A 124723-nucleotide genomic window follows, 5' to 3' on the forward strand; every position below is an offset into this window, starting at 1 on the left:
TAGCTGTGCGACCGGAGATTCTGGGTTCGAGTCCAGGCTCTGTCGCATCTGGTCTTGACTGGGAGACCAATGGCCCAGCGCCGTCCGGGTTAGGGGAGGGTTTGGCCGGCAGGGATGTCCTTGTCCCATCGTGCACTAGCGACTCCTGTGGCGGGCCGGGTGCAGTGCATGCTGACACGGTTGCCAGGTTTACGGTGTTTCCTCTGACACATTGGTGCTTCTGGGTTAAGTGGGCATTGTGTCAAGAAGCAGTGCAGCTTGGTTGGGTTGGGTTGTGTTTCAGAGGATGCACGGCTTTTGACCATCGCCTCTCCTGAGTCCGTACGGGAGTTGCAGCGATGAGACAAGACTGTAACTACCAATTGGGGAGAAAAAGTAGTAAAAAAACAAACAGATTTTGTGACTTTGTTGCTGTGCCAGCTACCGTGGCGACAACTCTGCAGAGATGCCTTCAGGGCATTCATGACAACAAATACCAACATGCCCCTGTTACGGTCAACCCTGTTACTTTATTTGGCACTTAATAGGCACTTATAATAGTAATTTTTTTACTTTATCTTTTGAGATGGTAAAACATGTTTTTTATTAAGTTGAACGTGTTTGCACACAAATTTGTCCACCGACGTCAAACTGCTGTCAGGTTAAGACCCTGATGAGAACAACGAGCACGCAGATGAGCATCCCTTAGACGGTTTCTGGCAGTTTTGTGCAGAAATTCTTCGATTGTGCAAACCCACAGTTTCTTCAGCTGTCCAGGTAGTTGGTCTCAGGCGATCCCGCAGGTGAATAAGCCGGATGTGGAGGTCCTGGGCTGGCGTGGTTACACGTGGTCTGCAGTTGTGAGGCTATTGGACATACTGCCAAATTCTCTATAGTGACGTTGGAGGCGGCTTCTGGTAGAGAAATGAACATTCAATTCTGGTAGACATTCCTGCAGTCAGCATGCCAATGGCACGCTCCCTCAAAACTTGAGACATCTGTGACAAAACTGCACATTTTAGAGTGTCCTTTTATTGTCCCCAGCACAAGGGTATTTTCATATCTGTTTTACCATTTAGAAATGAAGGCACTTTATGTATCTACTATAGTCCCCATTTGAAGGTGCCATAAGTATTTGGACAAATCTACAGTTTGGGACTATAAGGTTCTATCTGCATTTTTGTCCAAATTATATTGACATAGTCTTGTTCTGTTCAATGTTCTCTACCTATATAGTACTCTAAATTCCCCAATTAATGTTGTTAAGTTAAAAGAATAGAAGATAAACATTTCTGAAAGATAGAACCTTATTGTCCCAAACTCTAGAACAACATGTTCTTGTAATGTAAATGTAATACATCCATTTGTATTACATTTAGTCAAATGTTTAGCAGGTCCCATCTTCCTCTACTTTCTTCACTGCCTCAGCATATGACAACTTCTGCACTTCTCGAACCCTGGAAACCTCAACCTGCCTCTCTCGCACGGGACATTTCTGATCCCCAGCCCCATGGGCACCCTTACAATTAACACATACCACTACTTTCCCCAATGCTACACATTCCTTTGTCTCATGACCTTCTGCACACTTCTCACACCTAGAAACCTCCCTCCTACACACTGCTGCCACATGCCCATAAGCTTGACACCTGTAACAATGGAATGTATTCGGCACAAAAGCTCGTACAGGATAACTTATATATCCTAACATCACTTTGTCGGGCAAAGACTCAACATCTGAACTCAAAAGAACAGACAATGACTCTTCTGTTTCTCCCTTCACGCCACCCTGTCTGCGTCGCACCAAACGACGAGCATCACAAACACCGGGAATCTTTTCCTTTAGTTGGTCAGCTTTCACATTTACCGCTACCCCAGTGATCACTCCTTTCTTGCCCCTGGTGAGAGCACTGCAGCTTTCCTCCTGGTTCACTGAGCGTGTGCAGCAGGCACGTGCACATATAGGGGTAACAAATGGAACGTTATCAAACACATCAAACATATGGACACAACGTTTGACTTCGTTCCATTTGTTCCATTCCAGCCATTACAATGAGTCAGTCCTCCTATAGCTCATCACACCAGCCTCCTCTGGTATGTATATATTTAGTTTATACAGTTTTCGTCGTCGTTGTTGTTCTGAACCCACTGGACCCAAGTCGTTGTGACTCGCCACCCCACTACCCACATCCGTTGGTTGGTTGCGCATGCTGGTCTGCCCTGTCGAATCACCATATACTAAAATATCCACATAAGCCATTAGCCAGCCAGACATATATCATGAGTTAGAAGATTATGATTATATTATGAAGTTATTATTTAAGAGCATTGAAGATAAATCATAATCAGTCCCAAAAAAATGATGCGCTAGCTAACTAACAGATTTACATAAATCATCAACATCCATGACGAGCTGATAGCCCACCCTAATGTCTTTAGGAGGCAACTAGCTTGCTTACAATTTGTGATGCTGATTGAGTGTGTTGTTGCAGAAATAAAAAGACCTATTCTATGTAAAAAAAGATATATAAAAAAACATTTTGAGCACCTGCCCCTTGAAAGGTCTGTACACTGCACTGGTGTGCAAGCTGCACAGTGGGGGGGGCATAAGTTACGTAGCACTGCGGCCCTGTCCCTTTCAGAGCGAAGGACAATGAGGAGTTGGAATGCACATGACAGGCCGACAGGCTGACTACTGTCTCTTAGAAAATACATCCCTTTCGTCTTTTACAATTTACAGGAAGCAGAACGGGAGATGCATTCATATTTGAATCGTGCGTACATAAATGAGCTGTATAATACTATAGCTGTGAATACTATTTCTCCTAATATGTGCTTTGCTATATCGTCTTGCTCTTGTGAGTGTGTTGTTGTGGGTTTGTTTTTGTTTTCCCCGGTTATTTTTTGAAAATGCTGAGCAGAGTATACTACTGTATAATTTATGCCACATTACCGGAATTACCATTACATTACCACCTGACCTGTGAGGTACGGTTTTCAACAGTAGAGGGCATTAGAGATGCATATATTGTGGAAACAGCTCACTAGTCAACTCTTCCGCTGCCTCTCAAGACAAGGGACAGACTGTCGAAACATAACTCAACACTAAATATCCACACATGTATTTGATGGAATGCGTTGTAAAAGTTGGCGGTAAGCTCCCTATACGAGACAAGAAATGCTTCTCTAGAAGGCAACAATTGAGCACACATTCCAAAAGAGCACCAAGGTTACAGCAAAGTAAGTAAACGGAGAGAAAAATAGACATAGAATGACTGATATTTGAGTCGCCTCTGACCTTAATAATAAATAAAAAAAAATGTAATTCATATGAAATACATTTTATGGCTTATGGGGCATACACTTGTGAAATTCAGAGGTATGTTGGTTTCTAAATAAGTGATATGAATCATTGTCATCAGCTCCATAGCAGAAGTTGGGTCTTCTGTGACCTTTTGACTCTCTGGAGGGCTGATGTGTATGCATGTTTAGTTAGATCAGATGCGATTGTGCTGAGCTGGAACAAAACATGTACGAGGTTATTATAGTAAACTAAAACTAATCATGAAAAAACGATTTGAGTAAACTTAAACAAAATAATTAATTATAATTAGCTTGTGCATCACAACCCCAAGCTATCACTAGCTAAAAGGGGAAAAAAACGCTAAGTAGCTAACTTGATTTTTCTTACATATTAAAAAGCTTTAGACTGGTGTAAACATGGGTGAGAGAGAGTTTCCTTCCACCATATTTTTTTTGCACCAGTCTCTGCACCATTCCTTTAAATTCAAGTCACATTGAGATTGACTTTATATAATTTAAGCCTAACCTATGACCTGACCCCTAACCCATCACCTTATGTATTACTGCCCCGAAATTGCACACGAACCCTTGAGGAACAACAAAGACTGTCTTGGAGATACCAAGTAGCCTACTCAGGGAGCATGATATTCATTTTCAGCATCTTTTCAACTAAAAATAATGATTGTCAACGTCTTTTGCTCACAGGGTACAAGTCATTTGACGTTCATTGTGAAATCCGTTAGTTATGTGTGTTCTGTTCTCTAGACCGTGTTCTGTAGCGTTCTGTAGCCTGGCTGTGAATGTGATGCAGAGCAATGTCGACTGGACTTTGTTATCTAATTGATCATCCCGAGCCAATAGGGAGCTACACTGAGAATACAAAACATTAAGAACTCTTTCCATGACACAGACTGACCAGGTGAATCCAGGTGAAAGGTATGATCCATTATTGATGTCACCTGTTAAATCCACTTCAATCAGTGTAGATGAAGGGGAGGAGACAGGTTAAAGAAGGATTTTTAAGCATTGGCATAAGTGATTGTGTATGTGTGTCATTTAGAGAGTGAATGGGCAAGACAAAAGATTGAAGTGCCTTTGAACGGGGTATGGTATTAAGTGCCAGGCGCACCGGTCTGTGTCAAGAATTGCAACGCTTCTGGGTTTTCACGCTCAACAGTTTCCTGTGTGTCAAGAATGGTCCACCACCCAAAGGACATCCAGCCAACTTGACACAACTGTGGGAAGCATTGGAGTCAACATGAGCCAGCATCCCTTCTCAGGAGCAAATAGCAAGCATTTTTGAGGCGGGGTTTTTAAAGTGTTTTTCTTTTCTTCTCCAATTAATCCTTTGGACACAAGCCATATTTGTTCCAACCCTATGGTGATCAGTGCTTACTCAAAACAAACCTGTATAGAATGACTAACTTACTTGGAATCTAGTACACATTGCTTTGTACACGTCAATCAACCCAGTGAGCGTTGTCACACATTCTTTCTTAAAGTACCTGGAAAGTGAAGATCTCACTTTTAAAAGTTCATGTTCTGTTGACTCATACCCAGATAATGTTGTTGACTCATCCTATACTCGTCTTTGTGTGTACTTCATGGTCAAGTAGTCCTAGGAATGAGTATCATGTGAACATGACCAGATATGCGTGTTTATCTAGAACAAACCTATTTTGAGCTAAGTGTGTGTGGGTGTGTACGTGTCCTTCCTCTGTGTGTGTGTGTACGTGTGTGCATGCGTGTGTCATGCCTCATAAATGAGCCAAATGTCTTTTTCACCTCTGCATTTTGGGGAGTAAAACACTGATATAGTCTGTTTTATTGTTTTATTGCCATTTTATCATGTTTGGGCCTTGTATGAGCAATCTTCTCACATAAAGGCCATATGGGGAAAATGCTCTGAGTCGATGTCAATAATACACTTCTGTGTACAAAACGGGACATAATAGCTAACATTAGCCCGGAATGATGAAGTCCAAAATGCTCTCCTATTCTAGCTGGAAGAATCCTTCTATTCAGCCTGTACCAGGCAGCAGGCTTCCTCCTCGCCCACCCCACTCATGCCCGGGTATGTCAGGGTGGCTGGGGTACTGGTGCCAGTCTAACACCCAGTGTGCCACACTCAATGGGCCTTTGTGGACACTGTCATCCTTCCCTCCTGACCAACCCCCGCTGTCCATTCAGGGTGGTCACATCGCACGCCCACTCCCAGCCTGCCGTGCTCCGTCTCACAATGTGCCCCTGTCACGGGCGCCTCGTTGGCATGCAAAAGCCGTGGTGTTCGTCTGGAACGGGCGCGCTCCTTGACGCCTCTCACAGGATAAGGGAAATGAGGGATACAGGCTTGTGATAGGGTGGTGATGGCTGCTTCCTGTATCCGTTGGTAACTCATTCAAATCCTCTTATTATAGTCTGGGAAGATTCCTCACTACGGAAGCTAGTGGGAAATTCAATGACATCATCCCTTTAACAATGAGGTAAGACGAGATGAGATAAGATGGTCAACAAAAATAAGACCCTCAAGAAATTCTACAAATTCACAATTGAGAGCATCCTGTCGGGCTGTATCACCGTCTGGTACGGCAATTGCACCGTCCGCAACCAGCCGCAGGGCTCTCCAGAGGGTGGTGCTGGTGCCGTCAGCGCAGTACCTCACCAGGGGAACACTGCCTGCCCTCCAGGACATCTACATCACCTGGTGTCACAGGAAGCCCAAGAAGATCCTCAAGGACCTCAGCCATCCGAGCCACGGCCTGTTCACCCTGCTACCATCTAGAAGGCGAAGACAGTACAGGTGCATCCACCCTGCCTTGAAATGTAGACGTTTTTCTTTTCTTTAAAAAAAAAAACTTTATTTAACTAGGCAAGTCAGTTAAAAACAAATTCTTATTTACAATGACGGCCTACCAAAAGGCAAAAGGCCTCTTGCGAGGACAGTGGGCTGGGATTAAAACTAAAAATTGTATACAAATATAGGACAAAACACACATCACGACATGAGAGACACCACAACACTACATAAAGAGAGACCTAAGACAACAACACAGCATGGCAGCAACACAACAGCACAACGGGCAAGACGGTAGAGACAGCAATACATCACGCGAAGCAGCCACAACTGTCAGTAAGAGTGTCCATGATTGAGTCTGAATGAAGGGATGGAGATAAATCTGTCCAGTGTGAGTGTTTGTTGCAGCTCGTTCCAGTCGCTAGCTGCAGTGAACTGAAAAGAGGAGCGACCCAGGGATGTGTGTGCTTTGGGGACCTTTAACAGAATGTGACTGGCAGAACGGGTGTTGTATTTGGAGGATTGAGGGCTTCAGTAGATATCTCAGATAGGGGGGAGTGAGGCCAAAGAGGGTTTTTATAAATAAGGATCAACCAGTGGGTCTTGCGACGGGTATACAGAGATGACCAGTTAATAGAGGAGTATAGAGTGCAGTGATGTGTCCTATAAGGAGCATTGGTGGCAAATCTGATGGCTGAAAGTTAAAGAACATCTAGTCGCTTGAGAGCGCCCTTACCTGCCGATCTATAAATTACGTCTCCGTAATCTAGCATGGGTAAAATGGTCCTGAATCAGGTTAAGTTTGGCAGCTGGGGTGAAAGAGGAGCGATTACAATAGAGGAAACCAAGTCTAGATTTAACATTAGCCTGCAGCTTTGATATGTGCTGAGAAGGACAGTGTACCATCTAGCCATACTCCCAAGTACTTGTATGAGGTGACTACCTCAAGCTCTAAACCCTCAGAGGTAGTAATCACACCTGTGGAGAGAGGGGCATTCTTTTTACCAAACCACATGACCTTTGTTTTGGAGGTGTTCAGAACAAGGTTAAGGGCGGAGAAAGCTTGTTGGACACTAAGAAAGCTTTGTTGCAGAGCGTTTAGCACAAAATCTGTGGAGGGGCCAGCTGAGTATAAGACTGTATCATCTGCATATAAATGGATGAGAACGCTTCCTACTGCCTGAGCTATGTTGTTGATGTAAATTGAGAAGAGCGTGGGGCCTAGGATCGAACATTGGAGTACTCCCTTGGTGACAGGCAGTGGCTGAGAGAGCAGATGTTCTGACTTTATACACTGCACTCTTTGAGAGAGGTAGTTAGCAAACCAGGCCAAAGACCCCTCAGAGACACCAATACTCCTTAGCCGGCCGACAAGAATGCAATTCTTGAGGTGGGGTAACTCTGCAAGATCACGGTCGAACTAGGGGGCAGAACCGGTCTACCGTATCAAAAGTTGGCCAAGTCAATAAAAATAGCAGCTTAGAATCAAGGGCAATGGTAACATCATTGAGGACCTTTAAGGTTGCAGTGACACATCCATAACCTGAGCGGAAACCAGAGTGCATACCCGAGAGAATACTATAGACATCAAGAAAGCCAGTCAGTTGATTATTGATTATTTTCCAAAACTTTTGACAAACAGGACAAAATAGAAATGGGCCTATAACAATTAGGATCAGCTTGATCTCCTCCTTTAAATAAAGGACGCACTGTGGCTGCCTTCCAAGCAATGGGAACCTCCCCAGAGAGGAGAGACAGGTTAAAAAGCTCATAGAAAGGCTTAGCGATGATAGGGGCGGCAAGCTTAAAGAAGAAAGGGTCTAAGCCATCTGACACAGATGGTTTTTTGTGGGTCAAGCTTAAGGAGCTCCTTTAGTACCTCAGACTCAGTGACTGCCTGCAGGGAGAAACTTTTTAGTGGGACAGGGGGAAAAGAGGGAGTCGCATTAGAAGGTGTGGGAGATGAGGAAATGTTGGACGGGCAAGGAGGCATGGCTGAGTCAAATAGGAATCCTGACTTAAGGAAGTGGTGACCAAAGAGCTCAGCCATGTGCTCCTTGTCAGTAACAACCACATCATCAACATTAAGGGACATGGGCAGCTGTGAGGAGAAGGGTTTATTCTCCAGGTCTTTAACCATTTTCCAGAACTTGTTGGGGTTAGATCCACAGAGAGAGAACTGTTCCTTAAAGTAACTAACTTTGGCCTTCCAGATAGCCTGAGTGCACTTATTTCTCATTTACTTGAACGAGAGCCTGAGTGAGCGTGTGCCGAGCCTTTCGCCAAATGGAATTCTTGAGGTGGGGTAACTCTGCAAGATCACGGTCGAACCAGGGGGCAGAACCTGTTTTTAATTCTTATTTTCTTTATGGGGGCGTGTTTGTTAACAATACCACTGAAAATATCAAAAAAGAAGGTCCAAGCGTCTTCGACAGAGGGGATCAAGCTGATTCTATACCATTTTACAGAGGCCAGGTCATGAAGGAAGGTTTACTCATTACAGTTTTTTAGCAAGCATCTATGACAAATCAGGAGAGGTCGGTTCACTGAGCAGCCATTACGAACACAGGCTGTAAAACAGTGATCACTAAGGTCACTAAGAATAACATCAAGGAAAGTAGCATTTTCTGGGTGTTTGGAGTCATACTTGGTCACTGTTACTAGCTGGCTATCACCCTGTACTCTACACTGCACCTTAGAGACTGCTGCCCTGTGTACATAGTAATTGAACACTGGTCACTTTAATAATGTTTACATACTGTTTTGCCCACTTCATATGTATACACTGTATTCTAGTCAAGGATCATCCTATAAATATACTGCTGTACACACCTTTTCTATTCATATACTGTCCATACTGTCTACACACACCATTATATTAATATACACATACACATACACACACCCACACATACACACAGTGCATTTGGAAAGTATTCAGTATTCCCTTTGACTTTTTCCACATTTTGTTACATTACAGCCTTAATTGAAAATGTATTAATTTGTTTCACTTCCTCATCAATCTAAATGCAATACCCCATAATGACAAAGCAAAAACAGGTATTTAGAAATTTGTGCAAATTTATTTTAAAAAAATACTTTAGTTAGTACTTTGTTGAAGCACCTTTAGCATCGATTACAACATCAAGTCTTCTTGAGTACGACGCTTCAAGCTTGGCACACCTGTATTTAGGATGTTTCTTCCATTCTTCTCTGCAGATCCTCTCAAGCCCTGTCACTGCACAGCTATTTTCAGGTTTCTCCAGAGCTGTTCGATCGGGTTCAAGTCCCGGCTCTGGCTGGGCCACTCAAGGACATTAAGAAACTTGATGACGAAGCCAACCCTGCATTGTCTTGGCTGTGTGCTTAGGGTTGTTGTCCTGTTGGAAGGTGAAACTTCGCCCCAGTCTGAGAACCTGCTCCAGAGTGATCAGGACTTCATCAAGGATCTCTCTGTACTTTGCTACGTTCATTTTTCTCCTGATCCTGACTAGTCTCCCAGTCCCTACCACTGAAAAACATCCCCACAGCATGATGCTGCCACCACCATGCTTCACCGTGGGGATGGTGCAAGTTTTCCTCCAGACGTGACGGTTGGCATTCAGGCCAAAGAATTCAATCTTAGTTTCATCAGAACAGAGAATCTTGTTCCTCATGGTCTGAGAGTCCCTTCAGCGGCTTTTGGCAAACTCCAAGCGGGCTGTCATGTGGCTTCCGTCTGGCCACTCTACCATAAAAGCCTGATTGGTGGAGTGCTGCAGAGATGGTTGTCCTTCTGAAAGGTTCTCCCATCTCCACAGAGGAGCTCCGGAGCTCTGTCAGACTGACCATCGGGTTCTTGGTCACCTCCCTGACCAACGCCCTTCACCCCCGATTGCTCAGTTTGGCCGGGCGACCAGCTCTAGAAGGAATCTTGGTGGTTCCAAACTTCTACCATGTAAGAATGATGGAGGCCAATGTGTTCTTGGGGACCTTCAATGCTGCATACATTTTTGGTACCCTTCCCCAGATCTGTGCCTGGACACCATCCTGTCTCGGAGCTCAACGGACAATTCCTTCGACGTCATGGCTTCGTTTTTGCTTTGACATGCACCGTCAGCTGTGGGACCTTATATAGACAGGTGTGTGCCTTTCCAAATCATGTCCAATTCATTGAATTTACCACAGGTGGATTCCAATCAAGTTATAGAAACATCTCAAGGATGATCAATGGAAACAGGATGCACCTGAGCTCAATTTCGAGTCTCATAGGAAAGGGTCTGAATACTTATATAAATAAGCTATTTCAGTTTTTTTTGTTTTAATACTTTTGCAAAAATCTCTAAAAACCTGTTTTCACTTTGCCATTATGGAGTATTGTGTGTAGATTGATGAGGAAAAAATATAATTTAATCAATTTTAGAATAAGGCTGTAATGTAAAAAATGTGGAAAAAGTCAATGGGTCTGAATACTTTCCGAAGGCACTGTCTATATACACTACCGTTCAAAAGTTTGGGGTCACTTAGAGATGTTCTTGAAAGAAAATTTAAAAAATTGCCAATTTTAAAATAACATCAAATTGATCAGAAATACAGTGTAGACATTGTTAATGTTGTAAATGGCTATTGTAGCTGGAAACGGCAGATAAAAATAAATAAATGAATATCTACAGTTGAAGTCGGAAGTTTACATACACCTCAGCCAAATACATTTAAACTCAGTTTTTCACAATTCCTGACATTTAATCCTAGTAAAAATTCCCTGTCTTAGGTCAGTTAGGATCACCACTTTATTTTAAGAATGTGAAATATCAGAATAATAGTACAGAGAATGATTGATTTATTTCAGCTTTTATTTCTTTCATCACATTCCCAGTGGGTCAGAAGTTTACATACACTCAATTAGTATTTGGTAGCGCTTCCTTTAAATTGTTAAACTTGGGTCAAACATTTCGGGTAGCCTTCCACAAGCTTCCCACAAAAAGCTGGGGGAATTTTGGCCCATTCCTCCTGACAGAGCTGGTGTAACTGAGTCAGGTTTGTAGGCCTCCTTGCTCGCACACGCTTTTTCAGTTGTGCCCACAAATTTTCTATAGGATTGAGGTCAGAGCTTTGTGATGGCCACTCCAATACCTTGACTTTGTTGTCCTTAAGCCATTTTGCCACAACTTTGGAAGTATGCATGGGGTCATTGTCCATTTGGAAGACCCATTTGCGACCAAGCTTTAACTTCCTGACTGATGTCTTGAGATGTTGCTTCAATATATCCACATAATTTTCCTTCCTCATGATGCCATTTATTTTGTGAAGTGCACCAGTCCCTCCTGCAGCAAAGCACCCCCACAACATGATGCTGCCACCCCCGTGCTTCATGGTTGGGATGGTGTTCTTCGGCTTGCAAGCGTCCCCCTTTATCCTCCAAACATAACAATGGTCATTATGGCCAAACAGTTAGATTTTTGTTTTATCAGACCAGAGGACATTTCTCCAAAAAGTGTGATCTTTGTACCCATCTGGAGTTGCAAACCGTAGTCTGGCTTTTTTATGGCAGTTTTGGAGCAGTGGCTTCTTCCTTGCTGAGTGGCCTTTCAGGTTATGTCGATATACAGTGGGGCAAAAAAGTATTTAGTCAGCCACCAATTGTGCAAGTTCTCCCACTTAAAAAGATGAGAGAGGCCTGTAATTTTCATCATAGGTACACTTCAACTATGACAGACAAAATGAGAAAAAAAAATCCAGAAAATCACATTGTAGGATTTTTTATGAATTTATTTGCAAATTATGGTGGAAAATAAGTATTTGGTCACCTACAAACAAGCAAGATTTCTGGCTCTCACAGACCTGTAACTTCTTCTTTTAGAGGCTCCTCTGTCCTCCACTCGTTACCTGTATTAATGGCACCTGTTTTAACTTGTTATCAGTATAAAAGACACCTGTCCACAACCTCAAACAGTCACACTCCAAACTCCACTATGGCCAAGACCAAAGAGCTGTCAAAGGACACCAGAAACAAAATTGTAGACCTGCACCAGGCTGGGAAGACTGAATCTGCAATAGGTAAGCAGCTTGGTTTGAAGAAATCAACTGTGGGAGCAATTATTAGGAAATGGAAGACATACAAGACCACTGATAATCTCCCTCGATGTGGGGCTCCACGCAAGATCTCACCCCGTGGGGTCAAAATGATCACAAGAACGGTGAGCAAAAATCCCAGAACCACACGGGGGGACCTAGTGAATGACCTGCAGAGAGCTGGGACCAAAGTAACAAAGCCTACCATCAGTAACACACTACGCCGCCAGGGACTCAAATCCTGCAGTGCCAGATGTGTCCCCCTGCTTAAGCCAGTACATGTCCAGGCCCGTCTGAAGTTTGCTAGAGAGCATTTGGATGATCCAGAAGAAGATTGGGAGAATGTCATATGGTCAGATGAAACCAAAATATAACTTTTTGGTAAAAACTCAACTCGTCGTGTTTGGAGGACAAAGAATGCTGAGTTGCATCCAAAGAACACCATACCTACTGTGAAGCATGGGGGTGGAAACATCATGCTTTGGGGCTGTTTTTCTGCAAAGGGACCAGGACGACTGATCAGTGTAAAGGAAAGAATGAATGGGGCCATGTATCGTGAGATACAAAGAGGCACTGAGTTTAAAGGTAGGCCTTGAAATACATCCACAGGTACACCTCCAATTGACAGAAGCTTCTAAAGCCATGACATAATTTTCTAAGCTATTTAAAGGCACAGTGAACTTAGTGTATGTAAACGTGTGACCCACTGGAATTGTGATACAGTGAAATAATCTGTCTGTAAACAATTGTTGGAGAAATTACTTGTGTCATGCACAAAGTAAATGTACCAACCGAATTGCCAAAACTATAGTTTGTTAACAAGAAATTTGTGGAGTGGTTGAAAAACAAGTTTTAATGACTCCAACCAAAGTGTATGTAAACTTCTGACTTCAACTGTCCATAGGCGTACGGAGGCCCATTATCAGCAACCATCACTCCTGTGTTCCAACGGCACGTTCTGTTAGCTAATCCAAGTTTATCATTTGAAAAGGCTAATTGATCATTAGAAAACCCTTTTGCAATTATGTTAGCACAGCTGAAAACTGTTGTTCTGATTAAAGAAGCAATAAAACTGCCCATCTTTAGACTAGTTGAGTATCTGGAGCATCAGCATTTGTGGGTTCAATTACAGGCTCAAAATGGACAGAAACAAATAACTTTCTTCTGAAACTCATCAGTCTATTCTTGTTCTGAGAAATGAAGGCTATTCCATGAGAGAAATTGCCAAGAAACTGAAGATCTCGTACAACGCGGTGTACTATTCCTTTCACAGAACAGCGCAAACTGGCTCTAACCAGAATAGAAAGAGGAGTGGGAGGCCCCGGTGCACAACTGTGCAAGAGGACAAGTACATTAGAGTGTCTAGTTTGAGAAACAGATGCCTCACAAGTCCTCAATTGGCAGCTTCATTAAATAGTACCTGCAAAACACCCGTCTCAACGTCAACAGTGAAGAGGCGACTCCTGGATGCTGGCCTTTTAGGAAGAGCTGCAAAGAAAAAGTAATATCTCAGACTGGCCAATAAATAGAAAAGATTAAGATAGGCCAAGGAACACAGACACTGGAGAGAGATACGCCCCATGTATGGAATGATCTGCAGACCCCAAACTTTTGAACGATAGTGTATATATTCCGGACTCTGACATTGTTCAATCTGGTATTTCTTAATTTAATTATTTAAATTGTTTGGGTTTGTGTGTATTGTTAGGTATTACTGCACTGTTGGAGCTAGAAACATAAGCAAGATTTTGCTGCACCTGCGATAACATATGCAAAATATGTGTACATGACCAATAACATTTGATTTGATTTTAAAAATACTTGTGTTTGCTTTTGGTCCAGTTTTAATGGACTAATCCTATTGATTATATAGGTGACACTTGACACGTGATCTAGTCTAATTCAGTTTGAGAGATGCTTTTTATTGTTCTCGAATCTAGACTAGTCATCATCACCAGACAGTGTTTGACTGTAGAGCAATATAAGGTTCTGACATCTTAACCCCTATCTCAGCTCAATCACTGAGGCAGATCCCAATGATGACATTGTTAATGTGCAGTCACTAAGTGGGTGACTAAATAAATAATATAGCTAAACTCAATAGAATCTCAACAGAATTATGTCTAGCCAAGTATGTTGCGTCAACTTCTATAGGCATATAAATGTAAATAACAAACATCCTATGATCGATGATCTATAATAAAATAGTCTGCATGTGATTACATGCATGCAATAATACCATTATTTTTATCACCATCATCATGTCAAAAATGTTCAATCCCGATGCCAGCCAGGCAGATGTGGAGTTCTCCCATATCTGATGACAGCTAGGAATACACACAGCAAACTACGTGAGCAATGCATCAATTCTTCTGCCTCCCTCCTTCCTTCCAGAACACAGCCATCCCCGCGTATACACTATACACGACTCTGTCTCCGTTAAACGGGCTAGGAGGAGGGACTACGAGCACTACGTGCTTGGAGAACCGTTCAAAATTGACCACGAAAATATTGTACACCTGGAAATCAATTTAGATAGTCGTCTGAGGAGCAGTAGCTGCCTTTTTAATCGGTTTCATTTATCGTTATGTCCGCTTCTCAGTTTTTTGTCTGTTACAGTGTTGATAAATATTGCTACATCGCTAGCCAGCAAGCCAATATCGAGCAAACCATAGTCAACCACCAACATCGCGAGTTGAATGAAGACGCTTTGCATGGGCTGTAGCCTATCCCGTGTAGATAAGACAGCTGTGTAGCTAACGTTACTGTAACTAGTTATCTGACGTGCAGAGTATTTGTTTGTTTTATTGGCCTGATATTTCTCTCATTGGTATTGGTGAAGAAGAGACGAGCAGATATCGAGGACGGTATTGATTGGTAAGTGTCCTAATATTTGTGTTGCTTTTCAGCACCAAACGTGTCTGTATACAGGTTTGTATGTTAATAGGCGTGGTTGCAGTTGGGATATCGTTGTGAAAATCGAGCTAGTTTACTTGTTTATGTGATGTATACATTATAGGGATTCAACCTAAACCATTGTTTCATCGATTTTTGCAAATACGCCCCCCTCCGCGCTATCCTTTTTCAGCTGACGATGGACAAGCAAAATGCATTTAGGCCCATTATCATCAGCTGTGCTTTAGCCTACCTCTCGTTGGCTAATATTGGATCATGTTTTCATAATAACATAGTAAAACGATTGTCAATATTGTATGAGTCGATACAATCGACGTAGTTGATCAGCAAGTGTAATACTCGTTAGGCCTAGCTCGTGCTGTGGAAATCAGTTGCTCGTGATAAATTGCTTGTTCAATCATTTGCATATCAGACTGATTTGCGAATTGTGCATTTTCTTTGTAGTGTCACTTTTAAAACGCATTGGCTCTTGGTTCAGCAAAACCTGAAAGTGAAGTTACTATGTTTGCACACACGATAGAATGTTCTAGACTTGCTCCTATTCGAAGTGCTGTTGGCTGGCTTTGTGCTTTGGCCATGCATGTGCTTAGTAAAGTGCTAACGTTATATAAACAAACTAGTACCGTCAGACAGCACTATAACCGATAGCGAAATCATTTTCATCCCTCTTGACGTAGGCTAAGTAGTTGCACATAATTGCGTATCATTACAGGGTTGGTGTCATCAGTGGATGGGAAGAAAGGGTTTAGATAATGCATTAACCCTTACCTGCCCAGCACAGACTGCTGTTAAGTTTGAGGCTCGCCATTAGCTACTGCACATGCAGCATCCGCTCTCTTCCTCGGGTCCACATAAAACTGTTATGGCTATATGAAGCTATAAACCTGCTATAGACCTCACTGGCTTCTGACTCAAGATGCTCTGCGTATGTCATGCCATATGCACACAGATAGTTGAATAGCTGAAGCCATAAAGCCTTAACTCTGTATTCTCTGTGATGCAGTCCCTCGCAGCAATTTCCATACCTTATTCTTAGGCATACAGTTCCACTGTAAACCAAGTCTACCAAGAGTTTCGCAGTGCGCCCCCCCCCCCCCCCCCCCCCCTTATTGGAAAGGCTATTAAGAAGTAATCAGGGACTTGTTATTGTGCACAATGTCCAAAGATGTCCGTTAGCCTTTTCGACGTCTTAGCTGCTGAGGGATGAAGGAACAATGGAAAGAACACCCACCCCTGGAGAGTCAAGAGTGGAGGGTCAACTGCATAATTTCTCTCGAGGAGCCCTCCACTTCAAATGTTACATCAACGGTGCCATGTTCATTAGGGCACAGAATGGAAAAAGGTTTGACAACATTTTGCAACGGGAAATTAATTTGCCTTTCTCATTGGACAACTCCTGTTTCATGCCGTTTCCTTCTGTTTGCGCCTAATGAACATGACCAAGGACTCTAAAGCCATAGGAAGGTGACGCCACCCAAATGCATACCCCATTGACCAAACCTGTCAATCAATGGAGTGGTACAGTAGATGACAGGCCTCATGCTGATAGGAGCAGGAGTGCAAGTAAGGTGGTCCGGTAAATAAATAGTGGGGGTACGCCGTACCGGTAAAACGTGAGCCTATCAAAATTAATACAACATGCCTAAAGAACTGTAGGCTGTTCAAATCAAAGTTTATTTGTCACGTACGCCGAATACAACAGGTGTAGACCTTACAGTGAAATGCTTACTTACAGGCTCTACTTACAGTAGAGTTTATGACTGTCTCTTTCCATTCATTAAATAGCGGGTGCATAGTGAACTGTTGGTGTTTGGATGCTGAAATTATTTTGTGAGTGAACGAATGATTGATTGTTTGACAATCAGATGAAAGCATCATGACTGGTTGTGTTTATGCCACATTAGAAGGCAAAGTCCATAAGGCTAGGGAAAGCTATGTCTTCCCTAAAGTAAATGTAATTAAATTGCCAAAATGATATAGTGTAATTACCTTACTCCTGTCTAGTGGTGGAAAAAGTACTCAATTGTCATACTTGAGTAAAAGTAAAGATACCTTAATAGAAAATGACTCAAGTGAAAGTCACCCGGTAAAATACTACTTGAATAAAAGTCTAAAACTATTTGGTTTTAAATATACTTAAGTATCAAAAGTAAAAGGATAATAATTTCAAATTCCTTATATTAAGCAAACCAGATAGCACCATTTTCTTACTGCGCCAGTCTGGAGGCCCGTTATAAAATTGTTTTTTGAATGACGCCACTTGTGTGCACTACCGGTAATACCGCATACCCCAGTGTTGTACAGAAACGGTAGGACTAGGGCTGTCCCCAACAAGAACAAAATCTTGGTCGACCGGGAGTCGTCCTATTCTTTCGACCGATCGATTGGTCAAAATGCTTAAACTTGTTTTTCCCATATATAGACAGACACACCCTATGTTTTTGAATAAAATCAACTACATATGCACTGAGCTTGTTTTGATACTTTAAGCACGCTGTTTGATTTAAATAATTAAGACACACATGACTCAAAGAGCCCGACGGTCACACACTGTGTTAACAAAAATGACAGAGTACCTGTGTGAGTGGCGCACGTTTTCTCGCTCTTCTCCCTACTGCAGCGAAAAGGCACCGCAGCACAGCAAGTGTTTATTTACATTTAAGTCATTTAGCAGACGCTCTTATCCAGAGCGACTTACAAGTACATACATTCATACTTTTTTGTTTTGTTTTTTGTACTGGCCCCCCGTGGGAAACGAACCCACAACCCTGGCGTTGCAAGCGCCATGCTCTACCAACTGAGCCACACGGGGCCCAGTTGGGGTTTATTGGGGTTGGGGTTTATTGCGCTGTCCGCGTTGAAGCTGCAACATCATGTCAGCCGTTTAGTTTCTGATTGAAAAGTTCTGTTAACGAAGTCCCTCATTTCTTTACTTAAAACATCCCCTATTCCCTCAGCCCTTGCTCTCTCTACGTGAAACATGTAAGCATCGCAGGCTTGTAACCAATAGGCCTGACCTATTGCCTGTCATAATCACATCAATAAATTGGTTATAACAAACTCCGAACACAAATAAGGTTGACAGCAAAATGGATGTGGAAGACGTGAAAAATAACCCTGAGTCTGTTCTAACGGGGGGAAAATATATAAAGGATTTTATTACAGCAAACTAAGAACAGATGCATGCGTTTGTGAATTGCGGTTTATTTATTGTTTAGGCTAATTATTCAAAGCACCCTTTTGTTATTTAATTTAAAAACTAAAATGCTTGATTGCATTTCAAATCATGAATGTTTCGTATTCTGTGTGACGGCATGAACGAATGAATGAATGAATGATTGATACTGTAGCCTATATATTGAAATACAAGCCTAAGTAATTTACGGTATTAAGACTAAACAGGATGCCTTAGGCCTACAGCTCAATGGTGGTTATACAAGCCTACTATACAAAGCCTACTAATGATGACAACATGACTTATTATAATAATAATGATAATAATAACAATAAGAAGGAGCTCAAGAAAAAGGGGGGTATAGGAACAAGAGCTGTGTTCATATTATGTGTGACAAACAGGTGCTGTTATATTACAATATGATTTTTCTACCTGTTTGGAATAGTGTAAACAACACTAAATAAGTTAGAAGTAATACCAGTCTTCTAACAAAAAAAAATAGCATAGCAAATATTAAAAACAGTGAAATTGCTTTGCCCAACATTTTGCTGTTGCATGAGGCTTGGTGCTCACGGAATCAGTAGGCTATTAAACAAACACTCAAACAGGAAACAGAAGCAAGAGCTTTCTTATTTCTGTAGATATATATGGATGATTTATAAGCCAGGCACATTTAACAGGTAGGCTATTGATTATATACCTAATTAAATTGGGGTTTCTTCCCTCCTCAATTTTCTTAGACAGGCTAAGGCAAGGGCTGTCTCTGCTGCTGCTGCCGCGTTGTTCTCAATCCCAATATGCTGGTTAATTTTGCCATTATGCACATGGCAACATAGGGAAAGGCGCCAATTCCACGGTGCACTTAAGATTATGTTTCAGAACCGAGGACAGCGACCGTATCCAACGCGGGAGAAATAATATTAGATGTATTAGTGTTGCACCATTATTTTTTTGAGTCAGACAAGAGACTTATCAGAGTTGGTGCAGTATGCTGACAATTTATTAGGTACACCCATCTAGTACCGGATCGGACCCCCCTTTGCCTTCAGAACAGCCTGAGTTCTTCGGGCCATTCTACGAAGTGTCGGAAACGTTCCACAGGGATGTTGGTCCATGCTGACCCGATGGCAGATTGGACGACGGGAAATCCATGCTGCCAACAGCCATCTCATCCCAATGACGCTTTATTGGGTTGAGGTCTGGGGACTCCGCAGGCCACTCAAGTAAACTGAACTCGCTGTCGTGTTCCAGGCAATGTCTTTCCACTCTTCAATTGACCAGTGATCACAGGACTACCGCTGACTGGATGTTTTTGTTTGTCACAGCATTCTCGGTAAATAGTAGACTGTCGTGCGTGAAAAGCCCAGGAGGGCGGCCGTTTGTGACAGACTGGATCCAGTGTCCCTGGCGCTGACTATCATACCACGTTCAAAGTCGCTTAGGTCACTCGTTTTGCCCATTCTAACGTTCAGTCGAACAGTAACTGGATGCCTGTCTGCCTGCTTTATATAGCAAGCCACGGCCACGTGACTCACTGTCTGTAGGGGTGATCCATTTTCGTGAACGGGGTGGTGTGCCTAATAAACTGGCCTATATTCAGCCAATAAAAAGCAAGTGCCATTTTTAAGATACCTTTTTTGAAACCGTAATATTTTATCGTGGAACCCAATCTTCAAAGGCAGTAACCTCAGCAGTGGTGCTTGCATAGAAGCCTATGGCTGTGCAATGGCATAGCCTTGTTTTATTTATTTAGTGAGCCCTTATCACAGTCAAGACTCACCCAAACCATGATGTAATAAAATGGAACATTTGCCGGTGCGAAGTGATGTGCATCTCGTGTCAGTTATTCACAGTGATAATTTGAAACGGGGCTTAATTTGGCGAGGTAGAGAGAATATATATTTTTAAAGAGTTACAAACCAAAATCTGTCTTATTTTCGATGTACAGACAGACGTTGAGTTTATTCTGCCTGTTCTTTGGAATTTTCAAAATGGATGAACAATTCCACATTGAACACTGCATTGCATGGAGATGAATTACCGCAGCAACGTCTGTTTGTTGATGAGGCCTATATTTAAGGATTCTGATGAAAAATACGCTCTTTGACATTATCAAACTAATGTTTTTGTGTATTTACAGTGTGGAACCTGTCTATGTTTACGGGGGATATAGCCTAGGTTAACCATTTGAAAATGTCACTAGCAGTTTGCAAAGTAGCCTAAGCAGAAAATAGACTGGACGCAATTATTCCAAAACTGCAGCTCGTTGTTGGAACACATTTTTTCCTTCTTCAATCAACCAGTCCATTTTGAATTTGTGGTAAAACTGTCGTGATTTGGCAAGGAATGTAGGTTTTGTATCCCATCAGTTAGATACGTTTTCATAGGCATTTCTGTAAGCCTAACGGGAGCTTGTGTGTGTGCACTCAGCACCCATGTGTGGAGGAAGGAGTCGGAACGCATTTGAGTGAATGAGACACAAGGGGAAAGGGAATTTAGGGAGAAGAACTGTGTGATGCTTGGTTTGGTTTATTTTTTTTGTTGTGCCCCGCAAATGTACAACTGGAACACTAGAGTCAAAGCAAGTTAACATTGTCTTTTCGCTTGCCTGTTCGGGCAGCCGTGTAGCACATTCCACTTAATAGTTTTACAGTATAACTTAAAAAAATCTCTGGTTAAAGATCGAGCTTGACGTTACTCATTCTCATCCCTAATCTTGACTGTACCCAATTCAACGGCGTGTAGAAACAACAGACACAACATCCTTTACTTCAGTTGGGTAACTCCATTCTCCAGTCGTAAACAAGGAAGTTGGGCACCGGCTTAGTAACAGTGTTACCATTTAGCATCCTATCTGTCATCGTACACATGATGCACCGCTGTCATCACACAGATTTACGATTCCCTTTTTTGATGCAACCGAGCTTACTTAACGGTTAAGCAGCCACAGATGTGAGGCAGTCATCTCATAGGCCTTTTATAGCAGTCGGACACACGCACATCCCCTGGCTTGGCTTAGTGCTGGGTAGTATTGACCAATGAACTTGCAATAGTATTATGCCATGTGCCTCAGGATGTGACTTCTGTTCTGAGACGGTCTCTTGTCATAGGTCTGTCTTGTCAGGGCAGCAGGTAGCCTAGCGGTTAAGAGCGTTGGGCCAGTAACCGAAAGCCGACTAGGTGAAAAATCTGATGTGCCCCTGAGCCAGGCACTTAACCCTAAATTACTAAAATGTCAAATGTATTTCAGGAAGTACGAGCTTAAACTTATTTGACATGTTGGAATGTCGTCTATGAGATGGAATTGTAGCGAGGAGGGCCCTTGGTGGGCAAGCAGAAACACAATTAGGGCCTAGGCTATAGGCCTGCATCAAAACACTAATTTCCTCAGTGTTGACTTGTAGCCTAATCCTGATTAAGCCTAATTGATGGTTTGAAAATGTGAATATTTAATACATTTCCATTTTAGCTTTCTTAGGGCTCGTTTTCGTTGTCATTTGTGCCAGGCAGTGGCTTGCTATGTAAGCCAACATCCGGACGATGCTCAAGGACAAGGTGGTCAGGCCTTTGAGAGTGCTGCTGAGTCAGGACTTTGCTTCATTTGACCTTGATTAATGTGTCATGTCCTATTCAGTTCCGTCTGTCCACCACGGGTAATCAATTAGGCATCTTTAGCCCACGGGTTCGGTGGTGTGTGTGCGCGCACAATAGTGCACATGTGCAACTATTCTTAGGTGTAGAGATGTTGATATTGATGCCATGTTTATATCCATTCTTGTCTCGCTCTTTGTATTTGTATAGTAGGCGCTTGACTCTTCCGATCACATTAATGCTATACTATATGCAGAAGTTCAGCCAACAAAAGCAGTCATATTGAGTCTTTGCGTCGTGTTGGATTTGTGTTTGGCTTTGCCAAGTTGTTGTCGGGCCCTGGTCTGCCCATTCACTCGTCACATGACCACAGGTTTTATTTAGCGACACTGGGCAAGGCTCTTGTTTCTATCATCTCATTGAAATTAAACGCAAGTAGACCATTTGCAAAACATCTACCATACTGTGTTGTGTTTACTGAATCTGACCCACATGATTTGGTCAATTTATATCCCCAAACGAAAGCCTATGTCTAAGAACTAGCATAGTAGGCAAATTGACATGAAAAGTATCCCAAGTTCAGGTTAAAAGTTAGAACGTGTTCAACTATAGCCGAAAAGCCTGGGTGACCGTTTAAACTCCATTTAGAAACATAGGACAGTTTGATCCCCTGGCTTTGAACGAGTCATCCACTAGTCAGTCAATTATTATGTGTGTGTATGCAGGTGGGCAGATGCCCAAACAGGACGTGTAAACCATGTGAATGGGGGTAAGGTGCGAAACCAGGGGCCTCCACCCAAAAAGTAGGGCTGTTTAAAAATGGCCCATGTTTATGAGATGACACAGAGAGAGATGGGTAAGAAGAGAGTAATTCCTTCCTGAAAATGTAGGACCTAGTGCTGGATGGGAGGTGGGAGGAGGAAGAGGGGAGGGCTACATGCGACAGCTGCACGTGTCAGTTCCCAGCCTGGTTGTACCAGCTTGTGTTACTGTCTGAGCCCACCGAAGAAGAACGAGCAAAGCGAAAAGGAAGAGGGGGAGAAGTGTTTGACTGCTGGCCACAGGGAGTGTGAGAAATAAATGCAGAAAGGTATGAAAAACGGCTTATTTTCATCTTTGAAGTAGACAAATATCTCTATCTCTTGTCATTATTGGTTTCTCACAAAACTACAGATATAGAAAGCCTGTTGTGGCTAATAATTGGCATAATGCTACGACCAATGTCAGTCACGAAGGTGGGTTCTAAGCCTTTTTTTGCATCTCGCCTGCCTCTAATAAAGTCACTACCAATGTTGGTCATGCAGCCAGGTCAGTGTCCCACATCAAGACATGCAGCCAGTGTCCCGCCTCAAGATGGGCCTCAGTCTCTTGCCCATCTGCCTCTAAAGCCATTGAATCCAAGTCGGTGTCAGTGAGGCTGATCCCACAGCACAGCCCTAGATCAGCCCTCAGGGTAAACGGGATTAATTAGCCGCAGGAGCAACACCGTTGCCCTGGGTCAGGGGTTAGAAGATTGATCCTGCTGCCCGGCTCACACGCAGGGAACTTAGACTGTCTGCCATGCAGTTCTGGTCCCGTATTCATAAAGCATCTCAGTAGGAGTGCTGATCTAGGATTAATTTAGCCATTCTAATGAATAGGACCTGGTCCTGGGCCCTCGTGATAGTTTCATATTGGGATATTATCTTTGATGTATCATTTAATTCAATAGTGCAACATGTTTGCGTTAGTTGGCTGTACCTGCACCAGAACGCAGTATTTTTCCTCAATAACTTTATCTCAATCTTTTTTTTAAAGGGAGCCAATTTGTTTTCAGCACTTATTTCCATGACTACTCAAAGCTTGTTTTCTCATGGCTCTCTCTTGTCCCTCTGCGGCAGACATATGGTGAGCAAAATGTTTGGAACATCGAATCGCAATAAGAACACAGTATTGAATCGCAATGCATATCGTATCAGCACCAACGTATCATGATAATATCGTATGTTTAGGTCCCTGGCAATTCCCAGCCCTAAAGGGTCCTGATCCTAGATCAGCACTCCTAATTTGAGACGCTCAAGAAGGCCCCTGAAGAACGCAGTACAGTGGTCTATGGTTTCAACAGCCTCTGTTCTGTTGTTGTAAGGTTTCTTCTAAAAGTCACTCTAGCAATGTTTTCCCAAAACCAACTGACCTTTGCTATCTCTAAGAAGTCACCGGTCTGTTTGTGACCTACTTGGAATATTCCCTGGTTTAATTCTGGGAATTGAGGCATCTGCCCTCAGTATCCTGACATCTGTTACCAAATGAGACAGACAAAATGTCTGTGTTCCATTGATCTATTAAAGATGGGCTATAGAACAGTAGCATAATCATAGGCTTATGTTATTGTGAATGCTGGCTTTGGATACAGTGCAATTAAAAACACAATCCTTAGATAGCTTTTCAGAATTCACAGATAAATTGGTCCACATGGAAAACTAAAGGCATATAAACCGTAAAGGACTTGGTAATGGGAAATAAAGTTATTTACATGACAGAATTAAAAAGCAATTTTGGACTGACCAATGTTGATATTTTCAAATACATGCAATTTGAAAGTTTAATATCAAGAAATGTAGATTTGAAATCGTTTGGACATCAGCGCAATCTTGAGGGAATCCTTTCTGTGTCACGCCCTGATCTGTTTCACCTGTCTTTGTGATTGTCTCCACCCACCTCCAGGTGTCTCCTGTTTTCCCCATTAGTCCCCGGTGTATTTATCCCTGTGTTTCCTGTCTCTCTCTGCCAGTTTGTCTTGTTTTGCCAAGTCAACCAGCGTTTCTCCTAGCTCCTATTTTTCTCAGTCTGTTTTTTCCTAGCCCTCCTGGCTTTGACCCTTGCCTACCCCCTGGTACTATTTGGACTGACCTGGTTTATGAACTCTCGCCTGTCCCCGACCTGCCTTTTGCCTACCCCGTTTTGTATAATACATTATCGGAGCTCAACCATCTGCCTCCTGTGTCTGCATTTGGGTCTCGCCTTGTGCCCTTATAATCTGAGTCAGAAAATGATATTCATATGATAGGTAAGATATATAAAACCTTGCAGAGAGCCTATCCAACTGACAATCTCTTTGAAAAATATATAAACTACTGGAACAAGACTTCAAATAACTGATATTGGCACAAGATGGAGGGAAAGTTGGAACATAACTAACGAAATGAGTTAGCGAAAATGCTTAATCCAGTATAAACTAATGTTTAGAATTTATTACTAGACAATTCACAAATTCTACAGCACAAAAGCATGCCATGTCGTTATAGTTAGAAAGTTGGCGGTCAGAAGTATGTACATTTGGGCCTACTTTTAATCTGTCTGTCTGCATATTTCAAGCCATGGTATATGAGGGAGCAGTGAGATACCCGATGGGTTGGACGATACTTTTCTTGTCAATCATCTTGGAAAGCGGGCATGGCAATGGGCACAGTCGGCACGGCTGAATTTTCAATGCCCCGCATCTTGACGGTGTAGAGACATTTTTTTCCCCCGCCCATTTCCTGTAATTCTAATACTTTCTCCATGGAGCTGAGCTTTTTGCAGTTTTAAAGCAAATTTTCAGTAATTCTGCACATTTTGACTTGACAGAAAATGTTGCCGTTTTTAAAGCAAATTTCCTGCAATTCTATGCATTTGGCCTTGGCTAATGGTGTGCTATTTTGCTCAAACATAATAACAAAACCAATACTGCTAAATTCATTGTTTTTGTCTTTTTCAATTCTCCCTGACTGTCTAGTTTTTATTTTGGTGATTTTTAGTTCTCAAAGATTATATTATAAAAAATATGTATAGATCATCATTGTTTCTACATACTTTATCTGGTTTTAGTCGTTTAAGTTTACACCGTTTTTTTAATACAGCGCCCTGAAAAAACGCGAATGATTTCAATGGCAGAAACATCCCTGAGGTTGACCTTGTTCGAAGTGCATTCTCTACCCTTCGCCACCACATCTCCATCTCTGGAACTAAAGTTAGTCTGACCTAGTTTATTGCAGAACTTGGCATCAACTGTGCAGAAAAACAAGCATTCTTTTTTTCGCAATACATATTTCAGCGCCTGAGGGAACAGCGCTGTTATGTTTTCTCCCCGAATCGCTATGACACCTATTTAACGCTATAGCAGTGTCGCTCCCCCTCGGTGAACAAAACCAATCACCCATATTGTCCCGCTGGCCAATAGAGAACAAAGTGGAGTTGTTCGAAGGTTTCCCCTTTTAGAAAGAGACTAAATGACAGAAGTATAGGATGTATCCCGTGGTAAGCTTTGTGAGTCTTCTGCATTAGGGCTGACTTGACTGGGTCGGTTTGCAGATTAGCTCACCACTGTTGTCACTGACTAGGAACAATGATATATACTTTTAGCCTAAGCTGTGATGATTCCAATTACTTCTAAAGCCCTGATAATGCTACTACCACCATGTCAGGAATTTGGGCTTCAAGCTCAATTAAACAATGGCTGACTGATTTGTGTGTGTATAGTAGTGGTGAGTCGTGACGGGCAGCGTTTTGAACAGCCCCATGCCTGCCTGCCTGCTGCTGCTTATGGAGCTCTGCCTTCTGCCCGAGGCCTCTGGTTTGGTGTTGCCCTTTGGCATGTTAAGTTTCAAATGTGCAAATCATGGCTGGCTGTAGCTGCCAGTGGAAATTTCCACTTCAGAATCAGATAGTGGACTTTGTTTCGGGTGCTGGGGGCTCGCCACAAGCCCTCTGTAAATTGGCGGGTGGTGTTGCGAAACACTGCAAAGCTATTTTAATACAAAAAAGAGAGAGGGGGGGGTGTCTTACAAAAGCATGTGTTCTGAACCAAAACTATACAACTGGAGTTAGTTAAAAAAGCAGTTCTACAAAGAGGGATTTTGGCTCCTTGATTTCTCAAGGAATCCTCAACAAAGAGGGTTGACAGCCTGATTCAGTGTGAACGTGTTACACTACTGTCTATGATAATTAGTGAACTACTGTAGTGACATTTTGATTGCTGATGTTCCTTCATAATGTATCAACCTACCATGTTTTGTTGGTTAGGCCCACCGAAAGTCTAATTGTTTGGTGAATCTCTTCCTCCAATGAGTGTAATCAAACCACCATGAAGACCGTTTACAATAGGATATGAATACAAATGAAAACATTTTGTGATCTTGTGTTTCCTAATCATGCAGTAGTGACAGTCAGTTTCCCTTCAATCCCGGATAATGCTGTTGCGACGGAGAATTATTCTTCAAAAATGAATCTGTGGGTGGAGGTTCAAAGGTTAAGTTGGTCATGATCAGGACATGTGATTTGTCCTCTAGCAAGACTACTATTGATCAAACACTCTGTAAGAGATCTTCAGGAAAACCCCCAGCTCAATGTGTTTTGTCTGAATGTCAAGGGTGTGTGCTCGGCCCTCTCCTGTACTCCGTGTTCACCCACGACTGTGTGGCCATGCACGCCTCCAACTCAATCATCAAGTTTGCAGACGACACACCAGTAGTGGGTGTCCACATTGAAGGAACAGCAGTGGAGAAGGTGGAACGTTTTAAGTTCCTGGGCGTACATATCACAGACAAACTGAAATGGTCCACCCACACAAACAGTGTGGAGAAGAAGGCGCAACAGCGCCTCCTCAACCTCAGGAGGCTGAAGAAATGTGGCTTGTCACCCAAAACCCTGACAAACTTTTCTTTCTTTTTTTTTTTTACATTCTGGTTATTGACCATGGGGGGGGGTTGGAAAATGGATGCTGTGTCTAGATAAGCCACTGACTGACCCTGCTTTGGACCATTCCTGTTACTTAGTATTAGGCCCTGCCCAATGCAATGGAAAATTACTGGAAAGATGCAAAGAGGGTTCTTCTTTCACTTTCTGACTATCTACTTGGCTGGCTATCTGGTGGGAGGGACTTCCAGGCACCTCTAATTTTAGGTCCAGTGTAAGGCAATGTGCTCTAGTCTGGGGTTCCTTAGTTTGCCGGAACTGCACGGCTCAGAGTGGATATGGTATTACGCCCCCATGCTGGCTTGTAATGTGATTTGAGAAAGCCACAGGTAATGCAAGGGAGAAAAGGAGGGTAATTTTGTTAGAGCCTTTCAAAGGGCATTTTGGGTTGTGGCGTATTCGGACAGATTGAGGTATGAAAGCAGGGATTTTTCAACACTTGTGTCAAATTGAGCCATTCCATTTATTGCTGGGGGGGGGGGGGCAACCAAGAATGCACACTAAAGATAGCTCTTTATGGCCGTATTAATTGAATACCTGCAATGTGGAGATAACCAACAGTTTAAATAGTACAGCTTGCCAGTAAACCACCACTACCCTCCAAAAATAAGGAAATGAACTTGCCCAATAATCCCCGGACTAGTCACTTGGCACCTAACATCCTACCATGTGGCCGGTTACTCTGGTGCAATCCAGGAACTAGCGGGCAGCGCCATGTGACCGACGCATGGAGGCAACGAGGGGAAAACTACTGAGTTCTCACCCTGAGGTCACCCAGTCCTAGCCAGAGTAATCAGATCCCTTATCCCTGGGCAGACTCTAGTCAACGGTTTCTCATACTAGTCCCCGTCCTGGGAACCTCAGGCGATCCACATATTGAATATATTCTAGTACGAACACACCTGATGCAGCTTGTCAACAAGCCATCATCATCAAGCCCTTAACTAGTTGGATCAGGTGTGCAAGCGGTGGAATAGATCAAATGTGGGAAACTGCCCAAGGACATGTTTGAGAAACACTACTTTAACTAGAGAAACAGCTTTCCCTCAGTGCTGGTGTTATTAACGATCTTGTTTCTCCGCACCCAATGCATGTCTGACTGGGACTTCACTGTTGAGTCTGTGACATAGGAAATAGGCACCCTCTTTTGCATGTGTATTTGCGTAGTCAAACTTTTGTTCAGGTCAAGGTTTTGAGATTGGTCACATCCTTCAGTGTTGTCTGACTAGACTAAATTGTAATCAATAAAGCAGACTAGTTTTATTGAAAGCCGGTTTGGCATTAACTAGGCTTTGGCTATTGTATGTTTTGGCATTAGCTAGGCTACGTGTTGTTTAAGTGTTTTGGCCCATCTATTTCCCCTTAAGAAGATTTGTGAACAGTCCTGTGGATTGGCAGCTGGTTGGTGGCTGCTGGGCAATGGCTGAGAGGCACTCCAGAGTGTGTGTGTCTGCAAACACAAGGCATGTCTTACTTCCTATACACTTCTGGATCACATACTGTGGTTTTATGGTGCTTAACCAAATGCATTTAAATTGTTTGAGCATTCGTTTAGACTATTTTGTTGAAACAAATCGGTTCAGTAACCCCATACCTTATAATTGCCAAATGTCCAATTTCAGTATGAAACGTGGTCAAAGATTTCTCTCAAGCCACGTTGGAGGGCTTATTGAAATCAATGTAAGATGGGATCACACAGAGGGCAAAGAATTTATCTTCAAACCAGAACCGGTTTCACTTTCACTGTCCAGCAGGAATCTCCACTGCTGTAACCTTCTGAGGACACCCAGGACAAGCTGGAGAAGGGGAGTAGAAGGTCTAGAAGAGTAAATTACTGTAAGAAAAGCCCTGTGGAAGAACTTCGAGCTGTTTTGGGGCTTGTGGGAAGAGGGTGTTGGTTGTGTCATTTGATACCTCACTTGTTAAAAATTGCAGCACTCAAGGAATCTTAAAAAAAAAACGTCTCTGCTTAACTACAACCTTTTGTATCGTCTACGTCAGAGGGCCTATCGTCGAAATGTGGCTGCTGGTTTTCGTGGAAATGTCAGCATATTAGTTTAGTCTAAATAAATAATTCAAGATGGAATGAACACAGACACTGCAAGCCTTGAAGACTAAAAATATATATTTATTCTTTACAAATGTTAAGAGCCTTGCCAAAGAGAGAGAGCCCTCACCTTATCTAACCTCACAAAGAGCTTAGGCTACATAGCTTCTCAAAGGTTAGCCTTTGAAACAAAGAGCCAACAACCAAAAGCCTTTTTCCCTTGTCTTTGTCTCACCTTAAATCACACTCTCTCAAAACGAGTTGGCTATCAGTTCTCCGCTTCTCACATGGCAGAGTGCGTCGTGTTCTCTCTCGGTCTGCTTCCCCAGTCTATTTTTACGGCTTTATCATCCTCTGTGAGCCTTGTATAAGTCTCCTCTGAGAGAGGCACGACCGACGTGTTGAAATGCGAACTACCCCGCGGCTAACAAAGCAGTGTGGTTACAGTACTGTAAGGACGGACCCGTTTCTTCATAGAACGATGAGAGGGCAAAGCCTTTGTTGTTCCGCCCATTAAAATGCTTTTGGCTGAACTGGCCTTGGCATAGTTAGCGAGAATATACGGCCTATATTGAGCAGATATAGGCTAGTCTGTAAGCACGATCCCATTTCCCTCTCCTCATCAAGCCTGTCTCCAGTCAACTATGAGCTGTGGGTTTGTTGTGTCCTGGCCTGGCTGAGAGGGCCTTCTAGTTTGAAGGGAGGATAGGCTAGACGGGAGGTATTTTTAGATGCTCTAATAGATTTTGGATTGGAACCAGTCAGAGGTGGATGGAGTGTTGAGTAAATCAGAAGAAGTAGGAGCTAGGGAATTTTCAGGTCCTTTTTGTAGTATATTTTAGGTACTTTTCTGTGATGAGATCTGATGACTTTTAGGTGCTTTCCTTTTGAAGGCAGTGGTGTGTCAGCGGTAGATTCTGTAATTTATACAGTCAATAGTCCTGTCTCTCTGACTGTCTGTCAGTTCAATTGGCTTTGTTCTGGCACTGTGTGAGGCAAGTGAAGTGTACTTTGGATTTTTCCCCTCTCAAAGTGGCCTGATTCAGTACAAACAAGGGAAATGTGAATAAAGGTCCACGTTGTGAGGTCCGTTGATCCCTGGAGTGAGTGTGCGTTTATTTGTAGGCATTTGTGTGTTCCAGCCCCACAGAGTAACTGGCTGTAGGCCGTAGTCTCCCTAGCTGTCAGTGCTCATTTGAGAGTAGATGTCTCTCTGTCTCTCTCTGTTTCTGTCTGTCTGTTTGCTCCTTCAGTGAATGACCGTCGCTGTCAGTGCTGAGAGGCACAGGCTCTGGACCGGTATCTCCACTTCCTGGGCTTCTTCGACCTCCTGCAAGGATGTGCTTAGAGACGGAGAGATCCCAGTGATGAAAGAAGAAAAAGTCTTTTTAGAGGGTAGTCAGTGTCAGAATTTAAAAGGGATGAATTAGGACTGCCAATAGTGTATTTGAGTATTTTCTTCTCATTTCTTTGCTCCATTCAATAGCAGAACAACATACAGCCCTGAGTGACACCTGAAACGTGCCTTTGTGGACGACGTCGGTTGTTTACCGCTGTGGGGTAGGGTTACCGGGACGACGGGGTGTACCCGGGACCATCTAGCTAAGCGAATCCTGATACTGTCCATTAGCAGGGGGTCGATGGTCGATAGCCGCCTGCGACACAACGAGGGGAGGAAGGGGTTCTGGGAGGGATTCTATAAATCACTCTGGACGAGATCCCCAAGAGAGACCTTTAAAATCCGCTCTTCCCTGCCCTGTTCCCCAACCCCCTCCTTACCCCATCCCACCCTACTTCAACAGCCGCTAGGCTACTTAGCTGCTACGTTGACATTTACAGTGGCAAGAAAGAGTATGTGAACCCTTTAGAAATACCTGGATTTCTGCATAAATTGGCCATAGAACAGTCGGCTTAAATTAATAACACAAACAATTATACGTTTTTATGTCTTTATTGAACACACTGTGTAAACATTCACAGTGCAGGGTGGTGGGAAAAGTATGAACCCTTGGATTTAATAACTGGTTGACCCTCCTTTGGCAGCAATAACCTCAACCAAACGTTTTCTGTAGTTGCGGATCAGATCTGCAAAACGGTCAGAAGGAATTTTGGACCATTCCTCTTTACAAAACTGTTTCAGTTCAGCAATATTCTTGGGATGTCTGGTGTGAACTGCTCTCTTGAAGTCATGCCACAGCATCTCAATCGGGTTGAGGTCAGGACTCTGACTGGGACACTATTTTCTTCTGTTGAAGCCATTCTGTTGTTGATTTACTTCTGTGTTTTGGGTCGTTGTGCTGTTGCATCACCCAACTTCTGTTGAGCTTCAGTTGGCGGACAGATAGCCTAACAGTCTCCTGAAAAATGTCTTGATAAACTTGGGAATTCATTTTTCCGTCGATGACAGCAAGCTGTCCAAGCCCTGAGGCAGCAAAGCAGCCCCAAACCATGATGCTCCCTCCACCATACTTTACAGTTGGAATGAGGTTCTGATGTTGGTGTGCTGTGCCTTTTTTTCTCCACACCTAGTGTTGTGTGTTCCTTCACAACAATTCCATACAACATCTGTCCACATAATATCTTGCCAGTAGCGCTGTGGAACATCCAGGTGCACTTTTGCAAACTTTAGACGTGCAGCAATGTTTTATTTGGACAGCAGTGACTTCCATGGTGTCCTCCCACGAACACCATTCTTGTTTAGTGTTTTACGTATGTAGACTCGTCAACAGAGATGTTAGCATGTTCCTCAGATTTCTTTAGCTGACACTCCAGGATTCTTCTTAACCTCATTGAGCATTCTGCTCTTGCATCTTTGCATCTTCATCTTTGCAGGACGGCCACTCCTAGGTAGAGTAGCAACAGTGCTGAACTTTCTCCATTTATAGACAATACTGTGGACTGATGAACATCAAGGCTTTTAGAGATACTTTTGTAACCCTTTCCAGCTTTATACAAGTCAACAATTATTAATCTTAGGTCTTCTGAGATCTGTTTTGTTCGAGGCATGGTTCACATCAGGCAATGCTTCTTGTAAATAGCAAACGCAAATTATTATTATTTTTTTTATAGGGCAAGGCAGCTCTAAACAACATCGCCAAATCTCTTCTCATTGATTGGACTCCAGGTTAGCTGACTCCTGACTCCAATTAGCTTTTGGAGAAGTCGTTAGTCTAGGGGTTCACATACTTTTCCCAACCTACACTGAATGTTTAAATTATGTATTCAATATAGACAAGAAAAATACAGTCATTTGTGTTATTAGTTTAAGCACACTGTTTGTCTATTGTCAATTTATGCAGAAATCCAGTTAATTCCAAAGGGTTCACATACTTTTTCTTGCCACTGTAGGCCAAGACCTGCACCCCCCAGATCTTACATCAATTGAATCAAAGCCGTGTCCTGTATGTCCTCTGTGTGTCACCACACATGTGGTGAAAACGTAGCTATTTAATCAACTTTACATCAATCAGAAATCATGCCTAACTGTAATAGGCTAGATTTTGGGGAATGTAGTGGTAAGAAGTCCACCATTTTGAGATGATAGGCGGGGGCCGAGGACAGTTTGTCAGGGACTGAAATGGTCTATTGTATTCAAGTCCTCTTGTAGCTAGCCTGTTAGTCAGTGTAAAAAAAAAAACAGATAGGCTAAGCTTTAATGATCGCAAATCGCCTAATGGTCAATCCATAAAACTCTGGGGAAAAAATCACAGTATACTACCAGGAGCACCAGTCGTAAAAACAAACTGCTCCTCCACACACACCTTCTAGTCTACCTCAGTCATGATAAGTTATAACAGTGCCTTCATAAAGAAATTAGTGATCATATCTGAGTGCTGCTTGGCTGCCATGGCATTGGCACCCACCCAACAACGTTTACACGGTGGGTGTTGCAAAACGACGCGTGGCTCTGCCAGTCCGGACAGAAATAGCCTTTGTCTCAGCAAGCTTGCTCTGGTGTGTGTGTGTGTGTGTGTGTGTGTGTGTGTGTGTGTGTGTGTGTGTGTGTGTGTGTGTGTGTGTGTGTGTGTGTGTGTGTGTGTGTGTGTGTGTGTGTGTGTTTCTCAACATTGTTCGGAGGGAGAGAGTTCCACTGCCGGATCCAGCTAGAGCCACGGCAGAACTAGTCTTAGGGTGAGCCAAGCCCAGTCCAAACAAGACGATAGTGGAGCTAATTGTTATCCATCTGGGCTAAATAAATAAACTCAGCAAAAAAAGAAACATCCCTTTTTCAGGTCGTTAACCTCTCTGGGCCAATAGCCAGGGAAAATACAGAGCGCCATATTCAACTAAAATGATATAAAAATCAAACTTTCATTAAATCACACATGTAAGATACCAAATTAAAGCTACACTCGTTGTGAATCCAGCCAACATGTCAGATTTCAAAAAGGCTTTTCGGCGAAAGCATAAGATGCTATTATCTGATGATAGCACAACAGTAAACAAATAGAGTAGCATATTTCAACACTGCAGGCATGACACAAAACGCAGAAATAAAAATATAATTCATGCCTTGTCCCATAAACATCACAAATGGTCCTTTTGTTCGATTAATTCCATCGATATATATCCAAAATGTCAATTTATTTTGCGCGTTTCATCCAGAAAAACACAGCTTCCATCTTGCGCAACGTCACTACAAAATATATCAAAAGTTACATGTAAACTTTACCAAAACATTTCAAACTACTTTTGTAATACAACGTTAGGTATTTTTAAACGTTAATAATCGATCAATTTGAAGACGGGATGATCTGTGTTCAATAAAAAAAGAAAACAAACTGACGCAACTTTTTTGGTAATGTGCCTCTCTGAAACAATTTACTTCGTGACCCTCATTTACGATGGCCGTACTTCTTCATTACACAAAGGAATAACCTCAACCAATTTCCAAAGACTGGTGACATCCAGTGGAAGCGGTAGGAACTGCAAACAAGTCCCTTAGAAATCTGGTGTCCCAATGAAAACTCATTGAAAAGAGTGACCTCAAAAATTAAAATTCTGAATGGTTTGTCCTCGGGGTTTTGCCTGCTACATAAGTTCTGTTTTGCTCACAGACATGATTCAAACAGTTTTAGAAACTTCAGAGTGTTTTCTATCCAAATCTACTAATAATATGCATATCTTATATTCTGGGGATGAGTAGAAGGAAGTTGAAATTGGGCACGCTATTTATCCAAAAGTGAAAATGCTGCCCCCTACCCCGAAGAAGTTGACACTAACAGCTTACAGATGGTAGGCAATTAAGGTCACAGTTATAGAAACTTAGGACACTAAAGAAGCCTTTCTACTGACTGAAAAACACCAAAAGAAAGATGCCCAGGGTCCCTGCTCATCTGCGTGAACGTGCCATAGGCATGCTGCAAGGGGGCATGAGGACTCCAGATGTGTCCAGGGCAATAAATTGCATTGTCCGTACTGTGAGACGCCTAAGACAGCGCTACAGGGAGACGGGACGGACAGCTGATCGTCCTCGCAGTGGCAGACCACGTGTAACAACACCTGCACATCTGAACATCACACCTGCGAGACAGGTACGGGATGGCAACAACAACTGCCCGAGTTACACCAGGAACGCACAATCCCTCCATCAGTGCTCAGACTCTGCAATAGGCTGAGAGAGGCTGGACTGAGGTCTTGTAGGGCTGTTGTAAGACAGGTCCTCACCAGACATCACTGGCACCAACCCACCGTCGCTGGACCAGAAAAAACTGTAGAAAGTGCTCTTCACTGACGAGTCCCGGTTTTGTCTCACCAGGGGTGATGGTCGGATTCGCGTTTATCATCGAAGGAATGAGCGTTACCCTGAGGCCTGTACTCTGGAGTGGGATCGAGTTGGAGGTAGAGGGTGGCATGGGGAGGTGTGTCACAGCATCAATGGACTGAGCTTGTTGTCATTGCAGGCGATCTCAACGCTGTGCATTACAGGGAAGACATCCTCCTCCCTCATGTAGTACCCTTCCCGCAGGCTCATCCTGACATGGCCCTCCAGCATGACAATGCCACCAGCCGAGCAGTTGCCGTACCAGGCAGTGATGCAACCAGTCAGGATGCTCTCGATGTTGCAGCTGTAGAACCTTTTGAGGATTTGAGGACCCATGCCAAATCATTTTAGTTTCCTGAGGGGGAATAGGCTTTGTCGTACCCTCTTCATGACTGTCTTGGTGTGTTTGGACCATTCTAGTTTGTTGGTGATGTGGACCCCAAGGAACTTGAAGCTCTCAACCTGCTCCACTACAGCCCCGTCAATGAGAATGGGGGCGTGCTCGGTATTCCTTTTCCTGTAGTCCACAATCATCTTCTTTGTCTTTATTATGTTGAGGGATAGGTTGTTATTCTGGCACCACCCGGCCATGTCGCTGACCTCCTCCCTATAGGCTGTCGGTAATCAGGCCTAACACTGTTGTGTCGTCTGCAAACCTAATGATGGTGTTGGAGTCGTGCCTGGCCACACAGTCGTGGGTGAACAGGGAGTACACAAGGGGACTGAGAACACACCCCTGAGGGACTCCAGTGTTGAGGATCAGCGTGGCGGATGTGTTGCTACCTACCCTCACCACCTGGGAGCGGCCCTTCAGGAAGTCAAGGATCCAGTTGCAGAGAGAGATGTTTGGTCCCAGGATCCTTAGCTTAGTGATGAGCTTTGAGGTCACTGTGGTGTTGAACGCTGAGCTGTAGTCAATGAATAGCATTCTCACGTAGGTGTTCCTTTTGTCCAGGTGGGAAAGGGCAGTGTGGAGTGCAATAGAGATTGCATCATCTGTGGATCTGTTTGGGCGTTAGGCAAATTGGAGTGGGTCTAAGGTTTCTGGGATAATGGTGTTAATGTGAGCCATTACCAGCCTTTCAAAGCACTTCATGGCTACGGACGTGAGTGCTATGGGTCTTTAGTCATTTAGGCAGGTTACCTTAGTGTTCTTGGGCACAGGGACTATGGTGGTCTGCTTGAAACATGTTGGTATTACAGACTCAATCAGGGACATGTTGAAAATGTCAGTGAAGACGCCTGCCAGTTGGTCAGTACATGCCCGGAGCACACGTCCTTTTAATCAGTCTGGCCCCGCGGCCTTGTGAATGTTGTTTAAAGGTCTTCCTCACGTCGGCTACGGAGAGCGTGATCACACAGTCGTCCGGAACAGCTGATGCTCTCATGCATGCCTCGGTGTTGCTTGCCTCGAAGCGAGCATAGAAGTGATTTAGCTTGTCTGGTAGGCTCGTGTCACTGGGCAGCTCGCGGCTGTGCTTCCCATTGTAGTATGTAATAGTTTGCAGGCCCTGCCACATAAGACGAGCGTCAGAGCCGGTGTAGTACGATTCAATCTTAGTCCTGTATTGGCGCTTTGCCTGTTTGATGGTTCGTCGGAGGGCATAGCATGTTTCTTATAAGCTTCTGGGTTAGAGTCCCGCACCTTTAATGCGGTGGCTCTACCCTTTAGCTCAGTGTGAGCGTTACCTGTAATCCATGGCTTCTGGTAGGATATGTACGTACAGTCACTGTGGGGACGACGTCCTCGATGCACTTATTGATGAAGCCAGTGACTAATGTGGTGTACTCCTCAATGCCATCGGAAGAATCCCGGAACATATTCCAGTCTGTGCTAGCAAAACAGTCCTGTAGTTTAGCATCTGCTTCATCTGACCACTTTTTTTTTATAGACCGAGTCACTGGTGCTTCCTGCTTTAATTTTTGCTTGTAAGGAATCAAGAGGATAGAATTGTGGTCAGATTTGCCAAATGGAGGGCGAGGGAGAGCTTTGTATGCGTCTCTGTGTGTGAAGTGCAAGTGATCTAGAATGGTTTTCCCTCTGGTTGTGCATTTAACATGCTGATAGAAATTTTGATAAAACTGATTTAGGTTTCCCTGCATTAAAGTCCTGGCCGCTAGGAGCGTCGCCTATGGGTGAGCGGTTTCCTGTTTGCTTATTTCCTTATACAGCTGACTGTGGTCTTAGTGCAGGAATCCGTCTGTGGTGGTAAATAAACAGCCACGACAAATATAGATAAACTCTCTTGGCAAATAGTGTGGTCTACAGCTGTTCATGAGATACTCTACTTCAGATGAGCAAAATCTAGAGACTTCCTTAGATTTTGTGCACCAGCTGTTTACAAATATGCACGATCTAACCCCCCCCCCCCTCGTCTTACTGGAGTGTGCTGTTCTATCTAGCCAGTGCAGTGTATATCCATGTTGGCAAGTAATACTGACGGTAAAGGCAGATTTCCCACTCGCCTTCGGCATATCCTTACGAGGCACCCCGCTCTGTGTCCTCTGTACCTGCGTCTCTTTCTCCTGCCAATGACGGGGATTTTGGCCTTGTCGGGTGTCTGAAGTTCATCCTGTGCGTCCTGCTTGTTGAAGTAAAAAATCTTTGTCTAATCCGAGGTGAGTGATCGCTGTCCTGATATTCCGAAGCTCTTTTTTTGCCGTAAGATACAGTGGCAGAAACATTATGTACAAAATAAGTTACAAATAACGCGAGAAAAAAACACACAATAGCACAATTGGTTAGGCGCCCGTAAAACTGCTGCCATTTCTTCTGGCGCCATTTTATCATTGCCTTCTCTTCCCTAACAGTTGAAACTCAACTCAAATATTGAAAAACAACCTAGCTTGTGAACAAAACAAGGTAAATAGCCAAGAATAACAAGGACAGAGTCTCACTTCAGTAGACTTTAGTTTCAAGTAAATTAGACCTGGTAGATTATATATATCTTTTTTTATCTACCTGCTGGACCAAAAAGTTAATTTTAGGCCCTGGTCTGAACATATGGGTTTCATGTTACCCCAGAGTTTGTGTGTGTGTGTGTGTGTTTGCTTCTGGAATGTGTATGTCAAAGGGCCATGTGGAACCAGTGTGTTTTGGAGCCCAGCTAAGTGGCGATAACCAGGCTTTCCAGTCGTGGCCTCGTTTTGATAGAAAGATTGTGAGGTTGGCGTGGAGCCACTACATACTGGCAGAGCAGGGGGGCAGATTTGAGCCCAACTGAGAGGGCAGCAGTGTTTATGACCGCATACCAGCCTAGCGGCTAAGCTAGGGAGACTGAGGGTGTTAAATTGTGATGGTGTTATTACTACCATTCGTGGTCGCAGTGTGTGGGACGAGGGGAATAGGAAAATTAACAAAGGCTGAGCCTCTTCCCAGCGCTGCCGTTCTCAGAGTTATAGATTTCAAGTTTGGGTTCCGCTCAACACTATGAAGGCACCACGCGGGTGAGTGTGTGTGGGTTAATGAGTGTGTGTCCTCTGGAAGTAAACGGTGTGTGCGGAAGACAGGGTTTATGGTTTATTATGTCTGTTGGCTTGGCTGTATAGGGAGGAGTAACTGTAAACTCTGTGTGTGTGTGTAGAGTTGGGCTGTATCCAGTTTTCTACCTTCTTACTGTGTCTGTGCCATCCCAGGATATACATTATTACCGGTAGTGCACACAAGGGCCCCTTTTTTCCCAAATGTAAATAAAGCCCCAAAAATGTTATTTACCAGAATGCTAACATGTACTAAGGAATCCCCATAGGGGATGCTAGGTAAACGCTAACGAGCGCATGCAAACATTTCTTACTAGGACAACTCATAAAGTAATGCAAGTATCACAAAACACAGTTTGCAGCACACACAAAACCAAATTTAGACCGCAGGGATCTTCATCCAGGAGGCGATTGTCTCTGTTGCTGTCACCAAGAAGCTTGATCTTGCAAGCTAACGTTAGCCATTTAGCAAAACCCAGCTGGAGTGAGTTAATTTGGCGCATCTTAGATAGTTAACTTGATAGTTATACAATATATCAGTTTTGAATTTCATACAAGTGTAACTTGTTCACCTCACTTAAGTTGCGCTGCAGGAGTGACTTACCTCAAGAAGCTCCCATTTTGCTTGTTGTGCATCTTTGTAAACAAACACACTTGACTGGCTTAAACAGCTGTTTTGGGAAACTAGTACCGGTAAGCTTCATAATGAAAAATGATCTAACAGGCGAACTGATGAACACGATCTGCTTTGTCTATTTCCTAGTGCAGAGGTTGACTGCAGGTATTTATTTAAAATGTAGAAATATTCAGATTTATTGGAAAATCCATACAGAGGATTTTTCTAAATTCCCGGGATACGGCAAATATGGTATACCACCTAACCCTAGCATGTGTGTTTTTGTTTCTCTTTTCCTCCTTTCATTCTTAGGCATGTCTCTCTGTGGAGAATGGGAATTTTCCGTTGTGGACCACACAAACACATACTCACTCAGGAATTGTATTTTCTTCAGTAGTAGTAGGGTGTGTGTGGACACATTATACTATACTTGTTAGTACCAAAAGTCCTCACAAGAATAGTAAACCAACTAAAATTGAGGACATTTTGCCGGGCCTCACTACTTTAGGGTTAGTGGTTAGGTTTAGGGTTAGGGAAAATAGGATTTTGAATGGGCATAAATTGTTGGTCCCTAAAATGTGTGTGTGTAAAAATATTATGTCTATGGTGTATGTAAGCACCTGAGCTGAGACTGGGCATCTACCACCACACTATCAGATTAGAGCAGCAATGTATGTTAAAAAAAACTTATCTGAAATTACCATCACTCACTAATTAACTTGTCATTTTTGCAAATTAAAAGTGTTTGAGCTAGTCATTTATTTATCTTATACATGTAGCTATGACATAACCAATTAATATATAGCACAACTTTGGAATTCACCCCAACTTTTTGGGTGACCTGACTAAATTGAATACTTCACCAAAAGTATGTGCTTTGTCCACGGGGGAAATGTCATGCTGAAACAGGAAAGGGCCTTACCCAAACTATTGCCACAATGTTGGAAGCACAGAACTGTCTAAAATGTCATTGTATGCAGTAGTGTTAAGACTTCCCTTCACTAGAACTAAGGGGCCTAGCCCGAACCATGAAAAACAGCCCCAGACCATTATTCCTCTACCAAACTTTACAGTTGGCCGTATGCATTCAGGCAGATGGCGTTCTCCTGGCATCCGCCAAACCCAGATTCGTCTGTCGGACTCAGGGATGCAAACTAGTCACCTTTCGCCAAAATAGGTGACCTACGTGATTTGTGTAGGGAGGGAGGGGGTGGGGGGCTTTTGAAGCGTGTTTGGAGCAATACTGGCTGTATCCAAGGCTCAACCGCAGAATGCAGCACGCGACTGAAGAGAGAAGAGAACCAATTTGCTAGTTACAACATCTGCTCTGGAAAGACAGCAGAGAGTAGAAAGGCAGTTTGCCATTTACAGCAGCGCGTCCCCTGAATAACAACGAAGAGGTAGGTCTCCTGACCAATGAGACGGGGGTGAGAAGGTGATGAAGCGTTCTGCATGAGCTGTAACTGAAAACTGGCATTTGGAAAGTTTGAGGTGAGAGATAAAGTGCGGTGAAACAAGTATTGTTAGCATTTTAAGAAACGTTATCTTGCTAGCTGGATCAAATTATCCGTTAGCCAGAGAAACCTATAGAGGTGAAAGAAACACCACACACTTTCCCTCTTTCTCACTTTTTAAATACATTGGATACAAATGAGTATGCCAGGTGTACTCTGCCTGAAAGAGCGAAATTATGCCAATAAAGGGTCTCATGCTCTGCTGCTGGCACATTGTAGAACAGATGTCCGCAGGCAGAAAGTGTACAATGAAATAACCTGCAGAGTAGCCCAAATATATTGCTTTTGTTGTGTTGAGCTCGACAGTAACACTTTTGTGTGAGTGAGGGGGGATTATTACATTTTTGACTCAGTGAACATTGTTTTTGCACACATGTAGCCTTGTGCACTTGATCGATGTCTGCTACAGTGGCCACTATAATAGAGCAAAAATAGAATGCCTGTTTGTTTCATTCTATTTCTACTTTAAAAGGTTTTTTCCCCAAGTGCAATATTTAGATGTGTGTGGTCACAAGCGTTCTATTATAAAGGCTGCCCTGGTTAACTGCAATATTAGTGTATTGTTTTTTTTTTCAAGACTTGAGTGTCAATTGCAGTAAAGTCTAGGCAACAAATAACATTGGATTGCTTGCTTTACATTTTTTAGCTGTGAGTTAGGTTCACATTAAGCACTTTTTATTTTACACACACACAATTCTTTGTTGTTTAGTTAGTTAAAACCTGCATTTCCCCCTAGCAGGGTGCAACAAAATAAAGTGTCCCTCACCAATGGGCCCTCACCAATTTGGGCCCTCACCAATTTGCATCCCTGCAGACTGCCAGATGGTGAAGTGTGATTCATCATTCCAGAGAACGCTTTTCCACTGCTCCAATGGCGGCGAGCTTTACACCACTCCAGCCGACGCTTGGCACTGTGCATGGTGATTTTAGGCTTGTGTGCGGCTGCTCGGCCATGGAGACCCATTTCATGAAGCCCCCGACGAACAGTTCTTGTTCTGACATTGCTTCCAGAGGCAGTTTGGAACTCGGTAGTGCGTGTTGCAACCAAGGACAGACGACTTCAGCACTCGCCGGTCCTTTTCTGCACGCTTGTGTGGCCTACAACTTCGCAGCTGAGCCGTTGTTGCTCCACTTCACAATAACAGCACGTACAGTTGACCAGGTCAGAAATTTTACGAACTGACCTGTTGGAAAGGTGACGGTGTACTGTTGAAAGTCACTGAGCTCTTCAGTAAGGCCATTCTACTGCCAATGTTTGTCTATGGCTGTGTGCTTGATTTTATACACCTGTCAGCAACGGGTGTGGCTGAAAATAGAGGAGTCCACTAATTTGAAAGGGTGTCCACATACTTTGTGTATAGATAGATCTATAACTCACATTTATACACTGTCATTCACATGGAAAGCATGTCTAAGTAGCAGTATGTGCGCTATTTTTTATGCTTTCCGTGTTTATTTTATTTTGCGTCTTTTACTTTCGAATTTGTACACTAGCTTCAAACCACTGAAAATACAATATTTTTGGTTACTGAAAATATATTTCAGTGATTTAGATGGTACAATGATTCTCTACACCCCTCAAACTTTTATGGACCAAGTGGCGCAGCGGTCTATGGCACTGCATTGCAGTGCTAGAGGCGTCACTCTGTCCCTAAGAGTTTGAGGGGTGTAGAGAATCATTGTACCATCCAAATCGCTGTGAAATCTCTTTTGTCTGGCGCAGCGGTCTAAGGCACTGCATCGCTGTGCTAGAGGCGTCACCACAGACCCAGGTTTGATCCCAGGCTGTATCACAACCGGCCGTGATTGGGAGCCCCATAGGGCGGTGCACAATTGGCTCAGCGTCGTCCGGGTTAGGGTTTGGCCGGGGTAGGCAGTCATTGTAAATAAGAATTTGTTCTTAACTGACTTGCCTAGTTTAAATCAGGCCCTGATTTTAGAGGGGAACAATGAAAAAATGCAGTGGATCTAGCTTCGAGGTCCAGAATTGTATTTATTTATTTATTATTTAAACTTTATTTGACCTGGGACACTAGGTGGGTGCAATTATTCATCAGGTAGAACAGAAAACCAGCAGGCTCCGGACCTCGTAGGATTAGAGACAAATACCCCTGCTCTACACTTTTGTATTGTTACGTAAACTGAAATTAGGTGAACTAATCGAATTTTAGCAACCAGGAAATGGTGTTGCACCTTTAAAATCGAGTGGTTTTGACCATTTTTGGAGATTTTTACAGCGTGAGCTTTTCTTCTCATCCCACTTCAACACGCAGTGCTATTATGAAATTATCAACTTTACCCTACCCTTTATAACAATCACCATATATACTGATTGTTTAAAGCAAAACTACCAAAACTATTGCTGATGGTGATCTTGAACAATAACATCTAATGTAAGCCACGATCAGCAGGTATAGCCAGATGAGAGTTGTCTCCGGTAGCTTCATTTTATTCAGGTAAAACACAATTTTCAACAGCGCATTTGTTAACAATAACCTAGGAAATTACATTGATTGTCACTGTACTAATAAAGACTAATATTGCTCAAGCCATTTTACAAGCATTCGAATGCTGAAGGTGCCGCAGTGATGTGCAAGATCAGGAATAGGCCTACCTCAGTGACATTACGCAACTAACAAATGTATATGATCACGGTGGCCTGTTCTCATCAATTCACCCTACCTATTGTCATTATGTGGCAGGCTGGAAGCCTTATCAAAGATTTCTGCTGGCTATGAGAAATTGTCCAGTACTCTCTCAGCCCAATAGTCACATACAGTCCTGTAGTCAATCTATCACTTTATCACATCCCCTAATCCGTCTCTCTCTCTCTCGTTGCAGGATATCCATGAGCTCCGATTTCCAGCACTACAGTTTCAGGATGCCTAATATCGGGTTTCAGAACCTTCCTCTCAACATCTACATTGTGGTGTTTGGGACCGCCATCTTTGTCTTCATCCTCAGCCTTCTCTTCTGTTGCTACTTGATAAGGTATGATCAACACTGATGCGTCCTAGTTGACATAGGCTAGTTTCTATAGTCTCCTTTTGAAAATCTTGATTTGTGTTTAGGTTTCCTTGCACCGGTGCCAGACAGTGTAGATTCTGTGTTATGACATTTGTTTGTGACCCCATATTTGACATCAATAGAGCCTCACTCCAATGTTTACGGTGGCCATTTTTTTATGTTAGCACACTTAAGTGCAATAAACCACAGATTCTTAAAAGCTGATTGAAGTTGGCTAAATCCATTTCTTCGAGAATGACTTGCCATATCCAATTATGAGTCAGCTGTGTTTTTAATCTCAACCTGTGGTCAAAAAATTACTTTGTTTTTCCCATATGAGATGCAGCATTTTCACTGTAACCTCATTGGTTATTGATATAGCCACACCAATGGATTAGATCCAGACTGCGAGTGAATTCAGTCATACACATTTCTAAAAAGGCCTTGCTCGGGTGTCATTACTCTGCCAGTACTTTGGCACCGGTCTTATGTTGGATGCCATTCGAGCGTCGTACTCAAGGCCCCCCCCCCCCCTATTTCGCCTCCCAGGATGGTATGTCCCACCATGTGATGGTCTGCTCTGTTTACAACAACACTGTGCGTCCCAAATGGCACCCTATTCCCTATATAGTACACTACTTTTGACCAAAGCCCTATCGGCACTGGTCAAAAATAGCACACCATATAGGGGATTGGGAGTCATTTGGGACGCAGCACAGGCTTTTCATCATTCACACTAGTTGACTTTGAAGACCTGAGCTGCTTTGCGCACAGGTAGAAACACAGAGGGTTAGCCAAGACATGCAACATTTAGGCTACTTTAACACGAGCAAAGGTGCCCATGATATAGGAGTTGCTAAACTGTGTTGCCAGCCTGCTATCATCAGATGTGATGATGAGACTAGAATTTGTGCATTTTCAGGCTCCCAGCATGCAACACACAGCGGGGGTACCAGGTAATCTGGTAGTCCATCAGCTGCACATAAAAAAATTACTTGTATCCACAGCAAATAAGGCTGGAATTGTCTGAAGTGTAAGCTCTGTTACCTAATGTGTTCAGGCTACAGGGTTTTGAACTCAAACTATGACCTAGCCTAACCTTTGCGGCTCCAAACAAAGCTACCAAGGCTTTACAACCAACCAACGAGATGTAATGCACTAATGAACTGCAGCAGTGTTTTCAAAGTAGTTGAGAGCACAGATGGACAGAAAAGCGCCAGGTCTGTCTTACTCTTAATGAAATGGCTTAAGTAACTGAAGCGAGTCCAATTATTAGCCAAAAGTAAATGTATGTTATCCAAGACAAGTCAATCATATTTGCTGTCATTAGGCCTAAAAAACTCCTTTCTTGGTGGTCTGGATTTAATGAAACATTGGCATATTGGGTCTAAATTCAATTTGGGTTGTTTTAATTTCCTTTTGTTGTGTTTTATCATGTTCTTCTCAAATTAACCGTTTTTCATAAAGGCTTATAAAAAAAGGTTCAACAGCACAGTTTGGAGAAGGAATCGCTGACTTGATCATCTGAACTGGGGGGAAAAATCCCACCAGAAAAATAATATCCAGACTTGTTCTCCCCTGCTGAAACATTTGATAGAAACATCTATTAAAAGCTGCTTAGCTGCATAATCACTACCACTACAACTCCCAACCTTGAAGAGGCTTGTGTCGTCCCCTCATGTTAAGTCCTTAGGCATCCTCTCTTCTCTTAGCTGGAAATGCAAGGGCATCTGTGTAGATGTTGCTATACATCCAGCACAGTTTCGCTATATAGTGCACTACTTTTGACCAGGGTCGATAGGGCTCTTAGCTCTGAGTGGTTAACCAACGCTCAACATGGCTGAACCTTGAACAACGAAATTAGTATTATCTCCTTAAAGAATGGCCCCTTCAATACGTTTGAAGTCCCAGACCTGGCTGTATTATATTGCTTTGCGGAGATCTTATTGGCCCGCCACTCTAGCCCCCTCTGGTCCAATCACGATAGTCCTGAGCACTGTTGCCATGGTGGACAACCATGGCAGTGGCCAATGACATTGGAACTCTGTAGCATTTCTTACCTAAAGTAGCGAGAAGCAGCATGTCTCAACCCAAATTCACCCTGCCCTTTACCTAACCCGGCGGGGCGAGATGGTAAGTGTGTTTCTGCTTTTGTTTTGCCCCTCCCTCCTCAAGACAAACTATGAAATTGATGCAGTGTCACTATACACTTCTGTGAGGAAAAAGAAAAGGGGGAAAAAAGGTGGTCGGATTACCAAGTAATTTATCGAAAAACGTTGTCCCAAATGGCACCCTATTCCCTATAGTGCACTACATTTGAGCAAGCAGAGCCCTATGGGCCCTAGTCAAAAGTAATGCTCTGTGTAGGGAATAGGGTGCCATTTGGAACTTTTTTTACTCTGAAAGGCTTCTAAAGATGCAGTCTCCCTTTCTAACACGTGGCCCTCATGGTTCCCTAAACAACCCACCAACCACAAAACCACAAGGCCTCACTGGATAGGCTACACTTCCCATGTATATTAACACAGAATCAGTTTGATTTTCCTTGACCCAGTTTCATTGCCTTTAGAGACCGATGGACGAAACACTGAGCCCTGTCTTAACTTTAGCCCCCTTCACACCACACCGAGGCTCCAGTGTGGCGTTTCCCCCAGATACAGATCTGGGATCAGCTTCCCCCAATCCTAACCTTAACCATTAGTGGGGAAAATGCAAAACTACCCATAGATGCTCTTCTTGGGTCAACTTGACCCTACTCCTCACAGCCAGTCAACAGATGATCCTCTAAAAGCTGGACAAATACGGGAAAGGAGAGGGGAACGAGGCCAGTCGGGCTCTGGAGAGGATGTGTGAATGCTCGCTTTCCCGGTGTGGCCCAAGCAAACACGGCCCGGACAGCTTGACGTGAGGCTGAACGTCACAGGTAGACTCGACTCCCTCCTCTCGGTCAGTCCCAAAGTCCACACACATACGTGAAATAAGCCTGTGGCTGGCGAACACACCATACATATACACACACATACACGTTGAGGAGTGTTTATGTTGCCCAGTTCTGTTTTAGAAGTCAGTGACATTATTTTAGTGTAGGAGTCCATGGAAAGATCACATCCCTAAGCACCACGTGGCCCTTCTGTGGTCTCCTGTACTAAATGTTACTGAAACTTGAATCTATCCCCCTCACTACCATGCTAACAGTGCCACTCATCAAATCAGCCCCTGCCCCTCACCTTTGAAAATCCCCTGACCCCTCACCTTTGACCCCTTGCCCAATGGGAGTCTCTGCACCTTTACCCGCTGCTCTCTTTCAGAAGGTGTCAGTCTCTCTCCTAGAACTGTGCTGCTGTGTGTTACAGATCCCTCAGCCTCTCGCTCTGCTCCGAGAGGTTAAGGTTACTAGTAACGGAGGTAAATCTTCAACACATATGTCTCTCAATCGCTTTCTCTTTTTCTCCCTTTTTTTTAAATACACTGAGTGTACAAAATATTAGGAACACGTTTCTAATATTGAGTTGCACCCCCTTTTGCCCTCAGAACAGCCTCAATTCGTTGGGGCATGGACTACAAGGTGTCAAGCGTTCCACAGGGATGCTGGCCCTTGTTGACTCCAATGCTTCCTTAAGTTGTGTCAAGTTGGCTGGATGTCCTTTGGGCAGTGGACCAGTCTTGATAGACACGGGAAACTGTTGAGCGTGAAAAACCCAGCAGTGGTGCAGTTCTTCCCGATGCGCCTGGCACCTACTACCATACGCTGTTCAAACGCACTTAAATCTTTTGTTTTGCCCATTCACCTTCGAATGGCACACACACAATCCATGTCTCAAGGCTTAAAATTCCTTCTTTTAAGGAATTTTAAAAGTGTCTTCTCCCCTTCATCTACACTGATTTTGAAGTGGATTTAACAGGTGACATCCGTAAGGGATAATAGCTTTAACCTGGATTCAGTCTGTCATGGAAAGAGCAGGTGTTCCTAATGTTTTGTGAACTTTGTGTATATTTATCCCTCCTACTACTGTCTTTCGATTCTGTTTTTCATTCAACATGTTTTATTTTTTGCCTTTTTAATTTGTGCTGAAGTGAGTGGTTGGTGTATGACAATACAAACCGACCACTGGCGATATCTATGATCGTCCTTTTAACTTCAGGTGATGGGAAAATGTCTGAACAGAGTTACCAAAATAGTTATTTGCTTATAAATGTCTGTTAATATCCAAGCTAGCTTAATGTTAATGCTAGAGTTCGACCGATTTTGATTTTTCAACACCGATACCGATTATTGGAGGACCAAAAAAAGCCGATACCGATTAATCAGCCGATTTAAAACTTCTTTTTTTATATATATATATATATTTTTTTTACAATTATTTATTTGTAATAATGACAATTACAACAATACTGAATGAACACTTATTTTAACTTAATATAATACGTCAATAAAATCAATTTAGCCTCAAATAAATAATGAAACATGTTCAATTTGGTTTAAATAATGCAAAAACAAAGTGTTGGAGAAGAAAGTAAAAGTGCAATATGTGCCATGTAAGAAAGTTAACGTTTAAGTTCCTTGCTCAGAACATGAGAACATATGAAAGCTGGTGGTTCCTTTTAACATGAGTCTTCAATATTCCCAGGTAAGAAGTTTTAGGTTGTAGTTATTATAGGAATTATAGGACTATTTCTCTCTATACCATTTGTATTTCATATACCTTTGACTATTGGATGTTCTTATAGGCACTTTAGTATTGCCAGTGTAACAACCATGTGTAGTTAACTAGTGATTATGATTGATTGATCGTTTTTTTTATAAGATAAGTTTAATGCTAGCTAGCAACTTACCTTGGCTTCTTACTGCATTCGCGTAACAGGCAGGCTCCTCGTGGAGTCCAAAAATACCGATTTCCGATTGTTATGAAAACTTGAAATCGGTCCTAATTAATCGGCCATTCCGATTAATCAGTCGACCTCTAGTTAATGCACTACGTGTATTAACTGTTCATAGTAAAAATGTTCACAGGGTGGTATATACTCACCGTTTTCATAATATTTGTGGATCTATTTCAATTTTGTGCTTTCTCATGGCTGACTTTCTTCAAGCTATAGTTAGGTGTCATTTTCCAATCACAACACTTTTCAAAGGGTTATTTATCTTAAGAATATGGACTTCCCTATGCTTGGCTGCCTCTCTCTTGAGTTGACCTTAATACTCCTCTCCCATTTTTTGTTAACATTGTCATGCCCTCTTAAAAGGCCTTAGCTTCCCCACTAAAGATGAAGGTTAATGTGCCCAGTTGTTTCCTTTCCTTGTAATCTATCCCCTTGAACACTGATCTAAGGACTTTAAAGGTGAAAGGGCTGGATAGTGTTCTGATATTTTACTATCACCCATCATTGCTTGTGAAGGTCAAGGGAAGAAAATCAAGAAAGGAAGTTTAGTTTTAATGGGATGTACTGTAGTAAAGTAAAGCTCCCATTTTCTCCGACGCAAATGATTAATCTGTCTCTCCTTCTAGCCTAGTCAGCGTTAACGAAGGCCACTACGGTAAAGTCAAGACAGGAGCTCTGGTTAGATAGGCACTCTCACATGAAAAGCATCCCTGCTGCATTCACACGAATGATGGTGATAAAACCATGTGTCCTGCTGGCAGAAACCGTATGTGGGGGTGCTTAAGAGTTGCTAATGTAACAGGGATGATTGGTTTAAAGGGGATGTATCCTATAACCACCTCAAGCTGTCAGTTGCGGTACTTTTTTTTTTTTACGCTTGAGAGAGAAAGCATTAGACTCTCGACCTGGTGGACATTTTGCCTAAGCAGTCCAGTTCGGACCAGACCATTTGCCATTCAGTACGGGGGGGTCCACATTACATTGAGTCGTGTCAAGGTGTGGAATTCCCAACCTAGTTGTGGCAGTGGAGCTGCACGACTGCTGACCAGTGCTCCGTCAAAGTCGTCATAAGGTCGTCCGGGTGACGTTTGAGTGAGATTTGAGTTTGGTACTGATAGCAGGGTGGGAAGTAGGTTATGTTTTGGTTTGGTCGGGGTTAGTGGGGGAGGTGTATAACAGTGTCATTAGGGTCAGAAGCAGCCAAGCCATTGGGGTTACATGTCACCGTTCACAGCTGTGAGATGGGTGTGATATCACATAGTGTTTGTCCCAAATGACACCCTATTCCCTATATAGTGCACTACTTTAGACAAGAGCACATAGGGATTTGGGATACCACCATTGTGAAATCAAATGGGTCTGTGGGCAGAACGGGTGCCCTACCCGACCTCGGGCCATTCCATTTCATAGACCATAAAAGATAGCAGGTCCAATCCTTTTCAAAAGCCATTTTGAAATGCCAAGTGGATCCACTTCTGATGACAGACAGTATTTCCTGTGTGAGAAAGGGAAAGGCCTGGATTCAATTCAGTGGTTATTACAATGACCGTAGCTTTTATCTTCCATCAACTCATCTGGATTGATTTATGACTTCAAAACTAAAGATTTTAAAAAAAATGTGAAGGTTAAGATTGAATCCAGGCTACCGTAGTCAAGATCTTGTACAGGGGTGAGTTTCCTGAAAGTTTCGTAGCACTAAAATCATTTTAAATCCAATGTAGACCAGGCTAGTTCAAAACTGCAGCACTGCCATCAATGTCTGTTTCTACAGTGTCTAAACAGTTGAATTTGACTTGCTTTTATTTCCGTGCTGGAGATTTGAATGGACATTGTTAAATCAGCCATGTTTTTCTGCCCTGAATGCTCTCTATACAGTTGCTCACTTCCTGTTTCAGGGTCTATTGACTTGCCACTGTATCTGAATGTACTGTTAGTGCAACTGGTGAGTTGTAGCGGCTCCTTTACTAATTGAAGAGATGCTGTGTTTCTCTGCGTTGTCCCTGCAGGTTAAGGCACCAGGCGCACAAGGAGCTGTATGCATACAAACAAGTAAGAGGCCCGTCGTCTACGCACACACACACACACACACACACACACACACACACACACACAAATACTATGAACATGGTTTATTTTTCTCACAGTATGTCACTGTAGCCTACAAATCCTCTGTTGCTGAACATACACATTATATAGTACACACCCTTAATATACATACTGTAGAAGGCATCAGAGTAAAAACAGAAGGATTGTGGTTTATTTTGGGCTAGTTTCAATAGGAAGTGGGGGACTCGCCCTTAATCGAATGTACGGCCAGTTTTAGCCAGCCAGCCTGCTGAAAAAGTAACTTCCGGTCGTAGCTGTACTCCTTCCTGTCAGAAGACATTTCCAGATGCTGTGCGTGAAATAGCAGCAGGAAGCATTTATTTTGTTGATACGTCTTTAATCCCTTTAAGTGAGTGGTGAGGGTGAGGGGCTGAGCCACACAGGACCATAACTGCCTGGAACTGAACTGCACTCTACTGTCCATTCATATATCACCAGTCTTCTAATACTAAAACAAACAACTAGTATTGGATTCACTTCTGGATGTTTCCTTTGAGGAAAAGTGTGTTTTATGTTGTCTGTTCTAATTGCCTTTTTTTTTCTCTCAGGTTATACAGAAGGAAAAGGTCAAAGAGCTAAATTTGCATGAGGTAAGCACTTAACCTTTTTCTTGTTCCATTGTCTTGACTTCTATTGATACTGTATCTCATGGTTACATGGGCTTTGAGTTGATATTGTTTAGCATTGCACCAGGTGTTAACTTTTTTTTATTGGACCGGATATGGACAATCTGTAATACGACTGACAAGCTTAGCACACTCTGTGCTGTACTTCCCTAATGTAACATTAGTAACTGTTTGGTCGTTGTACTGAACTGTACCTCCCCCAAAAGCAACCTTTCAGACAGCAAACGCCACGTATTTGTTTAACCATTATTTAGAAAATGATTGCAGTATGTTAGGGTTTGCGTTAGGCTCTGCTCCTTCGAGGAATCTCACTGCCAGAGCGTGCATCATGTTAAAGCTGTAATATGTCACTTTTTGGGCGACCCTTACCCAATTCACATTGACAGATCTAGAACTCATATTTCTTTCTCATTTAAAGCAAGTCTAAGACGCAGTAGATATGTTCTATGTGTGCTATTTATATGTTTTGTTTTTGTGTCTTTTTTGGTTTTGTACACCAGCTGAAAATACAACATTTTTGGTTATGGAAAATCTATTTCAGTGGTTTAGATGGTACAATGATTCTCTACACTATACTTGCTTGTTTTGTCACATAAACTGAAATTAGGCAAACTATTCACATTTTTGCAACCAGGAAATGGCGGAGTGATTTTTGCATAGTGCACCTTTTTAAGATCATAATAATTACAGGCAGTGAGCAAGGTACTCTGTACCAATCGCACCACAGGACGGAAACACAGAACCAAACAGGTGGAGGCTGGGGTGGTGGGTGGGTACAAGAAAATACAACCGCATACTATCGCGTAACCAACAGCAGTAGAGAATGTGAGTAAAACTGATGATCAGCTTAAATATACCACCGTAGAAAGTGTTTGTAGAATATGATTGGTGCGACGTCAGCTAATGCATATACTCTGGTTTCCTGTCTGAACAGGCTGAGCTTCATAAACTGTAAAGTCGCCGTTGGTCTGGCATTTACATTGATTGTTTTGTTGTTTACTGCTGTGTTAACGTATATGGGTCCCATGACATACATTTAGGCTACTTATTGATTTAGAAACGTGTGATCTTGATGAAGCAGATTTATCATTGTCGTCTGAAGCAAACTGGTTGTTCAATAGCCACAAGATCCCTTAGGTTTCTCTTGAAAAATAGATTTGTATCTCAACTAGACTAACCTGCTAAAATGAAAATGTTGTTTAAATAGCGAGGGAACCCCTTTATGCAAAGTGGACCTGTCGAGACACATTTAGTTGAGCTGTCAGCAGACTGTTGTTGTTGTATCTCTCTCATGTTTAGGGTATCCATGTCAGAAAAGGCACATTGTGTGTGTGTGTGTGCGCTTGTGTTTTTGAGTGTGCATGTGCCCTGTCCTCTCATTATGCATGTCTGTCTCTGGAGCTTGTTACAGTCCATCTGTTGCGTCGGACAATGTGTTAGTCATGTTAGCCCAGCTGTACAGCTAGCAGCGTTAGCCCCTTTTCCACAGATCTCCTTCACAGCCTCAGCCCTGGCCCCTGATAACCTTTCTAGCCCAGGGGTTCCGCTAGCGGAACACCCACAACATTCCGCTGAAAAGGCGCACGAAATTCAAAAATATTTTTTTGAAATATGTAACTTTCACACATTAACAAGTCCAATACAGCAAATGAAAGATAAACATCTTGTTAATCTACCCATCGTGTCCGATTTTTACAATGTTTTACAGCGAAAACACAACATATATTTATGTTAGATCACCACCAAATCCAAAAAACACAGCCATTTTTCCCAGCCAAAGATAGTCACAAAAGCAGAAAAGAGATAAAATCAATCACTAACCTTTGATAATCTTCATCAGATGACACTCATAGGACATCATGTTACACAATACATTTGTTTTGTTCGATAATGTGCATATTTATATCCACAAATCTCGGTTTACATTGGCGCCATGTTCAGAAATGCCTCCAAAATATCCGGAGTAATTAGAGAGCCACGTCAAATAACAGAAATACTCAAACTTTGATGAAAGATACATGTTTTACATATAATTAAAGATACACTGGTTCTTAATGCAACCGCTGTGTCAGATTTTTTTTTTACTTTAGGAAAAAGCATACCATGCAATAATCTGAGACGGCGCTCAGAAATACACAACATTTCTCCGCCATGTTGGAGTCAACAGAAATACGAAATTACATCATAAATATTCCCTTACCTTTGATGATCTTTCATCAGAATGCAGTGCCAGGAATCCTAGTTCCACAATAAATCGTTGTTTTGTTCGATAATGTCCATTACTAGTGTCCAATTAGCTACTTTTGCTAGCACTTTTAGTTCACATGTCCAAACGCTGGCGCCGGTCCAGGCGAACTCAGACGAAAACTTCAAAATTATATTCCAGGTCGAATAAACTGGTCAAATTTAGTAGAGAATCAATCTTCAGGATGTTGTTATCATATATATCCAATAACGTTCCAACCGGAGCATTCGTTTTTGTCTACAGAGTAATGGAACACATGGCCATATCATGACTAGCGCGCATGACCAGGAACTAGCATTCTGCCAGACCACTGACTCAAATAGCTGCCATCCGGCCCCACATCACACTAGAGGCTTTATTCCACGTTCTACTGACTGTTGACATCTAGTGGAAGGCGTAGGAAGTGCGAACAGAGCCATATCTTACTGGGATGTGAATACACGATGAGTTTAACATCAACCAGCCCCAGAATTTCCACTTCCTGTTTGGAAGTTTGCCTGCCATATGAGTTCTGTTATACTCACAGACATAATTCAAACAGTTTTCTATCCAATAATAATAATAATATGCATATATTAGCATCTGGGACAGAGTAGGAGGCAGTTCACTATGGGCACGCGATTCATCCAAAGTGAAAATGCTGCCCCCTATCCCAAACAGGACAAACTATGCCCAAGTGGCCCTACTAGCCTCTCGCTAGCCCCCCCCTACTCCCTTTAGCACGTCAATGCTAATGATAAAACTAGTGCTGGCACCCGCGTGTAAGGAGCGAAAGCACTACGTTGCTAACGCTAACCAAACGGCTCACCGGCAGGGCAGGAATTTCCCACAGTGCAGCGGTCTAGTTATGTAGCCATTATTGAGTCATTCTATGTCATTAAAAGTGGGAGAGCGCTACAGTATGTGACGTGTGTGTGCCTGTTTGTGAACGTGTGTGCGTGATTGTAGGACAGCCAAGTTGTTATGTATTGCTGAAAAACACTCACCAGCGCTGGCGGGGGGAATGACCCATTTTATTGGAAGGGCTCTGTCCAAAGGAAAATGTTTTTGGAAAAAGTGTATAGATTGCGCCTCTTGCAGCTGTATACATCTAACCTTCATTTGACACAGAGCATGGCTACAACAGCTGTGAATAATACGTGCTGACAAAGTAAAAAATCTGTCGTTCTGCCCCTGAACAAGGCAGTTAACCCACTGTTCCTAGGCTGTCATTGAAAATAAGAATTTGTTCTTAACTGCCTTGCCTAGTTAAATAAAGGTAAAATCAATTTCAATGTTTTTGTATCCAGCTGAACATAACCCTTATAAATACACATAGGTCTACAACCTCACACACACACACACACACACACCGGTACATCACTTTGTGTCCTTGTCTGTGTATGATGGACAGGTGTTGTATTGTGTGAGGAGGCGCATCAGCTCAATGTTGTGGCAGTTCAGTAGTAGTGTCCTTGATAGTACTCAGCCAATCTATTACAGATCGTGTTGCTGTGACGTTGCACTGTACAGCCGCAGCAATGTAACATTCAAAGAACATTGGGGGAACACTCTAAGCCAGTCTTTAACATTTCAAAGAACAATAGGGGAACATTCTAAACCAATCTCTAACGTTCAAAAAACATTAAGGGGAGCTTTCTAGGCCTGAACCTTGTGACAAAGTAGCATATTCAAAATGTAGGACTACTGTATGTGGCTGATGAGTGTTGAAATTAGCAAGCTTTGACTTGACTTTGGCTTCAATACGCTCTCAGCTCTGTTTGACCTGCTGTATTTTACTTGCGATCCTTCCCAAAGCAAACAGAGGCCTACTTTTGAATTAGTCAGCCGATATCGTTTTGATAAGATAAGCCTAACTCTGGCGCTGCATCAAGAATGGCACCCTATTCCCTACATAGCATAGTGCACTACTTTTGTTCTGAGCCTTTTGAGGACACGGTCAAGGTCTATGTTCACAGCACTACTGATGATATCAGGAGCATGAATGAAATACCATTACAAGGGCATGGTTTGGTAGGAGCAGCAATGCTCCCTGTTTGCCAATAATTGCCTATAGATTAAGGTAGGCTTTTTCAGTTTGAACACGCGCACACACACACACACTGCTTTTTACGAGCACGTAATGGACTGTGGCCCTCAACAGTAGTTTTGAATGGGCCCCTGGGGGTGAATCACTGTCCCCATTAACTCAAAAGCTCTTTGTCCCTGGTTGTGTTTCATTCCAGAAATATGTCCGCTTCATATCTGCCATTGGACAGATATAGCCTAACCGATAACTTAACTTTTGCCTAGTTTCCTTGCCATGCTGCTTTCTCTTCAGGATAGAGTGGAGGAGGCAACTGGTCATCTGGAATGAAACACAGTCCCTCAACTCTAGTTCAGTGCAGTTGTAGAGGGGAGAAGGGAAACTTCTCAGGAATGAGATGCAGCCCATCTCACCTCAGTGCAGTTAGCCTAGTGGTTAGAGCGTTGGGCCAGTAACCCGAAAGGTTGCTAGATCGAATCCCCGAGCTGACAAGGTAAAAATCTGTCATTCTGCCCCTGAACAAAACAGCTAACCCACTGTTCCAAGGCCATCATTGTAAATAATAATTTGTTCTTAACTGACTTGCCCAGTTAAAGGTTAAATAAAAAAATAAATAGTTGTACTCAGAGTGGAAAAACCCCTGGGTCTCTGGTGACCCCATTTCCTGCCCAAGGCAGAGCTGCTTACCCTCCAACCCATAGCCTGCCTGGGGGCACACACTGACCAGTACACATTCTGAAACACACACCTCACGTACCATCCCCACTTAACAAACTGCTCATTAAGCCAAAGGGTTTAAACAGGGTTTCTTTTTCTTTTTTTACCTTTTATTTAACTAGGAAAGTCAGTTAAGAACAAATTATTATTTACAATGACGACCTACCGGGGAACAGTGGGTTAACTACCTTGTTCAGGGGCAGAATGACAGGTGTACCTTGTCAGCTCGGGGACTTTCAGTTACTGACCCAACGCTCTAACCACTAGGCTACCTGCCTACAAATCACATTTTTAGGCTACCTACTCTTAAGTGGCAACGTGGGATTAGAACTACGCAGAACGGTACAAGGAGAACTTGATTGTTTGGTTAATAGGAATTGTATCTCACAAACTGAGACGTTGTTGCTGATCTTGGGTCAGTTTAGCATTTTCTCCACTAATGGTTAAGTATATGTATCTCACAAACTGAGACGTTGTTGCTGATCTTGGGTCAGTTTAGCATTTTCTCCACTAATGGTTAAGTATATGATTGGGGGGGAGGGGAAACTAGATCTGTACCTAGGGGAAACGTCAGACAGAACACAACCCAAGCAACCTTTAGGTGGAACGGTAATAATAGAGCCAGACTGAATAAATGAATTTGCCGTCATGAATTTTCATGAGGCCGTTGGCATTTGGAGCAGAGCGGTTGTTTTTCAATCAGACACAGGCTGTCTGGCTTTGTTTAGATGCTAGCTATGTGGATAGTGGTCTGTGTTGTTGCTCAATTTTTACGAGAGCAAGAAGGTACGTCTTATGTAAACTGGGATGTGGACCAAGAGGAGCAATTGGGGGCCAGTATTCATAAAGCGTAGGACCAGGTCCCCTCTAATCTCTCGTGGACAGATCTACGTAAACACAATTGATACCGTAGAATCTGTCGGGACTGTACGGGACGCGTAGGATAACGAGCAGCAGTAGTTTGGATTATTTGGACAAATCACACTTTTGCAGGTGTTAGCGTCTTTTGAATTTCAGAAGGGGAGGGGACTTTCGGCCCGTGACTTGCAAAGAGAGAGGGTAGAGCTCCTCATTCATTATCATCTGAAAGGCAAACCTGATACTAAACCAGCACTCCTACTGAGACGCTTTATCAATATAGGCTGAGCTGGAATCAAAGTAAAGAGACACGAAATGGCCTAGTAAATATTCTTTCTGTATAACTGCTGTACACCTTGTATCAAAAGCGACAACTTGTTTACAATGGGATGATTTGAGTTTATTATAGGATAGTTTGACATCGTGAGTGCTCTCTCTATCTCGGCCACCCCCCTCTCCTTGATTAGAGTGACTATCTTTTCCCCCAAAAAATATTCCAGGATTTGCAGTGGTTGGAGTCGTCGGGATGTTTTTTCCCATGGCGACAGAGATCAGTGGTCTCGTAAATAGTCATATGATGACCGCTATCTCCAGTGTCCCTATGTCCTGACTCTTAAATCAATCAAATGTATTTATAAAGCCTAAAGCCCTTTTTTACATCAACAGATGTCAAAGTGCTATACAGAAACCCAGCCTGAAACCCTAAACAGCAAGCAATGCAGATTTAGAAACACGGTGGCTAGGAAAAACTCCCTAGCAAGGCAGGAACCTAGGAAGAAACCTAGAGAGGAACCAGGCTCTGATGGGTGGCCTGTCCTCTTCTGGTTGTGCTGGGTGGAGATAGTACATGGCTTTAAAGGCCAGATTGTTCTTCAAGATGTTCAAACGTTCATAGATGACCAGCAGGGTCATTCAGAAGTTGAGATAGCAGGTGAGTGAGAGTGTGTGAGAGAGAAAAACAGCAGGTCCGGGACAAGGTAGCACATCCGGTGATCAGGTCAGGGTTCCACAGCCGCAGGCAGACGAGTTGGAACTGGAGCAGCAGCACGACCAGGTGGACTGAGGACAGCCAGTAGTCCTGAGGCATGGTCCTAGGGCTCAGATCCTCTGTATGGAAGCAGGCTCCTTAGACTATTTTCAGTGCAGGTTGCTATTGTAACCCTGGCTACATCCAAAGACACTGCTTTCCAGAGTTGAGCACAGCAGCACACCAATTTATTCTAGTGATTGTAAGACATGTACATGCCCTCGTACACGCTGTGAGACCTGGGTGTGTGCTGTACTGAGCTCAGGAGGAGGGAGTGCTGAGATGTGCAGTTTGGTCCATATCGCGCACACAACTGTCAGATTTAGTGCACTGCTCATCTACATGATTTAACTCTCACTTGCATAGATACCACACACACACAGGAGGAGGTGGTGCTGAGACGTGCAGTTTTGGGCCGTATTTCATACACACCATCCTAGCTCATCACTCCTCTCCTCCCATTAGTGTAACAGCATAGTTAAAGAGAGGGCAATGAAAAGAACTGACACCATTGATCTAGTGAATGAGAAGGAGCCAGGGTTAGTGTTCAATGGAGCTCAACCGAGAGGATGGTGTCTTGTCTCTAACTACACCCTAGAGAGAAACCTTAGAGGGCTAAGCTGGCAGTACCTCTTTTCATCCCCAGCCCCAAGCTAGTCTGTATTGAAAAGGGGGGAGAGAGGGAGAAGTATGCCTTTTGTCTTTGAAGTGTAGCACTCCGAAGTAGGTCCTGCCCCGACGTAATACTGTAGCCAAAATGGTCGCAGACAAAAAGGCTAGGCTCATAGTTGGATAGAGGACACGTTTGCAAAGATGTGACCTCTATCCAACTCTATGGCCAGGATACACAGCACTAGCAGTTCTTCTGTATTGAGGGAATGTTCCACGCATTCTTGAACTTAGCCTAGTAACTCGCATAGAGGTCACTGTGCAGTGTTTAGTGAGCCTCCTGGGCCATCGTCCCAGGACAAATGTCATGTGTTGTACTGATATGGATTGAAAGTACCCTTGGATATAGGGATGCACTTAATGACGCAGTTGTAATGTCTGGGGTACAACATTACTATCTTTGTCTAGATCGAGTTTGTGGTGGTTCATTTCTGTATTATCAAATGAGGAGAGACAAACTTATCACACAAGTCAGAGTTATACTTAAAACTGAATCTTTATTAGTGAGAGCTTTGCAATAGCGATGGCTGGTGGTGAATCAACCTCAGATGATTCGTTGAGAGCCCCAACACAAAGGCTACTGAGATCTTTTATAGCTAAGATCCACCCCCTAGTCTACATAACAAACAACAGATGTTTGGAATGGGTCACAAGGTGAGACTTTTTAAATGAGAAAGGAGTGTCCCGTAGACAGATAGCATTCGCTATAAATTATCGTTCAGTTTAGCCCCTAAGACGAGGCTCCGATCTCATTCCTGGTACTTCATAGACCAAAAACACCAACTCATCCAATGGCATAAATCAATTGTCAACTCCAGATACTCCCATCTCAAGTAAAACCCCTTCTTGACCACACGCCTGGACAAGCTGATTGAGGGGAGTGAGTCTCTAGATCATACACTATCCCAGGATAAGTGCAACATCAGAGATGACATACAATGGTTCCAGACACTACCCCGCACATCTGTTCTCTCAAACCTCATTTCCCCCAAGGCCAAAGGAAGGAATGACTGGCGCACAGACATTGTGGAGACAAGTAATTGGTTCCCCATTAATCACGCCATCCCTTCACATGGTTTAAGAATAGGTAAAAGACACATTCACATATGAAGACAATGTTCCCTCCTGTCCTCTTCTCTTTCTGATATTCTGCATAGCACCAGGGACATGTGAAAGACAAGCCTGACTTCTCCCCTCTCTGGGCCCCAGGTGACTGAGCCCCAGCTGAGGGAAGAAGTGCAACTGCCAACACCAGAGTCTGAAGGAATACATTCTAATAACAAGTATATCATAAAAGCATATTATGCAGATAAGACATCTTAATTATCTATGTTACCCAACTAATTCTGATTCTTCTGCCACAAGTTACAAGTGTGATTCTTCATGAACATTGTGGAACCACTACTGGCAGTAATGTATACACACACACACACACACACACAATAGTGCTGATAGGTCACTGAATGGGGTGTGTGTGTGCACAGCAGCACTGACAAGCTAGTAGGTAGATGAGCTATATCCAGTCTGCCGGTCTCCATCTTGCCTCTGTCAGCACCGTTGTCTTGTACCTTCTCCATTGTCCTCTGACAGACAGACAAGACACAAAGATCTCCCGATCCACACAGAGACCTATTGTGACAGTGGGTTAAAATGCTTCATCACAGACCCCAACACGCATGCAAACCACACACACACACTCTTCTTCTCCCAGCCCACACAGAGTCCTATTGTGACAGTAGGGCTAATCCTTCCTCACTGCCACAAACAGACTACTCCCAGTCATTGTCAACACACACACACCAACCACTGCCTTTCAGCACGCTGCTCAATCGGACATGCTCTGCTGGTACAAACAGTGGGCGTCCCAAATGACGCCCTATTCCCTATTTAGTGCACTACTTTTGAGCAGGGTCCATGCGATTCAAATCAAATGTAGTGGACTATATAGGGAATAAGGTGCCATGAGACTCATGCAGAGACTAATTTCTCCGGGGGTGTCCTGTAACAGAGCCGGTTTTGGCTTTGGGCGACTAAGGTGGGTGCTTACAGGTTGTCAGAATAAGGTCTGAGCATGTAGTAGTAGTTCTAAACAATGGTCCCTGCATCAATATTGCTAATGCAGGAGTGATTGAATCCAGCCCTCCACATAAAGACTTTAAATACCCAGGCGAGTGTCCCTCTCTCTCCCTGTGTGGTGTTCTCTTGTCTTACTACACAGCTAGTATTTGCTTCAGCTTGGCCTAACTAGGCCATAAAACTAGCTTTTAATGGTCTTATTTAGGCCTAGCTGTCTGGGCTGGCACCTTTACGCAGGAAAGTACACACAGTACACCGCACCCAGCTGGGCCAGACTGGTTTGGGCTGAGGAGACCCATACTGGATCTAGTTTCAACTGGTTTTAATGGCTTGTGTGAAGTTGAGGGCACAATCGACATTGTGTGTGTGTATCGTATGTAATTTCTGGATTTAGTTGGGCTGTGATGAATAGATCACACCCCTGTGCATGTTACGTAAGTTGCATTTCTACAACACTCCAGGTGCAGAGGCCTTTTCTGTTTGCACCCTCCAGAATGTTCCCTCTAACGTCACAGTTTAATGAAAACATTCTACTGTTTGAGGGAGAGGCTTCTTTCTCCGGCCTGAGGAGTCTTATCTCGGGGTGTGTCGCCACTCTTTCTAGGCCTGAGAACATATTGAGGTCTGGCATGAGAAGTGGTATATCGAGGCGATGGGTTCCAGGGCCTATATTCAGAAAGCATCTAGTAGGAGTGCTGATCTAGGATCAGGTTCCCCTGTCCATGTAGTCTTATTCATTATGATCTAAAAGGCAAAATTATCTGATCCTAGATCAGCACTCTCTGAGACGCTTCATGAATATGGGCCCAGAAGTATACAAATCGTATATGTGTCGACGCTCCCTCCTCTGGCTATACCCAGACATGTTTTAGTTTGGGATACTGACGTCTGTCATCCTTGATGCGTTGCCATAACGGTACATACAAAACCCACTATCTCGAAGCTGTTTATGTTTGGTTTTTCTGCCCTGCTAGTGCTAACAGCCCCATTTCTCCCTCTCTGTCTTAGTCTCTCTCATTCTGTCTCAATCGTTCCTTTCTCTCCTTAAACTTCAGCTACAATGACTGTGGTTGTTTTGCTGCCTTGCTAACCCCCCCCATCCCCATCTTTCTCCATCTGTCAACAGATATGTGCGGTGTGCTTGGAGGAGTTCAAACAGAAAGACGAGCTGGGGATTTGCCCGTGCAAACACGCCTTTCACAGGAAGTAAGTACACCAGAGGCCTGGCTGATGCCCACACCCTGTACACAGAGCCTGTGGATGGAGCCTAGCCCAGTTAGGCCTAGCCAGGCCGTCTTCCACTCAGCCCCAGTCTCACAATAACATTAAACAGTGTGGTTGAGCACCATTTACATAACCCAATCTAATAGCCACACCCTGTACACAGAGCACCTTTCCCATCCAAACTGCGATTTTAAAGGATCACCCAGTTGCACGATAAGTTCTGTTGATGAGCATATATGGCTCAGCGGACCCAAAATGGTGCCTCCCGCCTCCTCGCACAAAGTTACATCCACACAGTGATTCCAGCTCGCTCAGCCCAGTCTAATACATACACACACGCTGTATGCAGCCCCATTCGCACAATAACAAGTTCCGTTAATGATGAGCATGTGGTTCCAACCAGACCCAAAATGGTACACAGAGCCCTTCCCAACCAAACTGTGATTCCCACTCACTCATCCTAGTCTAATTCACACACACTGTACTCAGCCCAGTCGCACAATAACAATAATATTGGTCTGTTGTTGATAAGCATGAGGGGCAAAGTGGATCCAAAATGGTGGACGTCCTCTTCGCACAGAGTGCTTATCATCATCACAGTTAGTCCAGTGATTCCAACTCACTCAGCCCCAGTTGCACAATAACCGTAACTTCTGTTAAGGGGCAAAGTGGACCCAATATTGTGGACCGGAACCCTTCCTCACACCAAGTCAAACATGTTATGATTCGGCTGCAGAAGTGATGGTCCCTTTACTGCCATTTCTTCGCCGCTATCTACAGTTCCCGCCCCCTCCAAGGTCTCTTAGTAGAGCAACCCAGCACACAGCAACAGAGTGAAAGACTGAAGAAATCCGTGAAAGAGTGAAAGTGGGGGTGGGGGGGTGAGATGAATGCGATGGAGAGAGATTATGGGGAAAGGAAATGACCGACCGAGAGCAAGTGAGAGGGAACACAATGCAGCGCTTGATGGATTGGAAGTCTCTGGTGGCCTGGGGCCAAATGAGTTTCCTCCCACCAGCATGACAATTTAAATTGGGCTGTTTACGTCGAGCCTCGGCCTAGTTTTTACCACGTCAGGAGCTGGGGCGGGGCCCACTCAATCACAACACACTGACTTGCATGTCAACACACTCCGCTGTGTGTGGCCCTCTGGGACTGCAGAGAAAACTAGATGGCACTAGAGAGCAGAAGATTTATAAACCTCACAGGGGTTGAATGCACCCCTCTAGTAGGTGACCGTGAGAAGGAAGCACAGTCCCTCTCCCCCTTCACTCCTATGTGTGAGTCCCTTCCCAACCCTGTAGGACCAGAGTGTACCAAAATAGAACTGCCAGCCCCACTGTAAATAATTAAGTAGCAACGAACACGCCACGCCGCCCCCACTTACTTCTGAGTCATGGGCAGAAGCTCTAGGTGTGCGTCCCAAATGGCACCCTATTCCCTCTTTAGTGCTCTACTTTTGCACTCCATTCCCTGTTTAGGGGTGCATACATTTTGCACCCTATTCCCTATTTTAGTGCACTATATAGTGCCATTTGGGACGCACACCCTAGTCTAGGCCCCATCAACCTACTGTACTGTCTCGCGCTGTAGTCTCGCTGTCTGTTCCGTTAACAATGCATAGTGCAGAGCATCCTTATTCAGTAGGGCTGAACATGTAGGGATGATAGATGGCTGCAGATAGAAATGGAACACACAGAACAGGTAGACAGAACACACACATTTGATTTTTTTTTTTTTATACAGTTACTGAGCTATTTCTAGCTGCTATGCGGCACAGTCTGCCCTGTGGAATAAGCCCCCTGGTCTCCCAGTGCAAGCACTTTGTGAGCAGTCAGAAATAGAATAGCTGGATCAGTTGCAGCAGTCAAAGAGCTGAACTGAGAGGGCTAGTGTTTAGAGAGACAACACTAGAAACACCCACACGGGTACACTTATAGTCTAGCCGATGTTAGTGTCACCCACATTTGCAAGTGTTGACTTAAGCCTAAGGGTTAAGAGAGTTGGGTCAGTAACTAAAAGGTTGCCGGTTTGACTCCCTGAGCCGACTAGGTGAACAATCTGTCGATGTGCCCTTTGGGCAAGGCACTTAACCCTAATTGCTCCTGTAATTCGCTCTGGATAAGTGTCTGCTAAATTACCTTAAAAATGAACAATCTTGTCTCTCTCTATCCCCCCTCTCTCCCTGTTCTTCTCCCCTCTCACCCTGTTCTCCCCCACCCCTCGTTCTCCCCCCGCTCTCTCCGTTCTCTCCCTGTCTCCCCCTCGCTCTCTCCCTGTCTCGCTCTCTCCCTGTCTCGCTCTCTCTCCGTTCTCCCTCTCTCTCCCTGTCTCCCCTTCGCTCTCTCCCTGTCTCCCCCTCTCCCTGTCCTTCTCCCTCGCTCTCTCCCTGTCCTTCTCCCTCGCTCTCTCCCTGTCCTTCTCCCTCGCTCTCTCCCTGTCCTTCTCCCTCGCTCTCTCCCTGTCCTTCTCCCTCGCTCTCTCTCGCTCTACCAGGTGCCTCATTAAGTGGCTGGAGGTGAGGAAGGTGTGCCCGCTGTGCAACATGCCCGTCCTGCAGCTTGCCCAGCAGGCGGGCAACACCATCGACGTTACCGTCACCGTGCCCATACAGCAGCCCCTGCCAGGCATGGAAAACCTGGTGTAGCGCAGACTGCAGTGCGCACACACACACCTGTACACATATACCTCGATCACACCGGCAGCGTCATTGCATTTTTGGTACACCAGAAGTACATTCATTTCCAATGGAACGCTGTGTTTGCCTCGCATCATCGGACGTATGCATCAAATTCTTTGCGTAGACAGCTTGACGGAAATGGTAGAAGAAGGTGAATGTTGAACTTTTGTTGCACACATATCCAGATGATGCCGCGTACCATTTTGCGCCATGCCGCTGCAGGTGTGATCGAGGCGTTTATATGTGATTAAAAAGACAGGGCAGACAATGGAGAAACACAACAGTTTTCCGATGCGGACAGAGACGAGGAAGTGAATCTGCTGCGTCTCCTCTCATCTCTCTGCCTCGGTGGATTCCTATAAGGGTTTTTTATAATAACGGTTCTTTACTGACCATCTCTTTTTTTTTTTTTTTTGGACACAGCCGTGGTCACTATTCTGACCGTTTCACAACCAAAGCACTTTTCTGGGGACACCAGCGCGTGACGAGCAAGAGGCACGAAAACCAACAACTACAACACGTTGAAATGAAAATGGCGTCATCGTTTAGTTTTTTTTTTTAACGACTAAACCTTAGTATTTTTTTTCTTTTTCTACAAGCACTTTAAAAATTGAACGCTTGTGAGGAGGTTGTAGTAGCAACAAGGTTATATTTTATTATTTCGATGAACTTTTTTTGTGTGTACATACAGAGCCACGTGAGTACATTTTTTAGTTGAGTGGATACTTTTTGGGGGGGGAAGGAGCATAATATCTTAAAGGAACAGTAGCCTCCAAATGAAATAACGTCACGATACTCGTGGGAAGCTCAAGGAACCGCGGAATCCGTGGCCTGATCCACCCTCTCTCTCACACATACAAAAGTGGGAGGGAGGATCACCCCAACCTCAGTACTTGGTGTCTAAACAACTTAATGTGGATTAAGAGAGGATGGGTGTGAATGTGGAGTTGTGACCCGAATGTGATTCACCGGTGTGCATCGGACTCTGCGTCCCCTCTTGCATATGAAGGTTGTACAGTTTGTTAATCACTGCACACCTCAGTGTCAGCGTTCCCAAATGGCACCCTATTCTCTAAAAAGTGCACTATTTAGGGAATAGGGTGCTATTTGGGACACTACCTGTGTGTGTGTGTGTTACAAAAAGGCTATGTGGCCACTGTCACGATCTGTAATTTCAGAAAGCCAATAGTTACTATTCTGTTGGGGGGGGGGGGGGGGAGGAGGAATGTGAACTAATTGTTAAAACGCAACAATGCCGAGTTCGTATTCTCATTGAAAGATTTTTCACTATGAGGTTTTATGAGGGTCGAATCAAATTCAAATAGTAGTATTCTCTAGTGTAAACATAGAGCCCCCTGTGTGTGTCCCCCCCACACACACAGACCCGACACAAACTGTGGAGGGGTCCTGGCCTCTGTCACTTCCTGTGGACTGGCGATCAGGAAGTAAGAGAAACCCAACACCCAGAGCCCATGGCACCCCTAGAGCCAACATCCAATCAGATGCCTCCGTTACTGTTACATAAGAGAAGACTGAGCCCCTCCCGAGCCCACAGTGCTCCCAAACCATTACTCATTCAGCTTGTGGCAACGGAGCGCTATGAAAACACATAGCTGGAAGATTCCTCTTTTGGTTTTATTACAGTTACAAATACATCCCTCTCTTGCCGTCCTCAGGTTTGAGTTTGAATGAGGTTTAGCCTGATTGAAGTCTAAAACAACTAGCCCAATCTACACACTACATAGTCAACAAGAGTACTTCATATAATGCCAAGATGATTATATTCCATATTGTCTCCGATGTGATCATGTCTAGAATCATATATTCTATACGCTAATCTTTACGAAACCTAGAACAAACACTGGTCCACTGAGGCAGTGGTTCTTAAACTTTTCTAGCTCGAGAACCAAATTTAGAAATTGACTGTCCTCCCCTGACCCAAAAGGTCCTCCAACAACCCAAATGAAGAATAAATAGTGCGTGATTATAGATGTTTTCCCACAACCCACCTCTGACATGCCCAGGGCCCCAACCCATACAGTCGTTTAAGAAACCCGGAACTAAGGCATTGTTGCATTTTGACTGCTATACATAAATGTATAAAACCAGATTTAAAACCATTTGCTCAATTCATTTTATTTCCATTTTGTTTTTATCCAAACAATGATGGTAGTGAACGCTACAGGGTGACACAGCACTGCATTGGCGCGTGAAAGACTTGGTGAAATCGATCAAGTTGTGACGCTACGCAAACTAAGCAACAAACCTTGTCTCTTGTTTGCGAGCCGTTACTGATGTAGCATTACATATGGCAGAAAAACGCATGGTCTTTTACTCAGCACTGAAAGAGCAGGACCACCCGCGCTTTCACTTCCTTCTCAATTCAGTCAACGATTCAAAGCTGCTTCTGGGATTAGTAGCTATTTAGCTTTAGCTTAGCGTTGAGCTAATTAGGCTATGGGGGATATAGGCTAATTATCTAGTTCAAATTCTGGCAGCACTCAGCATATCGGTCAACACACATACGTTCCCAGTAGATGTCATTGAGCTGGTATAGGCCCTGGTTAGCAGTCGGAGAGAACAGCAGGCTCATTCTAGCGCTTTCCCCAATCGCTCTCTCCACACTGGTATATATATGCACACACTAACCCCTCTACCCTCGTGCTTTGTGGCATCACTGAAGTAAAAGTGCTGTGTGATAGTTTGGAACAGAGGGGAAACAGTGTCCCATAGGTCAGGGGTCAGCTTGTGGCAAAGGTCACAGACTAGATCTAGGTGATTGGTCATAATAATGGCGTTAAACGCAACTTTATTTATAAGAAAGCCTGGGCTGTTCTAACAGGGTCGATTCGGTTCTTCCCTCTTAAGTGTTTGTACCTTTTCAGGAAACTTGCTTTTTCAGTGCTGAGCATCAGGCCCAGCTCTAGAACCACTGCGCTTGTGTCTCCTAAAAATAGAATGGTATTCTTAGAATTCTAGGTGTTTAGAACACCAAGTCGTTAACGAAATGTACTGTGTCCACTGGCTTTACCTTCGTACAACAACAGAGGGGAATGTTAGCCTACTGTAGCTAGTAGGTGAAAAGAATAGTGGGACATTATTTCTTGCCAATATCAGAAACAATGTCTCCCTCCCGCCCCCGCCCAATAATATCTATTGTATTTGAGGGAGGAGGATGACAATTGTGACTATGGTATTTTTTTTTTAAACTTGTGCTTTACTTACAATGTGTGTTTGATGAGACACCAGTCTGTGGTTGAATGTGGAATGAAAAAAACCATAACCTTTTTATTGAAGGCGCCCGGCGTTGCTTGTATGTGCGGGTCGCTTCGGTACCCGTTTGCCTCTTCTTGGTTCTTCTTTGTGGCTACACACAAAAAATTAGCTACACAGGAACCAATGGAGGTGTCACCCTTTCTGTATATAACTCACCTCTTTGTACAAAGAGACTTCAACTCTGATATTAATCTCAGAACTCCAAAGTTTGACTGGTCCGAAGTTTATTTTTTGACAACTAGCCCCACCACTTTCTTATTCCCTTAAGACTCCTATATTGTAACAGATAGCCAAGAAGAACACAGCAAGTCTTGACGCTTCATCCTCTGCTATGTGTGGTTGTCTCTGAATTGACGGTTTAGAGGGAGTTTTAACGATAGGACTGGGTGGGGAGGAGACCGATAATGTGAAAGCATCCGATGAAATGGCGGCTTGAACATGCAACCGATTTCACCATTTTGTAATTGTACATAGAGAGTAGTAGTGTTGGTAGGAAGACATACTGCATAAACACTTTTTACTGTGAGGGGGTGTGCATTGTGCACCTGTTAGGTTCTAATTCTGAGTTTAAAAAAACTGACATTATGAAAGCTTAACCAAGTTTATTCTTCCCAGAGGATCAATACAGCTGTGTTCAGACAAATACATGCTTCCACCAACACAAGTATATATACTCGAATTTAGGCACTCCTTCTCTCCAATCCTTACATCTTTTATGGTTCGACAGGAAGACGAAGTGATAGGGTAATAAACCATAATTTCTCCCTTAAGAGGATTTGACCTGACCTCAACCCCCTTAATGCCTAAATCCAAAGATCTTCACCTGTGACTTCCTCCCATCCACCCAGCACATTCCAAAGCCACCTGGCTCCTTCACTTCTGATGTAAAACCCAGTCTCTAGGATAGCAATGTTCCAAGTTTAACCCAGAATCCAACACAACGAACAGTTGAGGATAATTCTTCCATCGAAAACACTGCATCTGAGCACTTATAACTGCCATTTGCCCATCTGAGAATTGCAACAATTCCAGACATTTTGTAATGCTTTCTTTCAAATGAGAGTTGAAGGTCAGAAGAGAACTCTTATCTATTATACCCCATCATTTCTTCCTGTGTAACTCCCTAATCCTTCCCCCACGCTTCTCGGACCAGACTACATGGTTCTAGGTTCTCTCCGAGTCCTGGAAAGCATGTAGCCACGGTCAAGTGCCATAACAGCAGGCAGTTAGAGGCCCTTCTGCGAGAGGAAGGAATCATGTGTATATTCATAGTGAATAATCACCTATCGTCTACTAAGGTACCAGGCCAAATCTATTTGAAAAACATTGCGAGTTTGGACGGTTGATGAATTTAGTGATGACTCACCCCACCGTAACCTCCATTGATGTCAGCACTGTTCCAGAGAACGCCAGGCTATTGGGCTGTAAATATTGAAGGACTATGATGTACTTGCTTCAATATCATGAATTACTGAGAGGAGAGTGAGGCTCTTTGTCACGACAGCAACCAAAATGCGTAATAACGGGCCCCTTATCGCGTATCCTTTCTATAAGGTGCTTTTATCTCAGAAAGTATACCCAGAGACGGAGAAAGTGGGACATCCCACTCCTTAATTTGTGTTTCAATGGAAGCCAATGAACTAAGTAGACCAGACCAAGCTGCGATCACATTGGTGTCTATAGTAGAGCCACTCCCTTAAGTAGAACTTTTTTAAATGGTAAACGGCCTGAGTGAACCATTAAAAAAAAAAAAAAAACATCTTTGGTATACCTGGCTGTTGGCAGCCATTTTGTGTGCCAGACCTCAAGGTCAACGCTGTGTAATTGGTCACTTGGGTCTCAATAACACGTGTCACTGCCTCACTGAAAACTCTCAATGTTGTGTATGGTGTCTATTTATTCAATGTATAGCTCTTGTAGTGCCCCCCCCCCCTTCTCTCCCTTCCTCAAGTACATCCCCCGTCTCACCCCTAACCCACTTTATCCCAACCTCCCACTATGTCCAATAGCCACCACATTCTTCAATGGGTCAACCTACCCCACCCTGTGATAACCTCTCCCACCCATCTTACCCCAACCTCCCGCTTCATCCACTAGCCCACACTTTCTTCCCTTGATTGGTGAACCTACCCCCCATGGGCCTACCCATCCTACCCTGAGAAATATAACATTGTTTATAAAATTAAGAATTCTGCAGCAGAATATTTTTGGAGAAATTTGCTGTACAGTATTTGTAAGCTCTATTTTTGTATATTTAATTGCCATTTGAGGAAAAAAATTATGAATGCATTTCTTTTGCTAATTCTGTTTTATTCATTTAAAAAAAAGTTGCATGTGACTGACTTGAACTGTAAATAAAATTACCACGTTTTGGAAATAATGACTGCCTGCTATGCTTTTAGTAAAGTTCCTTTACATGGTTGTAGCAGCATAAATGGAGTTAGTTCTGAAGGATTCATTGCCATGTAAATTTACCTGGCTAAAAGGTGAGCCACTTCCATGGTACCGGTTATCCAGAGTTGAACTCAGTTGACCAAAGATGCCTCAAACTTGATTTGTACTATTGGGCTCTGGTATGACATAATACCAATGTTGGAAATGTATTCAAGTGGCTGATCAAGACTCTTGGCTCGCACACTGCATCACTAGTTGCATAACACCAACTTTTAACAGATGCAGACCCGCCACAAACAGCAACACTCCACATTACATTGCTTACTTTATAGCCAAACGCATGGTGTGAGTATTCTGTCATCTGTGCTGTATCATTCCTGTTACAGTAACATACATAAGTGGAGGGGTGGTTTGTCTAAGAAATGGAAACAAACCTGATAAGAGTTTACTCAGGCCGTTTACGATTGGACAATTTTTTCAAGGTTCCTGTCTGTGCCAGTGGGTGTTCTCTCTCTCGCGAGAGCATGCTTTTCCCGCGTGAGCTCACAGTTCCTCCATATTGGTCACGTTCCACTGCTCAGACGTTGCTTGCCACGTCATTGACTGACAGATTGCTGTAAAATACCTTTCCAGGCATTGTAAGATCTAGCAGGCATCAATGACGCCTGGGCAGAGGAATGCGCCCAATATCTGGCATGCTCATGTGAGAGAGGGGACAGTTGGCTCTGCTCTACCTATTGTCCCTTCCCGCTCACCCAGATGTTTTTGCCAGTGAGATATCTTGCCACAGGGGCAAGACCAGAGAACTTGTGGGGTGTCACACCTTCCTTACCTCAGAGCTCTAAGGCAACAACAGGCCTCAGTGTCTGTACTGTTCCCTCTCAACATGCTTCGGCCAATCAGAGCGTCTGTACTGTTCCCTCTCAACATGCTTCGGCCAATCAGAGCGTCTGTACTGTTTCGCTTCGGCCAATTTGAGCCTCTACCGTTCCCTTCTCTGGTGTTGAGTGAAATTAAGGATTGGCTGGTTTAGATCACTCAAACTCAACTCTGGACCTCAAAGCCAGTTCCATTGCATTTTTTCAATGTTCCCCTCTAATTAGGGACTGTTTTAGACCTGGGACACCAGGTGTGTGCAATTAATTATCAGAACAGAAAACCAGCAGGCTCTAGCCCTTGTAGGGTAAGAGTTGAATACCCCTGGTTTAGATTGAAGGTATTGAGTCTGATAATCATGTTGTACAGGATAAACTGTGATTGACTAAGATTATCACGAGAAATCAGCCAAAATCATTTTCTCTACTGGTTTGGAACAAACACATTGTATCGAGCATCTCAGAGCAGGAGTACTGATTTAGGATCAGTTTTGTACTTTCGATCACAAAAGTTACATAGACAGGGAAGACATGATTCTAGATCAGCACTGGCACTCCTGAGATGCTTTATAAATACGGACCGATTAGGGTGTAAAGTGCCACCACTACCTGTTGAACTAAACAGGAGATTGGTGCTTGATTGACCATTATAAAGAATCCACAGACGTTTAAGGATATGGGGCCCAGAAAGTTAGCCTGGATAAACCAGACTGAACTCTGCACTCACCATTGTGTAACCAGGCTACCACGAGAGTGGCAGCCCATTCTGATTCTTTGCCCAAATATTGGCAAAAGATCTGACTGGTCAAAAGACCAATAATTGGGCAAAAGATCAGAATTGGGCTGCCTGTGTTGAAGCAGCCTAAGAGCTGTACCACTCTAAAGTACTTTTAAACGTTAGACAGATGTGAATCGACCACAAGAGGAAATTAAAAGTAGTGCCTGGTTGGACGCCTTCAGTTTGCGGAAATAAAAGGAAAATGCCTTGCCACTTTACTCCTGTTTTCAGACCAATTTGTCCATGCCTGTTGAGCTTCTGTAATCACAGGCAAGTGAAAGCATCTCACCTCGAATTCACACTCCAAATATCCATATTCAGAACACAGTGACTCACACATACACCACACACGCATTCCAGTTATCAAAATGACGTTGAAAAACATTTTTCTGACGTTGACATCAGGTTCATTTTCAGTTCCGAATGAAAGTTGAAAAGACATCTTGTTCAGCCAGCAGCTCACACGAGGCAAACACAAAACCCCAGAGAAATACGTTATACAGTTAACTGTCTGAAGCAATGGCGGATGACAAATCACATATGATAAATGCTATGTTTTGATTGGCTAATTGCCGGTAGGAATGCAGCCATGTTTACGTGCTGGTCATGCCATTGTACATAGCAGGGCGGTGGTGCTCACATTGGGCTCCGTCTACATTGAATCATAAGAGCTCCATATTGTGTAATGACAACTCATCTATGTCAACATTTTGTAATGAAACCAATGTGTTTATCTGGGTGGTGAGAGGAAGAAAGGCTCCATTGTCAAAGTATATGAATAGAGCCGCAGGCTCTGTTGCTCAGTCCACTTTTACAGCAGTGGGGAATACAAGTAATCTGGACTATTATTCCACACACTCCGGTCAGCAGTGATGACTATCAATAGTAAATCCTGTTCCAGTGTTTGTGCATCCCAATTGTCACCCTATTCCCTATATAGTGTACAACTTTTGACCAGGGCTCTGGTCAAAAGTAGTGCAATTATGTAGGTAATAGGTGACATTTGGGAGACATACTTGGCCTTCACTGGAGCCCTCTGGGCCACAAATCAAATAGTACGGCCGTTCATGACTTCTCTGTACAGCTGGAGCAAAGCTGGTGTCCATTTGTCTTGTCACGTGATGGAGTTGACACGTATGTGTGTGTGGAGTGGGGTTTCTAGTTTCGTGTGTCAGTGGGTTGGTCTGAAAGGTGAAGAATATATCAAAAGCAGACCAGGGGCCACACATCACGTGCAACCTCTGCACCATGGGTGGGAGCCTAACGACCTCGACCAGTCTTCAGCAGTTGAGGGCCCCTATGGGCCATGGTTAAAAGTAATGAACTAAATAGGGAATAGGTGCCAATAAGGATGCAGCCTGTGTTGTTGTTTCCCTTTGCCCTACTGGCCTCTCTCAGTCCATACTGTGTTCCGTCTGCTCTGGATTGGCACCGAGAGGTGAGATGATAAGACTAATCAGTCGCTTGACTTCCACCTACTTTCCCCTGCAGTCAGATTCTTGTGACCCGGTCAAAGGTCAAATGAAGAGTGGCGTGGTCTGACTGGGTTGTCCTTTAGTTTATAGACTTTGGTCCTGTCCAGAAACAACCCCTAGCGTAGACCAGGGGGATTCCCAGACTCTTTTGCTTCGTGACCCACCAATTGATGTGTCTGTTGAGTCGCGACCCAACATAACGGTTGAGTGGTGAAAAAACATGGTCAGACCAAAGAATAAGTTAATCATTTATTAATAATACCCTCTTCTTCAAAACATGTAACTGAATGTAGATTAAAGTATGGGGTCTTAAGGAATTGACTGTATATTAACACAAATATTTGTAACAATGCACAAAAAAACGTCATCCTGTGACCAAAGTCGGTCCCAACCCACAGTTTGGGAACCACTGTCCTGGACTATGATGGAAGGATTGGACGGGTGTAAGATGTGTGGCACATAACCTTTGATAGGCTAGATATAATTTAAGGTTAGACATGTGGCAGACAATGTGTGTGCAGTCCACGTTAATCGTCATCACATGCATGTTCTAGAATCTCAAAAGCAGCAGCGATAGTACTATTTGTACATTGGGTGTGAGCCTTGCTTTTTCCACATGTATTATGTTAAGGTGGTTGTGTGAGGCCTAGGGCTCTATTCAGTCCGTAACACTGCAGTTCAGCTCTAAAGCCCAATTTAAATTTAAAGGCAATGTCCCCACGTTAGCGGACACCTCATTCACAGTAAACACGGCATATGTCAGCTCCATCGGAAATTACCTTTAAATTTATGTCACACAATCTGTAATGCTTCATTGATACAGATGTAATAGAGCCCCTATACTTTTCTAGAGTAGGTACAGTACAGTATGTGAAGTCTCACATCAGGTGTTTATTAGGAAAAATGTCAAATAACTCAGTTGCATACATCTGTGAAGGGTGATGATACTCTTGACTAGATTTTGGCCTGTTTCACCAGTTTGAGTTCTGTTAGCCAATAGAGAGAGGAAGGAATAAGGTGAACTACCATAGGCACAGCCCTAGGCCCAACATTAGGCCACTGTGCTTGTAAATGGAGCAGCACTGCCCTCTAGTGGACAAATAGGATGCCTTCAAGTCCATTTATTGGGCGCTTAAATAGAGTAGGGCGAAGTTGTCCCTAGACACTGATCTTAGGTCAGTTTAGTATTCCCCCCACTAATGGATAAGGGTAGGATTGGAGGAAGGGATAGCTGATCCTAGATCTGTACCTAGGGGAAACAGTCTGTTAGGAGTACATCAAGAGTTTTTAAAAGAGAACCGCTTCTTTTAGGCTTGGTTTTTGTATAAACACTTTGACAACTGTTGTAAAAAGGGCTCTATAAATACATTTCATTGATTGATTTATTCTACAAAAAATATATAATTTGCTTTTCAAACAATTCAATGTATTTAAGCCATTTTATTGATGATAAGAAATGGATGAATTTGACTATGAATGGGAAAATAACACCTTTTCATTTATTGCAATGGTCTTAGGTTGATGAACGGCATAACATTGGTGTGTGAATGACCGTTTGGGTTTGAAATAAACCTGGTCATACCAACATGACATACCTATATTCGATACAGTACATTAATGAGCAGAATATCAATGACTGTCCAAAATAATAAAGAATGTGCACACTTAGTTGCCCAGATAAGTGTTGAGGTAATGAGTTCAAATACTATTCAGACAAATGGACAGAGAATACAATCATCCATACAGGGAATATGTGCAGAAGAGGTAAACATATGCTAGCCTATGTCCCGGATCTGTTTGTGCTATCTTGCCAATCCCTATGGTCATTGACATGGCAAGATGTAGCAACAGATCTGGATCCAGGCTAATTAATTATACAAGACTTGACAAATTTGTTTCTAAAATGGCACCCTACTCCCTATATAGCGCACTACTTTTGATCAGGGCCCATAGGATTCTGGTCAAAAGCAGTGCACTATATAGGGGATAGGGTGCCATTTGGGACAAAAGAGACATAAGAGATAAGAACATAAAATCTTGGCACAAAGCTGGTCTTAGGAAAATGCAGTCAAATGCCTGACACAGTAGAATAGTTTGTTTTACAGACAAAAATGGATTGACCATATCCCAAACAACCTTACTTAATGGATCAGAACTGGGCTTTGAAAGAGCAAAAATTAAGATACACAATTTTTGTGTGTGTATCAATAGGAAACAATAGCCAGGGTTCTCGAAAATAACAAATAATGAAAGCATCATGTACCATCTTATTACAATAAACAAATAAAATAAAATGGCGACAAGGAATCTTAATCATGGGAATCATTAAATTATTTGATATTCGGAATGACTAAGTTGCCAAATCAAGTCATAAAAACATTAAAAGGGATAGTTCACCAAATTACAAATTGTTACATTGGTTTCCTTACCTTATAAGCAGTCTGTGGCAGTGGCCTGGTACAACAAAACCAAAGCATGGACTTACCTTGTCAATAGACTACTTATAGGGTAAGGGAAACTATGTAATTTGGGGTAATTCTCTCTTTAACCACAGACACATTGAATCTTAGCTATGGATATGATCCTAGTAGTAGAACATACAGCAGGGATCATCAACTACAATCAGCCGCGGGCCGATTTTATTCTTGAGCGGATGGCCAGGGGGATAGAAGATAATTACAAATCATTTGTAGGCTAAACATTTACCTTACGGTAAACAGATACAGTACCAGTCAAAAGTTCCGGATTGACTGACCTTCATGTCTTAAAGTAATGATGGACTGTCGTATCGCTTTGCTTTTTTGAGCTGTTCTTGCCATAATATGAACTTGGTCTTTTACCAAATATACCAATCCTACCATGTCACAACACAACTGATTGGCTCAAACGCATTAAGGATAGAAATTTCACAAATTAACTTTTAAGAAGGCACACCTGTTAATTGAAATGCATTCCAGGTGACTACCTCAAGAAGCTGGTTGAGAGAATGCCAAGAGTGTGAAAAGCTATCACCAATGCAAAGGGTGGCTACTTTGTAAAATCTAAAATATATTTTGATTTGTTTAACACTTTTTTGGTTACTACATGATTCCATATGTGTTATTTCATAGTTTTGATGTCTTCACTATTATTCTACAATGTAGAAAATAGTAAAAATAAAGAAAAACCTTTGAATTGGTACGTGTCAACTTTTGACTGGTACTGTATATTTGACTAAAAATCTTTTCAAACCTTGCTTAAATGGCCACTGGACTATTACATTGACCCCTCCCTCCATTTGTTTTGTACATATTTTCTTAACTCTTCTTGAACTGCACTGTTGGTTAAGGGCTTGTAAGTAAGCATTTCACAGTAAGATCTACACTTGTTGTATTGGGCGCATTTGACAAATAAAGTTGGATTTGAAGACTTTGGAACAGATTTCCTAAATGAAAATCAATTGGAGCTGATTTGCTGTTGTTTTTACAGTACTTTATGTCCAACCAAGTTTTTTGTTGTTGTTGCTCGGTAATAAAATAAAATGCAAATAAAATCACTGCCCGGGGCCGCCAGTTGGGGAACCCAAACATACAGTATGTTTTTGTCAGAATGACTCCTCTTCAACTCTTAATCTCATTCTCTTATTTGATTCAGTTTTCAGGACGTGTTCTAAAACAATTTCAGCAGGACTTCTGTCACACAATACATTTGGATAAGAAGCGTTAAAGCAAACCAACACAAAACACAGAGTACACAAACATAGTTACACTCGCCATGACCTGCTAACAATCATGAGCATAAGGTCATGTTGGTGTAAAATTAACCTCAACAGGACTTGAAATGCAGTTGAACCAGGTTGGCCATGGTTCAACCAGAAACTTCAACAGCCAATGACAGATATAGGCGATAAAATAGGGCCCGCATTGTGTGACGTTCAAAACTCTCCATTGCCATTGGCTACTGGTCATGAAGTGATCCACCTTCTTGCCCCTAATTGGCCACCATTCAGCTGAAACCAATCATCACAACTATGTAAGAGAGAAACCAACCCCGTCGCTCACACGACAGAGGAAACCATGGAAACGGCATGACAATGTTGACTGACTGAAGTGTGATTTTCGTTAATCTTACAGAACCACGTGGACCTCTAAAAGCGCTCTAGAAAACAAAGTGCATCATAATATGTCAAATACTGAGAAAGCGTTTTAAACATAAAAAAAACAGCACTAATATTAAATATCAGTACCATCTTATTTTTTCCCCCCACTAGTGCAACAGACGTATTAAAAATAAAATACAGCGGAAACTTTTGCAAGCAATCTTAAAATCTTTTGAAATATTAATTTATAACTACAGCCACTACAGCAGAATATGTTAAAGGCAACGTGATGATTGATGCATGAACACAAACATGCCAACATTAGACCTCTTTTTATAGAAATAAATAGCTCAAATAATCTTGATCCTCTTTCTTTCTTAAATAATGTCCATCTCTATAGCACATTTCTGATGAACATTGAATATAAAGCATCTATAGCACACAACTGCAAACTTCAACACTACCGCTTATACATAGTATACAGTGGCAAGAGAAAGTATGTGAACCCTTTGGAATTACCTGGATTTCTGCATAAATTGGTTATCAAGTTTGATCTGATCTTCATCTAAGTCACAAACGTAGTGTGCTTAAACTAATAACACAAAAATGATTGTATTTCTCTTGTCTATATTGAATACATAATTTAAACATTCAGTGTAGGTTGGGAAAAGTATGTGAACCCCTAGACTAACGACTTCTCCAAAAGCTAATTGGAGTCAGGAGTCAGCTAACCTGGAGTCCAATCAATGAGAAGAGATTTGGCGATGTTGTTTAGAGCTGCCTTGCCCTATAAAAAAAAACCTCACAAAATGTGAGTTTGCTATTCACAAGAAGCATTGCCTGATGTGAACCATGCCTCGAACAAAACAGATCTCAGAAGACCTAAGATAAAGAATTGTTGACGTGCATAAAGCTGGAAAGGGTTACAAAAGTATCTCTAAAAGCCTCGATGTTCATCAGTCCACAGTAAGACAAATAGTCAAAAAATTGAGAAAGTTCAGCACTGTTGGACAGATGAAACTACAGTTGAGTTGTTTGGAAGGAACACACATCACTGTGGAGAAAAAAAAAGGCACAGCACACCAACATCAAATCCTCATCCCAACTGTAAAGTATGGTGGAGGGAGCATCAAAGTTTGGGGCTGCTTTGCTGCCTCAGGGCCTGGACAGCTTGCTGTCATAGACAGAAAAAATGTATTCCTTCGTTTATCAAGACATTTTGCAGGAGATTGTTAGGCTATCTATCCGCCAATTGAAGCTCAACAGAAGTTGGGTGACGCAACAGGACAACGACCCAAAACACAGAAGTAAAACAACAGAATGGATTCAACAGAAGAAAATACGCCTTCTGGAGTGGCCCAGTCCTGACCTCAACCCGATTGAGATGCTGTGGCATGACCTCAAGAGAGCGGTTCACACCAGACATCCCAAGAATATCGCTGAACTGAAACAGTTTTGTAAAGAGAAATGGTCCAAAATTCCTCCTGACTGTTGTGCAGGTCTGATCCTCAACTACAGAACATGTTTGGTTGAGGTTATTGCTGCCAAAGGAGGGTCAACCAGTTAATAAATCCAAGGGTTCACATACTTTTCCCACCCTACACTGTGAATGTTTACACGGTGTGTTCAATAAAGACATGAAAACGTATAATTGTTTGTGTGTTATTAATTTAAGCAGACTGTGTTCGTCTATTGTTGTGACAGATGAAGATCAGATCAAATTTTATGACCAATTTATGCAGAAATCCAGGTATTTCCAAAGGGTTCACATACTTTGTCTTGCCACTGTAGTTGAATCTTTCCTTTCGACTTGAGGGAAAAAAAACTTACAGAATGGACACCTGTAGACTCTTAATATTTTTGATTTCGTCATTTCGATACTTATACATCTGACCTTAATTTTTAGAACACCAAATGCAGTAATCTTTTTATATTATAAACAACATTATGTACAGTGTTTAATGCCTTTAAAGAAGACAAGATTGTCAGGAACTGAAAACCCCCTAAAGTTGAATCACGAATGGCACCCCACTCCCTATATAGTACACTACTTTTGACCGGAGACCTATGGGCCCTGGTCTAACGTACAGCAGTTCACTATACAGGGGGAAAAGGGTGCCATTTGGAGCACACCCTAAATAAACAAGTGCATTGTGTTTTCTCTATTGTGACAGTGACTTTAAAAACACCTTTACCTTAAAACCCCTTTTCAATCTCTGAGGGGCAAGGCAGTACAATATTCAATATTGGAAGAGAACATGGAGAGGTGAGAAACCACAACTGTAGTGTGTGTGTGTGTTCATGTCAGGCTAGCACTACTAAAACAGACCAGCGCGTAACTTGGAACAGAACTCGGTGCTCAACTTAACATCTCTCCGTTGAAAAAAATAACGTGGAAGCAGCACACGGGCTGCATCTCAATGGCCTAAAATGTCTTTCTCTCGTTTCCTTTCCTTGATCTACAAACACCTACAAAACAAAGGATAAGTCAAAGCCTACCAGAGGATCAGCTTCCGACTGTTGTCTTCTGTCAGAAGGAGTCCACATTAGACACATTAGGTGCATGGTTTGAGGTCGATGTGCATTGTTGCCTGAGCTCGACGACTTGCTTGAATGCATTAACGGTACAGTATTGCGAGTGGATCCATACAGGCTATAACTCTGTCCTCTTCTCCCATCATTGCACTGAGCGAAAATAACTGGTCAGGTGTAAGACAGCCGAAACGATGAGCTTCCACCATTTTGTTTTCACTTGACAAGGCAATCAGTGCAGATGAAGAAACAAGAGGAGGATTTTTGAGGCAATTGAGATCAAGTCCGCATCCCAAATGTTACCCTATTCCCAATATAGTGCACTACCTTTGACCAGAGTAATTTGGGAGGCATCCAGAGACACTTCCTACTTCTCCACCAGCTGTGTGTCGTCGTCATCCTGCTCAGCAGAGGGCTCCAGAGAGTCAGCTGATCTATGACATCGAACAAATTGCAACTGGCCATAAAGTTGGATAGAGGGCACACGTATGAAGCCATTGTGGCAAAGAGGCAAATATGTGCCCTCTATCCAACTCTACGCAATGGGCGGACAATAAAAAGCCCTTCCGGTGTACTGGCTGTAAATACAACAGCGTATATATATCATAATAAACGGCTGTAACATATATACATGTATTATACATCATGTTTATAGCCAGTTAACATATAAATTGCATCATGTCAGTCAACGATCAGCAACTCTTTATGCTCATGGAAGTTGTGGTTTGCGTGCACTGGATGTAGGCTATAGCCGTTTCTCAACTGGCACCCTATTCAGCGCACTACTTTTGACCAGAGCCTTATGAGCCCCGGTTAAACGTATTACACTACCAAGGGAATAGGGTGCATTGGGGATGTAGCTTATGCATGTAATTCACTGCAGCTTACAGAGCTAGTGGCTAGTTATTTGTATAGGGTGAACGCCTGCCTTTACAACGCTCCTATAGACTAGTGGCACACTGGAGAAACCATTTTACGAAAGGAAGATAGAACAGACACGGCTATGAATGGCATCAATTCTGAAATAAAGGCATAATGAATCAATTTTGCAACCCTGTTTAAAAACGAATAAAAAGCAGCTGCCTTATGGACCCAACCGGCCTATAGATACCGTAAGAGTTCCACAGACAAAAGTAATTGACAGCTGAAAAATCCAAGGGTGTGCGAGAGATGGTGCTCGGCTGAGGATCATGCTGAGGATGGACCTAGTGTTCAATACTGCACTGTTCCCATGGCGACCACACCACGGAGTGGCTGATAGGCCGATAAAGACCTTGGAATAAAAATGTTCTCAAGGTGACAAGATATCTTCTCGTTTTATGTTCGACCAAGTCTGCAGCTGGTATGTCATGTATTGCCCTCCCTTACACACACACACACACACACACAGGGTATATTTTAACTAACTGTTTAGCATCTTGATAAAAAAGCATCCCAGACACATTCTCTGCAATGCTCTCAGTGAATAAAGGGAGAACGAGAGCCTGCTCTTTCATGACATCCGTCCTCCTACTTACAGCTCTTTTCTCAGTTGAAATCAAAATGGCCACTGAGATTACAGCATCTACAAAGTCCAATAGTCCTGCTGAGTTTATGTTTCAAATCTGTTTGGCAGGTCAGCAACTCACAGGCAGGGTCCCTGTTTGCTTTCGCGGAGACTTACGGGCCCCTGGTCTTGTTACCTGTCTGATGATGTCTTTACCCCACCATAAAGTTGGATAGAGGACACACAAAATGTACTACTTTAAAATGGAGATAGCCCTCAATGTTGCTGCCCATTTGGTCAAAAAAGCAGGCATTGAAAAGATAGGAGATGAGCTCTCTAGTACATATCTATGGTAAAGGAGGGTTTGGTCCCTTCATGAGAATCTCCACTGGGTTTACATGCTCCAGGGTAAGGTGTGGGCCTAACCTACCCAGGCCCCACCCAGGCCCCTTGTCTTGTCTATCCTCTGTTCTGTAATGCATTGTAATGGTCTATGTAGGATCTATCTGTCTGTGGTATCTGTGTCTGTCTTTTAGTCAAGGCTAAGGGCCGAAAACACATTGGTTTTTATTTTTAACTAAAAAGCAGCATGTTTATCAACTTCCACTTTCTCCAACAGTTGCTGAATTTCCTCTTCAGTTATGTGTGTGTGTTGGCTGACTGGTACGTCAAGGGGTTTCAAATGACAGGGTCTGTTCTGTTGGTGTGGCTGGAAACAAAATGGCCGACCCTTCTTTGGTGGGGTCCTGAGTGGTGAAAGGGGTTAGCAGAGGATGTCCGCCTTCACGTGCAGAATTTTGGAGAAGCCCGGTCTCTTCTTCAAGCCCTGGAGGGTAAGGAGGGATGGATGGAGGGCTTAGACCACTACACTCATTTATGCAGAGAAAAGTCAACATCACTTCTTTAGTTTGTAGACCCTTGTGCATACATACGCACACACACAGTAGAGGCCGTTGAACCATCAAAAGGGTGTGTGTAAATGAGCGTGCCTCAATCTATTTCTGAGTGAGTGCATTTAAGCATTAGGGCCCGGTGACGACACCAGCATCGCGATACTCGTTAGTATCATGGCAAGAAAGCAAAACGGCTTCAACTTCTTTAGGAAAATAGCCCTAATGTTGGAAACAAACATCAATACGTTGTCATCCCGAGTCACATTTATTTATTTCCCAAAACTATTAGCACACTACATTTTACATACAGCAGGTTTCAAAACGGACTAAAGAGTTCGGCCTGCTTTGCGTTTTCATTTTCGCCACGGGAAAAATATTGCGATACTGATATCATCACAGCCCTATTAAGAATGTGTGAACCTAAAATATGCTTCAGAGTGTGTCTCCGGGAGAAGCGTTACTTAGATACGGAAAAGTAAGCATATAACTAAGTTTGTAGCCCATTGCCGTGCACACACGCGTAAGAAATGAATGACTGCTCGTTCCTTATAGCGGTTTTCACTGACTGTACAGTACACACATAACTCGCAGGTTTCTCCCCCTCGAGGGTTTATTCAGTTTGACTAAATGTTTGCTTTGCTTCTCCCCCGTCTGGCTACAGCCATGACAAATGAACAGTGCCGAAATTACACACACACACTTTTAGCTCTCTGGAGTTCGTTACTTAACGGCTATGAGCAATCTAGCACAGCATCCGCCAGTGAGAAAGGGACACCTTCCACGCTGACTCACAGAAGAAGGGAAGGCTCACACGCCCACCCTATTCCCTATTTAGTGCACTACTTTGACCAGGGCCCATAGAGAAAAATGTAGACGAAGTCCGAGTGCGAATATCGAAGCGCTCTTCCTCTTAACCTCTGAGTGGCGCCCATCGTGGGCGTGCGACCGCCCTCAACGCCCCGCTTCCTCTCTTCAGAAAGCAGCTGGATTATTCCATTTCCTCAATTCCTCAGACGATCAGCTGAACTGGACTTCCTGGTTTGGAGTCACGTACGGTTCAGTATGGTTGAGTTGTAATAATAGACAACTCTCGCTCACCCACCTAACCATCGCTAAAGGATGCTACAGAGTTAGTCATATACATTACATGTATACTGTGGGCAGGAGAGAACCCAAAGACTTGTTTGGACTGGTATAGTTGGGAGTTGCCCTCAAAGAACTGATCCAGAGAAAGTTAATAGTATTGCCCCCCCCCCCTTATTAAGTGTATTACACCCCCTTTAAAATGATCTAAGATGATTTAAATGCAATTATTTTTAAGAGCATTGGGATTCATTGGGATGTGATCTCTGCAGTGGAAGTTAAAGCTCCATTATAATTACCTGCAGCTTGTTCACCATCTCGTCAAAGAGCTTCCTAGCCTCAGGGCTGTTGGGGTCCTCGAAGTAGTCCTCTACACCGATCTGCACCACGATGGACTTCAGGTTACGACACACACCTGGAGGGGCGAGATTGTGTACAACCCTCACACGGAAGCAGCAGACTCGCCACCCGATTCCAAATAGACCCCTCGACCCTACGCCCTAGCCACTTGTGTAGATCTGAAATGACTGACTGGATGAGAAAAGTGCAGACCTGGGTTCAAAAATGGTGCTTACGCAACACTCTGAGCCGTTGCCTGAGCAATGGAAAACTAAAATGGGCAGGGATTTCACTTTTGGGAATGTTCTACTGGTTCCTTTGTGAAAATAAAGCACATTCATTTGAACCTGGGTCTGGTGTAGGATGTACTCACTGTTGAAGTACAGCAGTGTCTTGGGGGTGGAGGTGAGGACCCGCATCTCTAGAACCTCCAGACCCTCCCAGTAGTGTTCTATGTAGTGTACTGTGCAGTGTAGTAGGGTGTACTCACTGTTGAAGTGAAGCAGGGCCTTAGGGGTGACCGGGGTGGAGGTGAGGACCAGCATCTCCAGGCCCTTCAGACCCTCCCTGCACACCTCAGCTGCCACTTCCTGGTTGACCTCACTCACATGGTCCAGCTCCAACACCTGCAGACGCATGCAGTTCCTCGCTGCAGGGGGGAAAACAGGGAGGAGAGGAGGAGGTTGAGATGCCTTTAATGCCAACAACGTCGCATTGACCGCACCAGAACAGCCCATAGGGCAGGAGAATATCATCCGTTTCTGTAGCGAGAGGCAGCTAGAAGCACAAGTACACCCCCTGGACAGGACGCTTGGTATGTGCTAATCCATAATTTTTCAAGTGCTAGGTAAGATATCTAAAGAGCCTATCCAGAGTCTAAAGCAGCCATATACACCTGACACCACATATTGATATACTTCTGTTCATGGGTTGAAGTGTTAGCATTGCTTACATGAAAATAAAACTTAATAACAATGCTACCTAAATAAGTTTAAAAGAGAGACGGTCAATAGCGAAAGCGCACATAACCAGCCTACAAAACCAAAACAGTACGCTCACCGTGTTTCTATCGTTTGTATGATAATCTCAGATATAGATATATTTGAGATGATTCAATTGAACAGCTTGGATAGTGTTTCATCATGTTTCGCCCTAGATGGTAGGATGAGTGTGAACCGATCAGAATGGCTGATTTCCAAATGGCATCCTATTCCCTTAACAGTGCACTACCTTTCACTAGCGCACATGCAGTGCCTTCAGAAAGTATTCATACCCCTTGATTTATTCCACATTTTGTTGTGTTACAGCCTGGATTCAAAATCGATTAAAACAAATGTTCTCACCCATCATTAAACAACACCCCACAATGACAAAGTGAAAACATGTTTTTAGAAATGTTTGCAATTTTGTTGAAAATTAAATAATCTCATTGACGTAAGTATTCACACCCCTGAGTCAATGGTTGTTCGAATCACCTTTGGCAGCGATTACAGTGTTTCTGGGTAAGTCTAAGTGCGCTTCACACATGGATTGTACAATATTTCCACTTTTTAAAATGTATTATACAAGCTCTGTCAAGTTTGTTGTTGATCATTGCTAGACAGCCATTTTCAAAGTCTTGCCATAGATTTTCAAGCAAATTTAAGTCACAACTGTAACTAGGCCACTCAGGAACATTCAATGTCGTTTTGGTATGCTACTCCAGTGTATATTTGGCCTCGTGTTTTAGGTTATTGTCCTGCTGAAAGGTGAATTTGTCTCCAAGTGTCTGTTTGAAAGCAGACTGAAGCAGGTTTTCCTCTAGGATTTTGCCTGTGCTTAGCTCTATTCCATTTTTTTTTTTTTTTTTTTTTTAAACTCCCTTGACGATGACAAGCATACCCATAACATGATGCAGCCACCACCATGCTTGAAAATATGAAGAGTGGTACTCAGTGATGTGTTGGATTTGCCCCAAACATAACGCTTTGTATTCAGGACATAAAGTTAATTTATTTGCCGCCGTTTCACTTTAGTGCCTTATTGCAAACAGGACACATGTTTTGGAATATTTTTTTATTCTGTACAGGCTTCCTTTTCACTATGTAAATTAGATAAATATTGTGTAGTAATTACAATGTTATTGATCCATCCTCACTTTTCTTCTATGACAGCCATTAAAAGTGTTTTAAAATCACCATTGGCCTCATGGTGAAATCCCTGAGTGGTTTCCTTCCTCTCTGGCAACTGAGTTAGGAAGGACGCCTGTATCTTTGTAGTGACTGGGTGTATTGAAACACCATCCAAAGTGTAATTAATAACTTCACCATGCTCAAAGGGATATTCAATATATTTTTTTTATCTACCAATAGGTGCTCTTCTTTGCAAGGCATTGGAAAACCTCCCTGGTTCTGTGGTAGATTCTACACTATATATACACAAAAGTATGTTGACCACTTCAAATTAGTGGATTCGGCTATTTCAGCCACACCCGTTTTTGACAGGTGTATAAAATCGAGCACACAACCATGCAATCTCCATAGACAAACATTAGGAGTAGAATGGCCCGTACTTAAGAGCTCAGTGACTTTCAAAGTGGCACAGTCATAGAATGCCACCTTTCAGTTTGGCAAAATCTCTGCCCTGCTAGAGCTGCCCCGGTCAACTTTAAGTGCTTGTTATTGTGAAGTGGAAACATCTAGGAGCAACAATGGCTCAGGCGCTAAGTGGTAGGCCACACAAGCTCACAGAACGGGACCGCCGAGTGCTGAAGTGCGTAGTGTATAAAAATCGTCTGTCCTCGGTTGCAACACTCACTACCCAGTTCCAAACTGTCTCTGGAAGCAACGTCAGCACAATAACTGTTTGTCGGGAGCTTCATGAAATGGGTTTCCATGGCCGAGCAGGCGCACATAAGCGTAAGATCACCATGCGCAATGCCAAACGTCACATGTCAGTCCGAATGGACTAATCTGGGTTTGGCAGATGCCAGGAGAACGTTACCTGCCCCAACGCATAATGCCAACTGTAAAGTTTGGTGGAGGAGGAATAATGGTCTGGGGCTGTTTTTCATGGTTCAGGCTAGGCCCCTTAGTTCCAGTGAAGGGGAATCTTAACACTACAGCATACAATGACATTCTAAACGATTCTGTGCTTCCAACTTTGTGGCAACAGTTTGGGGAAGGCCCTTTCCTGTTTCAGCATGACAATGCCCCCGTGCACAAAGCAAGGTCCATACAGAAATGGTTTATAGAGATTGGTGTGGAGGAACTTGACTGGCCTGTAAAGAGTCCTGACCTGAACCCCATCGAACACCTTTGGGATGAATTCGAACGCCCAAAATCAGTGCCCGACCTCACCATTGCTCGACCTCACCATTGCTCGTGCCTGAATGGAAGCAAGTCCCCGCAGCAATGTTCCAACATCTAGCGGAAATGACTTTTGGTCATGTAGTGTATGTTTGAAATTCACTGCTCGACTTGAGGGACCTTACAGGTAACTAACTGTATGTGTGGGGTACAGAGATGAGGTAATCATTCAAAAATCATATTAAACACTACCATTGCACACAGAGTGAGTCCATGCAACTTATTGTGCCTTGTTAAGCAAATTTTGACTCCTGAACTTATTTAGGCTTTCCAATAAAAAAAAAGAGAGGTTGCATACCTTTTCAGCTTTACATTTTTAATTAATTAGTAAACATTTCTGAAAACATAATTCCACTTTGACATTATGGGGTATTGTATGTAGGCCAATGACCCAAAATCTAAATTTATAAAATGTTCAATTCAGGCTGTAACACAACAAAATGTGGAAAAAGTCCAGGAGTGTGAATACTTTTTGAAAGCACTGTAGGGCTCTGGCCAAGAGTAGTGCACTATATAGGAAATAGGGTGCCATTTGAGAGGCACTCAATGTCCTTTCCTATTGCCACCCCTCATCCTCACTCAGCCCATGTTTGTTAATTTTTTAAAACATTTATTTCACCTTTATTTAAGTTCTCATTTACAACTGGGACGTGGCCAAGATAAAGCAAAGCAGTGCGACAAAAACAACAGAGTTACACATAAACAAACGTACAGTCAATAACACAATATAAAAAATCTATGTATAGTGTGTGCAAATGTAGAAGAATAGGGAGATAAGACAATAAATAGGCCAAATAATTACAATTTAGCATTAACACTGGAGTGATAGATGTGCAGATGATGATGTGCAAGTAGAGATACTGTGGTGCAAAAGAGCAAGAAAATAAATAACAATATGGGGATGTACTGATAGCCAGGCCACCAAAACAACTGTTTCTCATCTAGCCACAAAAGTAATTTCCTCCCTCTGTTCCTGCATGCTGTGAATCGTGAGTAGGAACGCAATAGCTGGGTTACATTTCCTTCTGACTGGGAGGGTATTTGCAGTCGCACGCATCCCGCTTCCCATATGTTTGGATGGGCCAGAAATAAATCAGAATAATATTTTGTTCCTCAGAAAAATAAAAATCTAAATGTGACAAATAACCCCTTGAAGTACAAAGTTCTATCCATCAACAAACAGTCCCTCCAGGATTCCACAATCGCATAATTCAATGCAAAATCAACTAAGCAGCATATATTATGCGAGAGCTCGCAATTTTGACCAATCCCTGCACTTTTAGCGCATAAATGGGTCCAATCAAAAGCGGGTTAGTAATTCTGACTAATTACTGCACTGTTACCGTGGAAAATGGCCCAATCCAGCCACACGTCAACAAAGTTTCCCCCTAGCCTGTCAGCGTATTCACGTGCGAAGATCATGGGTGATTGTTGATGGCTGACAGGCAGTACAATGAACAGAGATCAATCTCATTTGCCAACAAAAAGTAACAGCTAACGACCGTGCAAAACAATTTCCAAATGTTTTTGGACACTAGAGAAAGTCGACAATCAACAGTCACTTCAAATCAGCAAAGCATATGAGGATGTCAGAACAGTTCCCACAGCAGCTGCAGATCCCCATGACTGAAGTGGTAGCAGGGAAGACCGTGGCAAACGGTAAAAGTAATATGAATCAAGGTGAGTGGCGTTTTACTCAAACTTTTACTCCGCTAACCTTGGCTTTAGTAGGGTGGTCGGCACTCTGCTCTCCCCAGTCTGTCTATGGAGAGCGCTGCTCAAAGCTCTGAGTGTAATTTGTCAGCTTTGCCATTTTAAACTCTCCGTAAAACAGAATACGGTTCACGAAAGCACAATCTTTCTGGATTTTTTTTATTTTTAGAAATGGAACAGTACATTTCAACCACGATATTCTATTTCTATGTTTTCTGTTGTTTGTCTCCATTACGACCCTTTCAGAAAAAAAACTCGAGAATTTTGAAGACAACTTATAAAAAAAGAAATATTGATCCTCAAATTGAAAGCGATTGATCAGCTTTGAATCAATTTGGGGGGTTTTGAGAGAGAGAGAGAGAGAGAGAGTAGGAATGGGAGGTGCATCTTGTGTTGATAGCAAGGCCCCAAACCTGATGTATCGGAGAGGTGTGTGTGACTGATGCGTGAGTGGATTATGACAGAGCTGTTTGTTCAGGAAATTCAACTAAACTGAGCACTTTAGATGTTTCTAATTGTTTTTGGATGATGTATTCTGCTTTTTATTGCTTTATATGAAATTAGCGTGAAAAAAAAAACATTGCAAAATGTATCGCAGAATTTCAGAAAGGCTGCCGCAAAATCAAGCATTTTTGGCCGCAGAAATCACAACAAAAAAATCCTGGAGGGACTGAACAAAGACCTCTGATACGAGCCATACAAAGCACTTCAATCCAAATTGTTTATTTTTTCTGAAAGAATAGTCCCTATATCAGTTTATTTATTAAATGACCAATGAGATTAAATCATGAGATGTTTATCCAAATTAATTTCCTCACCCAACGAGGCTAGTCCCTGAATGCCACAGCCTGCCCCGCCCACGCCCAGGGCTCTGAGGTGCGGCCAGCATCGGCCAATGGTCTGCAGGCATCGGTTGCTGAAGCGAGCCGGTTGTTGGCTGGAGGAGAGAGAGAAAGAGAAAGAGAGAGAGAGAGAGAAAGAGAGAGAAAGAGAAAGAGAGAGAAAGAGGTACGTTACAATATATGTGTTAACAGTATTCATAAAATAAATGTGTGCTAAGAGTTGCCTCTCACCATGGATGTAGTGGTGCCACCTGGAGGGAGATAATGTCTCTACAGCCTGCTCCTAGAGCCCAGATCACCTCCTGTCCTACAGGGTCTGTGGCACTCCTAGAACAAAAAACACCAATTCACCATACTTCATGGTATATCAATCTAGACACCCATTCATAATATATATCAGGGGTCTCAAACTCATGGCACGCGGGCCAAACGTGGCCCGTCTACTGATTTAATGTGGCAGATTAAATGCTAGTGTACTTACAGTATATTCTGTAATACTACAGTGGAATACTATATAGTATACTGTAGTGGATTATATTGTATAGTGTGAGCACCCCGTGGTGGTAGTACCTGTAAAGACAGGTGGGTTGTTTAGCAACAAAGCCGATGCATGCACAATCTTGGAGCAAAACAGGCGGGGTTGGCTTAGAATCAAAGGATTGTTGACAACATGCAAACTATATTTCCTCTCCAAAGCTTTATTGAAAACATAAATACACCTGCACAATGAGCACTTGTTGTCTCTCAAATACATCATTGCAGTTGTTGGTTAGCTAGCGTTGTTGGTTAGCTAGCTAGCAAATGTTTTGCGATATTAGCATAGACATGATAAGCGTCAAAACAAGACATGGTATCAAGAACAAGACACAATGAGTTGAAACGAGCCACCTACAATTCCCCACATGGCAGCTCCTTGTCATTGTTGCTAGCTATCTGACCGTCCAGAATCATAACACACGGACTTCTGCCCCATCAACGCGGGCGCTAGTGATAACCCGCAATTTCTAATAACCCATCCTCAACCTCCCGACTATATGTGATTAAGTGCACATCTTTGGCCCGCACCCGACCTTAACCCGCAAATATAGAAAAGGCACTGTCCAATCAGAGACAGGCCTATGTTTCTGATTATACTTTCCCACATTTTGGTACGCTATTTTGTTAGTAAACTTTTCTATAATCAGATACAGTTAGATATAGCATCTCTTGTCATTAATTGTTGCCCTAGAATACTAAACAAACCCATGTTCACCAGAATAATGTCATAAATCGATTGAATCGTTTATTCTATCTAGTCGACGTCGGTAAAATTCTTCTCTTGCGCAGCAAAGATGTTTAGGGATGCAAGATTTTCTGTGCAAAATGTCCTAACAACAGTTTGAGCGGTTCTAAGGAAGTTTAAAAAGGTGTGAATACTACCCAACATGTTTGTGATAAGATTTCAGTTTGACTTTATGATGCTGATAGAGATAGCACCTATAAGATGGTCACTAACTGTCTAAATGTGTATAGCGCCTCGCAATCATCCTCGACACCAAATCCTTCCTGAACATTAGGCTATTGTTCTGGTCCTCCCTTCTATTGATTTTCAACTCCTTTTTGCAGCTTTTCTCTTATAGAATTAAACGAAGTTAACTTTTTCTGCCCAAGATCCCGAAAAGCATTTGGCGATTGGAGCGTAGTTAGGCCCTAAATCTTAGGCTACACACAAACAGCAGAAAAATACAAATTAAATAAATACAGAAAATGTCCTAAATCAAAAATATACAGAAATAGTACTTCCTGTTTACACTGGCAATTAAACCGCTTGCAGGAAATATTAGACAGGACTCAAACATAACAGGTATTGGTAAACATGAATATAAACTAAACTTATCTGCAGATGATCTCCTGATATTTTTTGCAATAAGTATTGGTCAGGTATATTTTCTGAATACTCTAAAATCTCAGGATATAAAATTAACATGGAAAAACTAAATAAATGCAATAAATGTTTTTTTTTTTTTTACTCATGATTTACAGCAGTCTAAGTGGACCACAAAAAATATGAAATACTTGGGATACTTAAGTGACAACAACAAATATAAAGTTAACTTTATGCCATTACTGAACAGTATGAAAACAGATCTAAATAAATTGAATAATCTTCCCATAAATCTCACAGGTTGAATAAATCTCTTCAAAAGGTTTTGTATTTATTTTTTGTAATACTAATTCATAGAATAAAAAGGAAAGTTTGACATCTTCCGACTTTACGTCCGAGGGTTGTTTTTAACCTTCCAGACTTGGAATTGTATCAAATCGCTACCCAAGTCTTTTACTTGCGACTAAAGAGGAACAATAGGTAACTATTGAAGATGCGCAGCTCAATCCCCAGAATCTTTTTACCTGTCTATTTTCAAAGTAGAAAGTTAAGAACATGAATAACGTCATTGTTAAGAACACTATAACAACATGGAAGAAAATGAAACGTATTCCACAAGAACCAATATCACTTCCTAAAAACAACCTTACGGAACCAATCCTTGGATAGCTTTTCACAATTCACCGATAAATTGGTCCACGTGGAAAACGAAAAGGCATAGAAACCGTAGATGACTTGGTAATAGGAAATACATTTATTTCCATGGATTGCCCAAAGTAGATATTTTCAAATACATGCAACTTAAAAGTTGTATATTACAAAATGTGGATTTGAAATCTTGAGGGAATCCTATTTGAGTCAGAAAAGGATGTCCATATGATCGGTAAGATATACAAAACCTTGCAGAGAGCCTATCCAACTGACAATCTATTAGAAAAATATATAAACTATTGGAACAAGACTTAAAATAACTGATATTGGTACAAGAGAGGGAAAGTTGGAACATAACTAGCGCAACTACAGTTAACAAAAATGTACATTTAATTCAGTATAAAGTAATGTATAGAATTTATTATACAACACACAAAATCCTAACTCTACAGAACAATTTAAGAGTCATGTCTGAAGTGTAAAACTAATAGTGACTCAATAATTCGTGCCTTCTGGGAATGTTATAAAGTCCAAAAGTTATGGGCGGAGTTAGAAAGTTGGCTGTCAGACAGATTAAAAGTACATTTACGTTGTAATACTTCTGTCTGCATATTTCAAGACGTGGCATATGAGAGTGCCTTGAGATAGCCGATGGGTTGGACGATACTTTTGTGTCGAGGCACAGATCTGGGGAAGGGTACAAAAAAATGTCTGCGGCATTGAAGGTACCCAAGAACACAGTGGCCTCCATCATTCTTAAATGGAAGAAGTTTGGAACCACCAAGACTCTTCCTAGAGCTGGCCGCCCGGCCAAACTGAGCAATCGGGGGAGAAGGGCCTTGGTCAGGGAGGTGACCGAGAACCCAATTGTCACTCTGACAGCGCTCCAGAGTTCCTCTGTGGGGATGGGAGAACCTTCCAGAAGGGCAGCACTCCACCAATCAGGCCTTTACAGTAGAGTGGCCAGACGGAAGCCACTCCTCAGTAAAAGGCACATGACAGCCCGCTTGGAGTTTGCCAAAAGGCACCTAAAGGACTCTCAGACCATGAGAAACCAGATTCTCTGGACTTGAACCCGATCAAAGATCTCTGGATAGACCTGAAAATAGCTGTGCAGCGACGCTCCCTATCCAACCTGACAAAGCTTGAGAGGATTTGAAGAGAAGAATGGGAGAAACTCCCAAATACAGGTGTGAAAAACAGTTATTCCTTTGTCGTTATGGGGTATTGTGTGTAGATTGATGAGGGGAAAAAACGATTGAATCAATTTTAGAATAAGGCTGTAACGTAACAAAATGTGGAAAGAATCAAGGGGTCTGAATACTTTCCGAATCCACTGTACTGTATTGTATTATATATACACACACTAGAGGTCGACCGATTATGATTTTTCAACACCGATACCGGTTATTGGAGGACCAAAGAAATCCGATACTGATTAAATCGGCCAAATTTTTATTTATATATATATATATTTGTAATAATGAGAATTACAACAATACTGAATGAACACTTAACTTAATATAATACATAAATCAAATCAATTTAGTCTCAAATAAATAATGAAACGTTCAATTTGGTTTAAATAATGCAAAAACACAGTGTGGGAGAAGAAAGTAAAAGTGCAATATGTGCCATGTAAGAAAGCTCACGTTTAAGTTCCTTGCTCAGAACATGAGAACATATGAAAGCCGGTGGTTCCTTTTAACATGAGACTTCAATATTCCCAGTTAAGAAGTTTTAGGTTGTATTTATAGGAATTATGACGCGTCGACTATTGCTCTCTATACCATTTGTATTTCATGTACCTCTGACTATTGGATATTCTTATAGACACTATAGTATTGCCAGCCTAATCTCGGGAGTTCATAGGCTTGAAGTCATAAACAGAGCTGTGCTTCAAGCATTGCTAAGAGCTGTAAAGTGCTGTTTGAATGAATGCTTACGAGCCAGCTGCTGCCTACCACCGCTCAGTCTGACTGCTCTATCAAATCATAGACTTAATTATAATATAATAAACAAACAGAAATACAAGCCTTTGGTCATTAATATGGTCAAATCCGGAAACTACCATTTCGAAAACAAAACGTTTATTCTTTCAGTGAAATACGGAACCGTTACGTATTTTATCTAACGGGTGGCATCCCCAAGTCTAAATATTGCTGTTCCATTGCACAACCTTCAATGTTACGTCATAATTATGTAAAATTCTGGCAAATTAATTACGGTCTTTGTTAGAAAGAAATGGTCTTCACACAGTTCACAACAAGCCAGGCGGCCCAAACTGTTGCATATACCCTGACTCTGCTTGCACAGAACGGAAGAGAAGTGACACAATTTCCCTAGTTAATATTGCCTGCTAACATGCATTTATTTTAACTAAGTAGCCAGGTTAAAAAAATATATACTTCTGTGTATTGATTTGAAGGAAGGTGATGTTTATGGTTAGGAACATTTGTGCAACGATTGTGCTTTTTTCACGAATGTGCTTTTGTTAAATCATCACCCGTTTGGCGAAGTTGAAGTAGGCTGTGATTCGATGATAAATTAACAGGCACCACTTTGATTATATGCAACGCAGGACAAGCAATTTTTTTATTTTATTTTTATTTCACCTTTATTTAACCAGGTAGGCTTGAGAACAAGTACTCATTTACAACTGCGACCTGGCCAAGATAAAAGGAAAGCAGTGCGACAAACAAAAACACAGAGTTACACATTGAATAAACAAACGCACAGTCAATAACACAATAGAAAAAAAAGTCTATATACAGTGTGTGCAAATGGCGTGAGGAGGTAAGGCAATAAATAGGCCATAGTAGCAAAGTAATTACAATTTAGCAGATTAACACTGGAGTGATAGATGAGCAGATGATGATGAGAAGATGATGGTGTGTAAGTAGTGATACTGGTGTGCAAAAGAGCAGCAAAGTAAATAAAAACAATATGGGGATGAGGTAGGTAGATTGGGTGGCTATTTACAGATGGACTATGTACAGCTGGAGTGATCGGTTAGCTGCTCAGATAGCCAATGTTTAAAGTTAGTGAGGGAAATATAAGTCTTCAGCTTCAGTGACTTGTAGATGACCTGGAGCCAGTGGGTCTGGCGACGAATATGTAGCGAGGGCCAGCCGACTAGAGCATACAGGTCGCAGTGGTGGGTGGTATAAGGCGCTTTGGTAACAAAACGGATGGCACTGTGATAGGCTGCATCCAATTTGCTGAGTAGAGTATTGGAAGCTATTTTGTAGATGACATCGCCGAAGTCGAGGATCAGTAGGATAGTCAGTTTTAAGAGGGTAAGTTTGGCGGCGTGAGTGAAGGAGGCTTTGATGCGAAATAGAAAGCCGATTCTAGATTTGATTTTGGATTGGAGATGTTTGATATGAGTCTGGAAGGAAAGTTTACAGTCTAGCCAGACACCTAGGTATTTGTAGTTGTCCACGTATTCTAGGTCAGAACCGTCCAGAGTAGTGATGCTAGTCGGGCGGGCGGGTGCGGGCAGCGAACGGTTGAAAAGCATGCATTTGGTTTTGCTAGCGTATAAGAGCAGTTGGAGGCCACTCAAGGAGTGTTGTATGGCATTGAACCTCGTTTGAAGGTTAGTTAACCTAGTAATATCATTAACCATGTGTAGTTAATTAGTGATTATGTGAAGATTGATATTTTTTAATAAGATAATTTTAATGCTAGCTAGCAACTTACCTTGGCTCCTTTCAGCCAAAAGGTCCTTTTGATGCTGCACTCGCGTAACAGGAGGTCAGCCTGCCACGCAGTCTCCTCGTGGATTGCAATGTAATCGGCCATAATCGGCGTCCAAAAAGGCTGATTACCAATTGTTATGTAAACTTGAAATCGGCCTTAATTAACCGGCCAAAGCCGATTAATCGGTCGACCTCTAATGCACACTGTACTGTATTATGTGTGATCGCCCCCTGGTGGTAGTACCTGTATGTGACGGCCTGCAGGGCTCGGCAGTAGCAGCTGGCGAGCCACAGAGAGCGGTCAGTTAGCAGGTTGGGACAATGAGACACCTTGAGGATCAACAGGTTCCCTCCTGTAGCCTTCAGCAAGGACTCCAGACCCTCTTCCAGACAACCCCTGGGAGGGAGGAACAGAGAGACAGACAGAGAGAAACAGAGAGAGAGAGAGAGACAGACAGAAACAGAGAGAGAGAGAGAGAGACAGACAGAAACAGAGAGAGAGAGAGAGACAGACAGAAACAGAGAGAGAGAGAGAGACAGACAGAAACAGAGAGAGAGAGAGAGACAGACAGAAACAGAGAGAGAGAGAGAGAGAGAGAGAGAGAGAGAGAGAGACAGACAGACAGAAACAGAGAGAGAGACAGACATACAAAAAACAAGTTAATAAAACAATTTTTACTGAATAACCAATTACTCAGTACAGAACGAGTATTGTCCTTGAGTTGAACAAGGCACTGCAGCAATGTATGCCTCTGGAGTTGTCTAAGCAGTAGAATGTTAATAATGCATGGCATTACGCTGTTCTGACCAAGAGTCAAGGAAAAATGTTGTACTAAAACATGTTCAATTTGTTTGTGCAAATCATAATAAAATAGAATAAAAGCCATTTTGTATTTATAAGGATAAGAGGGATAAGCGAGCAAGCATGCAAATGCAGTGTGCACACACGCTCATACACACGCCCACAAGGCTGTGCATACACACACGTCAGGAATGAGATAGAACAATGGGGCTTTCTGACTCAGCACATTCTCAACTGGCTACAGTATATAGACTAGGAAGGAGAGATGGGCGCCAAAGGAGAGATGGGGGCGAGATGGGCGCGAAAGGAGAGATGGGGGCGAGATGGGCGCGAAAGGAGAGATGGGGGCGAGATGGGCGCGAAAGGAGAGATGGGGGCGAGATGGGCGCGAAAGGAGAGATGGGGGCGAAAGGAGAGATGGGGGCGAGATGGGCGCGAAAGGAGAGATGGGGGCGAGATGGGCGCGAAAGGAGAGATGGGGGCGAGATGGTCGCGAAAGGAGAGATGGGGGCGAGATGGGCGCGAAAGGAGAGATGGGGGCGAGATGGGCGCGAAAGGAGAGATGGGGGCGAGATGGGCGCGAAAGGAGAGATGGGGGCGAGATGGGCGCGAAAGGAGAGATGGGGGCGAGATGGGCGCGAAAGGAGAGATGGGGGCGAGATGGGCGCGAAAGGAGAGATGGGGGCGAGATGGGCGCGAAAGGAGAGATGGGGGCGAGATGGGCGCGAAAGGAGAGATGGGGGCGAGATGGGCGCGAAAGGAGAGATGGGGGCGAGATGGGGGCGAAAGGAGAGATGGGGGCGAGAGGGGGGCGAAAGGAGAGATGGGGGCGAGATGGGCGAAAGGAGAGATGGGGGCGAGATGGGCGAAAGGAGAGATGGGGGCGAGATGGGCGAAAGGAGAGATGGGGGCGAGATGGGCGAAAGGAGAGATGGGGGCGAGATGGGCGAAAGGAGAGATGGGGGCGAGATGGGCGAAAGGAGAGATGGGGGCGAGATGGGGGCGAAAGGAGAGATGGGGGCGAAAGGAGAGATGGGGGCGAGATGGGCGCGAGATGGGGGCGAGATGGGCGCGAGATGGGCGCGAGATGGGCGCGAGATGGGGGCGAGATGGGGGCGAGATGGGCGCGAGATGGGGGCGAGATGGGCGCGAGATGGGGGCGAGATGGGGGCGAAAGGAGAGATGGGGGCGAAAGGAGAGATGGGGGCGAAAGGAGAGATGGGGGCGAAAGGAGAGATGGGGGCGAAAGGAGAGATGGGGGCGAAAGGAGAGATGGGGGCGAGATGGGCGAAAGGAGAGATGGGGGCGAGATGGGCGAAAGGAGAGATGGGGGCGAGATGGGCGAAAGGAGAGATGGGGGCGAGATGGGCGAAAGGAGAGATGGGGGCGAGATGGGCGAAAGGAGAGATGGGGGCGAGATGGGCGAAAGGAGAGATGGGGGCGAGATGGGCGAAAGGAGAGATGGGGGCGAGATGGGCGCGAAAGGAGAGATGGGGGCGAGATGGGCGCGAAAGGAGAGATGGGGGCGAGATGGGCGCGAAAGGAGAGATGGGGGCGAGATGGGCGCGAAAGGAGAGATGGGGGCGAGATGGGCGCGAAAGGAGAGATGGGGGCGAGATGGGCGCGAAAGGAGAGATGGGGGCGAGATGGGCGCGAAAGGAGAGATGGGGGCGAGATGGGCGCGAAAGGAGAGATGGGGGCGAGATGGGCGCGAAAGGAGAGATGGGGGCGAGATGGGCGCGAAAGGAGAGATGGGGGCGAGATGGGCGCGAAAGGAGAGATGGGGGCGAGATGGGCGCGAAAGGAGAGATGGGGGCGAGATGGGCGCGAAAGGAGAGATGGGGGCGAGATGGGCGCGAAAGGAGAGATGGGGGCGAGATGGGCGCGAAAGGAGAGATGGGGGCGAGATGGGCGCGAAAGGAGAGATGGGGGCGAGATGGGCGCGAAAGGAGAGATGGGGGCGAGATGGGCGCGAAAGGAGAGATGGGGGCGAGATGGGCGCGAAAGGAGAGATGGGGGCGAGATGGGCGCGAAAGGAGAGATGGGGGCGAGATGGGCGCGAAAGGAGAGATGGGGGCGAGATGGGCGCGAAAGGAGAGATGGGGGCGAGATGGGCGCGAAAGGAGAGATGGGGGCGAGATGGGCGAAAGGAGAGATGGGGGGCGAGATGGGCGAAAGGAGAGATGGGGGCGAGATGGGCGAAAGGAGAGATGGGGGCGAGATGGGCGAAAGGAGAGATGGGGGCGAGATGGGCGAAAGGAGAGATGGGGGCGAGATGGGCGAAAGGAGAGGTGGGGGGCGAGATGGGCGAAAGGAGAGATGGGGGCAAGGAGAGATGGGGGCGAGATGGGCGAAAGGAGAGATGGGGGGCGAGATGGGCGAAAGGAGAGATGGGGGCAAGGAGAGATGGGGGCGAGATGGGCGAAAGGAGAGATGGGGGCGAGATGGGCGCGAGATGGGGGCGAGATGGGCGCGAAAGGAGAGATGGGGGCGAGATGGGGGCGAAAGGAGAGATGGGGGCGAGATGGGGGCGAGATGGGGGCGAGATGGGGGCGAGATGGGGGCGAGATGGGGGCGAGATGGGCGAAAGGAGAGACGGGGGCGAAAGGAGAGACGGGGGCGAAAGGAGAGACGGGGGCGAGATGGGGGCGAGATGGGGGCGAGATGGGGGCGAGATGGGCGAAAGGAGAGATGGGGGCGAGATGGGCGAAAGGAGAGATGGGGGCGAGATGGGCGAAAGGAGAGATGGGGGCGAGATGGGCGAAAGGAGAGATGGGGGCGAGATGGGCGAAAGGAGAGATGGGGGCGAGATGGGCGAAAGGAGAGATGGGGGCGAGATGGGCGAAAGGAGAGATGGGGGGCGAGATGGGCGAAAGGAGAGATGGGGGGCGAGATGGGCGAAAGGAGAGATGGGGGGCGAGATGGGCGAAAGGAGAGATGGGGGGCGAGATGGGCGAAAGGAGAGATGGGGGGCGAGATGGGCGAAAGGAGAGATGGGGGGCGAGATGGGCGAAAGGAGAGATGGGGGGCGAGATGGGCGAAAGGAGAGATGGGGGGCGAGATGGGCGAAAGGAGAGATGGGGGGCGAGATGGGCGAAAGGAGAGATGGGGGGCGAGATGGGCGAAAGGAGAGATGGGGGGCGAGATGGGCGAAAGGAGAGATGGGGGGCGAGATGGGCGAAAGGAGAGATGGGGGGCGAGATGGGCGAAAGGAGAGATGGGGGGCGAGATGGGCGAAAGGAGAGATGGGGGGCGAGATGGGCGAAAGGAGAGATGGGGGGCGAGATGGGCGAAAGGAGAGATGGGGGGCGAGATGGGCGAAAGGAGAGATGGGGGGCGAGATGGGCGAAAGGAGAGATGGGGGCGAGATGGGCGAAAGGAGAGATGGGGGCGAGATGGGCGAAAGGAGAGATGGGGGCGAGATGGGCGAGATGGGCGAAAGGAGAGATGGGGGGCGAGATGGGCGAAAGGAGAGATGGGGGGCGAGATGGGCGAAAGGAGAGATGGGGGGCGAGATGGGCGAAAGGAGAGATGGGGGGGGAGATGGGCGAAAGGAGAGATGGGGGGCGAGATGGGCGAAAGGAGAGATGGGGGGCGAGATGGGCGAAAGGAGAGATGGGGGCGAGATGGGCGAAAGGAGAGATGGGGGCGAGATGGGCGAAAGGAGAGATGGGGGCGAGATGGGCGAAAGGAGAGATGGGGGCGAGATGGGCGAAAGGAGAGATGGGGGCGAGATGGGCGAAAGGAGAGATGGGGGCGAGATGGGCGAAAGGAGAGATGGGGGCGAGATGGGCGAAAGGAGAGATGGGGGCGAGATGGGCGAAAGGAGAGATGGGGGCGAGATGGGCGAAAGGAGAGATGGGGGCGAGATGGGCGAAAGGAGAGATGGGGGCGAGATGGGCGAAAGGAGAGATGGGGGCGAGATGGGCGAAAGGAGAGATGGGGGCGAGATGGGCGAAAGGAGAGATGGGGGCGAGATGGGCGAAAGGAGAGATGGGGGCGAGATGGGCGAAAGGAGAGATGGGGGCGAGATGGGCGAAAGGAGAGATGGGGGCGAGATGGGCGAAAGGAGAGATGGGGGCGAGATGGGCGAAAGGAGAGATGGGGGCGAGATGGGCGAAAGGAGAGATGGGGGCGAGATGGGCGAAAGGAGAGATGGGGGCGAGATGGGCGAAAGGAGAGATGGGGGCGAGATGGGCGAAAGGAGAGATGGGGGCGAGATGGGCGAAAGGAGAGATGGGGGCGAGATGGGCGAAAGGAGAGATGGGGGCGAGATGGGCGAAAGGAGAGATGGGGGCGAGATGGGCGAAAGGAGAGATGGGGGCGAGATGGGCGAAAGGAGAGATGGGGGCGAGATGGGCGAAAGGAGAGATGGGGGCGAGATGGGCGAAAGGAGAGATGGGGGCGAGATGGGCGAAAGGAGAGATGGGGGCGAGATGGGCGAAAGGAGAGATGGGGGCGAGATGGGCGAAAGGAGAGATGGGGGCGAGATGGGCGAAAGGAGAGATGGGGGCGAGATGGGCGAAAGGAGAGATGGGGGCGAGATGGGCGAAAGGAGAGATGGGGGCGAGATGGGCGAAAGGAGAGATGGGGGCGAGATGGGCGAAAGGAGAGATGGGGGCGAGATGGGCGAAAGGAGAGATGGGGGCGAGATGGGCGAAAGGAGAGATGGGGGCGAGATGGGCGAAAGGAGAGATGGGGGCGAGATGGGCGAAAGGAGAGATGGGGGCGAGATGGGCGAAAGGAGAGATGGGGGCGAGATGGGCGAAAGGAGAGATGGGGGCGAGATGGGCGAAAGGAGAGATGGGGGCGAGATGGGCGAAAGGAGAGATGGGGGCGAGATGGGCGAAAGGAGAGATGGGGGCGAGATGGGCGAAAGGAGAGATGGGGGCGAGATGGGCGAAAGGAGAGATGGGGGCGAGATGGGCGAAAGGAGAGATGGGGGCGAGATGGGCGAAAGGAGAGATGGGGGCGAGATGGGCGAAAGGAGAGATGGGGGCGAGATGGGCGAAAGGAGAGATGGGGGCGAGATGGGCGAAAGGAGAGATGGGGGCGAGATGGGCGAAAGGAGAGATGGGGGCGAGATGGGCGAAAGGAGAGATGGGGGCGAGATGGGCGAAAGGAGAGATGGGGGCGAGATGGGCGAAAGGAGAGATGGGGGCGAGATGGGCGAAAGGAGAGATGGGGGCGAGATGGGCGAAAGGAGAGATGGGGGCGAGATGGGCGAAAGGAGAGATGGGGGCGAGATGGGCGAAAGGAGAGATGGGGGCGAGATGGGCGAAAGGAGAGATGGGGGCGAGATGGGCGAAAGGAGAGATGGGGGCGAGATGGGCGAAAGGAGAGATGGGGGCGAGATGGGCGAAAGGAGAGATGGGGGCGAGATGGGCGAAAGGAGAGATGGGGGCGAGATGGGCGAAAGGAGAGATGGGGGCGAGATGGGCGAAAGGAGAGATGGCGAAAGGAGAGATGGGGGCGAGATGGGCGAAAGGAGAGATGGGGGCGAGATGGGCGAAAGGAGAGATGGGGGCGAGATGGGCGAAAGGAGAGATGGGGGCGAGATGGGCGAAAGGAGAGATGGGGGCGAGATGGGCGAAAGGAGAGATGGGGGCGAGATGGGCGAAAGGAGAGATGGGGGCGAGATGGGCGAAAGGAGAGATGGGGGCGAGAGAGCGAAAGGAGAGATGGGCGGAGAACGAGAGAGCGAAAGGAGAGATGGGCGGAGAACGAGAGGAGAGATGGGCGAGAGCGAAAGGAGAGATGGGTGCGAGAGCGAAAGGAGAGATGGGGGCGAGAGAGCGAAAGGAGAGATGGGCGAGAGAGCGAAAGGAGAGATGGGCGAGAGAGCGAGAAAGGAGAGATGGGCGAGAGAGCGAGAAAGGAGAGATGGGCGAGAGAGCGAGAAAGGAGAGATGGGCGAGAGAGCGAGAAAGGAGAGATGGGCGAGAGAGCGAGAAAGGAGAGATGGGCGAGAGAGCGAGAAAGGAGAGATGGGCGAGAGAGCGAGAAAGGAGAGATGGGCGAGAGAGCGAAAGGAGAGATGGGCGAGAGAGCGAAAGGAGAGATGGGCGAGAGAGCGAAAGGAGAGATGGGCGAGAGAGCGAAAGGAGAGATGGGCGAGAGAGCGAAAGGAGAGATGGGCGAGAGAGCGAAAGGAGAGATGGGCGAGAGAGCGAAAGGAGAGATGGGCGAGAGAGCGAAAGGAGAGATGGGCGAGAGAGCGAAAGGAGAGATAGGCGAGAGAGCGAAAGGAGAGATAGGCGAGAGAGCGAAAGAAGAGATAGGCGAGAGAGCGAAAGGAGAGATGGGGGAGAAGGAGAGATGGGGGAGAGAGAGAAAGGAGAGATGGGGGAGAGAGAGAGAGAAAAGAGCGAGAGAGAGCGAAAGTAGAGATGGGGGGAGAGCGAGCGAACGGAGAGATGGGGGAGAGCGAGAGAGAGAGCGAAAGGAGAGATGGGGGGAGAAAGCAATCCAATGTTATTTGTTGCCTAGACTTTACTGCAAAGTCTTGCAGAAAAAAACAATACACTAATATTGCAGTTAACCATGGCAGCCTTTATAATAGAACACTTGTGACCACACACACATCTAAATATTGCACTTGGGAAAAAACATCTTAAAGTAGAAATAGAATGAAACAAACAGGCATTCTATTTTTGCTCTATTATAGTGGCTACTATAGACATCGATCAAGTGCACAAGGCTACATGTGTGCAAAAATAATGTTCACTGAGTAAAAAATGTATAATCCCCCCTCACTCACACAAAAGTGTTACTGTCGAGCTCAACACAACAAAAGCAATATCTTTGGGCTACTCTGCAGGTTATTACATTGTAGAACAGATGTCCGCAGGCAGAAAGTGTACAATGTGCCAGCATGAGACCCTTTGTTGGCATTATTTATCTCTTTCAGGCAGAGTGTACACCTGGCATACTCATTTTTATCCACTGTATTTATTGAAAGAGGGAAAGCGTGTGGCCTTTTTCACCTCTACTGGCATCCAGCATAAGCCAGGTCCAGCTCCAGCTAAACTTGATCCCTAAATCCACTTGTTTAACAATCAACGCCTCATTTTCACCTAATTCTCTCATTCTGAAAATTAACCACATACTGTAGAGGGAAAACATTAGTTCACAGATAGAAGTTAGTTCATTAGCTAGTTAACATTTCACACAGATTGCCAGGGTCCAGTAAGCAACTAACACCGAGGTGAAGACAGTTTTAAATTGGATATACGACAGATATTCGTGCTTTCAAACCACTTGAGCCACAGACTCAAAACAAGTGTCATGATGTTGGAAAAATTGCACAGGTCTTATTTTCACAATTTGGACATTCATTCGCTTTCCAAAGCTAATAAACAAGTGGAAATGTGAGCAGCATGTTGTATTCCTAGTTGAATTAGTTAGGGAGCGTAAACAAAGTACAAACTTCTTTACATTTGAATTTCAATAGCTCCTTGGTCATGTGACCTACTTGACTCAAACAAGGTTCAGAATGTCCACCGACTACCCTTCTATATTGTACACCCTTTGGTTTGTCCATTTATCTCACACATTTTTACATACATTTTTCAAACATTCTAATTTCAATAGCTCCTTGGTCATGTGACCTACTGACTTCAAACAAGGTTCAAAATGTCCACTCAGTGGGCCTACACATTGCACACCCTTTAGTTTGTCCATTTTCATATCACACGTTTGTACATACATTTTTCTCACTTTCAAATTTCAATAGCTCCTCGGTCATGTGACCTATTGACTTCAAACAAGGTGCAGAATGTACACCCGTCTACCCTTCTATATTGCACACTCTTTCTGTACTGTAAAATCACACAGTGTAACATACATTTTTAATAATTTAAAATTTCAATAGCGCCTTGGTCATGTCAATTACACACCTAAGAAGCGTGCAGTGGATATACACCCATATTGCAAAACCTCTAGTCATGTATCTTCTATGTTGTTGTACATTAATATTAGTTTGACAATTAGGGGGTTCAGTGTTGTGTTTACCCTTTTCTTTAATATTTATCTATAATTGGTAGTTCTAAGTACTTATTTACCCTGTTTTTTATTTTTCCACAGTATTTAACAGCGGTACACAATAGGAGAGAGACAGATAATATCTCCTTTCGTCGTTAATATCAACCATAACGGAAAAGGGCAAAGTACGAGAGTCATGCTATTAATTGTCCAAAGCAGGGATGGAGAGTGAGGTAGGCTGCAGTGGGTTTGCTGGTCAATACATATACTGAGCATGTAACCACATTAATGGTGGCCAGTAAATCAATGAATACAAATGTAATATTGACATATTAAAACAGAAATTGTAGACCTTTAATCATTTCCGACATGTCAACAGACACTTTACTTCAAATAAGTACGACACGTTTCAGTGTTAACTTTCTCTTTATCCCTGGTTGATGTACATGTCAGAGCCTCTTCAGTGTGGATGGGGTATAGCAGACATTTTTCAACAACAAAGACTGCACTTCCAGTTTGTGTTCTTCACTCTGTTCAACTCTTTTTGACTCGGCACAGCCCATGGAACCACCGTCGGCATGCAAACCATTCAATCTAAAACAAAACAAAGCATAACGCGTTACCAAATATCAATGCAGTATGACGAACTAGCCATCCATTGTGTTATATCATAAATTGTCTTACATGCCGTCACTGGTGTCAAAAGATTCTAAACATGTTAAATAAAGTTACTAAACCAGTCAGTCTTTGGGCCACATCCAGGTTCTTTATCAGTGGCACACATGAAGCAGTTGTTGGCTTTGTTGAACTCTGAAATCATAGGCATGAACTGAACATACGGCTGTCCCACACAACTACATAAAAATAAAGAATTTACATTTACTTTCAATTAAATGTCATTTACATACCAGACATTTTTAGTATATCCTCAGCCATTTCTTTTCGCAGTTGCTCCATGTGTTTTAGTGAAGGTTCTATATCAATTTGGGATGTTGGGGAAGTTCTAAGCAACTTTCCTTGGCCATCTACACCCCAAAAATAAAATTGAGTTTTTGCCCTAAATTGTCACATAACAGCTAACCATTCATTATTGAAAATATAACTATCAAACCTGCATTACAAAGACCCCGCAGCTGAAGGTGTCCTTCTGCATGGTGTGAGTTATTTCCCCTCCTTTCCACTTTATGTCCGCCCAGTCGTCTTTTCCATGGCAGGATCTTCTCATTTTGAAGTATTCTCTTTTTTATGTAAACATAATGGAATTCTGATTAGTTATAGGCAAACGAATACCCAGGCAAAAATTGTATGCTGTTTTCCTTATCACTATAATCTAGTAGAGGTAATTTCCTTTATGCCCCATTCTACACACAGCCTAAATTATAGGCACTGAACCGTTTACAGGACAATAATTAAAGTAGCATATAGGATCCAACCCGATCACAGAGTGAATAAATGTCGAGCGTTTGTAGACTAAGGAAAAAATATTAAGTGACCGTTTCATCAGTACGCGCTTAAAGTCATATCACAAAGATCACAGATGACAGTGCCCACCAAATCAATCACAATAGAGAATGAATTGTAAGCACCAAAGTGTGTTAAAATGTGTGCTTGTCAAAATAATATCTGAAAATGTCAGTTGTTGAACATAATACTTCTATTTGCAATGGCAATTTATTATCTACGCAGTTGAGGAATATTCCATGTACCAACACTACATGTAGGACGGACATAAGACATTCCCACATACAGTATACACAGAGGCATTTTCCAGCTCTGATTTTACCACTCAGAATCCAGAATGGATATGACAATGGGGCCAGCACAGGATGTAATACACCTTTACAACAATCTACTTTTGGATCTTCTTATCTGGTAAACTGCTACTGTGTGTCAAGAAACGAGCCCCAATTAGGGGTTAGTGTACTCCAGTAAAAAAAAAAAGGTCTGGTTTAGATGAAAAACTATTGCCCTGTGTCCCCGTTCATAGGGGCATGAGAGACTAGTCAGTGGTTGAGTTGAGTTGGCACTTTATTGGCCCAAACACCCGCAAGGTTGAGGTTACTCATGGACAGTATTTAGTTGTTTTTTTTGTTGCATTGATGCATTGTGTCCAAGAACAGGATCCAAAGTGTTTGGAAATATTTGTTCCCATAAATACAAAGGAGGATGTCTCTCCTCATACCTCTGGCACTTTAGTCAGACTGCCAGACTGTGTAAAAACTTTATGATGGGGCCGGCAACAGAGTTCCCATTGACTAAGCACCACGGAGACCAATCAGGAGAGAATACACAGGTCAAGGGCGCCAAATGAAAGTCAAGGGGTGCGTCTCTGCCTTTTGGAGGACTCTCTCCTTACAGAGAACCCCTGTTGTTCAAGTCAAGAGCTACCCTTCCCCTTTCAGTCTGTTCTGCACGTGTCTTAAAGTGACAGAGCCAGCAGCCAAGAGAGTTTTTCACAGTATGTCATAAAAAATGATTACACTTATGAATGTATGTAAAATGCTAATATGTATTAGATCCAGTACAATGGAATAACTAAGACCTGAATGCAGCGTGTTCCGATTCCTCCTCTTTCTGTCAAGCAGGGTCGACCAAAAACACTTGGCCTGATGGTTCATGCAGATACTGGGGAAGCAATATAGAAATGTATTGATCCCTTAAATGATTGCACTATTAAATGACCCATATCGCAACCCTCATACCCCTTCACAAAAATGTACCCATATCAGTTTTTGGAAAAATGATTTTACAATGTCGTCTTTGCAATACGGGCTGTGAAAGGCAGACTGGACTCCCGAGGCAAAGAGCTGGGGGACAAATGCAAACATTAAACAAAACTTGTAAAAGTATGCTTTAGATTAACAACCAGCTTAGTGGACAACATGACAACAGTACCATGCAGCTGTATGCCAAAAACAAAGGACAGTCACACGTATTTCCAAACAAATGTGGACAAAAACATGACAACTATTACAAACAACAGCAAGTATTGCATGGAGTGCATAAGGATGACCGGCGTCCAAGCAAACATAACTTTATTTAATACTTTAGGAGGCCACCCTCAGGCAAATGAGTCCGGTACATCTGGATCAGAACCAGGTTATTCTCCAGTGCTGTGACCCTCATCAAAAGAAAAGTCCTGAAAATAGTGATGACTCTACTGTCACTACAACAGCATCCCCCTATACTGTCCATATCCCACAGCTGACTTAACATTTACCATTGCACTGAGCTGTAGTATTAACATACAGTATCTTCATTAACATACAGCTGTGAGTGTTTTTCAGCTCCCAACAAGATTTCTATGCTGCAAAGTCAAAATAAATAGAACTAGTTAGTAGAATATGTTTATGTACCAGGGAAAACAAGGCTTTGACTTGAAATGACTTACCAGAGTCACACAAAAAGCTTAGTCTACGATATTTCAACATAGTAAGGACATAAACGCTTTAAGACCTACAAGCTACGAAGGCTATGGATATGGGAATCTCAGTCTACAGCTAGAGGGTTCTCCTGGTTCTTGGAGGGTAGACAAAATGGTAGAAGGTGAGAGGGTGTTATGAAACGGGAGTGCGGTGGCGTGGTGCGTATAACATAATGACACCTGACTGGAGCTAGACTGAAAAGGCATCAATACCGTCCACTCAGCAGGACCTGAGAAAGCAAGAAACTGGAGACAACACTTTATGCCCGACCATAAGACTTACTAAAATGATAACGTTGACTCTGAATTTCAAAGGTTACACAGTCATTGACTACCCTATTGAAGCTTGAGGACTGTTAGAAAGGAGTCTAGGGACCATGGAATATCCTGCGTGGTGAGATTGTAATGTCCTGGAAGGGTTTGACTGTACGAGGGGTTCAGACAGATAATAGTAATCACTGTTAACTACTCTGTCAGTCAGATACTCTCTTTTTCTCCAAATGACTTCTGAGTGTGCGTGTCCACACCTTCTGGTCTCAGGCTTACAGATTTAAGTCTAAAAGCATCAGATGAAAGTAGACAAACATCAGAGTGTGCGATATGAAGGCATAGTCAGTGGACATTCAACCTTGTTTGAGGTCAGTAGGTCACATGACCAAGGAACTATTGACATTTTAAATGTGGAAAAATTCATGTAAAATCATGTGAGATGAAAATTGACAAACTAATGGGTGTGCAATATAGAAGGGTGGTCAGTGGACATTCTGAACCTTCTTTGAAGTCAGTAGGTCATATGACCAATGAGTTATTACAATTTGAAAATGTAAATAAATAATTTAAAATCGTGAGAGATAAATCAACAAAAAAAAAGTGTGTGCAATGTGCGTTTACGCCATCGGGTTTGCTACAACAAGTTTTGAAAGTTTTGGTTAAAGTAATGGTTTACTCTTTAATGGTTAAAGAGCTATTGAAATTCGATTATTTATTTATTTTTTGTCACCATGTTGACTGTCCCTAACTGCTGTTGGCGGACGTAAGAAAAACTAACGTTAGCACATCTGTTGTAACGTTAGCTAGCTGTCTGACTTTATTAGCCAGCTAATTTTCAAACAAACTCAATTATTTGATCAGCTAAATTGGCTAATGTTGCTCAACATTTCTCTGGCTAGCTAACGGAGAATTCCATCCAGCTACTATAGCAAGATACTTAACAATGCTAATACTTGTTCACCACACTTTCCCCCTCACCTCAAACTTTCCAAAATGCCAGTTGTTTTTCGGTTACAGCTCATGAAGTACGCTTCATCACCTTCTCACCCCCCGTCTCCGTGGTCAGGCTTCTCACCGACCTCCTCGTTATCGTTCAGGGGGCGCGCTGCTGTAACTGGCAAACAGCCTTTCCACCCTACTGCTGTCTTTCCATAGCGCGCACTGATTCTGTAACTAGCAAATTGGTTGTCTCTTCTCTCTTCAGTCTCCTGTTGCATTCTGTTGTTATCTGAACGATTGGCTGAGCCTTTGCTACAGCCAGTATTGCTGCAAACGCGCATCACTCGTTCGCTTACAGCCAGTAGTGATCCAAAGCCCCCCCCCCCCAAACTTTTCTCATCAGGTTGACATGATTCACGTAGGTCACCTATTTTGGATTCAAAACGGCACATTCCGCCGTAAGGTGACAAGTTTGCATCCCTGAGAGAGCGAGAGAAAGGAGAGATGACGGGGAGAGCGAGAGAAAGGAGAGATGACGGGGAGAGCGAGAGAAAGGAGAGATGACGGGGAGAGAGAGAGAAAGGAGAGATGACGGGGAGAGAGAGAGAAAGGAGAGATGACGGGGTGAGAGAGAAAGGAGAGATGACGGGGTGAGAGAGAAAGGAGAGATGACGGGGTGAGAGAGAAAGGAGAGATGACGGGGTGAGAGAGAAAGGAGAGATGACGGGGTGAGAGAGAAAGGAGAGATGACGGGGTGAGAGAGAAAGGAGAGATGACGGGGTGAGAGAGAAAGGAGAGATGACGGGGTGAGAGAGAAAGGAGAGATGACAGGGTGAGAGAGAAAGGAGAGATGGGGAGAGAACTGCAGACCCCTGCTGTTTGCTGTATAGAGGGAAATCAGTCCATGACACACACACACGCCTCTCCTCTCACCGTGTGCTCTTGAGGTACTCCTCCTTGATCTCCTTCTTGCCCCTCTGTCGTGGTTTCAGGTTCTGGAGGATGAGGGAATGGGTCTGGGTGCACCACTGGGACAGTGTACTCAGGAACTGGGACGAAGAGATTACAGTTACTTTTGAGTCATTTAGCAGACGCTCGAAGGGCTTACTGTAACACATATCACAATTATTGCACCTAAACTATCAGCAGAATCGGCGTGCGCGCGTGTGTACCACAGGAGATTGGTGGCAGCTTCGTTTGGGGAGAACGGGCTTGTGGTAATGAACTGGAGCGGAATCAGTGGAATGGTATCAAATGCATCAAAATACATGGTTTCCAGGTGTTTAAGGTCATTCCATTCGCACCGTTCTCCCCTCAGAAGCCACCTGCGGCGTTCTGTGCGTTTGGTCTGTTCTTCCGCGTGTACGATCCGTGTCCTCTACCTTGGAGGAGATGCGGGCGTTCTCCAGCAGCACCCGGGTCCACACGGCGGGGTGGCGGCCCACAAACCTCCAGTCCCTGCAGACCTCCGCGGCCCTCAACAGGGTCTTGGTATCCAGGTAGGTAAAGATACAGAACAGAGCCGCCCTCATCTTCAGTATCTCCGGGCTGATCACCTCGTTGTTGGACCGGGACAGGTTCTTGTCATGGCGACACGGCTTGTTGTGGCGGTAGCCCCCCTCGGACCGCCCTGCAGGGTCGGAACGAGAGAAAAAGGATAGAGAGGTTAGGTGAAGAAAGAGAGACGTGGAGAGGGTAAAAGAGAAAGGAGAGCGAGGGATATTAGTCAGGTAGGTAGAGAAAGGGAGGGGAGAGGGGGAGGTTAAGAAAAAGGGAGGGTGGTGAGAAGTAGGGTGGGTAAAGAAAGAGAAGTGCAGAAGGGAAGGAGAAAAGAGGATGAGGAGAGAGGAAGATGGAGGCAGGGAGTTTAGTCGCAAAATAAATGTGGCGGGGAAAGAGACGGAGGTTAGAGACGCCATCCTGAGTCGCAAATATATATATATATATTACAGTGGCATTCTACGAAATATCCACAATGTGGTGCAAGCGATCCACTTCACCCTCAAGCACAGATATGAGCATTACCATTATGTACTGTATTGGCCAATACCATGTGACCAAAAGCGACTCCAGCACATTTCCATTTCTCCCAGCAGGCATCAATCTATGTGATGAGTCATCCGCCGTGTCATCGCTGTTGGCCCTCGAAAAGAAGAAGCGAAGGAGGCTTTGGAAGCGACAGGCCTCGCGGCTAGAGGCACACCGCCTACGCTAGCTAGCAATCTACCAATGCATGCTAGCAGTCATACCGTGTGATACGTTGATATGTGCCATTTCAAACTCAACCCTGCCAAACGCTTTGAGAATCTTATATGGACGACAACGTCCGAGCATAAAATGTCATTTACATGACAAGTAATGTTGGTGGTGCCAATTTGAATTCTCATACCAGACATTCTGGGTTGTGTAAAAAATGACAGCTTTATTGCCTATTTGGGTTTACAGTAGCCCCTTTGCCAAGTAGATATGTAGCCAGAAGGACCAACAGGGAATAGGGTAGGACTATCTTTTGCCCAAAATGTGTCCATTTAAGGCAAAATGGGCATGTTTCAATGGCCTCTGTCCTAGTTAAGACTCCATCCCAAATGGCCCCCTGTTCCCTTTATAGTGCACTACTTTTGACCAGGGCACGTATAAGGAATAGGGTTCCATTTGGGAAGCAGGTTTACTCGTTCCTAGCATGACGCACCTGGTCTCTCTGCATCCCAAAAAGCACCCTATTCCATATTGTCCCTGGTAGAAAAGTAGTGCACCAAATAGGGAATAGGGTGCCATTTGAGACTCAAGCTAGGTGTTTCTAAATAAAATGGAGGTCGCCAGCCGGGATTTGTGGGATCTTGGCTGGAGAAGGCAATTAAAAGAGAGATATGCTTGCTGTGTTTGAACCAGGAGTGGTGGAGGTAAAGGTGGTTTTCTCATCAACATTGTCAGTGTCTAAGTCCCAAATGGCACACTTTCCCTATATAGTGCACAACTTTTGGAGAGCGCGCTATGGCCCTATCAATATGAGAAAGTTTAGCCATACTGGGAAAGGTGCAGTACATAAACTCAGCAAAAAAATAAACGTCCCTTTGTCAGGACCCTGTTTTTCAAAGATAATTCATAAAAGTACAAATAACTTCACAGATCTTTATTGTAAAGTGTTTTAAACACTGTTTCCCATTATTGTTCAATGAACCATACACAATTAATGAACATGCACCTGTGGAACGGTTGTTAAGATACTAACAGCTTACAGACGGTAGGCAATTAAGGTCACAGTTATGAAAACTTAGGACACTAAAGAGGCCTTTCTACTGAATCTGAAAAACACCAAAAGAAAGATGCTCAGGGTCCCTGCTCATCTGTGTGAACGTGCCTTAGGCATGCTGCAAGTAGGCATGAGGACTGCAGATGTGGCCAGGGCAATAAATTGCAATGTCCGTACTGTGAGTACTAAGACAGCGCTACAGGGAGACAGGACAGACAGCTGATCGTCCTCGCAGTGGCAGACCACGTGTAACAACATCTGCACAGGATCGGTACATCCGAACATCACACTTGCGGGACAGGTACAGGATGGCAACAACAACTGCCCGAGTTACATCAGGAATGCACAATCCCGCCATCAGTGCTCAGACCGTCTGCAATAGGCTGAGAGAAGCTGGACTGAGAGGCAGGTCCTCACCAGACATCAGCAGCAACGTCGTCTCCTATGGGTACAAACCCACCATCGCTGGACCAGACAGGACTGGCAAAAAGTGCTCTTCACTGATGAGTCGCGGTTTTGTCTCACCAGGGGTGATGGTCGGATTCGTGTTTATTGTCGAAGGAATGAGCGTTACACCGAGGCCTGTACTCTGGAGCGGGATCGATTTGGAGGTGGAGGGTCCCTCATGGTCTGGGGCTGTGTGTCACAGCATCATCCGACTGAGCTTGTTGTCATTGCAGGCAATCTCAATGCTGTGCGTTACAGGGAAGACATCCTCCCTCATGTGGTACCCTTCCTGCAGGCTCATCCTGACATGACCCTCCAGCATGACAATGCCACCAGCCATACTGCTCGTTCTGTGCGTGATTTCCTGCAAGACAGGAATGTCAGTGTTCTTTCTGCCATGGCCAGCGAAGATCCCGGATCTCAATTCCATTGAGCACGTCTGGGACCTTTTGGATCGGAGGGTGAAGGCTATGGCAATTCCCCCCAGAAATGTCTGGAAACTTGCAGGTGCCTTGGTGGAAGAATGGGGTAACATCTTACAGCAAGAATGGGCAAATCTGGTGCAGTCCATGAGGAGGAGATGCACTGCAGTACTTAATGCAGCTGGTGGCCACACCAGATACTGACTTCATTTTGATTTTGACCCCCCTTTGTTCAGGGACACATTATTCAATTTGTTAGTCACATGTCTGTGGAACTTGTTCAGTTTATGTCTCAGTTGTTGAATCTTGTAATATTCATACATGTTAAGTTTGCTGAAAATAAACGCAGTTGACAGTGAGAGGACGTTTCTTTTTTTGCTGAGTTTATAAACACAAGCACACACAAAGGCATCCACACAGTCATTCCATGCCATCCCCTGGAGGTTGTTCATGCGTGATCTATCTGGGTAGTGTGTGTTAGTAGATCAGTCTGGTGAAAGTCATCCCTCTATGACAGGGCTCCCTGGGCTGACACGGAATCAGTTTGTGGCGTCGCTCTGGTCATTAGTCGTCCTTCACTGTTCTCTGGACAGCCTTACCCTGGAACACCTGGGACTAGAACAGCCATGACCCAGTTTCACACCAGCCACCGTCCTTCTGTCCTTCTCTGACAGACCTGACTACTGTTAGCCTGGGCCGCAGGACAGTGTGTGTGTGTGTGTGTGTGTGTGTGTGTGTGGGGGAGGGAGGGGGTTCTGTCTGTGTGAGGGAGGGGATTCTGTGTGTGTTTGCTGCAGGTGCCATTGGCAGGCAGGCTATCAGGGTCATAAGGTGTGCCAGACATGTGAAAACTGTTCCTTTTAGAAAGGACTGTCTCTCTGCAATGCGCCAGTACACACCATTTCATTACAAGTATCTGCTGAGTAACAATCAATGGACAAATCAGGATAAACAAATGGTAAGCGGCTTTTAAACCTCCTACCTGACGTAGCCTAGCCCAGCATCCTACCGTACTGTTCCTAAGCAAGGTAAAGATTAGCGGCTTAGCCTCCTATCCAGTCCTACCTGTGCCTAGGCGGTATCCAGATGGTCTCGGCGCTCCAGACTGCTGCGTCTCGGCCATGGTGGCCCTCCTCTCCTGCTGCTCCCACATCTCCGCCTCCGACTCGGTAGTCCTGGAGCCCACGTCCGACACGTCACCCTCCTCGCCCTCCTCCCCCTCCGTGCTGTTCCGGTAGGGTCTCCGCTGCCAGTTCTGGATGGCCTGCTTGCGGAGCCCCCAGCTCCGGGACCCCCCGCCCCTCTCGTAGCACTGTCCGCCCCCTCCCTGTCCGCCCCCTTCCCCCAGCCGACACTGGACGTGGTAGTACTGGCCCTCGGGGCACTCTTCCATGGGGTGCATCTCCACGCTGTCGCCGCTGTCGTAGCCCCCGCCCGAGCCCTGGGAGAAGGACTTGACCCGTCCCGACGCTCTGGGGAAAGAGAGGGGGAGAGCGGAAGAGAGGGGATGAGTTATACGCAAAAGGTACCACTTAAAAAAAAAAAAACTTTACTCAAAGCAACTTTTGTGGACACTTTACATATGGACAACTAACAGACAGAACTATTGAAACGTATACAGCATCATATAGTTCTCTATCCAGGTTTCATCAGATAGGTCATCTGCATTACTGTAGCCTGGTCTCAGATCTGTTTGTCAGGTCAGTGATTGGCTGAAATGAGTCGAAGTGGCAGCAGAGCCACCACACGTTGTCACTTCCTGATACCACATGATTCTACAGCCCAACAGTGTTGCCATGGTTTCCACAGCTCAGTATCGACCAAGATGAACAACTTCCAAAACGAAGAATATGAAACGTATCTGCCAACTGCAATGAATGTTTACACATCGTTGTTTTTTTAAACCTTACAGTAACTGCACAGGTTTGGGTGTGACACTTGTCCTGGGGTGTTTTGAGGGTGTCCCTTGAACTACGTTTGTGGAGACATATTTGAATAGTGATGTGTTGTGTCCCTTTAAGTTTGTAGAGACATATTTGACTGTCATGTCTTGGCAGTGACTAAGATTCTGGCCACAGGTGGAAACACTGTGCCCCTCAAAGACAGCTCTTTTTATCCAGAATGCATTTCACGAGCTTACTGCCTTCTGGCAGTCGCTACATGTCCCAAAAATCTGATATGCACAATTTAACATGTCCCTCCCTGTAGCATTGAGAATATAAATGGTATTTTGACACTTTCCCCACTGACACACACACACACACGCGCGCGCCTCAACATGGTGTCAAGTCTGCGATTGTCAATCACTGCACCTACAGACCTTTTTAAAATTATATATTTGACCAAAGGTAATAAAGTTTACTGAAAGTTTAGACTACAACATACTGTCGTGCTTTAAAGTCAGCATGAGAAATAATTCCCTTCCCAGTAATATGAACCATGAAAAAAGTAGAGGGAAAACAAATGAAAAACTTATGCTAGTGGCCATCTTCACGGATATTCATATTTATACCCAGCTCCTGTGCTCTGGATTATTTGGAGACCCCAGGCATTTGTACAGCAGAAACTTTCAACTGTACGGAAAATAAGAACCACCGACTCTGTCCCAGGTTGCAACACTCACCACCGAGTTCCAAACTGCCTCTGGAAGCAACGTCAGCCCAAGAACTGTTCGTCGGGCGCTTCGTGAAATGGGTTTCCATGGCCGAGCAGCCAAACACAAGCCTAAGATCAGCAATGCCAAGCGTCGGCTGGAGTGGTGTAAAGCCACCATTGGACTCTTGAGCAGTGGAAACGTGTTCTCTGGAGTGATGAATCACACTTCGCCATCTGGCAGTCCGACTGACAAATCAGAGTTTGGCGGATGCCAGGAGAAAGCTACCTGCCCCAATGCATAGTGCCAACTGTAAAGTTTGGTGGAGGAGGAATAATGGCCGGGGACTGTTTTTCATGGTTCGGGCTAGGCCCCTTAGTTCCAGTGAAGGGAAATCTTAACGCTACAGCATACAATGACAATCTAGACGATTCTGTGGCAACAGCTTGGGGAAGGCCCTTTCCTGTTTCATCATGATAATGCCCCCGTGCACAAACCGAGGATCATACAGAAATGGTTTGTCGAAGTTGGTGTGGAAGAACTTGACTGGCCTGTACAGAGCCCTGACCTCAACCCCATCAAACACCTTTGGGATGAATTGGAACGCTGACTGCCAGCCTGGCCTTATCGCCCAACATCAGTGCCCGACCTCACTAATGCTTGTGGCTGAATGGAAGCAAGTCCCCGCAGCAACATTCCAACATCTAGTGGAAAGCCTTCCCGAAGAGTGGAGGCTGTCATCGCAGCAAACGGGGGACCAACTCCATATTAATGCCCAAGATTTAGGAATGAGATGTTCGACAAGCAAAAGTGTCCACATACTTTTGGCCATGTAGTGCATGTATGGGAAGGGGACTTTTTAATAGGTTGGTATATCATTACATATTCGTTGAGATAGTAGATACTGTAGATGTGCGTGTTACATTCCCTTCCCTCAGCATTTCAATATAACCCATTGCTTTAATACTTGTAAGCCTAGGTGTAAAGCACTTTTAGATTTTGTGTTAAATGAAAATCACATTAACATTATTGTCTACTACTATCCCTTCTTCAGAAATCATTTCTGATGGTTTTTAGTCAACTGAGAGAGACATTTTGAAGTTTATAAGCCACCATATCAAACCAAGCTGTAAACACATTCCCTCTTCATCGTGCACTGACAAAGACTAACTTCCTGGTGCCGACAAGACGCTTTAAAACTACGCAACAAACAACTAACAAAATGTAGAATAATATCAGTGGAGAGTGAAAATACTACCTCAGCATAAAAGTGTTTTGAAGCTCTGATGAAATACAAAGTAGACCAATTTAGATCATGAGGAGTGAGGGGGGGGGATTGTTTTTTTGGGGGGGGAAATTGACTACAGTGACTGCTTCTGGAAACAGCAGTTTTTTCCCCTGAGGCAGCCATTGCGCACGCACACACAGACAGAGAGCGAGAACAAAGACCCTGTTAAATTACTATACCGATAACTCTCCTCCACATATTAAGCAAATAACGAGGTATTTTAAAACCTAGCCTCGCAGAAAAGTAGGAAATCTTGCATCGCTCATCATTCTCCTGCTTGTCTAAAGGCGATTATATTGTCCTATGGAGGCAAAAGCACCACAAACAAAACAGACTAGAACAGATAAACTGGCGTACCCAGTGGATGAACTGCACACCGAAAGTCAGACTTCCATTCAGTCCTTCCGTACCTAATCGAGATTCACTGTGTGATATTAGTGCATACTTGTATTCTTCTTTTAAACATTACAACGCTATATAATTGTAAGGCTTTTCACCTTTCCGTTATTACTTGTGTCCTAAACGTCCGCATTAAAACTCCACAAAACAATCAGTGAACCTTCCAGCACTGACATGCACACGCGTTAGACGAATGACATCAAACACAACCGTCCTGCGGTTTAGCTAGCTAATTAGCGACCGTAGCTAACGCAGCCTGAATTCAGAGTGAATGGCAAACAGTCTAGGCGGTTAAATCAAGCGCCTATACGACTCCTGCAGCGTAATAATTGGAAGTTGGTATGAAGAGAGATTTGATGGCGAACCTGGTAAATCCACACCAGACCTGGAATCAAATAGAACTTTTTTCTTTGAAATACATAATCTGTGCTCGATTGATTGCATAGAACCTAGTGACACCGCTAAAGAAGCAGAGGAGAGGCCACTTGGCAGTGTGGCTTTGTTGCATGCCAAATGGCACCCTATTCCCTATATAGTGCCCTACTTTTGACCAGGGCAGATCGGGCTCTAGTCAAAAGTAGCACACTGTATAGGGAATAGGGTGGTACTTGGTACATAACCTATATCGGAGTGGTGGCTTCAGCAATAAAAGCCACAGGTTGGATCAATACTGTGGAATCAATCAGCAGAGCTGGCTAATTGGGTACAGATCATTATTCAAGTGTATAACAGGGATGTACAGTTTCCTGCCCAGTAATGCACAGTGGGGCTCAGGATGAATGACAGAGTAGCCATTTCGGTACAAAATGGAGTCGAGGATTTCAGTGCGACTGATCCAGACCATGTCAATAAAGCAACAAAATAAGATATTTTTAAACCCAAATATCTATTTCTCAAACAAGCACCTAAATAGAATCTTCCGTCACTGTATTTGGAACAAATAAATCACATTCATCTCCGGGAGACCGAGGGGATTTATGGAACGTTCTAATCTAGGAAGTGAAAGGATCACTTGGTGACCAACGATTGGCTCGCCAAAAACGAACGCCGAAGCGAGATGACGTCGTCGCGTGACAGAAGGACGGTAAAGTCATGATCATGTGTTACGCACATGCACTCACAGAAACACGCATGGGCACGTACAAACACGAAGAGTTGCATAACGATGCAAAATACGGTTTACATTTAGTCTGAACAACAACAAAAAAGACATGGTTCTGCATGGACATGATACCATGGTGATATGGAGCTTGATCATCATACTAGAGCGCCAGGGCTGCATACCAAAAAGGCACCCTATTCCCTTTTTTATTTACTAAAGTAGTGCGCTAAATAGGGAACGGGATGCCATTTGGGACGCAGACCAGTGTGGGCGGGTTTGAATCAGCAGTGGAGGAAAGAGCACGAGATGGGCCTCTCGAAATGCATGAGATAGGGGTCGAATTTTTGACCTTTCAGCGAGCCACTCAAATCCAGATACACACGAAGATGCGTCATTGCGCAAAGATGAGCAGATCAGTCGGTGACAATCTGAAAGCCATATGGGATGAATCATATACTTAAATAATGCCAAAACCACCTGTAACTTACCATTTCCTTCCAATCTAATATTTGCTTGTTTATTTACAACATAATCACATCGTTCACTAATCTGAGTTGGGGGGGGGGGGGGGGGGTAAACCAAATACGACAAGTTGTCCATGAACACACCAAAACAAAAGTGCACATCAACAGAGAGCTTTTTACAAATTCATGGGTTCTCCCTCTTTCTGTATCACTCTCTCTGCCCGGTGCCCACAGAGGCAGCCAGGCCTAAGAAAGCAGTACTGACACTTTAAATCCTTACTGTCTGACCGCCGTTGTTTACAAGCATGTGTCAAAGAGCAGTGGCGATGCCCATCGGCTGGTTTTGTGTGTGCGTGCCATGTTCGCTTGTTTGGTGCGAGTGGGAACACATAGCGGCGGAAGGGAGAGCTGGGACAGAACATTCCCCTACCGTTTCTGCATGGCTGACAGATTCGGCCTCACTTCAGCGCCCGGCAGGACAACAAGAAGTTGTTTTGTGAGGCTGTCAGGGGCCAGGGCACAGTACTGGACAAATACTACCTGGCTGGTGCCCTCTGATACCTTCCATGCTCAGGGCGGTCCAGTTCAGTCTGAGTCAGTGTTGCCACAGTCATGCATACTGGCTCAGGCCACGGTCTGGTGCTCAGAATCCATCTACTGGACCACTGGCCCCCAAGCATAGGGCCCCCACATCAAGTCACTGTACCTAAGTGCACCAGGGGGTTGCATTGCATCTTACCTTTAACAGATGCTCTTATCCAAAGCCACTTACAGTGCAGAGAGTGAAGTGTGAAGATGGGATATAGAAGTCACCCATAGGCACAGACCTAGAATCAGCTCATCTCCCTCTATTCCAACCTCAAACATGGGGAGAGGACACGACTCTGGGCTCCCGAGTGGCGCAGCGGTCTAAGGCACTGCATCTGTGCTAGAGGCATCACTACAGGAGGGCAGTGCGGGATAGCGTGTGGAGGACTGGCTTACCCGGTGCTGGGAGAGGATCGTCGGTCAGAGACCTGGTACATGCCCCTGGACGTCCCCGAGATGCTGGAGTTCCTCTGAGAAATGGGGAGAGAGAGAGCGAGAAGATAAAGAGAGAGAGAAGAAAGGGAGAGAGAGAGAGCGAGAAAGGAGAGAGACAGGTGTGTCAACACATTAAACCGTTTCCTTGAATTCTGATACTTCTAAAAAATAAAAATAAAAGGCAAAAACAGGACTTTACACATGGTAGTGAAAATAGTCCTCGGTCTGTGTACTGACTGTAACACAGGAGGCTGCTGCGTGGCGAACGGCTCATCATCATGTCCGGAACAGCGCAAATGGAATGGCGTCAAACATCTGCAAACCACGAGTTCGATGCGTTTGATACCGTTCCACTAATTCCGCTCCAGTCCATCAGCACGAGCCAATCCTCCCCTATTAAAAGGTGCAACCAACCTCGTGTGTTCTGTAACTCACAGTGAATGTTGAATAGACTTCAATATTCTGTTGTTGTGCCCTGAAACCATTTACTGCTGTGCTGTGTTCAGAGGATGATTTGTCACGGGTCAACAACACCACCCACTGTTCGTGTTTCTCTTCAATCTACTCTGATTCAAATAAATACTATTTACACACACCAAACAACCACTATAAAACTGAAGCACATAAAAATGCTGGTGTACAGGTGTGATACCTTCTTAAATGACCCATAACAACGAGGACAACTACTCTCGCTCAAAGCCCAAGAGGTGATCGGTTTAAAAACAGCTTCACATTCAACGGGAGGTAGCGATTGGCTAAAAAAAAAACTCACATTTCCCAAATGAAAAAAATAACACGCTGTGGTGTAGTTAATCAAAGAATAAGTATGAACGTCTCCTCTTCAGATATAAATACATCTGCCAAGCTGTGAGAAGCCACCAGGAGCTCAACAATACACACACACACACATATATATACATATATTCACACACAAACACTATCAGCAGGGTTTAAACATGATTTCTGAGGGTTGCATCTCAATAGTCAAAACTGCCGTGTTCTCATCTCCTTTCCTTCATCTAAACTGACTTGCTAATGTAGGATAGGTGAAAACATTGTGATGGAGGCGGATCAACGGATGACTTTCCTATCCAGCACAATCGTATCTACAAGTGCCTTCAGAAAGTATTCACACCTAGGGCTGTTGCGGCGACCGCATTGCCGCCACAGTCAGGGCCGCAGTAATCTACCTAGTCTCGCACCCATGACACCAGCTCGCTAACAACCATCAGGTCCTAATGGCCTGGTACTCAGGACTCCAGTGTCCCTCTAACCACTCTGACGTCAGAGCAAATGCAATCAAAAGTCACATTAAAACACATCAAAACAGTAGGCTGACTTTTAAAAGTCACCCCACCGTGACTGATCAGCTTGAGGAAAGAAACTGAGTGGAAAACTTGGTTGTTGTGGATGTTGTTTCAAAGCATAACATTGAAAAGGACAGAGCTTTGCTAAGGTGATGATTAAACCCACAGGCCTATACTGTATATGAGCCGGGGGGGGGGGGATTCAAATAGTGATTGTGCCCTTATACAATACAATACATAGCCTACCGCATATTACTCACACACACACAAAAAAGATTTAAGATGTGTTTGGTACCTAATTGGTCTAGTTAGCCTATACTCCAATATTAAACAAATTCTAGTAATGGCCTTTGAGTGCGGCCTGTATTATGCATCCTGGATGGACTGATTACCTTATGCTACACTTTCTATCCATGAGTCTGGGAGAGAACGTCTAGGCGATGAAGTTGCTTCATTGACTGTGCAGGGCGGCTTACACAATCTGCCTACGGTATAGCCTGCGGTATAGTGAATTTTTATTGGATTCTGGATAGCCTAATAGGGCATTTCTTATATTTTCATAATTAAAAAATAGGCTGACATTCCCTTTAGATAAAGAATCTCACCACCGTGAGTTTCTCTCTCCTTCATTCCTTTCTCGAGCGTAAAGAGATGGGGGCTGTCAACGGTTTAATGAAATGAGTCTTGCTGTGAAAACATATTACCATCGATGTTCCCAAACAGATTTCACTTGGTTTCCCAAATTCAGCACTGGGGGTAGCTGCAGGAACAGGGTTGGGGAACAGGGTTGGAGAGCCCATGGCATACAGAGTTTGGGGCGGAATATCAACTGTTTGCGCAGCGAGAGGCTGCATGATTCTCAAAAAGTGGTTTATGCATGGAGTGAAATAACCAGAGTAGCCTATCCGGCACGATTGAAAAACAGGCGGAAAAAGTCGCCTCCATTCGCTATTCGAGTGCATACGGGTGGACATATTTCCCCTGCCCATTTTAGAAACGGGCCATTCTAAATCAAAACACATTTGACATATTAGTAAAGGACAAGATTAAATTCAGAATAGTCTGACGGGTGAAAATATGATCACTTGATGAGAACAGCATGTGCAGGGACAGAGCGGTTTTTTGCGACTTTCCCGAATCGCCGATAGCCTAGTCACACCATGCAGCTCATATACGTTTTGATTCCTAAGAAATTAAGGTTTAGATCATTCACAATTGAACTATTCAAATAACTCAAAATCTAGCATATAGCACCGGTTTAAAATGATCACTTTTATGCTCAACATAGCCACGTAATTTGCTCACTCGCTACGGAATGGGAGAAATATCCTTTCCATCTTATTCAGCTAAGTTGAATTACATTTTTCCTACTGTAAAATCCTAGAATATAAAATAATGGCACAGGACTTAAGCATCTTGTCTGCTAAACGAACAAGCCTACAGCATGGTGCACAGCCAGATAACATTCAGTAAAGCAAACCCATATTCTGTTCCTCTGAAATACATTTTCTACATATCATAATCTTTCTTTAGACCTACCTAAAATAAATCATGGATTTACTGTGATGGGGACGCATAAGCGGCTTGCGTTTATGTTAATTAACGCTCGATTACAAATGAGACCGGCAGTCTTTTACATGACAATAAACGGCTGACAAAATGTCATGACCACCACAGCCCTAGACACGAGGGGAGGAAACCACTTGAGACTATTGAGATCCACCCCCCAATGGTGTATCAAGAAGGGGCTGCACCAGCAAGACGGGACTTGACAATCAATACATCAGTGGTACGTCCATGTCATGTCCATCATGATCAAATGGTTTTAACATTTGTTGTATTAACCCATACACACACAGAGAGAGATACACAGATATATACAGTTGAAGTCGGAAGTTTACATACACCTTAGCCAAATACATTTAAACTCAGTATTTCACAATTCCTGACATTTAATCCTAGTAAAAATTCCTTGTCTTAGGTCAGTTAGGATCAACACTTTATTTTAAGAATGTGTAATGTCAGAATAATAGTAGAGAGAAAAAATTATTTCAGCTTTTATTTCTTTCATCACATTCCCAGTGAGTCAGAAGTCTACATATACTCAATTAGTATTGCCTTTAAATTGTTTAACCTGGGTCAAACATTTTGGGTAGCCTTCCACAAGCTTCCCACAATAAGTTGGGTACATTTTGGCCCATTCCTCCTGACACAGCTGATGTAACTGAGTCAGGTTTGTAGGCCTCCTTGCTCACACACGCTTTTTCAGTTCTGCCCACATATTTTCTATAGGATTGAGGTCAGGGCTTTGTGATGGCCACTCCAATACCTTGACTTTGTTGTCCTTAAGCTATTTTGCCACAACTTTGGAAGTATGCTTGGGGTCATTGTCCATTTGGAAGACCCATTTGCGACCAAGCTTTAACTTCCTGACTGATGTCTTCAATATATCCATATAATTTTCCTTCCTCGTGATGCCATCTATTTTGTAAAGTGCACCAGTCCCTCCTGCAGCAAAGCACCCCCACAACACCCACTGCCACCCCCGTGCTTCACGGTTGGGATGGTGTTCTTCGGCTTACAAGCCGCCCCCTTTT

General features: G+C 44.1%; 2 protein-coding genes across 2 annotated transcripts in view; one reads left to right on the top strand and one right to left on the bottom strand.

Moving 5' to 3' along the window:
* Nucleotides 1-14551: 14551 nt before the first annotated feature.
* Nucleotides 14552-70739, top strand: LOC120052785 (RING finger protein 24-like). The gene is made up of 6 exons (XM_038999905.1): nt 14552-15004; nt 43784-43933; nt 50836-50878; nt 51484-51525; nt 62306-62385; nt 64900-70739. Exons 2-6 carry the CDS (start codon nt 43791-43793, stop codon nt 65048-65050), a joined length of 459 nt encoding a protein of 152 aa, XP_038855833.1. The 5' UTR covers nt 14552-15004; nt 43784-43790; the 3' UTR covers nt 65051-70739.
* Nucleotides 70740-82740: 12001 nt separating this feature from the next.
* Nucleotides 82741-124723, bottom strand: part of fbxo41 (F-box protein 41) — an 80366-nt gene continuing 38383 nt past the window's right edge. The window contains exons 5-15 of the mRNA XM_038999011.1: nt 120781-120854; nt 115016-115422; nt 112376-112395; nt 111214-111411; nt 110765-110880; nt 96658-96810; nt 90426-90521; nt 90171-90289; nt 84783-84941; nt 84253-84368; nt 82741-82803 (exon numbers count right to left, since the gene is read on the bottom strand). Coding sequence (XP_038854939.1) covers nt 82741-82803; nt 84253-84368; nt 84783-84941; nt 90171-90289; nt 90426-90521; nt 96658-96810; nt 110765-110880; nt 111214-111411; nt 112376-112395; nt 115016-115422; nt 120781-120854 — 1521 coding nt within the window. The remainder of the gene's footprint in view (nt 82804-84252; nt 84369-84782; nt 84942-90170; nt 90290-90425; nt 90522-96657; nt 96811-110764; nt 110881-111213; nt 111412-112375; nt 112396-115015; nt 115423-120780; nt 120855-124723) is intronic.

This window comes from Salvelinus namaycush, chromosome 8 (assembly GCF_016432855.1).
Source record: "Salvelinus namaycush isolate Seneca chromosome 8, SaNama_1.0, whole genome shotgun sequence".
NCBI classification, from domain to species: domain Eukaryota; kingdom Metazoa; phylum Chordata; class Actinopteri; order Salmoniformes; family Salmonidae; genus Salvelinus; species Salvelinus namaycush.

What these genes read in the sequence shown, in the direction of transcription:
- LOC120052785 (XM_038999905.1), top strand. Translation starts at nt 43,791, where the DNA reads ATGAGCTCCGATTTCCAGCACTACAGTTTCAGGATGCCTAATATCGGG. An exon ending in AGCTGTATGCATACAAACAA is followed by an intron (nt 50,879 to 51,483) that starts GTAAGAGGCCCG and finishes TTTTTCTCTCAG; the next exon opens with GTTATACAGAAGGAAAAGGT. An exon ending in AAGAGCTAAATTTGCATGAG is followed by an intron (nt 51,526 to 62,305) that starts GTAAGCACTTAA and finishes ATCTGTCAACAG; the next exon opens with ATATGTGCGGTGTGCTTGGA.